The following is a 144179-nucleotide window of genomic DNA, read 5'->3' as shown; positions in this document are numbered from 1 at the left end:
ATGTTTGCTGTGAGCTTTAAATTCAGTCATTTATGCTTATTTCAATTGCTAGTGAACCTTCTTAAGTTTCCTACGACAGATCCTTGCGCACAAAAGTTTTCCTTAATCTGGATTTTTCAGTCCAGGTTTTTAGTAATATGTTTTAACATAACATCACCTTGTGTGATGTAAATATTGTTTCATTTTTGAGAAAATTTGTCTGTTGTTCCATTTGACCAGATTTTAATCGGTTGTTAAGTCCAAGATTGCCTATTGATGGCCTCGGGAACATGTTTTACGGAAATCTGTCATTTAAGTGACATTAAATCTTTCATTTAAGTGACATAAAATATTATCAGTGAGGTTACAGCCCCAAGCACTGTTATAGTTATATCTTTTTTAATTTATAAAAAAAATTAATTCTATTATGGTGACATCGGTTTTAATTGCTGGTTAATCGTAAGTGGTGAATTCCAGAGTATATTTGAACTGGCTCCTATTGCTCATGCACTTTGTTGAAGTATCAGGCCTATTAAAAATAAATGTGTATTAGTGAATGAAGAATAATTACAATTATGAGCCTGCCCTTCGACGTCTTGTTTTTTCGTCGTGTCCTGCGTCCAGGGATATCAAATATAATTCTTTCTATCTTAAAAAGACAGAATCTTGGTTTTTTGGTTCAAAAAATGGCTCTGAGCACTATGGGACTTAACTTCTGAGGTCATCAGTCCCCTAGAACTTAGAACTACTTAAACATAACTAACCTAAGGACATCACACACATCCATGCCCGAGGCAGGATTAAAACCTGCGACCGTAGCGGTCGGGCGGTTCCAGATTGTAGCGCCTAGAACCGCTGGGCCACACCGGCCGGCCTTGGTTTATTGGTCACAACTGCACCCACAGTAACTGTATCCAAGCGATACCTCATAAAAATAACAATAAACAATCTCCCCCCCCCCTCTCTCTCTCTCTCTCTCTCTCTCTCTCTCTCTCTCTCTCTCTCTCTTCCCCTCCCCTTTTCAGCTGAGTCATTGGCTTCCGCTACTTATCACTATCTGGAAGTTCTAACACAGATAACAATCTGTGTTAATGGGTTCTCCCACATAACGCCTCACGGAATGGAGAATCCCAGTATCGATGAATACCCTACCTGAATACTGAATGTCATTCAAAACTTTGACACGAGGTCGTTAGTTAAGTTCTCTTGCCCCTTTTAGAAGTTGACCATAGATTCTAAATATGTGTTCCTTATTAAAATGACCGGTACAAAAAAAGGGGAAAAAATAGAAAACAAGTCATTCGATGAAACTGAATTTGTGCAGCAAAAGCGTTCACATTTCTGGAATTACGGGGTGTTCAGAAAGTCTCTCCACAGTGCTGTATGATTGTTAGCCGCGCGTGCCGTATGCCGCAGTAAATAAACCGAAATGAAACTCAGAGAAATACAAGTTATTAATTTATTGAATATTCATTTTTACTTACAAATTGTCACATTAAACGTTGAAAGTGTCCTCACTTGAAGGGAAGTAACCCAGGCAGGCGAATAATCATACGGCACGCGCGGCTAACAATCGTACGGCACTATGGAGAGACTTTTTGAACACCCTGTATTATCAACAGGATACGTAAATCTAATTTGGAGTTCAGATCTCTGTCCAACAAAAGACGTTTAAAAGAAAGTGGGCAGTTCATTTTGCAGATTACGCACCTTCATCAAATTGTTTCCATTGATGGTCCACATTTTTGTAACAACTCTTACAGTCCAAGAGAATGTCGTTACACATTGTGATACAGAATTACTTAATTCAGTCTTTTTTCACACGAGAAACGTTTACTGTAGTTATGTATTCATCCAAAAAATTTGCATGGACTGTGTAAGTTCGTTAGCAAAAATTTTCTCCAGAGCTGCCGTGAAGCGTTTTCGTTCGTTAGGCAAAACTTTCCGCCATTTCAACTACATACATTCATCCTCTAGTTTTCATTTTAGGTATGAGCCTCATAACAGATCATGAGAGACTCGTTGAACTATTGCAGTTATATTCACGTAGCACTGATGATGTTCTCGTTTCCTATGTTCAGAGTTTATAATGTGGCCCAGGTTAACAGCGGTAACGGGAAGTGCCTGCGGTTCTTGCAGGCGTAAACTATTAAGCAATTGCAAATCAATTATATCATGTAATGTTTAGATGTTTTAATCTCGTGTATTGGACGTTCTTCAAGGAAGACACTGCAGCCGGCCGCGGTGGCCGTGCGGTTCTAGGCGCAGCTGTCCGGAGCCGCGCTGCTGATACGGCCGCAGGTTCGAATCCTGCCTCGGGCATGGATGTGTGTGACGTCCTTAGGTTACTTATGTTGAAGTAGTTCTAAGTTCTAGGGGACTGATGACCACAGCAGTTAAGTCCCATAGTGCTCAGAGCCATTTAGCCAAGACACTGCAGTCCTTACTCCAGAGAGGGTGATCTCCAGAGCAATGTACACACTTCAGAGGAGAGAGCAACCAACTCCATCGTGGGTGAGCTTGCCACACTTGCCACAAGTGGCTTCACCCTTACACGCTAACGCTCTGTGCCCACAGCGCTGACATTTCAGACAGCGCGGGGGGCTGCGGACATAGAGCCATACGTTTAGGCGAAGGAAACCTGCCTCGATATCCTTCGGGAGTTTCATGCTATTGAAGATAAGGATGAAGGAATCAGATTTCACTAGATTCCCATCCACGCTTTTCAATATATTTTGCATAGCGACGATCCCTTCCTGATCCCATTCATTTTCCAGTACCTCCTTGCGAATGTCTGCGATATCTGTACATGACACAAGACCTAGTTCCAGGTGTAGTGGATGTCCGTTTCTATGGTTTTTCCTCAAGGCATTTAGCTTTCCTGGCGTTAGTCGTGTGTAAGGAACTAGCAGTTTCAACCAACAGTTGTTTGCTTTCAGTGTACCAGAAATACCCTCTAAACCTTTTTCAACATAAAAAGATGAAATCTTCCCAAAGCTGCGCTCTTTGTGTTTCACATCTAAAAACACATTCTGGCCAGCAACATGCTTTTTGTTACTATGCAATGAAGAAATCTGTGTAATAGCTTAGTCTGGAGGACTGGCTACACGAGCACTCTTCTTACACTACTGGCCATTAATATTACTACACCAAGGAGAAATGCAGATGATAAACGGGTATTCATTAGACAAATATATTAAACTAGAACTGACATGTGATTACATTTTCACACAATTTGGGTGCATAGATCCTGAGAAATCACTACCCAGAACAACCACCTCTGGCCTTAATAACGGCCTTGATAAGCCTGGGCATTGAGTCAAACAGAGCTAGGATGGCGTGTACAGGTACAGGCCCATGCAGCTTCAACGCGATACCACAGTTCATCAAGAGTAGTGTCTGGCGCATTGTGACGAGCCAGTTGATCACCCGCCATCGACCAGACGTTTTCAATTGATGAGAGATCTGGAGAATGTGCTGGCCAGGGCATCACTCGAACATTTTCTGTATCCAGAAAGGCCCGTACAGGACCTGCAACAAGCGGTCTTGCATTATCCTGCTGAAATGTAGGGTTTCGCAGGGATCGAACGAAGGCCAGAGCAACGGGTGGCAACACATCTTAAATGTAACTGTTCAAACTGCCGTCAATGCGAACAAGAGGTGACCGAGACGTGTAACCAATGGCACCTCATATCATCACGTCGGGTGATACACCAGTATGGCGATGACGAATATACGCTTCTAATGTGCGTTCACCGCGATGTCGCCAAACACGGATGCAACGATCATCATGCTGTAAACAGAACCTGGATTCGTCCGAAAAAATGACGTTTTGTCAATTGTGCACCCAGGTTCGTCGTTGAGTACACCATCGCAGGCGCTCCTGTCTGTGATCCAGCGTCAAGGGTACCCAAGCCATGGTCTCCGACCTGATAGTCCATGCTGCTGCAAACGTCGCCGAACTGTTCGTGCAGATGGCTGTTGTCTTGCGAACGTCCCCATCTGCTGACTAACGGATCGAGATGTGGCAGCACGATCCGTTACAGCCACGCGGGTAAGATGCCTGTCATCTCGACTGCTAGTGATACGAGGCCGTTGGGATCCAGCACGGCGTTCCGTATTACCCTCCTGAACCCACCGATTCCATGTTCTGTTAACAGTCATTGGATCTCGACCAAAAATAACAGTCATTGGATCTCGACCAACGCGAGAAGCCTGATGGCATGCATTTCTCCTCCTTACACGAGGCATCACAACGTTTCACCAGGCAACGCCGGTCAACTGCTGTTTGTGTATGAGAAATCGTTTGGGGTATTTCCTCATGTCAGCACGTTGTAGGTGTCGCCCCCGACGCCAAACTTGTGTGAATGCTCTGAAAAGCTAATCATTTGCATATCACAGTGTCTTCTTCCTGTCGATTAAATTTCGCGTCTGTAGCACGTCATCTTCGTGGTGTAGTAATTTTAATGGCCAGTAGTGTAGATTGGATGTTCATACTTACCAGCGGCCCACCCATTCCGCTGGGAGAAAGAAGAGGAAATTTCTACGGTTCCGTCTCGCTCGCACGAGCAACTAGGGACTTAGAAGTCAACTCAGGCGGAGCCCAGAGTGCGTACTTAAGCTTTATACAATCGAGGTTTCGGCAAGTCCTCTAGACGTTGCAAGCTAACAGTTCTGCCTCAAGAGCCATGCATCACGTCAGGATTCAGACCGCCTTGAAACTCAGGAATTTTTTTATAGAGGTTTTTACCATACTCTCCCCAGCTGTCAAGCCAAGATCCCTGTTCCCTGTTCAAAGTACCTTCCATTACCGCACCGTACAGTGGTCGCTGAAGCATGCCAGAACTTATGGTGACAGAGGACTTGTGGCGGTTATCAGGCCTCAGCTTAGGAACCCTAGAGTTGCAAGCCCGTACCCAGCAAACGAATACTGATTCCATGAGGTCTACTGAGTAGAAATGAGGAGGCAAAAAATTGTGGCACAACTGGACCAAAAGAAGGGATCGGTTGTTAGGACACATCCTGAGACGTGAAGAGATCACTAAAACTATTCAAAAGCCAAGATCGCATAAATATTTCTTTATTCAAAACGACCGGTGTCGACAGAATTTCCTATCGTTTTCAGATCTTTAAATATCCTTTTTGTTACAGAAAAGTCTGCAGAAACCGGTTGTTTTAAATAAAGAAATATTTATGTGATCTTGTCTTTCGAATATACACTCCTGCAAATGGAAAAAAGAACACATTGACACCGGTGTGTCAGACCCACCATACTTGCTCCGGACAGTGCGAGAGGGCTGTACAAGCAATGATCACACGCACGGCACAGCGGACACAACAGGAACAGCGATGTTGGCCGTCGAATGGCGCTAGCTGCGCAGCATTTGTGCACCGCCGCCGTCAGTGTCAGCCAGTTTGCCATGGCATACGGAGCTCCATCGCAGTCTTTAACACTGGTAGCATGCCGCAACAGCGTGGACGTGAACCGTATGTGCAGTTGACGGACTTTGAGCGAGGGTGTATAGTGGGCATGCGGGAGGCCGGGTGGACGTACCGCCGAATTGCTCAACACGTGGGGCGTGAGGTCTCCACAGTACATCGATGTTGTCGCCAGTGGTCCGCGGAAGGTTCACGTGCCCGTCGACCTGGGACCGGACCGCAGCGACGCACGGATGCACGCCAAGACCGTGGGATCCTACGCAGTGCCGCAGGCGACCGCACCGCCACTTCCTAGCAAATTAGGGACACTGTTGCTCCTGGGGTATCGGCGAGGACCATTCGCAACCGTCTCCATGAAGCTGAGCTACGGTCCCGCACACCGTTAGACCGTCTTCCACTCACGCCCCAACATCGTGCAGCCCGCCTCCAGTGGTGTCGCGACAGGCGTGAATGGAGGGACGAATGGAGACGTGTCGTCTTCAGCGATGAGAGTCGCTTCTGGCTTGGTGCCAATGATGGTCGTATGGGTGTTTGGCGCCGTGCAGGTGTGCGCCACAATCAGGACTGCATACGACCGAGGCACACAGGGCCAACACCCGGCATCATGGTGTGGGGAGCGATCTCCTACACTGGCCGTACACCTCTGGTGATCGTCGAGGGGACGCTGAATAGTGCACGGTACATCCAAACCTTCATCGAACCCATCGTTCTACCATTCCTAGACCGGCAAAGGAACTTGCTGTTCCAACAGGACAATGCACGCCCGCATGTATTCAGTGCCACCCAACGTGCTCTAGAAGGTGTAAGTCAACTACCCTGGCCAGCATGATCTCCGGATCTGTCCCCCATTGAGCATGTTTGGGACTGGATGAAGCGTCATCTCATGCGGTCTGCACGTCCAGCACGAACGCTGGTCCAACTGAGGAGCCAGGTGGAAATGGCATGGCAAGCCGTTCCACAGGACTACATCCAGCATCTCTACGACCGTCTCCATGCGAGAATAGCAGCCTGCATTGCTGCGAAAGGAGGATATACACTGTATTAGTGCCGACATTGTGCATGCTCTGTTGCCTGTGTCTATGTGCCTGTGGTTCTGTCAGTGTGATCATGTGATGTATTTGACCCCAGGAATGTGTCAATAAAGTTTCCCCTTCCTGGGACAATGAATTCACGGTGTTCTTATTTCAATTTCCAGGAGTGTATTTGACAGATTGCTTCTTCTGTCTTCTCAAAACGAAACAATTGAATCATTAAGGGTTCACTAATAGAAGGAGTCGTCTTGCCGGAAGACATGTATTTGGACCGCGATCGCGTAAGCATTGTCTAGTTCTTTGGGCAGTGTTGGTGAAACTGTGTGCAGTTTGTGTGATTTTGATTCACTTGTTATTTTAAATGTTGTCGGCGTACTGGCTCTGAGGAGTCGGACGCGGTTGGCGTGGAGCAGTGAGACATTCTCGGCGAGGCGTAGTCTGGCCGGGGCCCGCTGGCGGTCTGTACGCGGTGGCGGAGAGTGTGGTGCTGTTCCTATTGCTATGAGGTCCGTGGCTCACCGACCCTGGGCACGAAGGTTGAGTTTTCATTTAACCTACCAGCAAGTCAAGGCTGTTCATATTGTGTCGTTTGGAGTTCGTTGTCGGCTGTTTGGATATTCCGGCGAGCAACAACGTGGTTTTCAATTCGGAAAATTCTAGCCACCTTCCGTTCGAGTTTCACTGTATTTGGTTATTTGAATTTAAGTGCACCAGCGAAATCTTCTGCCTTGTGACCGTTAACGTTCCGGTTACCTGCCCTGGTCGTTGACCTATATTTCAAGCAGTATAGTTTCCTCATCATGTTATTGCTGTCCAGCACTGTCTGTAGTTTGACAGCTCCCGTGTATGATTGGTTGTGGGCGCCAATATCTTCTACTTTGTTCCGTTGAACTCCCTGTTGTGCCCTGGTCGAGTGAAGTGGAAGTTATCTTGTCGGTGGGTCCGCTGACTGTCGGTCGGTTAGGTTGTCGTCGAATCGTGAATGTTTGGCCCGACTGGCTGTCCATCTAAGCGAGCGTCAGTGTTTAAACTACAGGCCGACCCTCAAACATCTGGGCGCCCTTGTGTGTACTGCCCTTTTTTTTATTTGTTCTTGTTGTTGGTACTTGTATCACTTCTAGTCAGTTTTGTTTTTTAAATTAGAGTTGTTTTACTCTTGAGGCATTCAGCCTAGTTTAAAGTACTGTTTCACGTAGGCCCTTTGGTATATTAAAATTTTTTCGATTTTTTTAAGTCTTCGGCCTTTAGCCAATTTGAAATTAGCTTGTTTACTTCAACCTACTTAATTTTAAAGTCTTCGGCCTTCAGCCAATTTGGGTTTCAGTTTTTTGTTCTTAAGGCCTTCAGCCTAAATTAAAGAACTGTTTCATGCAAGGACTTCCGTTTCTTTTAAAAGAAATAATGTTTTGGAGTTTAAAGTGTTCGGCCTTCAGCTAGTCTGAATTGAACTTGTTTACTTCAGCCTCACAAAAAAACTGTTTTGAGATACGGCTTGTCTTTTAAATTTCTGATTATGCTTGCGTTTTAAGTTATTGGCCTTCAGCCGGTTTTTAACTAAAATGGCTTTCAGTCCGCAATCAAGCCCCAAAGATTAAAGCTGTGTGTTTAAAAAAATTTTTAGGCTCTTGTAATGTTTTATCAAATAATAAAGTTGTTGGTTCAGGTGTAACTGATAGCCCTTTATTTTGGCCTCCTTCTGTCCCGTCCCGCGGGTTTAAGCAGGGCGACTCAGACATGAACGGGTGGGAATGATCAGAGCCATATCTAAACGTATCAGCGGTCCCATATCAGTCCAACTGCTCACGCTCCACACCATTACAGAGCCTCCACCAGGTTGAACGGTCCTCTGCTGGAATGCAGAGTCAACGGATTCATGAGGTTGTCGCCATACCCGTACACGTCCAGACGGTCGACACAATTTGAAACGAGACTCGCCCCACCAGGCAACATGTTTCCAGTCATCAACAGTCCAATGTAGGTGTTGTCGGACCCTGCGAGGTATAGAGCTTTGTGTCGTGCAGTCATCAAGGGTACGGTACACGAGTGGTACTTTATCTTCGAAAGCCCATATCGATGATGTTTCGTTGAATGGTTCGCACGCTGACACTTGTTGATGGCCCAGTATTGAAATATGCAGAAATTTGCGGAAGGATTGCCCTTATGTCACGTTGAACGATCCTCTTCAGTCGTTGTTGCTTCAATTCTTCCAGGATGTCGCAGAATTGATGATTTGCCGGATTCCAGATATTCACGGTACACACGTGGAATGGTCGTACGGGAAAATCCCCACTTCATCGCTACCTCGGAGATGCTGTGTCTCGTCGCTCGTGCGCTGACTATAGCACCATGTACAAACTCACTTAAATCTTGATACCCTGCCATTCTAGAAGAAGAAACCGATCTAACAACTGCATCAGACTCCTGTTGTCTTATACAGGTATTACCGAAGGAAGCGCCGTATTCTGTCTGTTTACATATCACTGTGCTTGAATACGCGTGCCTATACTAGTTTCTTTGGCGCTTCAGTGTATTTAAAATTTATTATTTTAATGAGCCATAGTTAATGGTAAAAATTAAATATTTCTCTTATATATTTAAAATGGAATTTAGATAAACATGTGACCGATAGCCAGTCTAGTTAGTTGTGTTGGGTGAAAATAGTACTCTTAGTAAGGAGGGGGTCCGAGGTTCAATGCCTACTTCTTCGTGGAATATAAAAAATTTACTAAATCACTATAAGTGGCAATATTTGATAAGTCCCTTTTCTGCCTCTTTTTATGTTCCTGAGACTGATGAACATCTCTGTGATAAGTTGTATTCGTGAGCAAGTAATAGGAAAGAAGCAAAATTTGTAGAAGGTAAAGTACCCACGTAAACATTTACTATCTTAGTGAAATGATTTCAGCAGTTGATGGATAATAGTTATTTCGCTAAAAATTATTTCCTTTTGAAACAAATAGCAAATTAGTTCATTTGTGTCGAATATTTACCAGACTACTAAATAGAAGTGCTATTATAGTTTTGCGTAAATGTCCACTGTGTGACTTTCATTATAAAATACATAATTTGAAATAGTTTTTCTGCATTTAAGCTAAGTTTCAGAATACGTTTGCCTAACTAACATATGTACTGTTCTTTCCGTAATCCAACGCTGGAACAGAAATAACTCCTAACACGGGCGTGGAAAGATTACGACGAATCGTCTCAGTTCTGTTTAGAGATAACATCGCCTCTTAGAAACTGTACTAATGTATTTGGTCCGTATATAAAATTCTGGCAAACGCTTCCATGATTACCGCAATTGTTTAAACAGACAGACACGTACAAACAAAAATTAATGATACGGTACATACGGAAAGAGCAAGCTAAATGTAAACTATGTACACCTGCAGTCATCCGAACAAACTTAAGACAGGTGCTGTAGATGTTTGAGAACAGTTTAACACAAGTCGAATTAATTCACATTTTACCTTTAGTCTTTATTTCCGCTTTTTTACAAGTCCTGTGAAACATATAAGTCTACTAAGAATTTCAGGGCCTTCTCTAACGAAATACTGTTATACATTGTATTTTGTATTTATGATAAATTAATTCTGTATAATCTCTGACTGATAACAATTAAAGAAAATTTTGGTGTGCATTGTTCATGTCATCATTTTTTTAGAACTTTTAAGTTCCCTTGCTGTTTATTTCCGAACCCAGATTTTGTTTTTATGTTTTAGTATGTTCTTGGTTTTCAATTTGTACAGATAAATGGAAAACGGTGTATTTCTATAGCCAAACCCATTTGCTGTACGGATACTTCTGATTGTAAAACAATTTAGTTCCATAGCGAACAAATAAGTTTGCATAGAAAATATTGCGACATATAATGTTTCAGCACAGGGAATTTCACCTTTTCGCGCTCCACTATTTATCTGTACACTGGTTTACTTTGGTTAATTTTGACACTGTTAAAGTTTACAATACACTGTTAGCTTTGACACTCAAAGTTTACCATATTAGCGTCCCGCGTCCGCCTGTGAAACGCAACGTAAAATCTGCTGCCTTGTGCTTCGATCTCGTATTGCTATAAGAAATAATTTTAAATTGACTTTTTATCTGATGGCTTATTGTGGTATGATTGCACTTATTATCAGATTTAAATCTGCCGCGGCGGTGGCTCGTTCCGCCATATCGCAGCTCTGCACTACGTACACTACTTAAAAAGCTGAAAATGTCTTAAATAAATGGGTAAAATACCAGGCAAGCTTTCTAACAATAACATACGAATTCTCATTAAATAACTATATTTAAAACACGAATAATAACAAGTTCACACACCTTCCTTTATAATCAGCGCCTAATGACAAAACAAAGCTACCTATACGTTAAACGTAGTGTCACAGGTTCCTCCTCTCTACGTGACTCCCAGGAGACGACAACAACATTACTATTCTTACACTACTATTTATACAATGGCTGATTGTTATGAAATCTTTGAGATTTTCCTTTATTAATTCTTTTCTGTGGTGGTTTCAGAACTCGCCGACACAGATATTATTTCACAAATCCTCTACTTTATAAATACAAAATATAACATGAAACTTCCTGGCAGATTAAAACTGTGTACCTTTCGCGGGCAAGTGCTCTACCAACTGAGCTACCGAAGCACGACTCACGCCCGCTACTCACAGCTTTACTTCTGCCAGTCTCTAGTTATTCCCCTAGATTACGGAAGTTGACGCACTGAATCTTTGTTATTTTTTGTTAACTGCAAATGTCACTCAAAATAACAATTATTTTTTAAGAATAAGTCTAAGTGTCATTAACTGTTTTACCAGTATGGAGCTGAATCGAACCATCACTACTAGCTTCGGTAGCTGACTGTGTGTCTAATAATTACAACTCAGCTTTAAGTTAACTAATGCGATAACTAGGCCTAATGTAAAAGAAAGATGTCCCATTTTACAGTCTGATGTGAATTTAAACACTTGGTGGCGTTTTTTACATTGATGCTCAACATCTCCCTTCGCCACGGAAACAGTACACTGCCATGGGACGTGCTACATTAGTTTGTTACTGGTGTAATTATAGGAGTCACAGCTACAAAATTTCTTTCTCCAGTCATACGTAAAAAGTGAAATCCTTGTGTTCTATGGTTTTCACGACTTCGAAATTACATTTATGTCCAGCAGTTTTATCTAAAATAGTACCAGTTGTGTCCACCCCATAAGCCTTCAAATATGTCAAGGGAATTTCTCTGATATTGCCAGGCGAAAACACACTGATTTGATCAGATACAAATAACGATTCACGTAAGCAACACAGCCATCAGCGTTTTCACGTGCTAGAAGCTGAGGTATTCAAGACCTTTTATATCTCTTGATTTCTTATACCGACCTTCGAAGAGGTGACTTACTATATACTCCACGTGCTATAAACGTTCTGTGACACGTAAATAAAGAGTGTGCTAGAATGAATATCACCACTTGCTACTGTCATTTCACGAGAGAAAAATTTGTGCCGAAACCTGGGAACTGATTCCACAGTTGTTGCTATGTGCCACGACGTTACAACGTATTTCACGCGGTAATATCATGGGTGGTTCACTGCAGCGGTTTTTCACACCCTGTAGCAAACCCTCCGACGACAACCGGCCGCATATACAGTGAAGTTCAACTGAATTATCACGCCACATATTTCGTAGTGCCATTTGTGAAGGCAGTGATTACATTATTGCCCCTCTATATTGCTACTGCTATTGTTCGACCGGTGCTTCAATGGATTACCGGGCCTTAAGCTCCCCCGTTAATTGCCTGTGAGACTGGTGCTGCCATCTATTACTTGTTTCCTGAACTACGTGATGCCTTGACCTGATAAGTCAGTTAAAATTACTTCACATGTCTGGCACAGTAAATATTGATAACAACAATCAACTGCAGCGCCTCTTCACTACGGACGAGAGCAAAAACTAATATTAAACGTATTTTGAGCGAAGTACCCACTGAAGTTTATGAATATTCTAAAGATCGAATACAGGAACCATTGTCTGCATCTGAATAACAAAATGCACATAATCTAATCGCTGACGGTAGTTATGTTGTAGACGCGTCCAAATTTGACGAATGATGTATAGACACAGTCAAGCGCGAGATTTTACACTCGTCACGGGCAATAGAAGGAGAAACGTACTTCTATGATTTACACTGTTATCTGTGATAAACAACTCGCTACGACCGTCAACCACCCAATATTTGACTGGCCACTATAAAACTTGAAACATTTTCAGGAGATGCTGAAGGATGGGCCAGTTTTTAGGAACAGTTCCTGCAATCGACTGAGCAAGACCCTACTATATCCATCACACACAAACACATGTTTCTGCGTGCTGCTTAGAAGGGGTGCCAAATCATTTAGTTGTTTGTATCGCTGTGGCTTCTTACACATGCGAAGATACTAAAGAATTCTCACAGCATGTTATGGCGATAAAAACCGAATTATACAAGCTCATCTGGACTATTTGGAAGCTAAAAAAACCCGTACGGTTTCCGAACACAAACTCCTTTAATTCTGCGTTTATGGATTGCAACCCCTGCGTCTAAGTTTTGGGCGCGCTCGGTGAAGACGGAAATGCTTACGGTCGCACTCTAGCACAAAAAGTTATCACAACTTTTTCTGACGATAGGTGCAGATGTTGGTTTATTTATACGAAACAAACCGTCCTTTCAGAAGGGGACGTAATTCAGTCAATGGAATTTAGAGGAACGGAAAAAGATGCAGCACTTTTTTCACAGAAGACCGGATGCGACAAAACGATGACTTACCTTCCACAACCGATGCCCTTCATACCCGCACTAATAAGAAACAAATATCACCAGAGGGTAATAAAATCAAGGGCCTGTTTAAACATTCTGTGAAAAACGAACCCATTGTGCCAAGAATGTATTAAGGTTACTGTCTTCACAGAACAAAAACAGAAATTAAAGGCCACTAACCAGTTTTTTCTAAGCCTAAACGTAGGCCATTAGGTGGCAAACTTCGGATAGAAGGGGCAAGTCATTCGTGCTAACTGTAAAAAACGGAAGCACAGTCTATATGCGTTGAAACTACGACGTGGAAGACAGCAGCACAGAGCACTGGCGGTTCTGTTAGTAAAATAGACGCACCTACACATACCATCACATCTCGGGCAGTGATGTGTATGATGTCCTTAGGTTAGTTAGGTTTAAGTAGTTCTAAGTTCTAGGGGACTAATGACCTCAGAAGTTTAAGTCCCATAGTGCTCAGAGCCATTTGAACCAATCAAGCTGAAGGGGTCCTGCACACATGTTACCATGCACGATCATTAAGAGTCCAAGAGGACAACAAACTAAAGCACCTCCACCTGTAGCTGAAATGAGACCATCGAAGCCTTTTACTGTCAGCGGTACAGATTTTACAGGCCCTCTCTATGGCAAGACAGGCATGACCGTGGCAAAGAACGGCATAACACTTTTCACCACCGTAACATACTCGCGCAGTACATTTAGAACTTCACTCCAATACGAGCACCGACACATTTTTGATGGCCTTACAGAGATTTTCTAGTAGACGTGGGCTGCCGCACACAATTTACACCCATAACATGAAGAACTTTCAAGATTCCAACAAAGACCTGTCACAACTATAGACATTACTGACCGCCTCAGAGACTCATTGCTTTTTCGTCAAGAATGGGATCACTTAGAAGTTCGTTGTGTGACGAGTGTCTTGGTGGGGAGGATGATGAGAGAGGATGGTGGGCATCGTCAAGCAATGCTGACTGAAAGTTTTGGTATGATCAAGATGAACTGCGAAACGATTCTTTACAACTCTGATCACCATAAAAAGTGTAGTAAACTTGAGGTAAATCTCTCTGGAAAATGATACAAAACCTGTGACGCTAGCACACTTTATCGTTGTTAAAGGACTGTTAAATGTGACCATTGGACCAGAACCTACTGTCACACACAATATGATCAAATAATTTAAACTACATCAAAAACTGGTAGACAGCGTTTTGAAAAGATGGACCAAAGAGTACCTCATGGAGCCTTGGAGCTTCCACAAAAATTAGAGGCACATCTGCTACATGTATTGACTTCGGACCGGGTGGTATGGCTTTGGCTCAAGAGGATGGACTCTTGTGGAGGAAAGGGAAAACAAAAAGCGTGTAAAAGGAAAAGAGAATAAAATAAGGACTGCTATAATGAACGCGTCAGAAGGACAGCAGACATACCCTCCGGTTCAGGTGACCATCCCCATTAACGTTGAACACAGTGGGAAGACGCTGGAAATTGAGGTATTCAAGACATTTGTATCTCTGGTTTGTAATACTCACTTTCGAATACATGACTTGTAAACTCCTCTTGTTATAGATGTTCTATGACTTGTAAATAAAGAGTATGTTATAATGAAAATCGCTGCTTACTGCTGTCATTTCACGACATCATTATGTTGGTGTACACACTCAATAACATATTACTTGAATACTAAAAAGATTTTTATTGTTATTAAATATGACTACGTTTCTCAAAACATACTGAATGTTGCCATTTTTAGATTACTACAAACACAACCACTTTATTGCAAAAATTACGTCTACCAAGATAGAATAGAATCATAAAAACAATGCCTTGCGCAAATACACATACTGTGTAGTTCTGAAACTTCACATACCGCCCAGTTACCTGAACAATATTAATCTACTGCTACTGCCAGTGGGAGAGTGGTGATATTTTTATTCTTCTTTCTTCAAGAGCCGGTTTGAGAACTTTTTCACACATATTTGTCGGTCAAACCCCTCCCACATCCCTGTTCTTCAGGGGATTCTCATTAGACTCTTAAAAACAATTCAAAATCTAGTGTGCTTGGAAGTGGGTCGTTCTTTTCTTTTAAATTAACTACTATATAGAGAAACTGCTGTACGGAATTAAATTTACTTAACTTTTTATAGGGCTAATAGTAGCAGATGAAACAATTTATAATTAAGGTAATTCTTAAAATTTTTAAAAGAGGAAGCACTAGACTTATTGCGTTGTTAAGAACAAGAACCAATAAAAATGAGCTGTCTGCAAAACTGAGTGGGATAACCGAAAACTTAAAACTTACGTTATTTTATTTTATTTGATAACAGAACCATTTAATTCCAAAATTTGTAAACAATTTCAATCGCAGAGTGTAAGACAAAATAAAAAATATATAATCCATATTTTATATCTGCCTGTTAAACGTAAGGCAGTTTTCAGCTTCGTTAGTTGTATTTTGCACGTGTAAAACACTAACAAGGAAGAAAAATTTCGGAAAATTAGCCACGAAAATTCTTGAAAATTGATGAACATGCTAAACATAATTTGTATGTAACTAAGAAGGGAAACTTTCTATGAGTATTAATAGTCATGTCAGAACGACACATGGAATACAAAGTAACATCTACGAGAAATTTATTTTCTTCTGCTCCGCACTCAAAAATCTGGAAACAAATTTTATGCTCGCTCGTCTCCATTACAAATTATCGGTTAAAATGCTTTGCACGGACCTGTACGAGATCTTAAGATACTCGATGAACTCTCGAACAATTATTCACTCGTATGAACAACAAAATGTTGCTACTATTTGTACACTTTCTTATATTTTTGATGTTAATGGACGTCCAGAACATTGCTCGTCTTGTACTGAGTCATTCCCGCTTTTAAATCGCTCATACCTTTTGTAAACAGTCTTCAGACCAATTTCAATATTTCATGATTTTCGTTTGCTCTTTTTTGCAACTTGAAGCAGGAATAAACGTTCTTTTGTTCCTCTAAACCCGCAACACGTGACAGATACACTAACTACAACCTTACTATAGCGTCTCTGGACGCTGAGTGACGAGTGAGAACTTTCTCAAACTTGACACTGCTTGGCTCAACGGATCTGACTATCGGACATATTACATCAGATGGCTGTAGAGTCATCAGTTGCTGCTAAAAAAATCATTCATAGTGTTTCTTGATCACACCTCGTAACGTGCTCAAGAAGAATTACTGTATCTCTTGTTAAGCTAGGCTTTGCGTGACATTTGAGTCCGATTCGATGGGTAGTTAATTGAAAATTTACATTCAAACGTATTTACACTAATCAGGACAGTATCTGACAGTGAAGTTAGTGGCCTCTCATAACAACACAACAATACCCTAGCAGTTATCCCGCAAACGGCTCTTTTGCAGTAGGTTATAATTTTATTTTTAAAAGATAACCTAACCAGGACATATTGGACTCTTGTAGGACAGGATGAAGAATCTTGAAATCCAGGTCAAGACTGAGATTAACAGTTATTTATTTGCTCTAACAATTTACATGAATCACAATAAGATTAACAGACAGCAAATTTCTGTATTGGGTGAGAATGGTGGTTAAATTTATAAACTGTCTTAGGAAACACACTTAAATTCCTGCTTTTGCATAGAAGGCGTACATTTTGTAGCACTCAGTTGGTACTCGGTCACAACAGTGCCTTCGTCATCGGTCAGCCTTCCGCACGTACAACTCTGTCCAGAGTCACACTATAATAATGGCTAAATTTATAATACTTACGTCGATATTGCCTATACCTAACTCAAGTAACTTCTTTGTCGGTTTATGCTTAATCTAACATCTGTGTCACCATCTTTTTTAGTGAAACTTACATGTAAACGTTTTATTCATACTTCTTGACAATTTATACCACTGTAGTTAATGTTGTACATAATTTCAAAACCATTGTAGTGCTAAAATATTTGACTATTGAAATATTATCTCTATTCTTGTACACGCAACGCAAATTTGTTTTACTGTAAAACCTGGAGGCAAGACCCTCCGCTACGAAAGCCGCTTGGCGATAACAGAAAAGGTGGATTTGGCAGCAGAACTGCGAGGAGTCTTAATTTGGCTCAGACAATCGCAAAGAATCGGTAACTAGTACAAACTGTTCCCTATGCGTGTGCTGAGTAAGGCAAGGAAATTAGCTAAACTGAACAATAATGCGTTGGATGTGGAACATTACAGGCTAATTGTTCATGGTATTTATTGATTGTCCGTGAATCACAAAAATCAAGCGCTAAGAAGGTAATTTTCAGAGCCTTTTGTACATCAAGATCCATGAGTACTTTTGCCGCTTTTATCTTATCTACAGAAGATCGCCACAGCCATCACCTTCAACTCATCAGTTGAGTACTGTAATCTGGGATTGACCAGCTAATTGTTTCATCTACTAATATTAACTTCTTTTAGTTCAACTTTATGTGGAGAACCCTAGTTAATCCGTAGTCATTGTACCTAGATGGAATCTTTTTCTAGTGATGCAATATATTCCTGTACCCTAATTTATTGAAGTGTAAAAATAAATTCATGCTCTAAGATCGTTCAGTAAATATTTTGGAGTAGTAGAATTTTTAAGTTTTCAGCTAGTCTTTTTTTCTGAGATATTGGGCATAATTTTCACAGGAGAATAAAGTTATAATAAAGCGTAGTTACAAATGAAAGAACTGTACAGTTTTCTTTGCTTAGAAATCTTTCTTGTCAAAATCTAAATTCATTATTAAAGCTGACTGCATAACACAGTGATAATTCGGAGTAGCTATTGGTCAGTCAATCTAAATGGTCAACATAATGAATGAATACTGTACAGGTTGATAGAGGTGTTTATATTTTCAAGTGTGTGCTTAAAAGTGTTTCCAACTCATAGAATACGTAATTTCCGGGGCCGAACTTCGATTGTTGAGCCAGGTTTTCATAATCTGTTACAGTAACAGTACTAGTGAAATTCAACTATCATTTAAGTAAAATTTGTGTGCTCTAAAATTTCGCTGGCTACAGCTATTCGGTCTGTAACAGAGTGTGGGACCACATGCTTCATTTGTGCTCTATTGGGTATAAAGAAGTGAATGTTTCCTAAGAAAATCAATAGTAATGAGATCAGCTAATGTAACAATCTGAAGATCTTTTCAGTTACCAGTATTTTACAATGATTAGAATGATAAAAGCTCCACATGTCCAAGTTCACAGTTCTCCCCCATCAGTAACGAATATCAGCTTTCTTACTCTATGTACAGATAGCAAGCGTTACTGAGAGGGAGTTTAGTACCAAAATTTTTTTCAGATACCTCCTGTGTTGCTCATGACAAACCACTATTTCTTTGCTTGCTAAAGTGCGCTACTGTTTCGTATCCAACTTGCAAGACTAAATTATGTACCAATTTAAGGTATTTATAGGAGTAAACCTTCTTAAACAAACATGGCTAAATAGGCTGGCGACCGTTTCTTCAATTACATTGTTGCAGTTTACAACTACCACAACCTTCTTTTGAATCCAGTTAATTCAGCTAATGCTCCATACTGAACATGCACCGAAGTGATAAAAGTCATGGGATAGCAATATGCACGTACATAGGTGGCGATAAAATCACCTACACAAGGTATAAAAGGACAGTATATTGACGGAGTTGTCCTTTGTACTCAGATGATTCATGTGAAAAGATTTCTGTCGTGATTAGGGCCCCCACATTGGCAATTAACAGACTCCGTACGCGTAATTGTAGTTGGAGCTAGACGCATGGGACATTCCATTTCAGATCTCGTTAGGGAATTCAATACTCCTAGATCCTCAGTGTCAAGGGTGAGCTGAGAATATCAAATTTTGGGCATAAACTATCACCACGGACAACGCAGTGACCGACGGTCTTCACTTAACGACCGAGAGCAGCGGCGTTTGCGTAGATTTATCAGTGCTTACAGACAAGCAACATTGCCTGGAATAACCACAGAAATCAATCTGCGGCGTACGACGAACATATCCGTGAGGACAGTGCGGCGAAATCTAGCGTTAATGGGCTGTGGCAGCGGCCGACCGACAGAAGTGGCTTTGCTGGCAGCATGACACGGTCTGCAACGCCTCTCCTAGGTTCGTAACGGTTCGAGTCTAGACGACTGTAAAACCGTGGCCTGGTTAGATGTGTCCTGATTTCACTTGTTAAGAGCTGAGGTTGCGGTTCTGGTGCGGTGCTGACCCTACAAAGCCATGGACTCAGTTTTTTCATGAGGCTCTGTGGAAGCTAGTGGTGGCTCCATAAGTGAATGAGCTGTGTTTGCATTGAATGGACAGGGACACTGACAGGAAATGATTATGTTTGGCTACTTCGACGCCATCTGCACCCATACATGCTCTTCCAGTTCCCAAAGGACAATGTAATTTTTATGGATGGCAATGTGCCATGTCATTGAGCCGTAATTGTTCACGACTGCTTTGAAGAACATTCTGGACAATTCCAGCGAATGATATGGCCATCCAGACAGCCCAACATGAATCCATACGAACATTTGTGGGACATAATCGAGAGATCAGTTTGTGCACAAAATGCTAAGGCAACACTTACGCAATTATGGGTATCTAACGAGGCAATATGGTTTAATACTTCAGCAGGGGACTTCCAACAACCTTTATGGTCTATGCCACAGAGGTGGTGTTCTGCGCCAGGTTGAAGATGGTCGAAATTTTATTATGAGGCATCCAACGAATTTTGTCTTCTCAGCGTAATTCTGTGGTTAATGAAACATAGTTAGAAGCATTTCCCACTACACAATCATGGTCACTTTAAATATTTTTTCCGTAGGAGTAATATCATCGGCGAATTGCTATAGTAGTAGTAGCTGATAATGTTATACTTTGCTACCGTGACAGGACGTTTTTCAAGTTTTTCATCAGTAAAATTCAGATCACAGTATAAATACTAAGTGTGAAAGAAACGTATTAGCAGCGTTGAATATCCAGTGGCACAAGCTTGAAGATAGTATAGATAGTATAGAAGTTTACTTTATAAACTGGAACTCATGTCCCGTATTATAATGAATACAGAACGTGGTAGACTGGAGAGTACAGTGCGTACACAGGAACAGAATGGAGCCTGGCAGTAGTCCTCGAAATGAATACAAAGATGATGCTATAATACAGCACGAGGCATACGTCGAAAACTAGGCGTATTTAAACGATCAGATTAAGATGACAAACATGTCATAAATAAAACAGGAGCCTGTGCATGGTACAAATGAGGAAGATTACATGGAAGGTAATGGTTACGCAAATGAATTAGTCCGCGTGTACAGGTCGCTGCAGTCAGGGAGAGGAACAATAGAAACACATGAAGTAGAATCGGACCATGAGGATTTAGTAAAACAGGACAGTGAAAAATCTCTGAACATGAACGACCTGTTAAAAATGAAATCAACACAAATCGAGGAACACGTATGTAGCAACAGTGCACAAATAGCAGGATTAATAATTAACTGAAATTACAAGCAAGTGGCATTAGTGACTTTAACAGTCAAATGAAAATACATGGTATTGTTATAAAGACGTAGGGCATTAACATCAGTCAAAAGACTGACAAAATATACAAAAAAGTAATGGCTTTGAGCAGCATAAATTACGACGTGGAAACCGAAATAGATAACATAAACCCTAATTTTTCCACTATGCAGTGGCAAATAAATGATGACAATGAGACATTCGATTCTGTAATCATAAAGACTCAAGAAAGTATGGAACCTGTAGTTATAAAGAAACTGGATGAGGATCTTTTAGATTTGAAAAGCAAAGCTATTGATAAATGTAGGAATGAAATCGCACATTTGAGAAAAACAGAGTAGATTTCTGGAAAAATTTGGTAAACAAGCATCATATTTCCAACAGAAGTATGATCAAAACACTTTGCAAATTCAATGCAAAATATGCTACTTGGAAAAGAAAGATACAACATACCCAAATATATTACTGATGGAGTAGCTAATAATAAACAAACTGATGGCGAAGAACGTACCATAAGACATGGTGGTTGGGATCCATTAGACTTCCTGAAAAACATGAAATGATTTTTCATGAAGACTTGCCAAGTCGAGTAAAGATATATACTATGTGATCAAAAGTATCCGTACACACCCAGAAACATACTTTTTTCATATTAGATGCATTGTGCTGCCACCTACTGCCAGGTACTCCGTATCAGCTACCTCAGTCGTCATTAGACATCGTGAGAGCGCAAAATGTGGTGATCCGAGCAGCTCACGGACTTAGAACATGGTCAAATGATTGGGTGTCTCTTGTGTCATAGGTCTGTACACGAAATTTCCACACTTCTAAACATCCCTGGGTCCACTGTTTCCGATTTGACAGTGAAGTAGAAACGTGAAAGGACATGCACAGCACAAAATCCTACAGACGGACGTCGCCCTGTTGACTGACAGCGACTGCCGACAGTTGAAGGGGGTCGTAATAGGCAGACAACATGACACAGGAATTCCAAACTGCATCAGTATTCATTGCAAGGTCTATGGCCGTTAGGCGGGAGGTAAGAAAACTTGGATTTCATGGTCGAGGGGCTGCTCATAAGCCACACATCACGCTGGCAAATGCCAAACGACGCCTCGCTTGGTGTAAGGAGCGTAAACATTGGACGATTGAACACTCGAAAAACGTTGTGTGGAGTGATACATCACGGTACCCAACGTGGCCATCCGATGGCAGGGTGTGGGTATGGCGAAAGCTCGGTGAACATTATCTGCCAAAGTGTGTAGTGCCAACAATAAAATTCGGAGGTGATGGTGTTATGGTGTGCTCATGGTTTTCGTGGAGGGAGGGATTGCACTGTTTGTTGTTTTGCAGGGCACTATTACAGCACAGGAACACAATGATGTTTTAAGCACTTTATTGCTTCCCACTATTAAAGAGCAATTCAGGGATGGCGATTGCACCTTTGAACATGATCGAGCACCTGCTCATAATGCACGGTCTGTGGTGGAGGGGTTACACGACAGCAACATCCCAGTAATAGACTGGTCTGCATAAAGTCCTGGCCTGAATCCTAGCAACGCTGATCTTATGCCAGGCCACACTAGCCAACATCGGTACCTCTCCTCAATGCAGCACTCCGTGAAGAATGGGCAGCCATTTCCCAGCAAACCTTCCATCACCTGACTGAACTGCGAGAGTGGAAGCTGTCGTCGTGGCTGAGGCTGGGCCAACACCATACTGAATTCCAGCAATAACTATGGAGTGTGCCACGAACATGTAACTCATTTTCAGCCAGGTGTCCGAATACTTGTGATCACTCAGTGTATGTCGTAATTAGTGCAATAGTAGGTGATGCTAAGAGATGGGTTGTAAATCTGAACACGGTCCACATTTAATTTAGTGATTTCAAACTAAAGATTACCCAAGAATATTCGTCAGATAACAAACAAGATCGCTTCTGGTATGAATTCATTACGGCCAGAATGTATGAATATATTGCCAGAAACTCCATGAAAGATTTCTGAGATTCTGGTACCGAAAACTGACCCTCTTATGAAGCAGACGATCCGAGTGCGAGGTTATTTGGGAGCTGTGGAAAAAGCTTGCCAGAGAATTTGGAGAGATACATGGAAGGCAATCATAAAAGCTTTCCAGCATTTCTGGAAAGAGTTGATGAAGACGATTAGCGAGTTAATGGTGATTATCACCAGAATAGTTACAACAGTCGTTGTAATCACAATGACAGTGAACAGAAAGGCACAGGTAAATATCGAATTAACACAGTTCGTCGAGGAAGGGGCAGAGGTCGAGTTACTTCTGTAGCTCCTGACAGATAATTTGTGTTGGGACCTTACAGTGAAGGCAACGACACGATGAACTAAAAGCTGCATATGTTGTGGGGCAAACTAAAGCGGTCAGATTTTCAATGCACAAACATAGGAAACAACATTGAAATAAACCTTATGTGAATTCAATACAGAAGAAAAGAGACTGTGAAATGCTGCAGACCACCAAAACTGCAGCGATAGATGTGATGAGGAGTGAGTCACGGCAGACGCACAATGAAACGAACCAGAGCTTGAGAACATAGCTCTCGTCAGCTAAAGTAAAATTCGATAGATCAGCTGTCCACAATGGAGCTTCAGTTACATCAACAGAACAGAGAGGTAAGATCACAATTGATATACTGATAGGTTAGAGGATGATGAAGGTAGAGGAGAGGGCATCGACAGTAGGATGTCATTGGATAGTAGGGAGAAGGTTGAAGTATTTAACACCACACAGAGTTGGCAAACCATATATGTAAAAGAGGTGGTAGGTAGTGAGTAAAGGGCGCTGCACAAAGTACGTGAGCTGCAAATAGCATCGAGGTTAAGAGCAGGGACATAAGCCCCTATGCAAAGAGGAGAAGTATGGAGGAAGTTGAAATCATCAGAGTCTCAGACGAAGGATACCTGACTAACATAATGCCTGTATGGCAGACTGTTCTCAATTGGCAGGAAGAGAGAGATTCTGACAATTGCCTACAAATTATCAAAGTTGATGACAAATACACAAAATATGAAGTGAAAGTTGACATCGTCAAAACACATAATCAAAAAAAATGGTTCAAATGGCTCTGAGCACTATGCGACTTAACTTCTGAGGTCATCAGTCGCCTAGAACTTAGAACTACTTAAACCTAACTAACCTAAGGACATCACACACATCCATGCCCGAGGCAGGATTCGAACCTGCGACCGTAGCAGTCCGGCGGTTCCGGACTGAGCGCCTGAACCGCTAGACCACCGCGGCCGGCAAAACACATAATCTGACAGCTTTGATGAAGAGTGGTAGTAGTATTAATGAGTGGCGCTCGTTGTATTGCAGTAGTTCGAGTATTGAAGATTTTTGTGAGGTAAGTGATTTGTGAATGGTCAAAACTGAATGTACTCAGACATTACTCTCTTTACTTATTCTGATCAACACTAAACAGACACACAATATTTTTAGTGCAACGCAATCTGACTTTTAATAATCCCTACAAAAGAATGGCTCTGACTAACAATAACCTAGATCTTTCATGAATCACTTACCTCACAAAAATCTTCGTTACTCAAACTACTGCAATACAGCGAGCGCCAATACTTCCAGCTAAATAAAAGATTCTAACTACTGAAGTCACTAACTACTGATAGGCATAATTAGCAAACGAAAGATTTTGATAAAGAGCAAACAATGTATTTACCTTAATAGTGTTCAAAAGTCATAATACGTATATCAGTTCATGACATCCAGTCTTACAAATTTACTGTCTCTGACGGACACACGTCGAGATCATCCCCACTCAAAACTCCGCCATCTCTCCCCACATCCACCACTGCTGGTGGCTCACCTCCAACTGCGCAACGATACGCGCTGTTAACAGCAAACTGCCCAACACTACAATAGTACATTCCAACAACGCAAACCAGCCACAGACTGCACACAGCACAGTCACTGATTTTCATATAGAGCGCTAAATGGCGTTAACAACATAAAACCTAAACAGCCTACTTACAGGATGAAACAGACATATTTAAGAACTGTTGTGCCAAAATCAGAGAATGAAATTACGCTAATAAGTACACTCCTGGAAATTGAAATAAGAACACCGTGAATTCATTGTCCCAGGAAGGGGAAACTTTATTGACACATTCCTGGGGTCAGATATATCACATGATCACAATGACAGAACCACAGGCACATAGACACAGGCAACAGAGCATGCACAATGTCGGCACTAGTACAGTGTATATTCACCTTTCGCAGCAATGCAGGCTGCTATTCTCCCATGGAGACGATCGTAGAGATGCTGGATGTAGTCCTGTGGAACGGCTTGCCATGCCATTTCCACCTGGCGCCTCAGTTGGACCAGCGTTCGTGCTGGACGTGCAGACCGCGTGAGACGACGTTTCATCCAGTCCCAATGATGCTCAATGGGGGACAGATCCGGAGATCTTGCTAGCCAGGGTAGTTGACTTACACCTTCTAGAGCACGTTGGGTGGCACGGGATACATGCGGACGTGCATTGTGCTGTTGGAACAGCAAGTTCCCTTGCCGGTCTAGGAATGGTAGAACGATGGGTTCGATGACGGTTTGGATGTACCGTGCACTATTCAGTGTCCCCTCGACGATCACCAGAGGTGTACGGCCAGTGTAGGAGATCGCTCCCCCCACCATGATGCCGGGTGTTGGCCCTGTGTGCCTCGGTCGTATGCAGTCCTGATTGTGGCGCTCATCTGCACGGCGCCAAACACGCATACGACCATCATTGGCACCAAGGCAGAAGCGACTCTTATCGCTGAAGACGACACGTCTCCATTCGTCCCTCCATTCACGCCTGTCGCGACATCACTGGAGGCGGGCTGCACGATGTTGTGGCGTGAGCGGAAGACGGCCTAACGGTGTGCGGGACCGTAGCCCAGCTTCATGGAGACGGTTGCGAATGGTCCTCGCCGATACCCCAGGAGCAACAGTGTCCCTAATTTGCTGGGAAGTGGCGGCGCGGTCCCCTACGGCAGTGCGTAGGATCCTACGGTCTTGGCGTGCATCCGTGCGTCGCTGCGGTCCGGTCCCAGGTCGACGGGCACGTGCACATTCCGCCGACCACTGGCGACAATATCGATATACTGTGGAAACCTCACGCCCCACGTGTTGAGCAATTCGGCGGTACGTCCACCCGGCCTCCCGCATGCCCACTATACGCCCTCGCTCAAAGTCCGTCAACTGCACATACCGTTCACGTCCACGCTGTCGCGGCATGGTACCAGTGTTAAGGACTGCGATGGAGCTCCGTATGCCACGGCAAACTGGCTGACACTGACGGCGGCGGTGCACAAATGCTGCGCAGCTAGCGCCATTCGACGGCCAACACCGCGGTTCCTGGTGTGTCCGCTGTGCCGTGCTTGTGATCATTGCTTGTACAGCCCTCTCGCAATGTCCGGAGCAAGTATGGTGGGTCTGACACACCGGTGTCAATGTGTTCTTTTTTCCATTTCCAGGAGTGTAGTAGCAGCTGTAACAACAAGATTTGCACAGTGCAGCATCTAGTTTTCTGTGAGAAGCAATAGATCAGTACGTGTTTAGAACCTGACGCAGACCTCGAATTTCTTGGCGGAAAAAGCAAAATGTGTGTCAGTGTACAAAGCGTGTCACAGCAGAAAAAAATAAGGTTTCAAACCACTGCACAGGGTGACAGGAGCGTCTTTAGCGACTTACAGTATAGTTTGTGGGATACGGTCATCCTCCTACAGTAGAGGCGATGCAACTTTATACTGTAGCCGTGTATTTAATAGCTGTAGCTGTATATTTAATAGGGTCGTCACATGTGCTTGATGCCGGTATGCAGATGATATTTGTTTTTGATATATAGGAGGAGAGAGATGCAGTAAAAATGTTATCGAGTTCTCTATCGGACGTAGTTAGTGGAGCTTTATAGTTCGAAATTTTTCTCTGTTGGATGGTACAGAATAATGATTATAGCATGTTGGGGTGATACACGTGAATGGGCCCTGAGGGATGCGGATCTGCTTCAGACAGCAGTACTTGTATGTAATTTGGGAATGCACCACAATGCTGTAGCAAAACCCTCATAATTCTCCTACTTAATGTACTGTCTTTTCTACTACATCTTGCAGGAGTGTGCTTTGTTTGGCGCTGACCTTACACATCATTCACTGTTGGCAGATCTACGACAACTTGTTCCCATTTCTACCAAATGGTCAAAATATGGTCTTATCACACTAACGCAGGTCACTGTTTCTGCATGGGTTGCAGAAGATGGTAGATACAGCTCCCTCTAACTTCTGCTCAGTTCTGACGTAAACTGCAATGATCACATGTGCAAAGCTGTAGAAAGGCAGCAGTTGCAAGAGACATAGGGACTATCTGAAATTTTACAGCAGCAGAGAGGTTCGAAAAAGGTGACTCGTTTGGAGATGTGAGAGTCCAGAAATATGATTCACTAGTGGCTGTAATCATTAAAGGGCTCCTCCATCTGATACAGTTCAGGTATGTGGTTGAATGGGAAGACATGATTCCAAATGATACACATCATTTCTACCGGAAAGCGTAGCACTAGTGATCTGAAAAGCTGGTGTACATTTCTTACGACCTCAATCAGCATACCATCTACTGTTTGTGATCCTTCTCAATCAACCATCACATATAGCTCAGTCGACATATCTCCGAACCTCTGCCATTGCATAGAGACAGAAGGCGTTACAAATACTGGAGAAATATCTAGCGACAGCGTGAGGGAGTTGCAAATACCAACTTCTATCACATTCCTTAGCTGAATCACTTTCCAAATTGAGTGACTTTATCACGAGATTGCACCATCAGCTACGTGTAACCGCACTGTTGGTCTGATAATATAAACTCCGGCGATCATTGTTTATGTTCAGTGACACAGTATTCATCTAGAAAAACCACTTCATTCAGAGGTAATGCCCTACCTCGATTTATAAAGCCGGCATAGCTTTTTAAGGTGGATACTTGCGTACACCTTTAGTAGCAAGGCCGATTGTGATAGTAATATGGTTGTTGCTATCGTGTTTTTCTTACATCTGGCGGTTTGTAAGACGATTATGCCTCTAAGAGAGAGTGGTATTACTCCCAAGAAAATCTTATGACATATGTCCACCCATCGCGGATTTTCTCTCAGTATTATTTTGTATAGCCAGCAATCAGTTACTGGCGAAGTGTTGTACTTAGTAGTAGGGGGTGTGTGAAAGGTTCTTCATGGGCATTAGTCTTATGAAGTATGTGCATGTGTTCCGACATGTGAAAAGGAAAGGACTATGTCCAGTCATAATGGAGATATGGATTTGGTGTCGAATAATTTGATAGCAAAGGGATAAGTATGTCAAGTCATAAGAATGGTATAGATATTTCTATTTCAAGGGCCACAGCCATCAGCAGAACGTATTGCCCATACTTCGCTCACTGTCAAATGTCATCCAATTGAGACCATGATCATAACATGTAGTTGTTAGTATAGCGATCAAATATGGATTCCTACGATAATTCTGTCTAGGGGTGTGTGGAGCGAAGGCGGTGGCCTGTTGTGGGAATAATTCACATTTCCGGCTGACCGTAGAAGCTGTCTGAATGGAGTGGCCAGTTGGGATGCTGGAATGTAGCTTTCCGGCTAACGGTAGGAGCTGCCTGAATGGAGTGGCCTGTTGGGATGCTGGAATGTAGCTGACTTAACTGTGTCGTCCTCTAGATGGTCGAATAGCGAACTAATACTTATGGTAGGCTGTGTTGGGCAGCTTTTGTGATCATGTGGAAATTCGAGAAGATTCAATATGGGCATGTGTTTGCGCTGGACCATTAGATACTCCAGTACAAATTGTCCAACTAATTGCGTCTTCACGTTTCCCGTCTTTCATAATTTGAGAGAACATTGATTGTGGCATGCACATCTAGCAGGTGAAAGGCAGGTAGAAGACATGTTTGCTGGTTCTCTACACATGAGAAACATCTTAGTTGACTTTGTAAATTATAGAGTGAATTTGGATTCTGTTACGTCATCGACATCGGTATTCGCTAGTGGAAATATCAGTTTCCTCTATTTTTTTCAAGTTTTCACATATAGGTCTTAACAGACGTGATAAGTTTCTAGTTACTCAGTGGTTTACGCCACGCACCGCCTCACTAAGGTTTCAGGTTTGTAGATACGTAATTTCCAATCTATATCTTTGGAATTATGTCGCACAAGTGATACTGCTATGCAAGCAATATTTCTATGTGCTTGCTATTGAGAAGTGCCGTGTAAATGGTATAATATTGCAGCAAACCATGTGAACATAGATGTGTTCTTGTAATTCCAGAATCTGGAGATTGGTGTAGAAAGTAAGCAAGCAAGCAGTTTGGGACCAGAAACTGTGACCCTTAGTGCCAAAGGGAGCCGATCCAGCCATTGTACAACAGTCTTCGTGGTATATGTACGAGTGTCTCACGAAAATGGCATGATATTCTGGCAAACCATGGGAAATAACATATGTTATTCTAATTCTGGAGCCGACTGCGGTGGCCACGCGGTTCTAGGCGCTGCATTCCGGAACCGCGCGACTCCTAAGGTCGCAGGTTTGAATCCTGCCTCGGGCATAGATGTGTGTAATGTCCTTAGGTTAGTTACGTTGAAATAGTTCTACGTTCTAGGGGACTGATGACCTCAGATGTTAAGTCCCATAGTGCTCAGAGCCATTTGAAGCATTTTTGAATCTAATTCTGGAGACTGGAGATGTGTGCAGAAAGCAAGCAAGCAAGCAGGTCGGGGACAGAAACAGTAATGCCTTTGTGATGAGGGGGAACAACCCAGACTTTGTACAACAGTTCTGGGAATTACTCCGGTCCACTGAGGGCGCTCTGGTCATGGAGCAGATGACTTGTGACTGTTGGCTGTGGTGGATGATCCCCAACCTCGTGGGAAATACCAAGTGCAGTGAGGAGTATGTGCTTATGCTATCTCTCTTCACGGTATATGTGCGACTGTCTGGCGGTCGATAGCTATATGCATGATGCAAAAATTCCTATTTTTATGGCATAGGATACGAATTGTATGTTTACTACATCGACATGGTGATATATTGCCAGGTTGGAAATCGGTTTCACGCTCTAATATTCAATATCAGTTCTCAGTGGCAGAGCGGCGTAATTGAGCAAGTATCTTTCCGTATTTGACGATCTGTAGGCCAATTTTGCAGAGTTTAACTGTCAGTGCAATATAGTGATCTGTACAAGATAGTTTTGCCACTGATAATCTCGCGTAGAGAAAGAAAGAAATAGCCAGAGAGTGCTTCCGCACTGGTACCATCAGTAATTTTGTGGGTAAAATGTCTGGCGATGGCTCGTGGTGGCAGTGGTTATTGCGTCCATTGGAGCCTCTGATATGCTGTGGTTGACAATAGTTCAAAAGTATTTTTTATTGGAATGAGTGTTTGTGTAGCGTATTATTTTTGGCTGTTTCAGTATTGTGAGCATTTTTGCAGAGCTTTTTATATGCATATTTTTTGACAATTTATGAGTAGTTTGCCTCTCTGTAATCAGTGTGCTACATTATTTTGGAGCTTTACGAGTAGTTTACACGTCTGTCGGCTTTGTACTGCATTATTTCGACAGTTTACAACTAGCAAGGGTGTCTGCAGAGAGTGTTACATGCATTATGTTCACCGTTTTCGAGTTGTTTTCGTGTCTGTAGACTGTGCAATGCATTATTTCGACAGTGGGCGTGTCTGCATAATGCTTTACATGCATGATTTCGGTGATCTACGAGTAGTTTGCAGCTCTGTAGGCTGTGCAATGCATTGTTTCGACAGTTTACAATTAGCAACTGTGTTTGCAGAGCATTATACATGCATTATTTTGACAAATTATGAGTTGTTTTCGTGTGTGCACATCAGCGTACTGCATTATTCCAGTTATTTAAGATTAGTTTTCTGGTCTGTAGGGTGTGTGTTGTGACCACAAGCAGGTCAGAGAGAGTGTTTTGTACCAGTGTAATAAATATACTGTTTCAAATACGTCGCTAAATAAATTGTTCCAAAACAAATAAAGTACATTCCTTCCTATATGGCGACTCAGAACAGGCTGAGTCCTTTTCCCCCCATTTTTCCCATACAGCGCCAACATGGATTACATCATGGAGGGGATGATAGTGCCCTCTGGTAGCAGTATTGTGTACTAGGTTAGTTGGACCTCAGACCTCATGGTGAACACACTGGATGGAGAAACTGCCTCATATTGTTTAAATAAAGACTGCCTGCAAAATAAAGTTTTACGTCCATCCTAATCTGCAGCCCAGCACAGGTTAAGTCCTTTTCCCACCAATCCGAAGGAAGAGATGTCGGCCGGACGACCTATGGTAGTGGAGGTAGACCAAGTGACCTATTTTCCTGGCAGTTTCTTAGGTTAGTGGAGGTAGCCCAAGTGACCTTTTTTCCACCAAAATTTGTACTTCTCAGCTTGCTGTCATTGCGATGTTGCCATATCTATCGACGCCATCTTGGATCCACCACCTTGAATGAATTTGGCAACAATGCAGAGTGGGGTGACACGAACTTTGTCTTATTACTGCCACTCTCCTGGCCTTTGTCAGTTCTCGCGACCAGAACCGATACTTCTCAGCCAAGTATCTCTTCAGTTGGCCTCACAACGACGGACACCTGACTAGAATATTGAGAAAAATATAATAAAATGTATTATTCTCACGAAATGTTGTTCTTGGAACTTCATGTTATACTGATTTGAAGACTTGTTATGATAACATGTATCAGCAAGTTTCATATATTTAGTGACCTAACTGTGTATCTAATGAAATGGATGTTCTGTAATATGGAATAGTACCTAAAGAACTGCATTGGAAAGTGAACTGCAGCCTAATAACGCGTAAACGTAAGTAGTGAAAGATAAATAACGGTCTACCAATATTAGATACTGGCAGTATATTCTTCTACTAAGTGAATATAGCAAAAATTATGTTTAAAAATGACTGCCAAGAATTTCGAAGGCAGCAAAATATATTCTGACTGCATAATAATTCACACAGCCACACACACCTATTGATGAAAGTAATACTTTTTCCTAATTGTTTGTCCTGCACACAAACTGAAAGTAAAATCATCAGGCGTACGACGAGTGTGGTGAAGAACTCAAGGAAAGAAGCTAAATTGAACAATAATGCTTGGGATGTGGAAGATTACTGGCTAATTGGTCACAGCATTTATTGGTTGTCTATGAATCATAAAAATTCGGCATCAAAAAGATAATTTTTAGAGCCTTCAGTACTTCATGAGCGATGAGTACGTTATGTAGAGAGAAACACTACAGTCACCAAATTCATCTCAAATCATTGGTTGAGTACTACAACCTTGTGCGGACTGTTAATTGCTTTACATTCAGATAATAATTGCTTGTAGATCAGTTTTGTGATGTGAACTTTTTAGTATTTCTTCGACATTTTACCTAAACAGATTCCTTTTTCTACTCATGCAATATTTCCTAGCTCCCTAATTTCATGAAATGCCAAAATAAATTATAGCTGTAACAATGGTTAGTAACTTACATGGTTCTAGTATATTTCTCAAGTCTTCGGTTAGTCTGGTTTCTCAGATACTACACATAATTTTCATAGGAGACTAGTTAATACTTTAACTAGGCGTAGCTAGAAAGAAAAGAACTGTTTCCTTTACTTATTAACCTTTCTCGTCAAAATCTCAATTCATTATCAGTAACTGGAAGAGATAGTGATCATTCAGAGTAGTTAGTGGTCAGAAAATCTTATGGGTCAACATAATGAATAACTGCTGTACAGGGTGGTTAAAGTTTTTATATTTTCATGTGTGAGCTTGACAGTTGTTGAGACAGATTTGCATTCTCTATTGCAGGAACAGTACTCATGAAGCTCCACTATCATTTTTATAACATCTGTGTGTTTTAAAAATTAATTGGCTACAGCTGTCCACAGTATAACCGATTCTGGAACTGCGTGCCTCATTTGTGCTGTACTTGGTATAAAGTAGTGAATGCTTCCTAAGAAAACCAATAATAATCAGTCCCTTTCATTCCTCTTCTGTATTATACAATAGATTTAGTGGACAAATAGCTATTACATCAGGAAAAAATTATCGCACGTCCTCCAACTTCCGTCTCCACAGGAACATAAAGATAAAAATTATCCCTGTTCATGTGTATTTCTACACTTTCCACACAGTTCCACATTCAAATGCACAAGGTAAATTTGATATTACATGGGCCTATGCAGCAGTGCAACATAATGAGGTACTAATTAATGGTGAACTCTTGTATCAAACATTTCCGAGACTGCATTGCAAATTATTTGTGGAATGTCAGTTTTGTTGTTTCCGTAATAATACAAATTGCATGGTGTCCATAAGATATTTTAGACTTTTAGTATTTTTAATCATTAATGTGTAACAGATATGGGTAATTATGTGAGTTACATCAAACTATCAAGTTATACTGATAAACCACATAATGAACATTCATTGATCATTAATCTACATTTATATTGTCTAGTATCATTACATAGGTTAGGTTTTGTGTAGGATTCAACAACTGATGTTACATTGCAGTTCTCAACGTTGGAAAAGATTCCCTGGATTGTAACTCGCCTCCTAACTCGAGCTTGGATGCACGGTAAAATCAGGAAAAATCGCATCGAGGCCTTCAGCAATGAGAATTGCAATCCGTCTCTATGTGTTTTAAGAATATGTGATTGACTTTTCATCAAGTTAAGCGCAAAAAACATTTGCAGAAATACAGATTTATGATGTCATTTGATTCAATCAAGTAATTTAGAATATGGCTGCAGTTCAAAAACAGTGCTTGGAAGAGGTTCAATGGATTGGTAATAACAGCCAATCGGTGGCAAAATACAGGTTTATTAAATCTTCACTATGGTTTCGACAGTTTTAAAACAGTCACCTTCACGATATATCCTACCTATTAATAAATATTACAACATTGTATGCAGAACAGATATGGTATTGTCACAATAAATAAAATTACGGGACATGTTTACAAAAAATTTTAGTGAATTACATTAACTGTATCCAATGTGGGAGTCGTTGACTATCTTGAGGTTCTCGGAGAAACACGAGAAGTGCTTAATTCCGAAAGTGTGCTGGTCAAACACTTTAGGAACGTACATCTAAGAAGCATCAGAACAGCAGATGTGAATTTTCGTAGTTGTGTTGGGAAAGTACGAGAGCTCCGAGCGCTAATAGAAAGCACTGATGCTGAAATCGTTGCAGCCATTGTTAGCTGGCTAAAGCCGAAATTTTTGCGAAGGAACTAATGTTATGCAGAACGAATAGGCTAAACGCAGTTGGCGGGGCGTGTTTGCTGCTCTTAGAAGCAGTTTGTCTTGTAGATAAATTGAAGTAGATAGTTCCTGTGATTAAATATGGGTAGAGGTCATTCATGACAACTGGAATGAAATAAAAATTTTATTCTTTTACCAACTGCCTACTCCGATGTTACAATTGATGAAAGACGAAAATATGAGTCTAATTTCAAAGTCGTACCCTACTCATACAATTGTAGTTGGTGTTGACTTCAATTTACTACCGATATGTTGGCGAAAATACATATTTAAGTATGGAGATACAGAAGGTATGCATAAAACATCTTCAATTGTAGTAAACGCACTGGATGAAAGTCATTCCGAGTAGTTAGTTGATGAGCTCACTCGAGTAGTAAACTATTGTGAAAACACAATTTACGTTCTTAGCAACAAACAATCCTGAGTTAATGTGTTGTTGTGGTCTGCAGTCCAGAGACTGGTTTGATGCAGCCCTCCATGCTATTCGATCCTGTGCAATCTTCTTCATTTCCAAGTAACTATTGCACCCTACATCCTTCTGAATCTGCTTAGTATATTCATCTCTTGATCTCAGTCTATGATTTTTACCTTCCACGCTGCCCTCCAGTACTAAACTGGTGATCCCTTGATGCCTCAGAACATGTCCTATTAACCGATCCCTTCTCCTAGAAAAGTTGTGCAACAGATTCCTATTCTCTCCAGTTATATTGAGTACCTCCTCATTAGTTACGTGATCCACCCATCTAATCTTTAGCATTCTTCTGTAGCACCAAATGTCAAAAGCTTCTATTATCTTCTCGTCTGAACTATTTATTGTCCAAGTTTCACGTCACTCATTACAAATACATTGAGAAAAGGCTACCTGACACTTAAATCTATACTCGATATTAACAAATTTCTCTGCTTCAGAAACGATTTCCTTGCCATTGCCAGTCTACATTTTATTTCCTCCGTACTTCGACCATTATCAGTTATTATGCTCCCTAACTAGCAAAACTCATTTACTACTTTAAGTGGCTCATTTCCTAATCCAATTCCCTCAGCATCGCCTGATTTAATTAGACTACGTTCCATTATCTTCGTTTTGCTTTTGTTGATGTTCATCTTATATTTTCCTTTCAAGACACTGTCCATTTCATTCAATTGCTCTACCAGGTCCTTTGACAGAATTACAACATCATCGGCGAACCTCAAAGTTTCTATTATTTCTCCATGTATTTTAATTCCTACTCTGAATTTTTCTGTTGTTTCCTTTACTGCTTGCTCAATGTACAAATTGAATATTATCGGCAGTAGGCTACAACCTCGTCTCACTCCCTCCCCAACAACTGCTTCCCTTTCATGCCCCTCGACTCTTGTAATCGCCCTCTGGTTTCTGTAGAAATTGGAAATAGCCTTTCACTCTCTATATTCAACCCCTACCACCTTCAGAATTAGAAAGAGATTATTCCAGTCAACACTGTGAAAAGCTTTCTCTATATCTACAATTGCTAGAAACGTAGGTTTGCCTTTTCTTAATCTATCTTCTAAGATAAATCGTAGAGCCATTATTGTCTCATGTGATCCAGCATTTCGAGCGAATTCAAACTGATCTTCTCGAAGGTCGACTTCTACCAGTTTTTCTATTCGTCAGTAAAGAATTCGTGTCAGCATTTTGCAGGCGTGACTTATTAAACTGATACTTCGGTAATTTTCACACCTGTTAACACCTGCTTTCTTTGGGATTGGAACTATTATATTCTTCTTAAGTCTGAGGGTATTTCGCCTGATCTCATACATCCTGCTCACCAGATGGTGAGTTTTGTCATTGCAGGCTCTACCAAGGCGATCAGTAGTTATAATGGAATGTTGTCTACTCCAGGGGCCTTGTTTCGACTGAGGTCTTCCAATGCACTGTCAAATTCTTCACGCAGTATTATACAGTATCTCCCATTTCATCTTCACCTTCCTCCCCTTCCATTTCCATAATACTGCCTTCAAGTACATCGCCCTTGTATAGACCCCCTATATACTCCTTCCAACTTCCCCTTCTTTGCTTAGGACAGGTTTTTCATCTGATATTTTGATATTCATACATGTGGTTCTCTTTTCTCCAAAGGTCTCTTTAATTGTCCTGTAAGCAGTATCTATCTTATCCCTAGTGATATGTGCCTTTACACCTTACATTTTTCCTATATCCATCCTTAATTAGACATTTTGAGACGTCTGTATTTCTTTACCCCTGCTTCATTTACTCCATTTTTATATTTTTTCTTTTGATTAATTAAATTCTGTTTCATTACCTAAGGAATCCTACTAGTGCTCGTCTTTTTACTTGCTTGATCATCACGTCCAACAAAACGGATATAGGGATTAGCGGGTACAGGGTTGTGGCAGTGAGACCACCAAAAATGAACGAAAAGTTTGTGTGTTCAAAAAAGCAGATAAAAATTCGTTTGATGCCTTCCTGAGAGACAATCTTCACTCCTTCAAAATTAACAACATAAGTGTACGCCAGATGAGGCTTGAATTAAAAGAAACAGTATGAACATCAACTGAGTGATTCATACCAAATAAAATGACAAAAGACGGAGCTGATCCCCCATGGTACACAAAATAGGTCAGAACACTGTTGCAGAAATGATGAAACAGACGCGACAAATCTAAACGAAGGAGAATCCCCAAGACTGGGGTCCCTTTACTGAAGCTCGAATTTTAGCACAGACTTCATCGTGAGAAGTTTATAACAGTTTCCACAAAGAAACTTTGCCTAGAAACCTGCACACAATTCGAGAGAATCTGGTGGTACGTGAAGTATGCTAGTGATGAGACAACCCATACCTTTTCTGCACGATAGAAATCTGAGAACTATTGATGACAATGTCGCTAAGGCAGAGTTACTAAACACAGCCATTCGAAATTTCTTCACCAGAATTTGAATCAGGAACAGCTGCCGACATGAGTAACTCAAAACTAGATATCCTCGCAATAGTGAGCTGACTTAAATCTCTCAACAGAAGCAAGTGTTCCGGTCCATGCTGTGTACTAATGAGGTTCCTTTGAGACCATGTTAATGCAAGCGCACCATACTTATATTCAAGGAAGGCCATAAGAGTAATCCACTAAATTACAGGCCACATCATTAACGTCGCTATGCAGCTGCGTTTTGGACCATATATTTTGGTAGAGCATTACGAACTACCGTGAAGAGAACTGTCTATTGACATATAGTCAACACCGATTTTGAAGACATTGTTCCTGCGATACATTACTAGCTATTGCCTCACAGGAATTGTTGAGTGTTATCGACATGCGATTTCAACTTGACTCCGTATTTCTAGATTCCTGGAAGGCCTTTGATACCGTACCTCACAAGCGACTTGTAATCGAATTGCGTGCTTATGAAAATAGTCTCAGTTATGCGACCGGATTAGTGATTTCCTGTCAGAGAGATTACTGTTCCTAGTAATTGATGGGAAGTCATCGAGTGAAAGCGAAATGATTTGTGACGTCGTGTTATAGGCTATCTACTGTTTGTTATCTGTATAAACGATTTACGAGAAAATCTGAGTAGCCGTCTTAGAGTGTTGGCACATGATGTTATCGTTTATCATCTAATAATGCCATCAGAAGATCAAAACCAATTGGAAAACGATTTAGATAAGATATCTGTATGGTGAGAACCTTGGTAACTGACCCTAAATAATGATAGGTGTGGGGTCATCCTCGTGAGAGCAGAAAGGAATCGGTTGCACGATAAATCAATCAAACCTAAAGGCCGTAAATTCAACTGAAAACCTACAAATACAGTCACGAATAACGTAAATTAGAAAGAACACATAGAAAATCTTATGGGGAAGGCGAACCAAAGACTGCGTTATATTGGCAGAACAGTTTTAAGCTGCAACAGATCTACTATCGACACTATCTACACTACGCTTGTCCGTCCTCTTTTGGAGTACTGCTGCGCGGTGTGGGATGCTTACTAGATAGGATTAATTGAGTACATCAGCAAGTTTCGAAGAAGGGCAGCATGTATTGTGTTATCGGGGAACAGGGGAGAGAGTGTAACGAACACGATAGAGGATTTGGGCTGGAAATAAATAAAACAAAGGCGTTTTTCGACGCGGCGGAATCTTCTGACGAATTTTCATTCCCATACTTATCCTCCGGATACTAAAATATTTTGTTAACGCCGAACTACAAAGGGAGTAAAGATCATTGCAGTAAAAAGGGGAAATTAGAACCCGCCCGGAAAGGCGTAGGTGTTCGTTTCGAGAATGCGATAATAGAGAATTAGTTCAAAGGTGATTCGATAAACCCTCTGCCTGACACTTAAGTGTGATTTGTCGAATAGCCACGTGCATTTAGATGTGTTTCATCTCTCAAAACCACCTATTCGTCATCCACCGTGTTCCTTACACCTGTCCCAGTCAATCGTTGGCTAATGCTCTCTTTGAAACGTTCAATAATCTCTAGTTATCTCATGTTATCCACGGCGCCTTTCCTCAGTTATCCACATTTCAGAAATTTGTTTCTTTTTATCTGCAGTTCATAAACAATAAATTATGGCCGGGTGTTTTGCAGTTTCAAATCAGGTTTAGGCGTCTCTGTTTTACTATTATATGACCTATTTGAAAGCTTCTTGTGTTTCCAGGTCTCTTCCACGTGTACAACCTTCTTTTATGAATTTTAAACAAAATTTCAGCCATGATTAAATTATGACATCTCCAGAATTTCCAACAATCGAGTTCCAGCCTTCCCCCCCCCCCCCCCCCCCCATCGGCCCCTATCCCGACCATCACAATTACATTTTCGTCTCCTTAACTTCATTTATTTTATCTCATCATACATTATTTCAATATCTTCATCATCTGCAGAGCTATCATGTGTATAAACTGATAGTGTCGTGGTTGGTCATGGCTTCGTGTTTATTGTAGAACGAAGAGGGTTTAGATGGAGCGGGTTCGAGGCTGGGGGCCTTACAGTTGTGGCCTTATAATACAATATCATCTATTTAACAGCATTTTACACACAAACGCAATGACATCAATACAAATGATGCGCAGGCAATAAGAGATCAATAGTATTTTGAGAGAAATTGTTACGCAAAAGTGGGGATAATACAACAATAAATTAACTAAATAAAATTACGTAAATAAAAGCTATATGTAGGCCTACAACTCTAAACTGACTCAGCCACTGTGACACACAAGTGGGTACCAAGCAAAAATAACGAGACAGAATATACAGTATCGAAAATCTCAATCCATAGCACATTACAAAAGACGATCGTAATAATAGACTATAACAGATGTAGGAAGTGACTCAGGAGCTACCACTACTATTAATAACAAACATCAGCTTCACACTATTGCTTTAAATAACATGACTAAACTAGGTTACCTAGTCGATGTAAAACCAACATCAATACATAATTCGGAAAACTGACAGCAATGCATAATAGTTCAACATGCCTTGAGAATGTAGATCTCTCTGTGATATGCTTTTGAACACAGCAAGAAAGTGAAACAAAATGGAGAATGCACACTGTGGACAATAGAGGGACCTGCTAGTGCTGTGTACGGTACAGCTCTAAAAAACTCCACTGTTCCCCATTTTTGGTTGTTCTTTCTATTTTCTCTGGTCAACACGAAAAGATACTGTCCAGATTCGAAGTGGGCACTACCCACGACAGTTTGGCCACACTCCATATTGACCATTATGACTCTACAGGCTGCACAGGGGCACAACACATCATGTTGTGGATCATTGTCCACCCTCCAGATAGATGACGCCCATGACAGCTTGGCCACACCCCATATTTACCATTATGACTGCACAGGCAGCCCAGTCCACAGTACGTCGCATTACATACAAGAACCAAATCGTTGGCCTGCTCCATTTGTGGCCCGCAACGACAATCTGGGCCCACCATACTACACACTAAACAATTCTGGACAGCGCCCTATAACTGGACCGGCGGCACCTCACGAGTTGTTTCCTGCTAGCCACTGTGCCTTATAGCAATGGCTGAAACATTAGTCTTCTTCTTCGCATACCACAGATAAGCATGTGCTGCTCCAAACTGTCAATGCTGAAAACTCCGCATCACCTGCAGATCTCTGGCTCAACGATGCACCACAAAGTTGTCCCTCACTTCAAAGGCGATTGCAGCGCTGGCCTGCTGATTTTGTGGTTACCACTCGGTGCAGCTAATTCTCCACTTCCGTGTTGCGCCACCCCAGCTAATCTCATAGCGGTGCTCTTGTGGCTCAGTCACCACCAATCTTAAGCACCCTCTGTAGAAATTGAACATATCAGAGTAGAGCTGCAACGGCCTGCCAGATGGGCATAAACTAAACCATGCTGTGAAATTAATTTTCACTGGACGCTATGTTGGTCATGATAGTACTCGTCTACAAAAAAAAAAAAAAAGAAAAAACGAAAAAAAATTGTCACGTAAACAAAACACACTATGGAGATCCAAATGTGTATCTCACGGAAGTTTTACTTAAGACAATGCCATCATCACTTAACCATACAGGAAAGCAGCATGTTCAAATGGCTCTGAGCACTATGGGACTTAACATCTATGGCCATCAGTCCCCTAGAACTTAGAACTACTTAAACCTAACTAATCTAAGGACATCACAGAACACCCAGCCATCACGAGGGCAGCATGTTCTGGAGATAAATACTTGCTATACTCTCACTGTGCTTCCAACAGTGAGAGCTCATTACACTAACGTTTAAGCTGTGTCTGAAGAGACAGACAAGTAACATGTATAACTTATGGCAAAAGAGGCCCTTCAAATCTTACCTCATTATCTGTTAATATACAGTGTTCTGGTACACGAATTTGCAACATGAGCTTCTATTTACGAACTATGACCCCTAAAAGCAATTATGACTGTAAGGCAGTGTATGTACAGTTCTTGAGAATTCTCTTATCTGGGATAATAGAGAAACCATGATATGAAAAGAAATATCACACAAAAATTGTCATTACTATTATCGTCGTATCATTTAAAAGTCATCATCAGACTCAAGAATAGCTTAAGCTATTTCTGTTTTGGCAAGCATATTAAACTGGCAACGGCTTATTCCATGGTACTTCGGTGTTAATTTATTAGTTGAACATAACTGAGCAGATTCATGTTTAATTAATTTTTGACTAGACTGAAGCAGTGTCTATCTCTACTTGGATATTACCCCAGAGACTGCAATCTAACAATGATATGTCGAAAGTTACGGCCAGGAACTATAACAAAACAAAGTAACAGGTCTTACAAGACGACAAAAAGTGTACTCACTCATCTATTTAAGTAATAAAAATTGCTGTATTGGATTACTGCCAAGATTTTTGAATTCTTGTGGTAGCTTATTGAAAACGGATGCAACAGCATACTGCACACCTTTCTGCACAAGAGTCAAGGAAGTGCGATCCAAATGAAGATTGGATTTCTTCCCAGTATTAACTGAGTGAAAATGGCTAATTCTTGCGAATAAGCTGATACTGTTTAAAAGAAACTACAGTAAATAATATATATATACTGAGAGGCAAACGTCAGAATAACCAGACTAGAGAACTGGGGTCGACAAGAGGATCGCCAACTTACATCACTTATTTCCCAAACTTTATGTTTCTGAGCCAAAACTATCCTTTGAGAGTAGGAAGAGTCACTCCAAAATATAATACCATATGACATAAGTGAATGAAAATAAGCAAAGAAGACAAATTTTTGTGTCGAACGATCACTTACTTCAGATACCGTTAGAATCGTAAATATGACAGCATTAAGTCTTGGAACAAGATCCTGAACATGAGCTTTCCACAACAGCTTAAAATCTATCTGAACACCTAGAAATTTGAACTGTTCAGTTTCACTAATCATATCCTCTTTCTGTGAAATAAAAACGTCAGGTTTTATCATATTTTGTGTTAGAAACAGTAAAAACTGACTCTTACCGTGATTTAGCGTTAGTTTATTTTATACAAGTCATAAACTTATGTCATGAACTGCATTATCTGAAACAATGCCAATGTTGCACACAGCATCCTTTACTACCAAGCTAGTGTCATCAGCAAACACAAATATTTTAATATTACCTGTAAAACTGGAGGGCATATCATTTACATAAATTAGGAACAGGAGTGGGTCCAACACTGACCCCTGGAGCAGCCCCCATTTGACTATGCCACACTGAGACCCCACATTACAGCCATTCTCACTGTGATTAATGACTTTTCACTGTGTGTTGTTAAAGTAAGATGTGACCCAATAGTGAGCTACTCCTCGTATTCCATAGTGGTCCAATTTAAGGAGCAATATTTTTTGGTCAATACAATCAAACTATCTACTTAAATAAAAAAAGGATGCCTAGCGTTCAAAACCTTTTGTTTGATCCATCCAGTACCTCACAGAGAAAAGAGAATATAACACCTTCAACGTTAAACCATTTCTAAACCCGAACTGTGTATTTGATAGCAAATCACCTGATATAAAATGATGAATAATCCTTACATACACAGCGTTTTCAATAACTTCAACAAACACTGATGGCATAGAAATAAGTCTAAATTTGTCTACATTATCCCATTCTCTCTTTTTATAACGGAGCATTTTAATCGTCCAGGAAGCGGACCATTCTTAAAGAAAAAAAAATTACAAATATGGCTAAGTACAGGTCTAACATGTGCACCACAGTATTTTAATATTGTGCTAGGCACTCTATCATATCCATGAGAGTCCCTAGTCTTCAATGATTTAATTAGTGACTCAATTTCGCCTTGGCAGTATCACGGAGGATTATATCAGAGAGAGAGAAAGGTATTTTCCAAGAGAGTTATAAGATTTCCTGCAGAAACTAAGTTTTAGTTTAATTCACCAGCAATGCACAGCAAATGATTATTAAATACTATATATACATCTGAGTGACTACAAACTGACTTAATAATTTTGATCTTATGCCGCTGACCAGACACTTCCTTCACAACTGACCATATGGTTTTAATTTTATCCTGTGAATTGGCTATTCTATTTGCATACTATATACTCTTTACCTTCCTAATAATATTTTTAAGCATCTTACAATGGTCTACTGTAGCTTGATTGCGACTATGTCTAACATTTTGATATAATTCGCACTTTGTTCTACATGAAATCTTTATCCCACTAGGCAGCCACTCAAACTGCCTTTTACTACTAGTACACTGTTTAGAACGTTCTAACAGAAATCAACTCTCAACGAGCATGAGAAATACGTTAAGGAAAGCATTATATTTGTCATCTATGTTGTCGGCACTATAAGCATCCTGCCACCCTTTTTCGTTAACAAAGATTTAAAAACTCACTATTACCATTGGATTACCTTTCCTTCATAGTTTGTAATTATATGTACCATTTGTTTGTGTACAAAAGCTTTTAAGTGTCAAAATTTATGCCTTATTGTCTGAATGACCATTCACCGTTTTACTAACAGAATGACCACAAGTAATGAAGAATGGACAAAAATATTTTATGACTGTTACTGTTCCTCTGCACCCTGGTGGGAAAAAAAAGCACAGTGTGCATAAGAACATATGAGTTTAGGAGATCTATTGACATCATTTTTTTGGCTCAATTATATACAAAATTAATATTCGAAGTCACCATATATGACTAATTTTTGAGACTTCCTATAAAGTGAACAAAGTACCCTCTCTAGCTTGGGCTGAAATGTTGTGAAGTCAATGTTAGAGGACCTACAGAAAGATCAGTTAGAAGTTTAGTTTTACTAAATTCAACTGCCCTGCAGATCATTCAAATATCTGTTGAGTGAAGTGCCACTATCCGTCTGTAGACTCCAATGGAATATAATACAAAATTTTGAAAAACACAGCCCTCAGTCGCGAACGCAAATAATTTGTGACCTAGGTTTCGATGTCACAAGGGAGACCTCCTTCGGACAAAATTATAACTAAATTTTACAGCATAACGTACCAAAAAATACGAAAGCTGCGGTCATATATGACAGCGTCAGATAGTCAAAATTAAAATAAAATGCAACAGAGGTTCAAGCCTCTAGGGGCTGCCGTGTGTCCTGTGCTACTGTCAACACAAAACTGAAACATCATGTGACTTGTGTGCCTCGGCAACTTCAAGACAATACCGCCATCTAGTGGTTAATTGGTAAAACAAGGCATTATGTAAAAAAAAGAAAAAATTGTTAATTACCAGCATGTCCATCTGTTTTAATAATCAATGTGAATGGAGAGAACTAGTCCCCACTTCTTTAAAGGCTGTATCTTGAAATTACAAAATTGTGCCATGATTTCTTTAATGTTAATATCGATGTTGTATGGTCACAAATTAATGAGTATTTAGAGAATTATAAACAAGGTTATATGTACAGGCATGAAAAGAAAATCACTAAGCTTTTCTGCCCTTTTCCACCTGAGAGATCATCAGAAAAATTTAAAAAAGTGACCATGTCTTTTATCACAGAGTTTTAAATAAGACTATTATTAATTTTACAGAAGCAGAAACTAGTCTGTTAGAAAAAGGGCATAAGTATAATGTTAAACCAGATTTGACTATCAATCTGGTCGTGGCGAATGTCTTTCTAGATCTGAAAACTGGTTTCGTTTGCATAAAAATGGATAGTTCTGTGTAAACTAGGATTGCTTATGATATAACAAATATTTTAGTAAATGTCAGGCTACTTCCCTTAATGCCTCAAGTAAAGACAAGGCCATGGTGAGAAATATTAATAAGAAACTTAAAGATAATGATGCACTTATAACGAAAGCTGATAAGTAATTGCATAAAATGAAGAATATGTTTCGAAAATCATTTCTTTTTAGGAAGAAAATGGTATTTCTGAACTGCAAGCCAATTCTACTCCCTCCCTCCTGAAAGAAATCAGATCAGCTGTTAACAACGCCAATTTCTTGCTTAAGCCATTTCACAAAAAGTCACTTATTAATATGATTTCACAACCTCCCAAATCAAGAGCGCAACTGAAGATACATAAGCTTGGCCATCCCATTTGTCCGAATTCGAACGGTCAGAACAGTGCATATCATGAATTTGCTAGATTATTACATGATCGGCTGAAACAGTCTTTTGTCTTCACTCATTGCTATTCTGTCTTAAATAGTGCTCCTGCATGTAGTTCGCAAAGTAGGGGATACAGACTGATCAGGCGACTGGTTTGTTTTCGTTAGACATAAAAAAACCATTACACCAATGTTCCCGTGCAAGAAACCCTTAAGATCTTGGAGGAAAATCTATGTAGACTTAAAAACGATATCTGTGATGAAGAAATTGCAGATTTCATGAATTTGACCACCGTTGTAGTTGAGTACAGTTACTTTCAGTTCAATGGGCAACTGTTCCAACAAAATGACGGCCTAGCCATGGGAAACCCGCTAGCCGGAATTCTTGCCGATATTTTATCAATTCGTTAGAGGTGAAATTCTTTACGCTGTTTTCAGTTACAGATCTGGGCGTTTTGTCCTACTGTAGATACGTTGACGAAATATTAGTAGTCTATAAAGGTCCTCGTGATGGGTTGAACCACATTTCCAACCTGTTTAATGATCTTCATGATAATATTAATTTCACTTGAGAACTCGAAAGTGAAAATCGTTGATTAAATTTCCCCGATCTTAAGTTGTCATTAATTGAAAACAGAATTTCCTTCAACATTTTCCGTAAAGAGACAAACTGATCAAATCGTTCCAGCTTCTTCTACGCATCCTGCTTCTCACAAAAATGATTTCTTTTTCCCGGCTATTCACAGAGCACTTTCCATTCCCCTCTCGAAAGAAGACCTTAATAATGAGATTAATCTTATTAAAACTATGTCGGTCAATAATGGTTACGAAGCTCGGTTGGTAGACGTTATCCTCAGAAAGAAGATTGGCAAGAAGGGTACCACACTTGGTTCTTTCATCAGCGTCCCAGAAGGATCGGAGAACAAATTATTCTCAATTGCATTTTTAGGTCCAGTGTCGGATGACATCCGAAGTTCACTGAGGCTTTTTGCAGATGATGCTGTGGTGTATGCAGAGGTTGCAACAATGGAAAATTGTACTGAAATGCACGAGGATCTGCAGCGAATTGACGCATGGTGCACGGAATGGCAATTGAATCTCAATGTAGACAAGTGTAATGTGATGCGAATACATAGAAAGATAGGTCCCTTATCATTTAGCTATAAAATAGCTGGTCAGCAACTGGAAGCAGTTAATTCCATAAATTATCTGGGAGTACGCATTAGGAGTGATTTAAAATGGAATGATCATATAAAGTTGATCGTCGGTAAAGCAGATGCCAGACTGAGATTCATTGGAAGAATCCTAAGGAAATGCAATCCGACAACAAAGGCAGTAGGTTATAGTACGCTTGTTCGCCCAATGCTTGAATACTGCTCAGCAGTGTGGGATCCGCACCAGGTAGGGTTGATAGAGGAGTTAGAGAAGATCCAACGGAGGGCAGCGCGCTTCGTTACAGGATCATTTAGTAATTGCGAAAGCGTTACGGAGATGATAGATGAACTCCAGTGGAAGACTCTGCAAGAGAGACGCTCAAGCTCGGTACGGGTTTTTGTTAAAGTTTCGAGAACATACCTTCACCGAAGAGTCAAGCAGTATATTGCTCCCTCCTCGCGAAGAGACCATGAGGATAAAATCAGAGAGATTAGAGCCCACACAGAAGCATACCGACAATCCTTTTCACGAACAGTACGAGACTGGAATAGAAGGGAGAACCGATAGAGGTACTCAGGGTACCCTCCGCCACACACCGTCAGGTGGCTTGCGGAGTATGGATGTAGATGTAGATACCAGATTCAAAGGTTGCTTCGGATTAAATAAAAATGTAATATTGCCTTTTCTACAAATAACAACTTGAGATATAATGTCATCCATAATTTAAAGTCAACTGCTAGCCCTCTGCAGTATTCTGGTGTCTACAAGATTCCATGTGACACTTGTGGTGCCTATTATGTTGGTCAAACAGGACGTGCCTTTTCAATTCGCTGGTAAGAACATTTTCTGGGGAGAAACAGTTCGTGTGCCCCTAATTCATCTTTTGCAGATCATCTGTTAATCACAGGGCACTCTCCTAAAGGGGTTGAGAAGTTGGAAATTTTGCATATTGAAAAAAGGGCGTAACTTGATATTTTGGAGGACATGGAAATTTTTAAGCATTTTCTTTCGAATCAAGGACTTTTTCTCAACGAGCAGGTGCAGTTGCGCGGAAGAAGTTATTTCAGTGGTATAAAGCCGCTGCTTGACGAGATCTAACACTTTTATGTGCCAACTACTTCTTGCAGATTCAGAGATATCTTTTCTTTCTACTTTTTACGGCTCATATATGTAAATTAAATTTTCTTTATTTAGTTTTTATAACGTATCTATTATAGCAAGCAGTAATGTCATTCAATGGATTCTTTCATGTATGTCTTCTTTATGCATTTATTCTGGAATTTTTGTACTACAGTCAGTCATTCATTAGTTGTATTTTATATCCCGCTACTCCAATTTCTTCATGTACACCGCTCAGGTGTTCGTTTATTTCCCTCTCTGCAGTTACGAGAGATGTTTACAAAATAGCTCGTTTTACCGATTAACCATTAGATGGCGGTGTTCTCTTGAAGTTGTCGTGGCGCACAAGTCACATGATGTTTCAGTTTTGTGTTGACTGTAGCAGAGGACACATGCCAGCCCCTAGTGGCTTGCAGCTCTGTTGCATTTTATTTTAATTCTGACTATCTGACGCTGCCAGGTATGACTGCAGCTTTCGTATTTTCTGGTACTTTATGCTGTAACATTTAGTTTTAATTTTGTCCGAAGAAGGTGTCCCTTGTGACATCGAAACCTAGGTCACAGATTATTTGCGTTCGCGACTGAGGGCTGTGTTTTTCAAAATTTTGTATTATACGACAGTCGCTGACTGTAGCCATGTTAAAAACCTTAAGATTTTTTCCAAAAGGAATATCCCTATTTCCATATATGACAAATCCCCCACCCCACAAAGAACTCCTTGAAAAACAGTCAGCTAATCTGCATCCTGGTAAAGGAAGCCTCTAATTGTCAAATAATTTAAGTGGTGCTTCGATATATCTGTAGTGTCAGAGTCAACTTTTATAAGCAGTTCACTAACTTTATCTCTAATACCACTTTTATTTTGATGAAATATGCTAATTTTTCTCGGCTTGGAAACCTGACGTCTTCTGAAGGTGATTCTTCAGTGATAGAGGCTTCCTTTAAGTAGTTATACCTGTCAGCTGACTTCAATCTGAAAAAGGTGCCACTCTAAAGGCAATTCTAGAGAAAAATTTTCGTGAGTGATTCCACCACCACCACCCACTGCACTGTCACCTATAAGCTTTGCCAGCCTCCCCTTCCCAAACCTACTGAGGTGCAGGCTACGTCTGGTGAAACCTAGTCCTCTGATAGAGTCAATTGGGGCCACTACAGTGTAACCCACGCCATATGCCATCAGTGCCTCCTCCAGCATCTCCTTCTTTAAAACGCCTAACAGCAGCATGAAGATGAGGCCAATCATGACGCTGAAAATCCTGCAGGAATCGCACATTAATGCCACCGGTTTGAGTAGCTATCTTTACCAGGTTACCACCTGTATCATAATCCCTGTCCCTATCAAGACTATACCCTGCTCCAACCACAATCGCTACCTGATACTCTTTCGTAAAATTCCCAAATAGCTCCACTACGCTATCAGTCACCTGAGCCAACCCAGCACTAGACTTCACAATACTGGTGACCTGGTACTGATTTGCCAACACTTCCTGCGACTGTGAGACACCTCTACCATGCGAACTAGCTAGCAGCGGAACCTTCTTCTTTCCATTAGAATTTGCAGCTGGCTTAGGCTTCGTAACTGCTGAGGACTGCTTCATGTTCCCTACACCTACAGCTACAAGAGGCTCCTCTCCACTCAACTCTGACAGTTGAGTCAGATTTATTGCATATACACAAAGCACAACTGTCTGAATTTCTCCTCCTCCTAGCTGCCCTCTTACCAATTGCCAGTTGCCATTCGCTAGAGTACATCCCCCTCCTCAACCTATCTATTTCCTCGTTTGCGTCTTTTAACTGCACCTGAAAGGCATTGATCATCTAGTAGATAATTGATTAAAGCATTAGGTATTTTAACTACAGCATAAAATTACATAATTTTTCTGCTGAACATTTCTTCTAAATAATTGTGACAATCATATTTACAAAATGAAAACGAACACTTCCTCTAATAGTCTTCATTAAAATTTCCTTTTTTCTTAAATAGGTGAAAACTGCTGCTATCTAAATATTTCATCGCTTATACAATGATACAAACACCAATTAAATGCCTGAAGATATAAATAACAAAAAATAATTTAACAGTAACCTGAAAAAATCGTTATGATCAACTATTTCTACACCATAGATACATTTATAGTTAGTAAATTATCGCTTCTTTAGTGCAGAAGTGTTACATTTACATTTGTATTAGTAGAAGAAATACTGCCTTTCGTTTGTAAACTTATCTGTACGCTGTCACCATTCAGCCATTTTTAAACACCAGTTACGTTAATATTCTGTTAACTGATTGATTCCAAGTCTTTACAGTATATCAAGCAAAGTAACTCATGGATCATACAATTAACATATTGCCTCATAGGCTAAAGTGGACAGATAAATTCCAACAAAGAACAACTAAAATTTCGTGGTTGATCACTTACCAAACTACACCAAATTCACCATATTTGTTAAAATAGTATCTGGAATAAAACTGCAAAGTGGAGATTAGGTTTCAAGCCAAGACCGACTAATGTTTGTTAAACATGAAGCAGAAACTCTTAACTCTGGAAGGATTGGGCGCAAATCATGTGTATCTTGTTAAATAAAGGATAAATTGATTGTATGATGTATATCAAATGTCCAGACGCTGTTAGAACCTAGCTGCTGCATAATGTGTGCCTACTATGTTAACCACTGTATCGTATTGTTCAGTATGTGTACATTTCAGTCACCTCTTTAGAGGCTCATATACCCTTGAAAGGAGGACATAAGATGAACATCAATAAAAGCAAAAAGAGGATGATGGAATGCAATCAAATTAAATCAGGTGATGTTGAGGGAATTAGATAAGGAAATGAGGCACTGGAAGTAGTAGATGAGTTTTGTTATTAGGGGAGCAAAATAACTGATGATGTTAGAACTAGCGAGGATGTAGAATGTAGACTGGCAATGGCAAGGAAAGCATTTCGGAAGAAGAGAAATTTGTTAACATCGATGTCAAGAAGACGTTTCTGAAAGTATTTGTATGGAATGTAACAATGTATGGAAGTGTAACATGGATGACAAATAGTTTAGAGAAGAAGAGAATAGAGACTTTCGAATTGTGGTGCAATAGAAAAATGCTGATGATTAGATGAGTGGATCACGTAACTAATGAGGAGGTACTGAACAGAATTGCCGAGAAGAAGAATTTGTGGCGCAACTTGACCATAGGAAGGAAGCGGTTGGTTGGACACGTTCTGAGGCATCAAGAGATCACCAATTTAGTATTGGAGGGAAGCGTGGAGGCAAAAAATCGTAGAGAAAGATGGTTCAAATGGCTATAAGCACTATGGGACTTAACATCTGAGGTCATCACGTCCCTAGACTTAGAACTGCTTAAACATAACTAACCTAAGGACATCACAAACATAAATGCCCGAGGCAGAATTCGAAACTGCAACCGTAGCAGCAGTGCTGTTCCGGACTGAAGCGCCTAGAACCGCTGGGCCCCAGGGGCCGGCTATAGAGAGAGACCAAGGGCTGAATACACTAAGTAGATTCAGAAGGATGTAGGCTGCATTAATTATTTGGAGATTAAGAAGCTTACTCAGGATAGAGTAGCATTGAGAGCTGCTTTAAACGAGTCCCTGGACTGAAGACTACAACAACAACAACAACAACAACAACAACAACATCCCCTTATACAAGTTATCCATCTCATAGTCCGATCAATTACTTACTGTAATACGTGTAGTGAAAATTTGGGCGAAAGGAGTATTATAGTACGAAATCACAGAACTAACACAGCTGCCACATTTAAATTTTTCTTAAGGTGAAACGTTTCAACAAATCTATTGTTGTAATTATAGCTCTTTATTTCGCTTGTAGAATGCCACCCTCTTTGGAGAAGATAACATACACATTTATATGAGTCGATTAGATAAAAATTTACTGTCAAATGTCGTATGAGAACGATTGTGTGATTCGATAATTTACGGCAATAGCTTATCTGGTGAGTGCCTGAAAATTATTAAAGATCAATTAGGAATGTGTAAAGACGTCAATTCTCCAAACATTATAGCAATTAAACGGTATGGCTAGTATTTCATCAGTCTGTAATCACAAATAAAACAAATTACTACCATTACGACTGGAGAAGTAGGTGGGCATTAAAATATTTTCTGCGACAAAAGAATATATTAGTGAAAGCCGAGTCTCATTTACCTACTTCTTTTAACAGCAGTTAATGTAGGAGGAGATCTGTTTGCGGTCAACATGGGCTTCATCATTGTACTTCACATGGCAATCGTGATACATCTCTCTTTGGTACCTGTAGTCATTCTCGTAAGTCCATTACTTCGCTTAACATCACACATATTTTGTTTCCTGTGACACAAGTCAACACAGTCTGTCCAGTGGAGTTACATTAGCCAGTGATAAAGAAGTGAGTGATAGCTTGGAGAAGGGTGAAACGAAAGGAGTCTTGTTTTAGGAATTCCATTTTATCCATTTGGAAAGTTGATTTCTGTCAGTAGTTGAGTACAGAGAATGATTGACAATAGTGACTACCAAGTACACATTACGATACTACGCAAAAATACGACTCTATTTAGATTCTGAAGTAGAGGTCTCACTTTGTTCCACATGAACACGGTGCAGATAAAAAAACTTTTGTTCACCGTTCTCATGGTCAAAGATCTAGAATGTTAAATGTGTATTTGAACGCATGCCATTAGTATAGCACAAAGTGCTGCTTACTTCATATAGATGCAGAACTCTGTGTTGATGAATGAAGATGAGAAAGTAACGACATCGATGCCGAGATCGTTAGAGGCTCGGAGCGAAGTTAGTTGGGTGACGGTAGGGACAGGAGTCGGGTTTGTGGGTCGCATAGTAATGGCAGTCGTCTTAAGCATTTCATAAAAAGTATCTGAGAAGATCAGAAATACTTGTTTCAGTTACAATATTTTGAATCAGCAGTTTATTAGTTACGTTCCACTGTATAAGTGTTTTCTAATTTATACGTGTCATTTATCATGTATGTTTTTGCTTGTTGATGCCGACGCATTGCTGTATGACCTAAGACCTTTTGAATTTGGTACACAGTTATTTAGGTAAACATTGAATTCTTTTGTTTATCTTCTAATTATTTCCAATACATTTCTTAAAGGCACAAGAGTATGTCACAGTCGACATACAAGAAGGCACCCTGAGAGGACAGATGTCACAAACGTACACGAACAGATCCATGTTCAAGTTTGAAGGTATTCCGTATGCGGAACCGCCAATTGACGATCTCCGTTTCCAGGTAAGTGATTTACGACTGATACTCAATATATTTTCTTGCTTAGTGTATGAGTATGAGATATGTTCGGACAACTGACACCGCGAATTTAAAATCCTGTCTTATTCAGAATTGAACTTCTGTGGGTAGTTTTGAGAATGCATTTGGTTATGATTACACCTCATTTAGCATTTTGTTGAGGGACTTTGCTGCTATCTCTGTATAGCAGCAGCATGACCGAGCTGTTGACCGAACTAGGCTAACATTACATTCCTTTAGATTACATTTAATAGAGGTGTGACTTGTAGGAATTAGTTCCTAAATTTCATCAAGTGATTCGACTACCACAAATTTTGGCCGTCTGCGCCCAGTCTAGTAATCTGACAATTTTCTTTTACTTCTTGTTCAATAGATACTGTAGGCGCTTCGGATTTAGTAGATACCACTACGTATGTAAATATCATATGATATCGGGTGAGAGAAGCTCAAATACAACAAGAAAGATGGTTACGCAACGTAATTATGTCAGCCGATACATGTTACTTAAAAAAATCTGTAGCTAAGCAGTATCTTATGATAAATGGTTATCGGCCCACAGTTAAAAGCGAGACATAGAATAAGGTGAATAGTAGCCGTGGCAAGTGCATGTATGTGTTTCCTTTAAAGCAACTTATGACTGTAATTGAATGTAAGGAAAATCTCATTCACATAATTAGATTGAACTGACGTTGTTATGGTCGTGAACAACAAAATTCTGTGCTGTTAGAAGAATGTTAGGTATCAGCAACAGCTAAGAGTAATAATCTTCGTAGATATAGTGTTCAAATCATGTTACCGAATTTCTTGCAGGTGTATGCCGATTGTGTAGAGGGTACCAGTGGTTATAACTGAACTGTCGGTGATCCGAATGCTGCAGTGCCTCTTGCAGACGTTGTACGACGCTGAAACATCGTGTGTTCATTAACAGGTAACCTCGCAAAAAATCTGAAAAAAAGATAGCTCTACTTTGTGCCACCCAGTCAAAATACGACGCGATAACAGTCATAATGTGAAATGTTTCCTGTCATGATGTCAGTTTGCTGTTTGTCGCTAGACGAGTCGTGTTGATTCCTGTTGTGAAGTCACTGTCTATGGAAAAGGTTAAGAAGGTTGATGTTTCCCATACGAAAGGTAAAATTAATTTACCAGAACGGCGACAGTAATATCACTGCCCTGAGGTAATATCTCTGGCAGAAACAGCTGCGAAGCGGTCCATTGCCAGTAAATCTGCTATCGAGTATGTTAAAGGAACCTGAAGAAACAGGTAACTTAGATGTTGCAGCATGGAGAGGGGAAGCGGCCAATGCCCATTGCGGCTATTGATGATGTTGCTGGAGCTATAGCCGACCGTGCAGTACATACCTCAGATTTTGCACTCAGCTCTTGAACTGTTCGTGGGAATTGTTTTTCCCATAGTAAACAGTTCAAAAGACTGTGCGGCGCATTTTACACTGGTATTCGTGCAAGATTCTTGAATGTGCAACAAATGCTGTCCCAAAATGGGCTACGACCCCATGACTTGGCCCTTGGTTTTTTGTGGCCGGTGAATATTCTTTGGGTTGACGAGACACATTTTACTACGTACGGTGTCGCGAATGCACAGGACTGTCGCATGTGGAGTTCTACTCAGCCACATGTTGTGCAGGAACGTCCACTGCATTCAGTTCCTGTGAGTGGGTGGTTTGGTTTCACAATCTCCTTCCAGCTCGGTCCGTTTTTCTTCGATGCCATCTCGCAGGGTGTTAGGTGTACAGTGACATTTATTCGTTATAAGGATCTCTCTGATCAACACGTGATTCCAGCTTTTCAACAACGCGTCTGTGTCCACACCACCCTTCCTGATCTGAAGAATAGCACAAGACGACATACTATCCTGATTACATCAGATATCTGTCGACCATCCTATGTTATGAATGCAGCATGTTGCTGAGTCGGGACGCCATATCGAACACATGATTTAACTTGTCACCATATTCTAACAAAACTATCTGAACCATCATTGATCATGTGTTTGATCGTTTCTTCTCTCTTCCTGCTCCCACACGATATCCTTACTGCTTACTGCCCATATTTTACCCGGTGGATATATAGCGCACTCCGCTTTCCAGTGTCCCGTGAAGTCTACATCCCACACTGCAACTCTCGGAACACCATCAGTTTAATTATAACAATCCAGTACTTCTTTTGCCTAGTGCTCCATTGCGGAACAAAATGTAAAGTCTACAGCAGCGTCTGTTCTACTGTTCTATCCATTTGTACCAATATTACTGCATCCATCAAAAATTGTCGAAGATACATGATAGTTCTGATGAAGTTAGTATGTTGCTTCTCACTATATTCTGAATGTATTACAGGCAGGGGATGTGTGTGAACAGTTGCTCGATATAGGTGTCATTTTAGGTCAAAAGAAAGTTTCCTGAACAACAGGTGCTCATGTTGTAGATGACGATGAGTTGTCGAAGCTGTATGGAAGGAACAGAAAAAGTAAAATTCTGTAATGAGCATAAGAATGTAATCAATCAAATTAAAGTTAAACCCGATGTCTTTCAGTGAATAACATCTACTTTCCGTGTATTTTTGAGTACAAAAAAAAAAAACTGGCGATCGCGAAATATTCCTGAAATTAATTTGGGTCGAAGTGGTCACAACAACCCATAATGTTGAATCTGTTTCCATATAATTTAGTTTTTATAATGTCATTTCTCACTTCTTTTCCACATTAGAAAACTGTCAAGGAAGTCTACAGTTCGTTGCCTCTCTCTGGTCTCATTCAGTGCGTCCTTAAGCGCTTTGTATCTCATGATACCAGCGTAACATTTATTTTCTATTTCTTATACTGGATTGCCATTTAATCTTCTTCTGCTTCTAACAACACAGCTTCTGTACAATTTCAGGTAACAATGCATGTCCGAAAACAACTGTACTGGAGCTTATCTAGTTTATCAAGATACTATACTCGTAAACCAGCACTGTATTACACCACTACATCACTATCATCTGAGGAAGTTCGTCATCTCTTTGACAGTCAGTTGCTTTTCTGTTGAAGATAACGGTTTAATTTTACGCATATTTAATGCAACACCTTCTCAGAGAACATTTCACGCGTTTCAATATATTTTTGCCCACAGCTTTACGTTGTTTACGTTATTTATAAGTTACGAGATCTCCAGAAGAAATTTCTATTTGTCCAGCCGCCAGTAAGAAAATCAGCGTGGTCCGGCGTAAGAGATGCCCTGCATATAGGAGGCAAATGCCCTCAGTATAGCAAGGGAAAAACATCCGGGGAAGAGGACTGCCTTTACCTCAACGTTTACGGACCAGGGGTATGTGTTCACTATGGCAGGTAGTAGAGACACCACTGATGTAATCAGATAATTACAATATTTTAGAATGAAAAAACGTGTTATAAAAAAGAAGTGTTCGTAACTATTTCTTACAAAAATTCGTATTACGTAGTGGTATTCCTTATGTTCGACAGAGGCCATCGCAGAATGGAACACAGAAAGCAGTTATTGTTTGGATCCACGGTGGATGTTTCACAGGAGGAGCTGGAACGTCCGGAAAACCGGAGTACTTCGTGGACAACGATGTCATACTCGTGACCATAAATTACCGCCTGGGAATTCTCGGTAAAAACTCTTAATATCAAATCTTCTTGGATAATATGCTGTACAAAGTAAAACGATTTTTTTCATTGCTTTAAACTGACATCATGAAAATGATTCGATATGGTTTCTTTTTCGTAAAAAGTTTTCTATTTTTTATTAGTGCTGTGAAGAAAATTTGAACCGAACATTTAAGTTGACTATTTGCTGACGTTGTTTAGTGTAATCACTTACTCATCTGTATCAAATCGGCAGTCATCCTTCTGTATTATTAGACCCTCTACTGGAATTAATGAAAGCAATTATCATCCGTCATCTGATGAATGAGTAATTTATTAGCTTAACAGTTATGGTCGTCGTCGTATTTTTATACATCCGTAACAGCCGATAAAGGGATTTCAAGAGTTAAAATGGCAGTTACGTAAGCACAAAAGAACCAAAATTTAGTTTTTGAAGTAGTAATGCTGTACAACACACACATAGTTTCAGGGAAGAATTTAAAAATATGTGAAACATTAAACAGAGTACTAAAAAGAGCGCTGGATCAATAAACACGAATATGAATACAAATTTTATTACACCTAACCGCTTGTTCTAGACAATTTATCAAAGCGATAAAGCAACCTATGTTTACATGACTGACTACCAAGAAATTCGTTTGAGGATTGGTGATCTCATGTGAAGTTACATACTCGTACGAGCAGATAGTGTATTTCTGAATACATAAATAAACTGAAGCATTGGCATATCAACTATAAATAACCAAATAGGAATTCCTATTTGTTGGAAGTGAGTCTTCTACAACATACACTATGAAACAGCCACTAAAAACGTACATAAATGCAAGTCCACTTTCACATCTCACTTGCTGCATTTACCAGCAGATGGGTGCACTGAAAAATCGATATTACTCTATGAACAATTAAAAACCAAATGCTTGAAATATGAAAATAAAATGTTAGGAATTCGTATTCATTGAACATGAGTTTTATTTTAAAAACCATCCCCCAACCCCAGGAAACGCGAAATCATAGAAAATCCCAGTTCTCCAGTGACCATCCGGTGTCTGCACTGAATACATCGATAACACGTCAAAATCTGTATCACAAAAATAGATGTCCCCAATAGCTATTAAATTAATTATTTTTCGCATCTAAGATTTTGCAACTTTTGGAAAATATCCCAAAAATACAGCAGCAGAGCAAAAAAATTGCTATGTTTACATTACTACTAGACGTTTATATACGGAAAACGATGTTCGATCCCACAATATTTTAAAAAAAGGTCTGTAAAGTAGCAGAAAGCGTGAGTTAACTCCCACATGTCCAAGTATTGTTCACATTTGTGCCGAAAATTCAGAAGTATTATTCAGTAATAGATTCCAGCAGTTGAATGTAGGCCTGAAAACTCGCTGCCGTAAGACTACACAGTCCAGTTATAGCAGAAGAAAGGAAAAAGTATTAGCTAAGTAGGCAAACACACAGACTAACTGCTGAGCCACACCCTCAAATAAAATATTTCCCAGACAGTGCTAAAAGTAAAATTTTGCATTGCTTGTTGTGTTAATGCACCTTCAAAGTATATATTCCAGCATTTAGAAGGGTTCTGAAGCACAAGGTTAATAACAGCAGGAAAATACGTATTAGCTTAGAAGGCAAATCGACAAACCGGCTGTAAATAATGAAGCACATGCTCATATAAAATATTTCCGAGACATTGGTAAAGCATGATGGTTACGAGGTTAATACACCTTAAAAGTGCATTCAAGCATTTAAAAGCTTCTCAAGCACTAGAACCGCTCGACCACTCCGGCTGGCTATATATATTCGGCTCGTAAATCCGTGACCAAAAGCTGTAACAGTGAGAGATGTGAAATTTCGAAAGACAATGTCATTGTCAGTATCTCAGAAAAAAACTAGTTACCATAATATCTTGCGTGACGTCTTACACCTATCAAGCACAAATTACAAATTACGTCATCTGAATTGTCTGTTTAATTCATTTAAATAGATGTTTATCATTATATAAACAAATTCGCAAAAAACTTCGGTTTTGTACCGCTTGCAGACGCAATGTAATACGCCTAACGCCTAAGTAATGACGTTGTCTGACTATAGTCAGTAGCTACATAGGCTAAACAGTGTCACAGCACGTGTAAAAACGATGCCTACAATGTGCGACTATATAGATGTAGATATGTAATTCATCGTGCTCCAAAACATTAGTGCATCACATCGAGACACAATGTTAGAGATTTTACCAGTCCATGAAGGTGCCTCAGTTACAACTTGCGGTTAATATCAAGCCATCAATCACATCGTCCTTGTTAGGACTCCCAATACGCAAAACTCAAACAAAATAACAGCGAATATTAGGAGGTGTGGTACCTCAACAATGTGGTACCTCAACAAAGTAGCGTAACACCATGTCAGTGCCGATTTTCAAAGAAGTAGATATCGAGGTCGTAATACACGGATAATAATGTGATTGCAGCGCCAATGGCGGTGCAGAATTACCAGAAATTGCGAAAGTGACGTAATAATATTCCACAACTGTGTAGCTGATAAGTCATAAATGACATATCCAAACTGTCTTCCATACGGAACCAAACACACCATCCATTCCTTAACGGTCTCCAGGCAGGTAATGCCGTACTCAGTTACGTGTCAGGCCACTTTATAGAACCTATCACATGCTTACCAATAACACTCCTGGCTTGTGATTTCAGATATTTAATATCTTATGTAACTGTTACCCTACCGCTGACAGTCACTCACGTCGAACAGTCAGTCCTAACTGTCTTATCGTATAGTATAATCCTAGTCGTCGGTATACAAGCGAGATTTCACCTCCAACCGAACATTACGCTGCACCTTTGAATACTTTTATGAAACTACCGAAACTGACTGATTCCGTTAATCTAGATTTATACTGTAGTTTTGTGAGGTGGAATATGCGTGTTGTGTATGAATTAGTATCGACATAGCACATTTACAAACAATGGTGGTGGACAATAGCACAAGGACGTGATTTCATGGCAACTTCCGCGACATGTGTGACAAGAGTACTAAATAACGACCGACGCACATACAATCGACTGTATTGTGGAGAACAACGCTTCTGCTGTATTCATACAGCACTACAGGTGGAGAAAGAGTAGCCTGTTATAGCCGTGTGCAGACATAATGTCGTCAGTGGTCTTAATAGATGCTAGTAGACCAAGAGTAGAGGGGGCATCCGACCCAGTGCTAGCATATCTGACGGAGTCACAGCATACGTGTGCAGGAGATATATTACCGGATTAGGTACTCAGTACAAGGAGTGGAAGCTGCTACAACCGAGTGATATCAAATTGTCGTTTGTCGTCCATTTCTCATGAGCTGTTAACAATCTGACGGTAGCAGGAAGGTGGAGCCTTGGCGGTGTTAGTGGTTTACTACAAGTCGATACTGTTGACACAGTGCCCTTAAAAATATCTTTTTACTAATAATATAACATCAAGTTGGCATATATAGCATTGCAGCAAACCTACCAAGTTACATCACAATACTAACATATACTGGTGGCGATAGAATGCTGTTTACTAATGCGTGTTTCCAAATGTCAAGGCCTCTTGTTGTGAACGTTTCTGAGTTTGATTCCGACACTCAGTAGAGAACTTTGTAGCAGATGGGGTGCAATGTCATAGTGATAAATGGGCTCATATTGCCAAGTTGTTCTTGAACCTGACTCCATATTATAGTCCCTAAAATATCATCATTCCTTGATGTTCCATTTCGTTGCTTGCTTCCCATCTGTATACTTCACATTTTTGTCAGGTACTGTATCTACAGCTCTATAAAGCTTGTTGCTATTACTAAAGTATGAAATAATTTCCCTTTGAAGTGTGAGAAATTTGCTGTGGTTTATATGCAAACGTAATACAGTAAATGGAACGGACATAGAGACGTCATATGCACAGATGCTCTCTCTCTCTCGCCCCCTATTTGTGTGTGTGTGTGTTTGATCTTATCTATACTGCTTTGTAATTTACTCTTTAAAGTGTCCCATGGTTGATCATACACAATGTAGCCGAAATGAAATGCATTCCAAGAAGGAGAAGCTCAGTTTTGATATTCATCTTTAAACAGGAAATTATATAAAATTCTCTGAAGTACTTAATGCCATAGTGAATAGTGTGAAATGTAATGCCCTGAAAGAAAATAGGAAAAACAACAACAAAATCTACAGACACATTTGGGAAGAAACAAACAAACTAATGCTAGAAACAGTGCAAAAATAGTCGCACATTCCATAACTGATTGGCCAGTCTCACTTCACATAATGAAGAGTAAATCGGTAAGAAAAAAGACCTAAAGGCAATTTGAATATGCATATTACATATAAGAAAATGTAGAGTCTAATAGAAGGAAGTCAGTAGATAACAAAACAACGATGCAATAAAATCTTGACCTGCACCGCGTAATGGCAGAGGAAATTAAATGGGTAATAAGGTAACAGGAAAATAGCATTAAGTCAGGAAACGAAGTGAAGAAGAAAAACACGCAGTGAAATACGGTATAAACTTAGAAACAATAGTGACTTCTTCACACAAGCTAACAAGGGGAACGATATGATCATAATGGAACAGAAAGAATACAGTAAACTATAAAACTCTAAAATATCTAGAGGACAACAGTACAGTAGAGTGTTGCAACACGAAGATGCCAGGAAAATTTTAAGAACCAATTTATATACATTAACTAAACGTAAAATGAAGTGGCGAAATGAGAAGAGCCCCAAGGGGCCAAATTTAAACAGCTTTCAAAAAATTCAGAAGCAGACAATTGCAATCAGGCCAATTGTAAAATGGACAAGTCTACTTCATATCATCTCGCTACAGACACACACACATATTAACAGAAATACTCTTATTCAAAGACAACAGAAACTTAGACAACATGGAGAAGCTGATACAATTAAACACATCAGCATACTCACAACAGCTAAACTCACGTCTTTAAATATTACATCCAGATACACCAACATCCGTTCTGCAGAAACCATCATCATCCTCAAACAAAATTTAGAGAAACAAATGTAACTTCCTAACCACTTATAGAAATGATAATAAATGTTCTGCATTTAATTGTGGAGGAAGACTACTTCTTATCTGACAACCAGTTCTACTCGCACAGGATGAGCTCCCAGCCAATATCTTCTTAAATCACATTGAGAAATAAGTATTTCAAATTATAGTAAAATCCAAACAATACAGATTAACATACTGACATCGTTATGTAGGCACCATGATAAATCTTCTACGTGAAACACCCGACCGTATATTTCACAATGATATATATACACAGTCCATCCACCATATAGTCATTAAAGGACAAAAAATCAAATACGTTAGACATTACAATACACAGACACAAGAAACGACACCAGTTTTCCAAAACAGGAAGCTAACCAACACCGGCAAAGTTATCACAACACAAACCACCCCATGACACAGGAACAAGCTGATTTCCAGTACATGTTGCATATACTGAATTAAACTCCAGTCACAGGGAACAACTGAAGAAATGAGCTGTAGATAGTCAACCCGCAAAAGGGATTGAAAGTCGACACAAAAGAGACATAACAGACCAAACCACGTAATTAGAACGAAAATGAAAAATGCACCTAACATACAGCAACAAACAGATGAATACTAAAGTATAAACACAAATAATATAAACACACAGAACACAAACATACTCAACACATCTGAACAAGAAACAGCGACAACAAATTACAAGAGGCGCACACTCACCTAAAAAGGCAAAGCACCCCATAGAATTGGCTACACGTTGAAAAAGCAAGGACTGAAAATAGTTTACAGAACAGACAACTGTATACAAAAGAGTCTGATGACGACCAGCACTAACAAAGACAAGCACAACGCGAGTATGTAAGCCTGCATGTCAACACAACAACTAAATTTTTATCGAATAGACAGGTAGAAATATCACCGTTAGGTATACCATACATAGAAGTATACTTGTCAATTGCTGATCATATTATGAACATGAATTGTAAGGCAACAGACAAAAATATGGACCTAAAAATTTTAAATACGCCAATAGACATCAACATAAACTTATAACAAAATAAAGTTTCCAAATAGAAAAATCCCTTGCAGAAAGAAAAAAAATGAAAGAATACACAGTGATCTGTAATGAAACCCCGTTTTCAGCTCTAAAAGAACTCTTAGAAGGTCGCAGCATATAAACAGGCACAGATGCACATACACACGCATAAACGCACACACAAAAGCACAGTGTGATTACATACTTCCGAAATTCGCAAGCAGGGCACGTAAAATGGGGCAACAAGTGAATAACTGATAAACAGTGACAGGACGCACTGGTTACACGTCATGTAGTGATATGAAACAGCGAAATAAAAAAAGGAAGTACCGGGTGATCAAAAAGTCAGTATAAATTTGAAAACTTAATAAACCAAGGAATAATGTAGATAGAGAGGTAGAAATTGACACACATGCTTGGAATGACATGGGGTTTTATTAGAACCAAAGAAAAAAACACCCCATATTGCCAGACGCGTGAAAGATCTCTTGCGAGCGTCGTTTGGTGATGATCGTGTCCTCAGCTGCCACTTTCGTCATGCTTGGCCTCCCAGGTCCCCAGACCTCAGTCCGGGCGATTATTGGCTTTGGGGTTACCTCAAGTCGCAACTGTATCGAGATCGACCTACATCTCTAGGTATGCTGAAAGACAACATCGTACGCCAATGCCTCACCGTAACTCCGGACATGCTTACGGTGCTGTTCAAAACATTATTCCTCGACTACAGCTATTGTTGAGGAATTATGGTGGATATAGTGAGCATTTCCTGTGAAGAACATCATCTTTGCTTTGTCTTACTATGTTATGCTGATTATTGCTATTCTGATCATATGAAGCGCCATCTGTCCGACATTTTTTGAACGTTTGTATTTTTCGGTTCTAATAAAACCTTATGTCATTCCAAGCATGTGTGTCAATTTGTACCTCTCTATCTACGTTATTCAGTGATTTATTTAGTTTTCAAATTTATTTTGACTTTTTGATCACCCTATATATTCAGTTTACATGCAAAGACCGCCTTCCCACTAACCAACTTCGGCCCCCTGCCCCCCAACATTTCGAAAACTAATACTTCAGCCTAATAAACGATAGATAAAGAATGAAATAGGGAACGTTCCTTGACGGCAGACAGTATTATAATCTAGCATCAGCAAAAAGAGGAAAGCACAATTGTTTCATTGTAGGCATAACGTTTTGGTAGATATTCGGAACATAAGGCTGAAAGATCGTGATGGCGAACTGGAGCGAAATTCGAAATTTCAGATGTATTCCAAATATCGGAGTGGTAATAATATTGTAAATGTAAATACCATAATGTCAAAACTGCATCGTAGTATCATGCAAAATTTCTTTATATGTGATTTAATAGAAAATAAATTAAGGTCAAACTCGTTTTAAACATGGAGAATGTGTGTATATTCAAGGCAGAACCATATTTCCATAATCAATATTTGAAAACAAACACGGATAAACAGAAAGTTACGACCTCCAAATGTACTTCTAGGGACGCCTTACGAAATTTGTTGCTAGCTATTGAGCTAGTTCCAAATTTCGTAAGGCATGTTTCTTACTTACGGATTACCATGAATGTAACCATTGGTTCTCTTCGTAGGATTTTTGAGCACCAGAGATGAAGTCGTTCCCGGAAATATGGGTCTGAAGGATCAAGTAGAGACCCTTCGCTGGGTGCAGAGGAACATAGCAGCGTTTGGTGGCGATCCAGAGAAAGTAACTATCCTGGGTCAAAGCGCTGGAGGGGCATCCATTCATTACCACCTCCTTTCTCCACTTAGCAAAGGTAGCTAGGCTATGTATTAATTACTATTTTAAGTTAATCGTTTAACCGGCTGTTAGTTTAACTGAGGTCTTAGCATCATATGAGCGTTGTAAATGTGTACCCAGAAAACAACGATTCCTTAGCCCATAACTATGTGTTCTCAATGTCAAAATTCCACATTGCGAAATCTATCACGCTAGGTAATGCATGTTATCAACACAAGGAAATGATTTCAGTTTAAGAAGCTCAAGTTAATGTTTCGTGACAAACGTTGTGTATTTAGTTGTGACTTTACAATTAGTGAGACTTCAGTAAACTGTTCGGAAAATTTTGTTACTCAGTAGCTAATGTCCCTTAGGGGGGTGGGTACTGACTGATATTTTATAAAAATATATGTTGTTAATTTTGAGATGGTGTCACTGACCTTATTAATTTATCGATTTTCCCACTTGAAATGGAGAAGAACTAATGTTCTATTGCAATCCGTATCAAAATTTGACGTGAGTAATTAAATCTCGTAAAGTATTCTGATTCAAATTGTTATTTCTAATTTTCCGTGACGGGTTATATAGTTTATATACTCTCGAAATTCTGTCTGCTATCTCTTAAAATGCAAATTTCTTGACATGCACATCTCTTAAAGCGAAAATTATTTCAGTTGCAGATATTATGCCACAAATTAATGTTAAAAACTGTTTCTCATAAAAAAAACAGATGACAAAGGGCAGAAGCTTCGCTGTCAAAACGCCAGTTCCCACAGATTTTCATAGCTGCCGTAGCAAATGCCTAACGGTGAGAAACACTCACGACCGCACGAAATTCTTGCCACATCTTAATACGGTCAATAAGCATGAACATAATTGTGAATGCATTAGAGTTGACGACACAGGGTCCTAAATTGACATTAGCAACATGAAAAACTACACGCAGGATCTTATTCTCAAATATTGCTTCTGAAATTTATATTAAGAAATAGTACTATCATTTAATTGACGCACCTTTGAACTGTTTAAAGATAATGTTGTCCTTGCTGGTGATGTCGAAAGTCAGCTAAGAGTGCTGAAACACAACGAGGCCTTCGGACGACATGCAGTCCATGCTAGTATCTATACGAAATTCCAGTGAGATAACTCCACTCATAAATATGATATACTCCCAAACTGTTGAAGAGAGAACAGTTCCCAGAGATTTCAGGAAAGAGCAGGCCATACTTATTTGCAAACGAGATTTCATAGGTGATTTACAGAATGGCTGTTGTATGGCGGTTTCACTCTGTAAATGATTCTATAATATACACTCCTGGAAATTGAAATAAGAACACCGTGAATTCATTGTCCCAGGAAGGGGAAACTTTATTGACACATTCCTGGGGTCAGATATATCACATGATCACACTGACAGAACCACAGGCACATAGACACAGGCAACAGAGCATGCACAATGTCGGCACTAGTACAGTGTATATCCACCTTTCGCAGCAATGCAGGCTGCTATTCTCCCATGGAGACGATCGTAGAGATGCTGGATGTAGTCCTGTGGAACGGCTTGCCATGCCATTTACACCTGGCGCCTCAGTTGGACCAGCGTTCGTGCTGGACGTGCAGACCGCGTGAGACGACGCTTCATCCAGTCCCAAACATGCTCAATGGGGGACAGATCCGGAGATCTTGCTAGCCAGGGTAGTTGACTTACACCTTCTAGAGCACGTTGGGTGGCACGGGATACATGTGGACGTGCATTGTCCTGTTGGAACAGCAAGTTCCCTTGCCGGTCTAGGAATGGTAGAACGATGGGTTCGATGACGGTTTGGATGTACCGTGCACTATTCAGTGTCCCCTCGACGATCACCAGAGGCGTACGGCCAGTGTAGGAGATCGCTCCCCACACCATGATGCCAGGTGTTGGCCCTGTGTGCCTCGGTCGTATGCAGACCTGATTGTGGCGCTCATCTGCACGGCGCCAAACACGCATACGACCATCATTGGCACCAAGGCAGAAGCGACTCTCATCGCTGAAGACGACACGTCTCCATTCGTCCCTCCATTCACGCCTGTCGCGACACCACTGGAGGCGGGATGCACGATGTTGGGGCGTGAGCGGAAGACGGCCTAACGGTGTGCGGGACCGTAGCCCAGCTTCATGGAGACGGTTGCGAATGGTCCTCGCCGATACCCCAGGAGCAACAGTGTCCCTAATTTGCTGGGAAGTGGCGGTGCGTAGGATCCTACGGTCTTGGCGTGCATCCGTGCGTCGCTGCGGCCCGGTCCCAGGTCGACGGGCACGTGCACCTTCCACCGACCACTGGCGGTTGCCCACTATACCCCCTCGCTCAAAGTCCGTCAACTGCACATATGGTTCACGTCCACGCTGTCGCGGCATGCTACCAGTGTGAAAGACTGCGATGGTGCTCCGTATGCCACGGCAAACTGGCTGACACTGACGGCGGCGGTGCACAAATGCTGCGCAGCTAGCGCCATTCGAAGGCCAACACCGCGGTTCCTGGTGTGTCCGCTGTGCCGTGCGTGTGATCATTGTTTGTACAGCCCTCTCGCAGTGTCCAGAGCAAGTATGGTGGGTCTGACACACCGGTGTCAATGTGTTCTTTTTGCCATTTCCAGGAGTGTATTTTGTATTGAATGTAGGTACGCATCAAGAACGAAACGTCCTCGATGGTAAGCAGCACGGGTGTCAGAAACACTCTCCCCCCTCCACCCTTCCCTCCCACCCCTCTCTCTCTCTCTCTCTCCATTTCTAGTCGTTTAGTCGACGGCGACTTTCCGTGAACCTGACCCACAGCACTCCAGTTTCTTCTGACCTGCACTGTCTACCGCTTTCCAGGATGGAGTCCATTACTTCTCTGCTGTCTTGTATCCATAAATAATGTCTTCTCGTGATGTGCCCAAGTTATAACACTGTTTCAGTATCGGACCTTCCGTGAAATAATCCGGTGCTACTTCGTGTAGTACTGCCCAATTCTTTCTCTTTGCATTCGAAGGAACTCTAAGGAGTTTCGTCGAACAGCACAATTCAAAAGAATATATTCGACGCCATTCAGCCTTTTTTTACTGTCCAGGTCTCACATGCGTAGATCATAACAGGAAGTATCATACTAATTACTAAACGGATCTTAGTTGTTAACTTTATATGTCTGCTCTAAAACGTTGTTATGGTTGGACATTGCTTTTCAACAAAGTAACAAGTGTCTCTTGATTTCGTGGCTGCAGTCACCATCAGCAGAAATATGGAAACAGTGATAACTGTAGTTGGCATGGTTTTCGTTTTCATGACATTCAGCTTTAGCCCCATTTTCACTTTCTTCTTTCACCTTCAGTAATAGAAGCTTCAACTCTTCGTCACTTTGTTTAATATCTAACATTGTGTTTATCCCACATGTTTCAATTTAGGTTGCTTCTTCATCGAGCCCGACATTCCTCCTAATATGCTCCGCATACAGATTGAATAAGTAAAGTGACCAAATGCAGTCTTGCCCTACTACTTTTTGGACCTTCACACATTTAGTTGCTCCACGTAGGGTTCTCACAGTGAGTCCGTGGTTGGAATGTACTTTCCGTAATAGGTAAATAACGTGATCTGCTACTCCCATGTGTTCGGGTACTTCCGATGATTTATTGTGTTCGAATCTGCCGTAGCCAAAATCCAGCTTGTTTCTCGGATAGCTCTCGGTATACATAGTGGCGAAAAATTTTACGCATTACTTTGGTAGAATGCCATATAAGATCAATCGTTCGGTAATTCGGGAGCTGTTCAGAAAGTTCCATATTTGGAATAGGAACGAATAGTGAGCTTTTCCTTTCTTTCCGCCCCTTTTGTGTTCTCTGTAATTTTTGACGTATTGAATGCATGGATTACACACAAAACCCAATTCTTGCTTTTCATATCCACTGGCGTAAAACGCGAGTCCCTGAGTAGGTAAGTAGTTACGTGACAGTAAAATACACTAAATTGTATTTTTGCAAACTTCAGAATTTAATTCCCAACATAAATGGATATACGAGTACAGGTTGCAGTTACTTAGTTGACGACATATGGATGTTCGAGTCTGGTAGTGAGTAGTGTCGGATAGCCAGCGTTCATCACGAAATCGGTTTTCGAATACCAGTCCAAATCAAATTTTCATTGTCGTCATTCCATTATACAGCTGATAGCTGTCCGTATTCGCAACTGCGAACTCACTTCCTGTATTGTCTACCGATCTCAATGTACTGGGTACATTCATTTTTCAGTTTCCTTATTTCTTCAGTGAATATGTTAGCCTCCGGACATGAGAGAACAACCTGCATGCCGGTAATGCGTGTCGCACTGTTTAGATTACATGTAGTTCCAGGTATTTTTCCTTGTTGGAAGGACTGAAACAGGTCGTATTCAACCTCGAGAAGCTACTCGCGATGCTACTGAAGAGGGAAGGAGCAGGTTAAGGTCGGAAAGCTGATAGCGGCTGAGAGAGCTGTGTGCTGTCAACATCTAGTGGCTCTCTCACACCGGAAATGACACATGCGCGTAGTCCTCAGACTGTGAGGACTGGGCTAAATTTTAGTTCATTATAATCAGTTATTTTTTATCTCAGCGTAGTTCTCGTTTTCCATGCAGACAGTCTCTTCATGTTATGAAAATTTTATTTAACAACATTATTATGGCTATCAAAACGGAAAACGTCATGTAGTACCATGTTTTAGGACTAGGATGGCAGGTGAATCTTGTAGAAGTCCACCTCAACCTTTTTTACCATTTGAGAGGCGGGTATGCCGATGATCATTGTCTTGGAAAAGGAACAGTTTTTGCTACCGCATCTTGGTCACTTAAGCTTCGATTCACTATGAAAACAGTCCAATGAAGTCGTGTAATTACAGCCAGTTATATAATTACAATTTCCTAAGTAGTGCTACATGCTGTCACGTGATAGGCCTTAGAAGCACCCCAAAAACCTCTTCCGACAATAAAACTGTTACTGAAATTATCTTTGCGCTTTTACCTTCGACAACTTTCTGTTTTGATTGCAGTTTGATATCCTTCATGTAGTACGGGTTAAAAATTTTCATGTATGGCTTCAAAATGTGTTTCTTCGAACGTTTGCTGTATGGAGACAACAACGGTAAGCCCATGATGCAGACAGTTTCACCACATGCAGAGTGTCAATCTGGATGTTATGTACTCTTTAATATAGATGCCATCACAACACGTTTACGAGCCGTCATGCGATAGTGGGCCATCACAAATTGTCGATAATGTTGTCGTACATAGGTAATTAGGTGGATTACATGTTTTTAGCCTTTGAATTTGTATCAGCATATTGTCTTGTTATCTATTAAAATACCATGCTAGTATTAGATGTCAGAGATTTCAGAGAAAACTGAGAAAATCTTAATGGCCAGAACGTTGTGCGACATGGCAGCATACATACAACTATTTTCATGCATCCATACCTATCATACCAAGGAGCAGTAGAAGTGGTGGATGGCTGGAAAGAGTCAGATGTTCCCTCGCCCTTCTGTTGCTTTCTCCAGTAATTATCTACAAAAATCTTCTTTCCCATTTGCTATATTCACAGTTTCAGTACAATAATAAACAAAAAACTTTTCAAAACGGAATTCTAACTGTGGAAATGCAGATACTTTGCTAAATTCAAGCAGTCTGCACCCTTATGACACACTCTTCAGTAAGGTTACATACAAAAGACGTGTGCTACATTCAATTTCTGGCGCCAAAAAGTTTCGAATGCATGTCACGTTAGACAAACGGAGAACATTTGCCATATAAAGCAGGTAGTAAAAAAAAGTTTCGAATGCATGTCACGTTAGACAAACGGAGAACATTTGCCATATAAAGCAGGTAGTAAAGAAAGTCACAAACCAATATGCTTCCTGGTAGACACTTTCATAAAATACCGTATTAAAATCTAACAGAAATTCACACTCGCAACAGATAGTGAACACCTGCTTCACAAATTACGAGCATTTGTTTTCAGCACAAACGCCATGAATACTCTTTAGTTCCCTCGGTATTGATATCATAATGGAACTATAAATGAAAAGTCATTGACTGAGTCTCAGCAGATGGTCTACCAACCAGAAAAAATCATTTATGTAGAGGAAATGGCATATAACTATCATTAACAGTATAACAGTAGAGTGCAGAGCAAAGAAACGATGTAAAACTGAAGGTTAAAAGTGTCGGAGTGAACATATTGATTAAGACTTATACTGGAAACGACATAGAATCTGCCTTGTAGCAAGATCAAATTGACCGGCATTTGTTGTGTCAGAAACGGCAAAATTCATGAAGAAAACATCCAAAAGTTGGCTGAAATTGTCTACTTTCATTCATTAATGCCACATGAAATAGTTTTTTGGGGGTGATTCCACAGCTAGACATAAAGTAAGTAACGCAGAGAAATATTCTGAATCGATATTTTAATAAATTTGGTGTGTAGAATCAGCCATAATTTACAAAAGTAGTAGCCTTCGTAAAACATAATAACAGGACCCGAAACGGTCTTCATTATCTATAACTTCACTTAAGACGAATTTATGAATAAACAGCATCTGTATATGGTCGAGTCACATATAATTAAGTTTTATTTTAAAATAAGTTTAAAGAAAATATCAAATTGTCTAAAAGACAGTATGTAGTCATGTTTTCACAGAGAATATGTATCTTATTTGTAAACCTAATGCTATGTTGTCATGAATATGATCAACAGACTGTGGAAATAACTAACTAACAACAGATATCGTGAACATTAACCAGAGTAATAACAGCTTAATCATCTGAACTGTCATTATTTCTGTATTACCTGAACTCAATTGCTAGAAATATCCTATCCACAACACTTTATAGCAATGTGGATAGCGTTAATTTGAGAAGAAAGACGAATGAAAATAGCGAATAGACTTAAACGACTTGGAAACGAAACTAAAATTTGATTCAAAATATTAGAAAAAACACCCTATTTTTAATTAAGAAATAGTATATAATTGAGAAAAAGTAGAATACTTGCAGAAAATAAAAACAAAATTAATGTGTAATGCGGTTTATAAATACCAGAGCAGAAAATGTGGCTCAATTTCTATCATAGAAGAACCTAAGACATTAACAACTGCTGTTACTGATAAATTCTGTTTAATCATCCATGCTGAACATTAGACATTAGCCAAAGACAGAGAGAAAATCTCTTGAAAATCAGCAATACACGTAACTTGATACATAGTAAAAAATAAAATATTTATGGATAATAAATTTAACAAAAGAATGGCTGTTGGAGTAATATAATAAGAAAGCTGTTAGAAGCTACACAGGTATGCAAAAAAGCTGTTAGATGCTACACAGGTATGCAAGGTAAATATCTTAGAACACTGAAGGAAGAAGGAATGAGGCATGCCATACATCTGAAGAAATAATATTCAGGATAACAGAAGAAATTACAGTGGACACAGTCCCCGAAATATCTCCGAATTAAAAACTACAATTTAAGATCGTGGAAAGATCTGGACAGACTAAGAAACAAATATAAAATATACCAAGGACATTAAGTACAGAAGAAAACAAACAAAATAAAGAATGTTGTTGTTGAAGTAGTGGTTAACTCATCATACGAATTAGTTATAACAGTTTAAGTATACCATAGCGATACAGGTCCAGCACTGTTCTAAAAATCATTCCTAACGTGTGTGCTGTTTTAATCTGAGACTTCAGCAACGTCTATTTCAATTTTGACATGGCTGTTGAAATATATGCAGAATTTTAAATGTTCTATGTTGATCTTTGTGCAACATTCTAACATTCTGTGTGGTGTCTGTTTGTTCTAAGTCGTGTCTCCCTACCACTTTCGTGCAACGACGCTCTGGGCGTGTTTTTTAGTGAATAGACTAGTTTGAACCTGGGACCTGTTGCTGGTAGGGAGACCCCAGACCACACACAACATGGAGAGTTCAGAAGAGTTCAGTGACACTGGCGATGATATAATCAAATACTTAATGATTTCAGCATCAGCTCCACTGCACTCCCTGTAAAAGAATCTTCATACTAACTAAATTTAGTGGAAGGGGTTCAAGGCTTTCCTATTTTTAGTTAGCTGGTAAAATAACGTCAAAAAAGCTGTCAAGTTTAGCATTGGAATTTTTATTCTACTCACAAAACATTGTTTATACATTGCACTATCGAAAAAAGGAAATATTTTAATACAGGATGATAAAGACCAACTGCATTCAATAAAAACCAATTGCATTCAACAAAAATGTGAACGAATATTCCCTGAATGGGTTTCCAAGATCTATAATGGATCGACGGATGACCTATGCCATATTACATCTATAATCTAGATTTAAAGTGAGTTTCATAAAAGAGAAAACTATCAAAAATGGTCTACAGTGACCCTCAATTATCTTTAATTACTTATTTAACTTGTGGTAAATTACAGACGGTCATGTGGCTTCTCAATAATTATATAACAGAAAAATCATCGCGTTTCAGATTTTAACTTCAAGTGGCAATTCTAAATACTACGAAGTTTAATTGACGATCGACATTAGTATTACGTACAGATGAGACTTCTGCAGTTCCGAGTGAAGCCTTATGAGCTCTTATGCGGCATTGCATGCATTCATTACCTTGTCGGTGGTTAGGCAGCGCCAGGGGCAGCGGACGGCGCATTTCCACACACCTTGCCGTCTCGGTAGCAAATTTCTCTAACTTCTCCTTACTACAATTTACCGAAGTTGGTTTAAGAAAAGTTATCTGGCTGTGTTTTCAACTGAGCAATCAGGGTCTCAATGTTAACCTTAAGCTCCGCCTACAAAAGTTCTGTCTATCCAATGAGAAACGCTATACTTTTCGTGGTGGGGCAATGTTTTTTAATGTTTGCTATGTAACAGAGACGCGAATAGTCTCACGCTAAAACTTGCAGCTGATGTGGCCCTTTTAGTGTTATCGTAAGATGCATACTGTTCTTTGTGTTATCGTAAGATCCATACTGTTCTTTTGGAGGGCTCTATCTTTAAAAATGGGCTGGGCGCTGCTTTTGGCGGTTGGCCAGCGATGTGGGTGTCATTTATCGTATGGCCTTCTAGCCTACACGGCTCTGCTCTTGGTTTCTGTTCTCCTTTCTCCCCTCTGAACTGCGTCTGTTTCACGGTAGGAAGGTATGACATGAATTTGGGCGTTCTTGTGTTAGTCTGTGGTATTCCATTTGCTCACTCGTTGATCGTATTACTTTGGTTAATTTAACGTCAGGATTTATTCGGAGCTCTGTGACATACTGCTGGATTTGCAATCATGTCAGGATTTTCATGGAAGGTGTTGGATTTGCCTGACACCTTACAACATACGTCACTGAAAACGCAACGACACTATTTCCTTGAATATTTTGTGAATTTACTAGTAAAATTAATTCCAAGCTTTCGTTCATGTTCAGGACTCTACAAGAACGCCATAGCAATGAGCGGATCAGCATTAAACCCTTGGGAATTCTCTAGAAATGCAACAGACAGAGCAATCCGGTTTGCCCAGCACTGGGGGTACACAGGAGGAAGTTCCACCGATCTTTCAAATTTTCTGAAAACTTTGAATGCAAGTAGGCTAGTGTTGGACAGGAATGTTGCACTATCGGAAGAGGTATGTATCCATCTGGAACCTTGTTCTTTAGTTAAATGAACTGTAGATGTAGAGCAGAAATAATTTGTTTATATGTCATGGCTTCCCACTTGTTTTCCATGAAACGTCACAGTCCATTTTCCAGACAGCAACCTGCATTTGCAGCCGAGACCACTAGCGAAGGTCTGGGGTGCAAAGTTCGTAATCACGATTCCTCATTCCAGTATACTTAGTCGCCACCGACGTTGAAACATTTGTCGTAGAGTACGGTAAGTCTGAGGAAACAAGTATGGTAAAAGTCGGTGCCTTGCGATGCAAGGAATTGTCGCACAGCTTTTTCCACCTCAGCACCGTCCCGAGGGCGTTGATTACAGTGCAGGGAACAGGCGAAAGTGAGATGGGACAAGATGAGGGCTTTAGGCCGAATGATTCACGATCCCTTCAATGCGAAGCGACGAATCTGACCGTATGTGAATCTTGCTGTTTGTGGTTTTGCGTTGTTGTCCAAGATCACAACGTCACTCATGGGCCTTTGTCTCTTTCGCCGAATGGCGGACCCGAATGTGGTGAAGGTGTCGCAGTAGCGTGCTGCAATGATGATTGTTTGGAGACAACCAAGATGAATCACAGCTTTCATGTCGAAAAACTCCAGGGTGCCCGTAACTTTTAATGAGGAAGGTGACACTTAATTTTTTTTCTCACTGGTGTACTGGGATGCTTCCGCGTCATTGAGGCGGCCTAGGATTCTGAGGCAAAGTGGTGCACCTATGTCTCATCAACTGACATGCTTCCAAGCAGGAACTCATATGACTCTCTCGTGTACTGAATCAACTGATCGCGGTTGATTCCAATTTCTTGCTCTCTTGTGATCCGGTACAAGGTTTCTGGGTAACATTCTTACGAGCACTTACCTGTACATCATGGATCATGTGATAGGCGTGAGTGCAGCTAATGCACAGTATGGACGTCATCTCTGACGCCATTGTGCACCTGTACGCTTACACTTTGTTCTGTATTCTGTCAATGTTATTTTTATTTGTGGGTTTAGTGGGATGTCCACTTCGACCTCCGTTCACTACTCATTGCTTTTCTTCTTTGAATATGCAACACCAGCGACCGATGTGTTAATGAGACATGACTTCCTCACCATATGTGATCCTTAGACGTTAATGGATGAACGACACACTAGTCCCATGTGCCCTTTCATACTGAATATATGCATGCACGTTCTTTGTTCACTACCTTGTCATTACACGTCCACTTGGCAACATGGCGTGTACTAGAATAACCTTGGGAGCGCCGGTCTACTGCTACACTCTCTCTTCTTCGGAGGCCTGTGCATGCATCATTCCTTCTCTGCTGTCGCCAGTTCCAACGTCGAACCAAAATCTGTGTATCCATTCATATGGCGTTTGTTCGTGTCACTTGGTTTATCGCCACCTCTTTCAAAACCAATGACGGAACTTGCTTTCTCGGAACTAGAAGCAAATCGACACTATCAGCGATAATTTTATTTAACTATTTTATTTAGGTGCCAGATGTGGTGCCTCATTGGCGCCATCTTCAGGCCCCTATGCACGAAACTACGTAAACTATCTAGCCATTTGTATTATTGGAAGGACCGGTATACCAACTGCTTCTGTAGACTTCCAAAACTTCTCTGTGGATGTGGACCCTTATTGTCAGAGGTGTGAAGGGTATAAGTTTACCGAGCAGTTTCAAAAGTCTTAAGGAAACCAGATGGATATAGTGGTCCCTATAGTAACACAAACGACTAGATGCTTACCTAGTTTCGTGCATATGGGCCTGAAGATAATGTCAATGGAACACCGAAACTGTCAGCTAAATAAGATCATTAAATAAAATTACCGCTGTTTATATCTGTTTTCTTCAAGTTTTATACCAGCCGCAGTCCCATTCCATCATACAAGATGGAATTACAGATAATTTAGGGACGTCCTTATAACAAGCTAAATTCAATACCTCTCCGCAAAGAAGACATGTGACAAACTACTATTCAACGTGGAATCAGAACCCCATGGCGTTACTGGTGACAATGCCGTTGAGAGTCTAAGGCTAAATTAAAGGCAGACAGGATATTTCCGTGGTACGACAGATTTCGATGCCACGAATCCTCTAATTCCAGGCATGGGCCTCACTCTTACACGACCAGGCCTGTCGACATTGTTGACAATGATCTGTACGCTGGATGAGAACATTCGGATAGGCGGCTTACTTGCTGCTATTCTTCTTCACATATTGAGCATTTGCAACAAGTTAAGCTAAACATTGTCAGAATCAGCTACAACAGCCACATCAACAACAAGTTCGAGAGGAGTACGCTACGTGTAGGCATGGTGTTTCACCTGCTCCCTTTTCTCACCATCATGCAACACAGACATAACACCATGCTGTACACACACCCATTACACACACTCAGCATACACACTCAGCATACACACTTAAAGCACATCTCACACACATCGCATGGAAAGTATCTACTCAGAGAAAACGCTTTTTGATTTGGCTGCTAAATCTACCCTCGAGCTCTCTCATCCAATAAAGCCTTGCAATCTTTCTATTTTAGATGATAGTGCCCAAGAGATGTGATTATAAAAGTTCTGAAACCAAGAAAGACGGCCGAAGATGGAAATAGAACCGATAATCTCTTTCATAAGAAACCGTGTAACATGGTATCTGGCTAGTGCAACGTGGTATCTGACTAGTGTAACATGGTATCTGGCTATCCCTGACTGCCCGACATGGTTGTCAACAAAGCGACTCCCTCCATTCAAGGTGAAACACGAGCTCTCCTGGCAACTGGTTCCATTCCTGAGGAAGATTTGTGAAGAGCACTGGAAGTATTCTCGATGGTGGATGTGGATGCAGCCACTCCTTGTTAATGCGGGATACGATAGGATAGTCTCTGGTCTGGCACGCACTGCTACCCACATTCTCTCTATGGGGTGAAGTAATTTAAAACATAGCCAAAAGAGATTGCATCCGTCACTATTCTGTTCATCTGTGTGCATGACTGCAAATATAAAATCTAGTTAGAGGAGGCAACGTAATATACTGAAAATATTGTTAAGGCATTACACTCTAAGGTTCATGACGTAATAAATAAGAGTATGTGTAGTTTATAATTTGCATAATATGTATTTGAATAATATATCATTCGTACGGAACCATTTCCAAGGGATAATCATGCTTTGTTTTCGGCTAGTCTATGTGTGAAAATTCTTTAAGCAAATACTACCTGTTTGCCCATTTCAGGATAGCGTGACTCTGTACAGCTGTGTCTGGGCGCCAAGTGCTGAACCAGAACATGAAGGAGCGTTTCTGTCTGAAGAGCCGTGGGTGGTTATGACGGAAGAGCGTTACAACCACGTCCCTTTTCTCTCTGGTGCCACAGACATGGAGCGTCTTAGACACACGCAGAGTATGTAGCTTGCTTGTGTTTTTGTGGAACTAGATTTTAAGTTACTCTGTTTTGTTCATAAATATCTTCCTCACAGTCGGAAAATATGAGGGCTATAAAACAGCATGTTCATACTAACCAAATAAGTCTGTCTTAGCACCATCGGATTTCAGTTTTGAGGTTGGTCAGCCTTTTCAATCATTTAACATTGTACTCTGTTTACTCCTATGTTTGTGCACCGAACTTCCTCCTTACAGATTTATCATTTCACACTTCGCTGTTGCTCGAGAATTTAGCTGATGTTTCAATATCTTCACTTAGTCTCCATTTTATGTGTGTTTAGGAACGAGAAACCCTTGATTTTCTTTTCTGAGCCAGTGTAGCTATGTGTAGCTTCAATGTGATATTGAGCCATTTCAGTGTGGCATATTTTAGGACTCATACTTAGTCTTTTTCTTGAAATATTAAAAGTCTACGCTTATATGAATAAAACTGATTTTGTCCATCTCATGAAACGGCTGTAGCTATCTATGTTCTGACCATTGTGGGTGGCTACCAGAAGTTCTACGTCCAAAAGAACGTTCCAAAACTAATACAATTTAATGCTGTAGGTAGGTAATTAGACTGAGAATGTGGTCATCAGCATAGAGGGTCCTCGAAGTATAGCACTAAATTAACGCTAGATATGTTTCCTAATATTACCTGTCACATTTTTAAATTTAAGTCCTCCACGTTACTTTCGTTTACAATTGCGACCCAAAATTTTGCAGTCGAAATTATACACACTGTAAAGGATCCTAAACTGATAGGGTTTTGGTAAGGAGGCAAGGATGAATAAATATTTAGTTTTTGTTCGTTACAACAAGTTACATCTCATGTAGCAACAACTTAAAGTGACCGCAACCTCAATAATACAGCAGCTAAGCGTGCCTGGCCATGGTAAACAAGGAGAGGCCATCCTGAGGACGAGTTCAGATTGAAGATTATGTTTTCGATGGACCATATCGACTTTTTACTGTGTACAGATTTCAAGTGGGCTCATGTAGAATGGTTATCTAGACCAGCAGCGAATCTTGGCCTTAGAAATGTACACTATTTGATCAAAACTATCCCAGTACCGTTATGTAATACGGAACTGAACACTGATGTCTCAATAGGTGGACCCGCCAGCACAAAAGAAGGCTGAGAGTATTACGTTGTCAGTAGAGAGGCAGTAACAGTAAAATCGGGTCAGCCGGGAGAGCTCACTCACTTGGAATATCGGACTAACTGTTGGCTGTCACTTGAATAACAAAACATTAAGGACATTTCAACCCTTCTAACGCGCAAGTCGACTGTAGGTTGCGTGATTGTGAAGATGAAGTTCGAAGGCACAACCGAAGCTAAATCAAGATCAGGCAGAAGACTGACGGACCGTGAACCTTGAGCATTGCGGATTCCGGACGGTAATCGTAAAAAAATTGCATAAAATCAGAGAAAGATATCACTCGTGAGTTCTGCTAGAACAATGGCCGTATTTCTGGAGTTAAAAAGAATGGAGCACAGTGATAGAGAAAGTTCCTCATTAGAAACACGTACCTGTAGTCGATACTAAGCGACGCCTGAGGTACTGTAAAGAGCAGCTCCACTGGACAGAGGATAAATGGAAACGAGTGATCTGGAGGGATGAATTACGTTATACGCCGTGGTAATCCGATGGAAATGTTTGGGTTTGGCGAAGGATGTGTGTTTGTATAGTCTAGATTAGAAGAGCTGTTCGTGGATGATTATATCAGCATGACAGTGCAGCCCGCTGTGAAGCAACGTGTCTGAAGCAATGGCCAGTGGAACGAGTCTGAAATTAGTTAGAACATGGACTTCACTCCAGACCCCAGCGTCCCATATCACTACCTCGACTGACTTCGGCTCTTGAAGACGAATGGGCTGCCATTCCCCCACAGACATTCACGAACCTCATTGAAACTGTCTCCATCAGAGATCAAATCGTCACAAATCGCAAGGGTGGGCGGACCTCAGCTAATGTCCTCTTGTAAGTTTCATGATAATTTTGACCAGACAGTGTCTGTTTGCCTATTCGACACCTCTGTCATTAAAGGAGTCAGGAAGGAAGCATGTCCCAGTTACCTGAATGCCGGTGCCAGAGTGAACTTGTCACGTTCTTCGCTTGCGGCCAGCGCGGTTCCTTCCCTTTGTTTCCTATTGGTTCATATAGCGGGGCCGTAGGAACAATTTCTTCCTCAGCTGGAGCGAAGATGTTACATAGCAAGTAAGCCACAACGAATTATGATTGAACAATATAAGATGATACATATATTAAAGAAAACTTATAGAGGTTCCCTATATTAGCTGGGCGACCTCTACTTACAACTCTTACAAGTGGCGACCGGCCATCTGTTCGTATTATTGGACGGCTATTGATGAATCTTATAGTCCAACGCCATCTCACCAAATTCTACTGTGAGACTAGTCTTTCGTCGAGAATTTTGGCCAGGGAGTGAGATGGCGCAGTGATTACCACGCTGGAGTCGCATTCAGGAAGACGACGGTTGAAATTCGCGTCCGGCCATCCAGATTTAATTTCTACGTGATTTTCCTTGATCGTTCAGCGTAAATGCTAGGATGGTTCCTTTGAAAACGGACGGATCATTTCTTTCCCAGTCCTTGAAACAATTCGATATTTTGTTCCGCCTCTTACGACATCAAAGTCGACGCGATGTTAACCATAATCTTCCTTCCTTCCTTCCTTCCTTCCTTCGAGATCCTTGGCTTTCTCAATGTGCCTTGAATATCCCTGTTTATCTTACGTTTCTATTGGCCACATTTCCTGGTACTACGCCTGGGTGCACCGCGCATTAAATGCATGTCTGTCAAATCACAGGACCACAGTAATGTCCAATACAACCACAATGTGTGGCAGTTTAACGTGTGACAGCTATAACATTTACACACCACAGCATGTTTACCACGCAGAGGTAAGACAAATAATGGACCCTACCGTGATGACATAGACATGTTTAAGAATAGATTTTGAATGTACATGATGTTCTGTGTTCTGTTCCTAAATCAACGTCAGTTTTAACGTCATAAAAGATTTATACTCGACACACACATGATGTCATAAAGGCGTACGTGATATGTAAGGAAGCTTATATTTCTATTATAATGTGTACAAAATGAAATCGATATGTCTACATTTATTTATTTGTCTTCTGTATGAGATGCCCGATTACCGGTCTGCCAATTGAATATTTTCACATGCAGTTCACGACGAACTGCTACATGTCTGTCAACAAGCACCTACGTGGGATGGAGCACTACGTATACAAGATTTCCTGCAGTAGGGTATTGCATAACAACAGAAAGTAATGAAAGGAAATGATGGAACTAGGACAAAATGCTTCATTCAGAGAAAACAACAAGTGGTTATATTACCAGTTAATAATCTGTGATAATTCTGCAATCGTTTGTAGTTAAATTACTTTTGATAATGAAGTTTTCTGTTTATTCTGACGTATTCTTCGATTTTTAACAACAGAAGGTGGCGCATTATCGACTGAAGAACAAATACAGAACTTTAATGACAACTTTGAAGAGATTGTGGGCTGCGATCTACGACTTCCGACAAGGGAAGAACAGCTGGAAGCCGCTCATTCCATCAAAGAATTTTACTACAATGGCAGTGACATCACTTTGAAGGACAACTATACGACTGTTTTGGTAAGTCCGAGGAATTAAACAAAAGGACGTAAGTCAAAAATTCACTTAGCAATAGAAGATAAGGCAGTAGCAAAAATATTCAAGAGAGGAAGATTTTCAAGGAATATCACTTTAAGCTACAACTTAATATTAGGTTTAAAAACGCATTAGTGCATCACTTGGCAAAGGTTGTAACACGGTGTTGATCCAGCTCATCTTACGGATCTATTTCTCAAGTAATCTATGCCATACTCTCAGTACAGAACATCGGTTGAGTGAAGGCAATAATAATGTCCAGCATCCAAAATACATACGTCCTGTCAGAATGATGAAAATCTATATAACAACCACCCAACATGCCTCACTTTTGTCCTCCTGTGGTCTGCACTTTGTGGTAAACCTTCTCTCTCTTGCAGAATAATTCGTGAAACTACTGTATAGTAAATACAGCTGTATAGTTAATGTAGCACAAGATTCCTAATCATAAATTACCCATCAATTTTCCAGTCATACGTTCTCCATGTTCCTCCACTTATCTATGAATAATTATAGCAGAGATAGCTTTTTTGTTGAAGAGAGGGAGTTCCTGTTGCTACAGTGATTGGGGTTATCGGAAAATGTAATTCGAGTATCGTCAGAACCTATACTGGCAGACAGTGTGTTATTATAGCAAAGGATACACGACACACGCTATAGATATTCCATCACAAACAGATAATGGTCGCCCCCCATGTGAGAGAATATCTATGGTGATGCTGGTTATGGACGTTCGACGTACAACTCTCTTACGGAAGTGCTGTTAGTAAATCGACTGGTAGAAAACCAAAGGATCATTGGCAGATGCCGTTGGTGACACTGTGTTGACGACAAGGGAACTTATCAACTGATCGTAGTTCACGTTACACTTCAAATAGCTGATGTTATTGGTGATAACGTGTTTATGACAGCTGAAAATGGTTCAAATGGCACTGAGCACTGTGGGCTTCCTGAGGTCATTAGTCCCCTAGAACTTAGAACCAGTTAAACCTAACTAACCTAAGGACATCACACACATCCATGCCCGAGGCAGGATTCGAGCCTGCGACCGTAGTGGTCTCGCGGTTCCAGACTGCAGCGCCTAGAACCGCACGGCCACTTCGGCCGGCTTTATGACAGCTGAATGTAACAAAGGTATTATGGAGCACAAAGTAGCTCTGTTGGCCGACGCCAGTGCTGACAGCTTGTTGATAACAGGTGGATGTAACAGCATATCGATGAGCCACAATGTAGCTCCTCTAGCAGATACCATTGATGACAACGTGTTGATGGAAGGTGAATGTGACAGTGGAATGATGGGTCAGAGTGTAGCTCCACTGAAGATGTCACCGGTGAAATGTTGACAACAGGTGAATATAACAGCAGATAGATGAGCTGCAATGTGGCACTATTTGCAGATGTCCATTACTGGCGAATGTAAAAGTAGTTAGACAGGGCACAGTCTAGCTCCAGTTGTAGATGAGGTTGATGACAACGTGTTGATGTTAGGTGAATGTAACAGCAGATAGATGGCATTATCAGGTATCACTGCTGACAAAGTGTCTATGGCTGGTGCATGTAACAGTCGATAGATGGTCACAACACAGCGTTTTTGGTGGATGTTGTAGGAGACATAGTTTTGATGGTCAGTGAATGAAGCAGCAGATAGGTGGTTTGCAATGTAGGTCCCTTGGCAAACTCCACTGGTGATAATGTGTTGATGACAGCTCAATGGCGGATACATGGCCCACAACGTAACATCATTGGCAGATGAAATTAATGTGAGTATATTGATGACAGGTGAATGTGACAGCGGATAGCTTGGCCAAAATGTAGCTTTTCCAGATGCCATTGGTGAAAGATGAACCACAATGTAGCTCTACTGCCCGAATCTCGTGGTCTTGCGGTAGCGTTCACGCTTCCCACACACGGTTTCCCGGGTTCGATTCCCGGCGGAGTCAGAGATTTTCTCTGCCTCGTGGTGGCTGGTTGTTGTGTGCTGTCCTTAGGTTAGTTAGGTTTAACTAGTTCTAAGTTCTAGGGGACTGATGACCATATATGTTAAGTCCCATAGTGCTCAGAGCCATTTGAACCAATTTTGTAGCTCGACTGCAGATACCACTGGTGATAATATTTTGATGACAGGTGAGTGCAACAGCAAACAGATGTGCTACAATATATTTAAATTAGTTGATTCCACTGGCTAAAAGATGTTTACGACAAGTCATAATGTGACAGATGGGTGACAATGTAGGTCCAGATGCCACTGGTGAAACATTTTGATGACAGGTGAATGTAACTGCAGACAGGGGGGGGGCAACAATTTAGCTCCAAAGTAAAATGCCATTGTCGACCATATATTAATAACAGGTGAATGTAACAGTAGACAGATGGGCCAAAGTATGGCTCCATTGGAGATACAATTAGTGCTACATTTCTATGATCTGTGAACGTTACAGGAAATAGATGGACCAAAGTGAAACTTGACTTACAGAAGCTACAGGTGATATGTCGATGATAGGAGAATCTAACAGTCGATGGTTGCACCACAATGTAGCTTATACAAATGTTACATAAAGTATGCGAATATTTTGCTTTATATACAACTTGAAATTCCATATCTATGTGCATCAGTTGCTTAGGGATATTTGATGAGACACAAATTCTGAAATGTGTCATATAATCAATAATATCATTCCTTGCCTAAAGATTAAATTTTACTATAGCAATCCAGTCAGCTTGAATGCAGGACTACCGATTATAATGTAGCTCTATTTACAGGTGCTATTGGTGGCAATGTTTTGATGGTAGGTGATTGCAACAGCAGATTGGTGGGCTACAATGTAAATCCACTGCCATGTGCTATACATGACAACATTTTTGATGACAGATAAATCTAACAGTGGATAGATGGGACACAGCAAAGTTTCACTGACAGATGAGAGTGGTGACAACGTCCGCCCCAATAGATGAGTGGTCAGTGTGACGGAATGCCGTCCTACGGCTCCAGGTTCGATTCCCAGCTGGGTCGGTGATTTTCTCCGCTCAAGGACTGGGTGTTGTGTTGTCTTCAACATCATTTCATCCTCATCCGGCCCGCAGGTCGTCCAATGTGGCGTCGAATGAAATAAGGGCAGCTGGACCTGCCCCGTAAGGGGCCTCCTGGTCAATGACGCCAAACGCTCATTTTCCAGTGGTGACAACGTTTTGATGACAAATGAATGTAGCAGCAGATAGGTGGGCCATAATGACACTTTGTTGGTAGCTGCCATTGTTGGCAACATGTTGATGAAAAGTGAGTTTAACAGTGGATACTTTGGCCACCATGTTAGTTTGTCAGCTGCCATTGTTAACAGATGGGCCGCTATGTACATCCATTCTAGATGGCATTTGTGACAATGTTTTGATAAAAGATGATGGGTAACAGCAGAGTGATGCATCACAACGTACCTCCAATGGCAAATTTATAAGATGAAGTTTACAGGCCATTGAAACAGTGTGATGTGCCTCCATTGACAGATTCCATTGACATGTGAATTTAACAGTGGCTACATGGACTGCAGTGTATCTTTATTGGTGACACTGTATTGACAGGTGAATGTAACAGCATGCAGATGAGCCACAAATACATGGTCACTGGTAATGGTCACAATCTTGTGTTGCCAGGTGAATCTTCCACAGACTGATGCGCTACATTGAAGCGCTACAGGTAGATGCCGTTTGTGGCAATGTGTTGTTGACTCGTGAATGTAACAGTCGGTAGATGGTCCAAAACATAGCTTCATTGCCTATACAAGTGATGTGGCAACAATTTGATGGCAGGTTAATGTAACAGCAGAAAGATGGGACACCATATTGCTCCACTACTGATGCCATAAGTGACAACAAATCGACGAAAGATGTGGATTGTTGTTGTTGTGGTCTTCAGTCCTGAGACTGTTTTGATGCAGCTCTCCATGCTACTCTATTCTGTGCAAGCTTCTTCATCTCCCAGGACCTACTGCAACCTACATCCTTCTGAATCTGCTTAGTGTAGCACCTCTTGGTCTCCCTCTACGATTTTTACCCTCCACGCTGTCCTCCAATACTAAATTGGTGATCCCTTGATGCCTCAGAACATGTCCTACCAACCGATCCCTTCTTCTGCCCAAGTTGTGCCACAAACTTCTCTTCTCCCCAATCCGATTCAATACTTCCTTATCAGTTATGTGATCTACCCATCTAATCTTCAGCATTCTTCTGTAGCACCACATTTCTAAAGCTTCTATTCTCTTCTTGTCCAAACTATTTATCGTCCATGATTCACTCCCATACATGGCTACACTCTATACAAATACTTTCAGAAATGACTTCCTGACACATAAATCTATACTCGATGTTAACAAATTTCTCTTCTTCAGAAACGCTTTCCTTGCCATTGCCAGTCTACATTTTATATCCTCTCCACATCATCAGTTATTTTGCTCCCCAAATAGCAAAAGTCCTTTACTACTTTTAGTCTCTCACTTCCTAATCTAATTCCCTCAGCATCACCCGACTTCATTCGACTACATTCCATTATCCTCGTTTTGGTTTTGTTGATGATCATCTTATATCCTCCTTTCAAGACACTATCCATTCCGTTCAACTGCTCTTCCAAGTCCTTTGCTGTCTCTGACAGAATGACAATGTCATCAGTGAACCTCAAAGTTTTTAATTCTTCTACATGGACTTTATACCTACTCCGAATTTTTCTTTTGTTTCCTTCACTGCTTGCTCAATATACAGATTGAATAACATCGGGGAGAGACTACAGCCCTGTCTCACTCCTTTCCCAACCACTGCTTCCCTTTCATGTCCCTCGACTCTTGTAACGGCCCTCTGGTTTCTGTACAAATTGTAAATCGCCTTTCGCTCCCTGTATTTTACCCCTGCCACCTTCAGAATTTGAAAGAGAGTATTCCAGTCAACATTGTCAAAAGCTTTCTCTAAGTCTACAAATGCTAGAAACATCTTATATGAGCCAAAATGTAGCTCCATATATAGACGCCATTGGTGACGATGTTTAGTTGGTAGGTGACTGTAACAGCGGATAGATAGGCCACACTGTACCTCCGTTGAGAGATGGCCCTGGTGGCAATGTGTTGATGGCAGGCGAATGCAACAACAATGCAGATCCACTGACATGTTAATGACAGGTGTATGTAGTATTAAGTAGATGGGTCACAATGTGGTTCAACTTACAGACGCCATTGATGGCAATGATTTGATAACAAGGAAATGTAAAAGTGTACAAACAAGCCACTATGTAGCTCTATTAGCCATTGGCACTGGTGACAGCATGTTGATAACGTGAACATAACTGCTCGTCGATCAGCCGCAATGTAACTCAATTACAGATGGCATTGTTGGCTACGTCGTGATGAGAGGTGAATGGTAACAGTGGATAGACAGCCCAAAACGTAGCTACGTTGGCAGATGCCACTGGTGACAACGTATTAATGACAAGTGAATATAACAGCGTACTGATGGTCCACAATGTAGCTTAACTGACAGATTCCATCTGTGAAAACATGGGAAGAGAACGTATTAGTGGACAGACATGCCACAATGTAGTTTCTTTGGCATGCTGTAGTGTAGTTTCATGGGCAGATACCACTGTTGACAAGGTGCTGATGATAGGTGATTGTAACAGTAGATGGATTAGCCGCCATGTAACTCCACTGAAAGATGCTGCTAGTGTCGACTTGTTGATGGAAAGTGAGCATAACAGCAGACAGATGGGCCACAATATAAGCTAACAGGCAGATGTCTCTGGTGCAAACCTGATGATGATGGGTATGTAACTGCAAAGAGAGATGGTTCTTAATGTAGAAACCGCTTGTCGTTTGCTATAGAACAACAACATTCTCGGAGAACCCTTAGTATTAAGACACAAGGAATTACAGAGCAAGTACTGATTAAAGTCAATGGGGAACGTTCAAAATTTGTGGCAGACCGGTATTCAAACCGAGGTCCCCTGCACGATGGGCTGGGCTGTGTCATCTGGAAACAGTGGTCATCGCAACTGCACGGACTATTCTAGCACAACTCCAGCTAGACTTAAATCCTCAAATTATCCACACATTAGAAATATAGTGGTACTTGCCCATTATCCTCATCATTCGCAGCATTTCACTGATACCCGCGTGAGTTCGAGCCTGGTGTACATCTGCACTGAAGTCCTTGTGGTGTGTATCAGTCGACTCATTAGTGATATGCTAAATCATCCGTGGTTGGCATTTCTCACTGTAGGATTGTCGCCAAATGACATAGCTACGAGCTGCGGCGACTTTTTCTGGTGCGAGTCTTGTATGCCCTGAAGCACCTACTCCTAATGGGATGTAGAAGCCACTACCCTGGAGAATCTACTGCTGGTCACCACGCATCATACGGCGCATAGGCCTAGGTAAACCGTCACTGGATACTATAACCTCGAAAAAATTCTCTTCGACAGATGACGCGTAGTGACACATAATTGTTATATGTCTAGCATAATGGTGAGAGTCTATTGTGCTTTTAGAACACTTCTTTTGCTTAGATGTAGATTTTCTCACGTAGCTAAGAAGATTCAGCCAGTTCGATGGCTATTTCAAACCTATAATCACCGAAGTAGCAAAGCATTAGATGCTGTATCAAGTGCTAAGCACTCTCACATAGTGCAAAAAAATAGCACTGAATCCATGTGTATGATGTCATTGCACTTTCTGAGACAATAACGATAAGCCATATAGAATTCCATCCTGCATGACTTGGGAACCAATTGACATTGTCACCCTGACGGAAACAGGGAAATTAGAGTTCCACTGTTTATGGTTATGATGATCTAACACTGTATGAAATAATAAACATGGAATATGGCTTCGGTGTTTTGCGCTATGTGAAAGTGCTCAGCACTCTGTATGTCTAATACGTAGCAAATTCTGTGATTATGGATCTGACGATGGGAATTGAACTGGCTGAAATTGGTTATCTATGTAGAAAAACTAGTGATTAGGCAGTAAAGTATTCTAAAAGGATACAGAATATCGTCTCCTGCTTTCAACGACGATGTCAGCAAATCAACTAGCATACGTGTTTACTTGGAGGTGAGCTGTGCGATATTGTAAAATAACGGTCACTCAATGGAAGAAACAGACTACTCGGCCACTGTTGCCTCCCATTCAGAGCATCGGTGGCAGTGAACCCGGTTCCGACCGTGGGTAGTGGATAGCGGGTGACGTATGCAGAGGCAGTGCAATGTTGTGACAGCATGGCACCAGCTAGCAGTGACGGCAACTTTGCTGGATCGGGAGTGTGTCAGGTCCATGGCAGGCAAAGGTAGCGACGGGTGTATGTTAGCTCTGAACCGTGGCTGCAGGAAGAAAGCGAGCACGACCCACATCGAACCCAGAACCCTCCGAGACACTCTGGAGTGTCAGGCAACGGCACCCACTGGGCAGACTGGCCTCGGCGCACCCAGTTCGAACTGTGGAATAATAAGGGCTAGCTGACAGATCGCAGATCAGCAACAACGCCCAATTGCTGCTGCTGCTCGATGAAGCTGGATTAGCTTAGCAATACGTTCTACCGGTGACTCGCGTGGACACTGTTCCAAAGCATGGCGCTGAAGGGATGTTGCTACTGGCTGAGCTGGAGGCATTTGAACTCTCTGCGGCTGCGTATTTTATGACACGAGCGAGACTCCCACTACGTAATCGGCTGTGGAAGCGCCACATTGTGCTACACCATGTAGTAACCTAGTCACCAACTGACGATAGAACACCACGTTGAAGGGTGCTGCGTAAACCCTGTGACAGGACTCCGTTGCAGAATTACATTGTCAGTTGGTCTGCATATTCCTTGGCTGCGTATAAAGACCTATCCGAAGCTCATGCCACTGCAGAACAATCAAGGATAATCATTATATTACAGTTAAGTCCACCAGCTGCCCATAAAGTACATTTTAGGGTATGCAAGCAATCTAAACTGAGCACTCTATCTTTAGCATTCTATTATTATACTTCGCGAACTCTTCCCTGTCCTTGTCAAGCAATTATATTCGAGTAATGTTATAGTATTAAGACACTTGCTATTTTATCACACACGACTGTGTCACCTTAGCCTTAAGTATACCAGAGTATTGTGTTTACATACTTCACTCTTACGTCTTCATAATGTTGATATATCTCCTTCAATTATATTTTACAGTTCGACACTCACGAATGCTTCGTGGAAGGCGTGGACGCAGTTGTCCAGAGGATGGCTCGTTATTCCTCTGAGCCAGTATTCTACTACCAGTTCACATTTGTCGGCCCTCTCAGCGTATTCCCTGAAGGACCAGGTGAGAGAAGCCTTACACTCAGGAAATTATCTTTAAATGTTAATCATTACATCGTATACTTCAATGGTACTTTTTCCTTGTATAAGGTGTCATAAGTAGATTTTTTTTACATTATATTGCTGATTAGGAACTGCTCGTTTGGTGGTAATGGCAAGGATAACAGCGTTTCATCCTAGGACAACTTTTGACACTCAATCAATAACAGCGACATTTGCTAGTTGCAAAAGAAGCAAAAATACAGAACATACACGGAGCTCGAGCACAATAATCTCTCTCAACTAACATCGTGTTCCTCGTATCAAGTGTCCCACATTCCAAACACATCAACAACACTGAATGTCGTCGAAAGATAATGTCATTTGACATTACTATTAGTGAATCGCAAATCATGTGGTTCATATCATATAAACGTTTCAAACTGAACAGATTTGGTTCTGTGTAGAGAAAGCGTACCAAAATAAGTGTTCCCAAAATTTTAAAACCATTGTTACTGATTTGTTAGACACCAGATCTGGGCGTTGTTTCACTCTGTCAGATTTTTTTTCTTGAGAGTTTTTACGCAAGTAACATTAGGTCACCTGTATCAGTAAAGTCTTTAAACTGGTCATATTTATCTAATGTAGCACAGTGGGTTTATTTATAAGGCACTCAAGACATAGACAGTTTGAGTAAAGGTACAATTTCAGACAGGAACTCATCCAGAAGCTTAAGATAGCAAAACAGACTGTAAACTATACAGAATTCTGAAGCATTTTGCCTTCCGATGTTGCTGGAATTGTTAATGTGCAGGTGCATCTCCGGAAGTGTTACTTTACAATGTACAACTCAGTACTATAAGTCACTGCAATCATAGTTCACCATCATAGAGTAGCTGCCTAATAAGAGATTACGTTGTAAACCAATACATGAAAGAGTACTCAGTTTCATCTTCGCCTTCTTTGTATGTTGGAAGATATTTGACATCATTTTTTGTAATGTAATGGGAACTAATTTATTCCTCTCTGTAAAAGTCAAGTTATAAAGGTAGGATGGACACATTGGCCAAACTGTGGACATATCATTTCTTTCCTTGGGTCCCTCTGCTCTCGACTTCAGGAGTGCCATATAAGAATTGGAGCAAATTTCTGACCAGTTTTGAGTAGCAAAAGATATAAAGATATATATGTTTCCGGCCAAACCCGATCTTAGGATGAACTAATTTCGCCTAGGTCAAACTCGTTCATCCTGTTACCGATAGGATAAAACAGTTTATCTAAGGTCGAATCGGTTTATCCTAGGTAGAATTTACATGCTTTAGGATAAACTGGTACGTCATAGTCTGAACTAAATTCACATAGTTTGAATCGTCTCTATGCTTTTCAAAGTAAACTGAATAAAAGAATAGAAATAAAATAGTGTATATGATTCATTAAAGTTATTTATGAACTAAAAAGTATTTTCACGTTTATCACTAGATCAACTTACATATATGCATCCATAGAAATCACCTTATCTGTAATTTGCTTATTTACTTATTTTTGCAAGGTTTACTTTGGTGGCACGTTGTGTTTCTTATAATTGCATATGTTTGTTGTACATTTTTTTCATTCAACTGCGTTTCACCAAGCCTTGCCCTGATCAAACAGAATGTTCTTTGGCTCCAGTCCTTAAAGATATTTCAATATCCTGGTTAATGTTTCCCACATCTAAAAACTTCTTAATAAGGACGTCGAAATCAGTTCTAAAAAAATAAAGTTAAAACAAATATCTTAATATTTGATTACAAAAAATTATTGAAAATTGTAATAAAATTATACCTGTAATAATGTTTCTGAAGTACGCCATGATTGGTGACAATTTTGTACAGGTCCTCATCAGTCTTTTAAAGTATAACTCCAATTATGTTTCAAAGGTCACTTCTGCCTTTACCTACATCTAGAATAGTTATGGTTACGTGGTTTCTAATGTCAGCTGGTGGATGAGATTTGTCAGAGAAAGCTTTCATTCTTTTAGCTTTTTTTTCTGTCGCAATTTTTGTAGCATTTTGAATGTCGTTTGTGACAATTTTCACAGTATTATCATCATCACTGTCTTCGTACCGTTCAGTATTGCTGTGATCTTCGATTACCTTCTTGAGAACATCTTCAGCCTGAATATCATTTATGACTTCTTGAGGCAACGAGGAAGTGAAAAGTCCTACTCTAGGTCCGATTCCGAATCATGCTTTGTAAGGCGATTGTTTTATGCCACATTTTTATGAATTAGACATACCTTAATCCTTCCGACCACTTCGTCCAATTGTTGTCCTTTAACCGAGAACTTATCAGTTTCTAGTGTCTTGGTTGACACGTTTAACAGATCCCTGACTGTGGTTGTGCCTGGGTTTTCCATGCACAGTTTTCAGTTCTGACCAAAGATTTTCGAGTTCATTCGTAACATTATTGATAAATTCTCTGCCATTATGAGACTGAAGAGTTCACGCCGTCCCTACAGACAGGAATATGTCATTCAAATGACATTCATTTCTTCAGCCCTCTTTGATGTTAACGCACGAAGGAGAACTAATTTTCTGAGATGGTCTGACTGTGTTTCGAAATCAGTCAAATTGATTTCGCATCAGCTATTCATTTCCGAATGGAGAACTGGCTTTTAAACTAGCCCTCTTTTCATTTTTGTCTTCTTTTGTTAACAAACATCACACATTGATAAATAGAGGCACATCATTTCCTTTGTGATATTGGCATATTTTTTTGATGTCTCGTCTAATATCCTATCACCACCACCATGACCCACAGCTACATAAGTTGCGTCATGAACTGGAACATAGTATTTTATATTCCCTTCACATCGTGCAATGAGTTTTTTCACATCACCAATTTTCAAAACAGCAAGTCGTTTCAGTCTTCTTCTTTGTAATGATGTTAGTTTTTCCATCTTTTCCGCGTCTTCTACTTGTTTAACCAAATCCGGATATTCGTCTACTGATAACACATTATAATGAGAAGACTATTTTCAGTCTGCAAAATCCCCTCCAGAAACTTTCCTCGCCACAGCTTTCTACTGGCTTGTCCACAACACGAAGGCTCATCCATGATGAAACACGTCACAATAATTATACTACGATTATAATATAATCTTTTAAACGCAACCATCAACTTAATAAGCGCACTCGTTGATGCAAAATACCGTTCAAAAGAAAGAACAGTGCGAGAAAGACCCGTTAAGAGGCCCGAGGGGCGAGCCGGAGATGATTCAGAGATTCCCCGTTCGTACAGGCAGTGACATGAGTTCCGACTAGGCAAAATTAGTTCTTACTATGACGTACCAATTAATCGTAAAGCATGTAAATTCCAACTCGGATAAACGGATTCCACCTAGGCTAATCGGCAACTGGACGAACGAGTCTGACCTAGGTGAAACTAGTTCATGCTAAAATCGGGTTTGGCCGCTGACATATATATATATATATATATATATATATATATATATATATATATATATATATATATATATATCAACTTTAGGTTACAATATCTCTGAATGTAATTAACATTTTACAATGCAACAATCGGAAATGATTACGTATTTGTCTATATGTTCGGATGTGCTGATAAAACTAACGGGATTCCATTTAAGAAAACGTAGGTTTGTGTTAAAAACATACTTCCGTGCATTTTTGTATGGTTTGTATTAAACAATTACACTAGCCCCTCTCCTCACGTTCGGTCTGTGGAATCGGTTCGTCAGTATTTGATGTGGTTTACGAAACATATCCAGCGGTAACGTTAGGTGACTCACCCTGTATATATATATATATGGCGTTCTCTTTATCTTGACCACCAAAAATAACTGTTTGTCGAGATGAATATTACGAAATGTTTCTAGCAAATATTCTTTAGAGGTCATGGGGAAATCAACCAGCATTTTTGCCTTCGTTGTAGCTTTGTTTTTTACAAAGATATGAACAGCGGTATGACTTTTTTAGATGGCACGCTATATTTTTTATTCGGTTATTCATTTCCTCTAATAAAGACCTATTCAAAATTGTATCACAGTGTACCATTCACTGAAACACAACGTTATTAATTACATAACAGATGCTTCTAGATTCCTTCTGCAGTTCCAAGAAAGTGAGACTCACCTGTCACGTTCATAACAAGTACCAACAGACTGCATGAATCATATCGCCGTTTGTCGACATTGAATATCAAAACTCGTACCGAGGCACCCAAAGGCACAGGAGGGCTTTTTTATCAGAATACCTTTTAATTTTCTTGGCCTGAATCTGAAGGTTGAATTTATATTGCATTTTACTTTGGACAGCTCTGTCAATATCGAAAAAAACGCTATACGAAATGTTAATGCCATAACGTTGTACATCATCGTCGTCATCATCTTTAGGAGATTGTCGACAAATGGCACGAGCGTTTCACCCACACTCTTGACGTGTACAAACGAGCACCACCGGTTTTCTTTAATCAGATGTAACAGATATCATAAACGGAAGGATTTTCGATACCCACACAATAGGAAGGCTCTTCGATAGCTATGGCTTCATCACTGTTTTGTTTTTCTCCATCACGGTTTGTACTCTCATCTATATTTTCTGCAGGGAGTTGTGCCTCTTGCATTGAGTCATCTCGTCTTTCTTTCTTCTATGTTTTTTGTACGCTGTGTCTTACTTTTTCCAGTTCTTCCTCAGTCTCTGTTTCTTGTAAAACAGTCTCACGCGGGAACGTTCAGAAACCTCATTGAAGTCTCTCGAGCAGAGTTCAAACCGCCATAAATTTCAAGGGTGGATGCACGTCAATTAATATCCTTCTGTAGGTTCCTGATAATTTTGACCAGATAGTGAACGTTTGCCTATGCAGGACCTAGGTCATTAAAGAAGTCAGGAAGGAAGCATGTACCCGTTAGCTGAATGCCGGCGCCAGAGAGGACCTGTCACGCTCTTCGGATGCGGCCAGCGCGGTTCGTTCCCTTTGTTTCCTATTGGTTGAAACAGCGGGGCCGTAGGGACAGTTTCTTCCTCAGCTGTAGCAAAGATGTTACATAGCGCGTAAGCCACAACGACTTACGACTGAACCATGTAAGATAAAATATTAACGAAAATTTCCAGCGGTTCCCTATATTAGCTGGGCGACCTCTACTTACAACTCTTCCAAGTGGCAACCGGCAGTCTGTTCGTGTTAATGGACGGCTATTGATGAACCTTATCCCGCACAGTCCCACTCCATCAGATAAAATTCTACCGTGAGACCATTTTTTCGTCGAGAATTTTGGCCACAAACTGAGATGGCGCAGTGATCATCACACTGGCGTCGCATTTAGGAAGACGACGGTTCAAATTCGCGTCCGGCCACCCAGATCGTCTGGAGGTCTACGCTAGCTTTCCAGCCGAACTGAGCTTTGTATGGTGACCTGTTAATCCCAGAACGAGAGGCTCTGTTTTTCATAAGTTGAACGAACCGCAGCCCGTCATTCCAGCAGCTAGTTTTCCCATCTTGCTTCCAAGCACACAGCATATATTCAATGTCCCGATTTGCTCTTTCGACGCTCTCCTCACTTTGTGAGTGGCGCGGCTTACCATGGGCGATTTCCAAGGTGGGCCAACACTCCTTTAGGCTGCCTACCACATCGTTTGCATATTACATGCCGTTATTGGGCTGTAAAAGCTTTGGAACACCAAGCGATGGAAAATGTCGGTCATGTGATAGGCTACTTCTTGCGTTCTCTGTGGTCTCAGAGCCGTGAGAACAAGAAATGTAGTGAAACGATCTTGTTAGACCATTATAAACTTGTACTCTCCATCAGAACGGGGTTGAAAATTTCCTAGTTCGACCAAACAACGGGAACCGAATTGCGAAAAAACATAAACATTGTCTTGACCGCAAATTTTTTTATACTATTTTGCTTCTCTTGCAAGGTTTACAAAGGCGAGTGTACAGCTCGGACGGGTTATGTTCTTATATTTGGGTGAAATTTTTTCAGCATCTTGATCTGGTCTCCCGTGACCATTAGCCAAATGAGAATTAAGAAATATATCAAATAACTCGGAGTCCACGATGTAAAATTAAATATCACTCATATCTTCTTTAACAGAATAGACCGACTTAATCTTACTGTCGACCATCATTATGTCATCGTGTTTTAGCAGCCAACAGTGCCATAGTTCCTTATTCTCGGCCGTTTTTGCCTTTTGACTTTGCTGACTAACTTTCGGTAACTGATTTTGGTTAGGAAAACACAATTATTAGCAGCACTGGCCCTTAATTGAAAAAAATTCACCGCAGAACCATCGTATCATGTAAACGTGGCGTGGTTCCTGCCTTGACACTAGACTTCCTTCCGACATGGCGATACAAGACCAGCGGCAAAGGACGACGGAGAGCATCCATGGAACTTCAGCCGGATTCTATACAGTTGAGAACCAACTATCATAGCGACATCCGTGGCGGGATAGTTGAACTCCGTACAACAATACGCTGCCTAAGCAACTATTAAAGTCCCGGGCGCCACTTGATACCCTAGTGGCGGAAAACAATGCCACGATTAGGCATATTCTATATTTTGCTAGCAGACAGTCCGGCAAAATATACAACGTCCAGCAATTTATGAAGTATCAATCTTTTCATACTTTGACGTTCCATTTTTGGCATTCTTTATGTTAACTACACATTCTATAGAATCCCAGATTTCACAAAACAATTGGCAACCGGGACTACCGATATGGCAGTTCTAATTTGACGACAATTGGACTAATCTTTTTCGCCTGGCATTGGCGCGAAGCACAATTGTACGTTCAAACGACTCATTTTCGGGTAATACATGGAATGGATTTAGGTCTTTTATTCTTGCTGGAGCTTATGAAGAGAAAATAATCTTATTTAACGTCAGTCAGTGCTACGCCAGGACAACAAAACGGTTCAAATGGTTCTAAGCTCTGGGGGACTTAATTTATGAGGTGATCAGTCCCCTAGAACTTACAATTACTTAAACCTAACTAACCTAAGGACAAAACACACATCCATGCCCGAGGCAGGATTCGAACCTGCGACCGTAGCGGTCGCACGGTTCCACACGGAAGCGCCTAGAACCGCTCGACCACTGCGGCCGGCCAGGACAAAAGTGCCTCATGTTAGCTCATAACTTTGTACGTAACCATGTGCAGAATTTTCTCGCAATCGAAGTAATATAATTTAAGTAATCGAAGATTAAACTAAATCCATAGATTAAAAACGAAATTAAATAATACATTAATTCTTTAGAAAGAATTTTTGGCGTAGGCAACAGAAATAGAAGTTAGCATATCACTGAACATTAAATGTTAATGTTATATCAGGAATGACAAACCTGTTATTTATTTTCAGGCGCAACTCACGGGGATGACGTACACTATTTGTTTCCGTCATCGACACTTGACCCTAATTCTCCTGAAGGAATCGTCAGAGCTCAAATGACAGCTATGTGGGCCAATTTCGCCAAATATGAGTAAGTAATACGTTTATTAAAATAGTATTTTTAATGATTACAGTGATTATGATGTAGTAGCGTCGAATTACTGTATGAAGCAATGCAACAGAACATTCAGAAATACTCCAGGCATCAGTGTACTGACAACAAGTTTCAATTACTACACACAATATACTACAAGTTCAGAACTGATACAGAGCACACCTGACACTGTATGAGTACTGGGCTCGCATTTAGGAGGACAGTGATTCACATCAGCCTTGGCCATCCTAATTTAAAGTTTTTCGTGATTCCCCTGATGAAGCCATTGAAGCAAATGCCGGGGTGGCTCATTTGAAAGGGTACGGCAGATTTCCTCCCCGTTTTGGAAACGCTCCTAGTTTGTGTTCCATTTCAAATGACCTCAGTGTCCACGGGACGTTAGATCCTAAGCTTTCTTCCTTTGTTTACAACTTCCAACATTGATGTTCAAGGTGACAATATTTCAATGCAGTCCAAGTGTCTGACAGTATAATCATTGAGATGACGACTGCGATTCATATTAAATGCAGAACAAATGAAGTATTGTGCATTTAGTGTGTAATAACTTGATTAAAGACGTGAATCTAAACGTTCAATGTATATTGAGTTGATAGATTTGGCCGAAGACTCACTGACGATGTTGATGGAGTTTGCTGTTTGCTCAGTGTGACACATGCTCTGTAAAGCATATCGCTACACATAGCTGCTGCATTTAGTCCACGTTGATGTGTGTCAGTAGATTTTCTGAGGAGATTTTTAGACGTCACGGCCGACAGGTAGCTACACTACTGGCCATTAAAATTGCTACACCAAGAAGAAATGCAGATAATAAACGGGTATTCAATGGACAAATATATTATACTAGAGCTGACATGTGATTACATTTTCACGCAATTTGGGTGCATAGATTCTGAGAGATCAGTACCCAGAACAACCACCTCTGGCCGTAATAACGGCCTTGATACGCCCGGGCATTGAGTCAAACAGAGCTTGGATGGCATGTAGAGGTACAGCTGCCCATGCAGCTTCAACACGATACCACAGTTCATCAAGAGTAGTGACTGCTGTATTGTGACGAGCCAGTTGCTAGGTCACCATTGATCAGACGTTTTTAATAGGTGAGAGTTATGGATAACGTGCTGGCAAGGGCAGCAGTCGAACATTTTCTGTATCCAGAAAGGCCCGTACAGGACCTGCAACGTATGGTCGTGCATTATCCTGCTCAACTGTAGGGTTTCGCAGGGATCGAATGAAGGGTAGAGCCAGGGTTCGTAACACATTTGAAATGTAACGTCCATTGTTCAAAGTGCCGTCAATGTGAACAAGAGGTGACCGAGACGTGAAACCAATGGAACCCCATACCATCACGCCGTGTGATACGCCGGTATGGCAATGACGAATACACACTTCCTATGTGCGTTCATCGCGATGTCGCCAAACAAGGATGCTACCATCATAATGCTGTAAACAGAACCTGTATTTATCTGAAAAAATGACGTTTTGCCGTTCTTGCACCCAGGTTCGTCGTTGAGTACACCATCGCAGGCGCTCCTGTCTGTGATGCAGCGTCAAGGGTAACCGCAGCCCATGGTCTCCGAGCTGATAGTCCATGCCGCTGCCAACGTCGTCGAACTGTTATTGCAGATGGTTGTGGTCTTACAAACGTCCCCATCTGTTTACTCAGGGATCTAGACGTGGATGCACGATCCGTTACAACCACGTGGATAAGATGCCTGCCATCTCGACTGCTAGTGATACGAGACCGTTGGGATCCAGCATGGCGTTCCGCATTACACTCTGAACCCACCTATTCCATATTCTGCAAACAGTCATTGGATCTCGAGCAACGTGACCAGCACAGTCGCGATACGATAAACCGCAATCGCGATAGGCTGCAATCCGACCTTTATCAAAGTCGGAAACGTGATGGTGCGCATTTCTCCTCCTTACACGAGACATCACAACACCGTTTCACCAGGCGGCGCCGGTCAATTGCTGTTAGTGTATGAGAAATCGGTTGGAAACTTTCCTCATGTCAGCACGTTGTATATGTCGCCACCGGCAGCAACCTTGTGTGAATGCTCTGAAAAGCTAATCATCTGCATATCACAGCATCCTCTTCCTGTCGGTTAAATTTCGCGTCTGTAGCACATCATCTTCGTGGTGTGACAATTTTAATGGCCAGAGTGTAGTTAGAAATTCCAGTATTCTGGTGAAAGAGGTAGACTCCCACCAATTAGGCAAGAGTTATTTTCCGCTAGTGTTGGATACAGGATACATTGCGGATATCTGGATGGAGAAACTAAGAATGCATTGGTCATCCCTCATACTGCAGCTTCCCATGAACAAACTTCGAGGGTTGGAACTTAAATAGTGGCAACTATTTATTCACAACCGATACAAGAGAGTTACATATATGCTCGTGTTACTGTACTTTATAGTAATCTAAGTACATAAGTCCTTCTGACTTTGATTTGATTCCGAAAATGAAGGAACCAGTTCGTGGCATTCCGCTTCATAACTGTTCAACAGATTCGACAGGCAGTAGACCGCTCCATTTCCACCATCAACAGAACAGACTCTGCTAACGTTATACTACGCCTTCCACATCTCTGGTAACAGGTTCTACACATGACTGGTGACTAGTTTGAGTGACAGTAAAAGGCGCAAATATCTAACTCTCTTGTATCGGTTGTGAATAAATAGTTGCCACTATTTCAGTTCCAACCCTCGTAGAAAAATTTTCCGTGCCCTTAATATTGACAAAAACAGAATTACTCAGGCGCATCCTGATCACCTGGAAGACATCATACCCATAACATCTAATGCCACACAATCTCTAACGCCTATGTTTATTAAAAGTCTTAGGATAGGCCCTGCACTAACAAGAAATCCTCAGCCCAACTGTGGCCAGTAGAGAGGGTATATTAAATTGGAAGCCGATAACAGAAGGGGAAGATGAGCCTTTATTATTTTCGCTAGCGAATTTCCTTGCAGTTGCGTAGCCGACGTCGTGGCTGTCAAACTCGGCTCTATCAATTGTGAGACTTTTTCCAAAATACTTTGACGACATTAGAAAGCGAATAAAGTCAACTATAGCAGTTAACAGAAGATACCTGATTCCTGTTTGAAATTCCTATATAGTTGAAAACCAAAACTTGTTGTCGTAGACACCGACTGGGTGATACCATCCTTTTGCATGAGGATGTTTGTCTACGTTACTTGTTTAGCCGGCGTGGGTAGAAATGCTTAGTGAGGAAAAAACTACTTCAGTGGAATCCATTACTTTTGACCATTTGAACTGTACGTTTGTTTTAATACTGAACACCGTGGGCAGAATGTAGAGGATTTATATCTTTTCCTGAAGACTGTAGAATGACTTTGATAATATATTCTCTTTGCTCATTGCATTTTATGCAGTACTTTCTGTTGCAAATAAGAATTCTATCCTAATTTAAGTCAACAATATGGTGAATTTTTTCTTGAAACCAAATAAATACAAGACACTTACTACACGAGTGAAAGTCAGACCCTGTACAGCACATCAAGGTTAATGTGAGTGCGCCGGATTTGTAGAAACAGGAGAACTTTCATAGCTGGCAAATGGTGGAGGCTTCGGACACACCGTGAGATCTTACTGACCACCAGAATAGAACATTACTACGAATGATTTTGGAGGAACTGATGCAAATAGAGCTTTCACACGGTCCGTCAAACGCGATAAGAGCAGGAAGGTTAGTCTAGTCTCAGTGGAACTTAACTGAGCAAACAAAGGAGCTGGTGGAGGATAGTCGTCTTCTGTAATTCGTAATTAGCTTCCTGCGAAGCATTAACATCCACTGTCGTCTTGCCTCTCCTCCGAAAGGCCGCGTGTATTCATGAACTGCTTTGAGTCCAGATGTCCACTGACTTCCTTTTACAAGTAATTCGCTTCAGAGACTGCTTAAGTGAGGATAGTGTCCCCTCTGCAGAGGGTATGATGTAATGCTTAGTCAGTGACTGGCCACAAATTTAATCAGCCTCTGTTCAATAAAAAAATCATTCGTAATCGCTAGCGTCCTTAGTAGAGCGCATACGTCAGATGTTGTGGCCTTTAGGGCGCGAGAAGCGCCGTATGGCACTGTACACAACACTTCAGATGAACAGAAGCCTGTTATGAAGGTACAGACGTGTATGCTTCGCCACCGACGTGGCTGCTCCTTGGGGAACTGAGTACAGGAAGTGGTATACGCTGTATAGTGTTGATTCCGTTGATGAGACCCTGCAATGGACACAGCGCGACCGACAGTGATGATCGGTTAGGGTTTTTTTAATACTACTGATATCCATAAGCCTCGCTCCTTTTGTTCCTCTATCTTTCGTATCGATATCAAGTATTCGATAATTTCATAAGACAATACACTGATTAGCCAAAACATTATTACCATCATCTTAATAGCTTTTTATCCGCTTTGGAACGAAATACATCACTGACTGGGTATTAGGGATCCGGCACATTTCTAGTAAGTTTGTGGAAGTATGTGGCATTAGATGTCTACGCACGGGTCATGCAATTCGTGTAAATAACGGGTAAAAATGGAAATGCCGTGTGGCTAGGGCCTCCCGTCGAGCAGACCGTTCGCCTGGTGCAAGTATTTCGAGTTGACTCCACTTCGGCGACTTGCTTGTAGATAGGGATGAAATAATGACAAGGATTACACAGCACCCAGTCCCTGAGCGGAGAAAATCTCCGACCCATACGGGAATCGAACCCGGAGCGTTAGGCATGATATTCCATCGCGCTGACCACTCAGCTACCAGGGGCGGACTGTGTACGCGGTGATGACGCCCGATAGCGACCAACACAGTTTCCACAGGAGTTACATCAGACGAATTTACACGTCGAGACGTCAACGTGAGTTCACTATAATCCTCCTCAAACCACAATAACAAGGTTCTGGCTCAGACACACGGACAACTGAGCTGCTGAAAGATGGCATTGCCGACGGGGAAGACATTAAGCATGAATGGATGTAGGTGGATAGCAGCTGTCAGTGCGTCTTCGATTACTACCGCAGATGCCATGCAAGCCTAGGAGAATGTCTCCCATAGCCTACCAGCCTGCGACCGTGTCGCGGTGCACGTTTGGAGCCGCCGTTCACCTCTATGACGGAGTTTATGTAGACTATCATCGACCTAGTGTAACAAAAATGTAATTCAGCCGAAGATGCGACACGTTTCCGTTCATCGACGGTCGAATCCCGATGGCCCTGCGCCCACTGACGATGTCGTTGTGTCAACATGCCAATACGTATGGGTAGTCTTCTGCGGAGCTCCATGTTTATTAAAGTCCGATGAATGGTGTGCTCCGGAACACTTATGCGTGCACCAGCATTTTGTCTCGTTCGCCAAGATGCCACAGATCACCATCTGTCCTACTTCACTGAGTAGACAAGCATCCGAACCACATGTTCTTTGAAGAATCGTAGACAACCATCCATTTAGCGCCTGGTGGTATTTTCACTATCCATCTGTCTCTTTCCGTAGATGCTCACTTCCATAATACGTGAACATTCGACCACCTTCACCGTTTTCGAGATATTAGTTCACAGGCTCTGCGTAATAATAATCTGCCCTTTGTCAGAGTCACTTATCTCTATAGATATCACCAACTGCAACCCATATCTTTGTTAGAATGATCTCCCATCCTTATCTGTCGGCTTACATATGTTTGTTACCGCGTCACGGGCCCTAAACGCTACAAGGCGACATCCAACGTCGTAATGGACAGTGGTCATAATGTTTTGACTCGTCAGTGTGAATACCAGAGAATTTTAGTAGAGAACGCAATATGACCTGGGAAACAATTATATCTCACTACTACTTCGATAACAATTAAAGTGAAATTTATGCACTGTACGAGAAAGGCAAACACTTTAGTAAAATTGACATACTTTGAAGAGTCTATGATGATTGCTTCAGTAACATGCTCTACCATTTATGAACAGTAACCGTTTTTCTACTTGGGTTACTAACTGCGAATCCAGGTGCCTCCTTTCTATTTGAAGCAGGTGTAGGGAAATTCCTCCTTCACAAGTGCTGCCTCGGGAGCCACAGAATACAGCAAAGTGAACGGTATTTCGTCTGAAGATAGTTCTTATGACGAACCGAAGGAAGAACCTTTTGTGATGATTTAAAATATCTCTAGCGTCCCGGAAGACGACTGTGAGGAAACTACGTGACACACGGGAAAATGACATATATCAGTGGACAGAGCATCTCTTTCAGTTTCGATTAGTAATATGTGGTGTATGATATTTGCAAAGTGCGAGGCAGGCAAATCAGAGTATACAGACAAATAATCCGCTCCGTATCTGTGTATCGAATTAGTTTATATTATCAGGTAAGCAGCCCCATGAACAAATTTCGATTCAGGCTCTATCCACTTCCTGGTTTAACCAACTGCTCCTTAAGGTTAACCCCTCCAAAACCCAGGTAATTATTATATCACCCACACCTTCCGTCTCCATGACTTCTGCCTCACCATTTCTGACCGTCCTTTCCGGGTAATTAACACTCACAGATGCCTTGGACTTATCTTCCAGCGGCAAATAACATGGAAATATCACCTACTAACCATGTAGCGGAAAGCCCAAAATGGACTAAAATTACTGACTCGTCGAACATGGGGCTACAGCCCACCATTGTCCTTCACATGTACAAAAGTACCAATCCCTGATGCATTCCATTCTTTGCTATGCAAATTTTGCATGAATATCTGCATCTTTCAAGTTCTAATACTCCCTCCAGAACCTCTAACTTCATGCTTTCAACCTCATTTTCCTTATCCGCTTACCATCTTCCATACGGATCCAACTCGTAAAATTCGCGCCTCATCTCACTCGCACTCGGAAACTCCAAATAACCAACACCATCCGCAAACCCGACCTCAGTAATTCTATCTTTCCAATCCTAGTGTGCTGCTGCACCTCTAACAACATATCCTCCCAACCCTCCACCAAAACACTGTCTACATCGTCTCCAGGACCACTACATCTGCCCCAAAATATACCCATCCCACCAACTTTGAATCTATCACACACTTTTAACTACTACCCCACCCGAAGGGCCTCCGCATCATCCCCATGTCCGCCCCTGGTAGCTGAGCGGTCAGTGGGTTGGAATGTCATATCTAATGGCCTGGGTTCGATTCCCGGCTGAGTCGGAGATTTTCTTCGCGCAGGGACTGGGTACTGTATTGTCCTTATCGTCATTTCATCCCCATCGACACGCAAGTCACCGAAGTGGCGTCAACTCCAAGGAATTGCACCAGGCGTACAGTCTACCTCACGGGAGGCCCTAGCCACACGGCATTTCCATCATCATTCATCATCACCATCAAAATCATCTCCTAATATCAGTCTGGAAACGCGCGACGGCTACGGTCGCAGGTTCGAATCCTGCCTCGGGCATGGATGTGTCTGACGTCCTTAGGTTAGTTAGGTTTAAATAATTCTATGTTCTAGGGAACTGATTACCTGAGATGTTAAGTCCCATAGTGCTCAGAGCCATTTGAACCATTTCCTAATATCGCATTGCGTCGTTTCCCCTTCCCTGCCACCCCCCCCCCCCCCCCCCCCATGTTTCCACTAAAATCCATTGATCCGTGTATCAGCTACCCTTTTTCCTTGTCACCCACAGCCACCTCTGTCTCATCACTACCTCTTACCAGTCCTCAGTCCTCATCACCACCTCTCACGTCTGTCCCCTTCCAAGTAATCAACAATTTACTATCCCAGGGCAACTACTTTTGCATTTACAGTGAAAGGGTACACTGCTCTGTTTATAATGATCAGTCTTGTTCAGGTTTTAAAAGTGTTATTCAAGGTTTCAGTGTTTTTCAATTATTTTTAACCAAGCTGTCTGTCTACATTTTTATAACTGCTTCTAAACAGTTTATGAAAACAGCGTTATATTACTTATGTTGTCCCATTAACATCAAGTCTTAAAATAATTTAAAATTCACGGTACACACATCCAGATCGTCCGCTCTCAAAATTCTGCCATCTCTCACCCCACATCCACCACTGCTGGCAGCTCACCTTTAACTGCGCAACGCTGCGCGCTGTTCACATCCAACAGCCCAACACTACAATAGCGAATATGTCAACAATGCCAACCAGCCACAGACTTCACACAACACAGTCGGTGATTTTCATATAGAGCGCTACGTGTCGTTACCAACATAGAAACCTAAACAGCCTACTTACAACTCTCCATATTCTGTCATAACGAAACTTCAACCAACTCCCTCTCCCATACTATAAAATTCGCTCCTATATTTATCCATACTACTGACTTTAATCTTGCCCACGTAACCCACACCATATCACGCCGCCTCTCTTCATTTCCCTCTGTGTCCGTCCGCAACCCATTTATCTCGCTACAACTACTCTTCAACATGCTAAACTCCTCCTCACCCTCTGTCTTTCCAGCCTCTGTCTTCCCACTATTCCCCCTGCCCAACACCTACCTTCATCTCCATTGTTTTCCTACATAACAGGACCGTACCTATTCTACAAACGTCCCTCAACCCTATACATCATATTATCCCCTCCTGAAGTACATCTCTCCCCCTGAAGGTTCTTCAGATTTTGAATGAAAGTGCAATGCCTCAATGCTTGTTCTTAGTAGAATTTCGCCTTACAGTTATGTATGTATTTTCGACTTTTAGTTGTCCATCATTACGAATGTTTTTTTTTATTTTTCACATCATCGTTAGATTTTAAAAATGCTTTTGAGTGAGGAGCAGAGCCTACCACCGCACACATCCCCCTCCCTCTCCACCATGTGGGGCGATGGGGATAAAATAAGATTTAAAAAACGAAAAATGGAACCCACTGACAGTTGTCCATTTCCAGTATGGCTTGTAATTTTTGTGCCTCATCGTCAGAGTTCCTGCACGTACTTATCAATAACCCTGTATTTTTGGCAGACATGTGAAGACTTTGTACATTGTTGCAAAAAGACGAAACACGATTTTTTTATCAATGGCATCCACATAGTACGTAGTGGTAATTGTAGGAATTAGAGGTTCATCACTGGGTGAACTGGAAAAAGATCTCTGTAACACAGTGTTGATAACAGTTGAGCTTCATACTGCGACTCTAACAATTGTAGGACGTGGAGACATGTACTATCTCGCATCGAAACAGAACTTTCTTCCTTGGGCCAGCCGGAATGTTCGAAAATAGTCTGAATGTGATATATCATTGCTGCTGTGTTATACTAAGGGGCCGGTCGAAGTGGTCTCGCGGTTCTAGGCACGCAGTCCGGAACCGTAAGACTGCTACGGTCGCAGGTTCGAATCCTGCCTCGGGCATGGATGTGTGTGATGTCCTTAGGTTATTAGGTTTAAGTAGTTCTAAGTTCTAGGGGACTGATGACCACAGCAGTTGAGTCCCATAGTGCTCAGAGCCATTTGAACCATATACTAAGGGTGGTGCCACAAGCCCAGTCTTGGAAGGCAGCAAATATGATGGGCGGTGCTTGCGTCGTCTATAGTACGCAGCCCTATACAGAACGACGATCTGCAGCGTTGATATCCCCAGACACAGACTAAAATTAAGGGACGAACCATCAGTACCTTCCACTTCCATGACTTGTGCCATACTATTTACAACCGTCCCATCCAGTTAACTAACACACTAAAATATCTTGCACTAACACTCGACCGCCAACTAACGTGGAAATCTCACCTACTAACCACCCCATAGAAAGCCCATACTACACTAAAACTTCTAAAAGTATTAAGAGGACGAACTTGGGGATTACACCCCTCCACTATTCTCCACACCATCCTGTGACATGTTTTTAAAACGTATATATTTTCGTTTTTTTAAACTTTCCATCCATCCATTTAAAATAGAAAAGCACCCCAAAAATAGTTTAATTTTCGTCATACTCTTTTTTTTTAAAATTCGCTTGGCTGAAGGGCGCCCACACGGGGTGAGGGGGATGAAATATGCTACGAGAGAAGCTTGTCATCAGTTTTCCGCGGAACTCAGCAGCAGCTGCGTTCTCCTGAAGATTCCGGACAGTTGTATCGCCGAAATACTGTATCATGTTGATTTTAGGATCCGGCAGCAAATCTGAGCACTTTTTCAAGACCTATTATGCCGGCAGAGTTTACGAAGTCTGAACCTCAGTTACTACTTAAAAATACAGTTGGATTCACTGAACAACAGCATGTGACCAGCAGTAAAACGTTTCAGGGACACACCTTAATGCATATTATGACCTCCTTTCTTCCCCTGTTTTTCTCAGTCATCGGGCTGTTGTCATCAGTCCCCTAGAACTACTTAAACCTAACTAGCCTAAGGACATCACACACATCCATGCCCAGGGCAGGATTCGAACCTGCGACCGTAGCGGTAGCGCGGTTCCAGACTGAAGCGCCTAGAACCCCTCGACCACAACGGCCAGCACAATAAATGGAGATAAACCTTGATCAGTAACTACATAAAAGTGTCACAGAGTATGATCAGCACCGCAATCGAATGCGGAATGCCTCCCCTTGCTTTAAGAAATAAAATAGCATAAATACGAAACCAAGTTTGCTGATTCAGTGTAAGAAAATGGTTTCCGTCATCTATAGCCAACATGTCGAACGCTAATATTCAAAAGTAAATTCAGTCCCCATACAAGATTATGTCTTCTTCAACAAAAGAAACGTCCGCCACCGGTAGCTGAGTAGTCAGCTGCACAGAATGTCAATCCTAAGGGATCGACTTAGTTCCCCGGCTGGGTCCGAGATTTTCTGCTCTCAAGGACTGGGTGTCATGTTGTCCTAATTATCGTCATTTCATTCCAGCAAGTCACCGAAGTGGCGTAAGATAGAGTTGCACCCAGCCAAAGGTCTACCCGACGGGAGGCCCTAGTCATAAGACATTTCTAACAAAGAAAATTCAGATTTGGCTGCAGCCTTTGTGTGACCCATCCTTGGAAGTTTTGCAAATTAATAAATACTTTGCATACTGATATAATTATTATTGTTTCAGCAATCCAACTCTAGAACTGGACTCCCTTCTGACGGAGAAGTGGAAAGAGTATGACGAATCGTCCAAAAACCATCTGGTGATAGCAGCTCCTCTCAGTAGCGGAACTAACGTGTGTGGTCCGTATATGGACTTTTGGCATAAGCTACTTCCGTCATAAATACAACAGCCTTTCTGTATTTCATTTTAATGGTGGTTTATCATTCATATGGCTATAATTTCTGAGAGTTAGTACAAATAAATTGATTACTGAATGTGTGTCTGATAAATTGATTATTGATTGTCAGTAGTTTACTAAATATTTCATTAATCCCCCCCTTTCCGACATGAACCACGGACCTCGGCGTCGGTGGGGTGGCTTTCTTCTTGAGGGCATGCAGCCCTGCTATTTTGTTAAATGCTGGCGGCTTCCTCTTGAGTGAAATGTTCCGGAGATCAAATAGCCTCCCACTCCGATCTCCGGGCGGAGACTGCTCAGGATGATGTCGCCATCAGGAGAAACAAAAAGGGAAATGGTTACATTGAAGTTAGATACTGTGGGAATTAGTGAAGTTCGGTGCAGGAGGTACAGGTGGATATAGGATTATAAATACAAAGTCAAATAGGGCTAATGCAATAGTAGGTTTCATAATGAGTAATGAAACAGACATGTAGGTAAGGTACAATGAAAAGCACAGCGAGCGCATTATCGTAGCCAAGACAGACATGAAGCCCACACGTACCACAGTACTACAAGCTTATATGCCAACTTCGCAGATGATGACGAGATTGAAATAATGTATGATGAGATTGAAGTAATGTACGATGAGATAAAACAAATTATTCAGATAGTTAAAGGAGACGGCAATTTAATTGTGATCAAGGACTTCAATTGGACAGTAGGAGAAGGAAGAGTATGAAAAATAGTAGGGGGTTATTGTGGGAACGGAATGAAAGAGGAAGTCGCCTGTAACAATTTTGCACAGAGCATAACTTCGTCATGGCTAGCATTTGGTAAGAATCATAAAATAAGTTGTATACGTGAAAGAGACCTGGGAACACTGGAAGGTTATATAATGGTGAGACAGAGATTTAGAGACCAGATTTTAAATAAGACATTTCCAGTGGCAGATGTTGATTCTGACCACAATTAATTGATTATGAGCTGTACATTAAAACTGAAGAAATTGGAAAAGGTAGAAAGTTAAGGAAGTGGGACACAGATGAGCTGAAAGAACCAGAGGTTATTGGGAATTTCGGAAGGAACATTAGGAAACAACTGACTAGAACAGGGAAAAAGAATACAGTAGAAGACGAATAGGTAGCTTCACGAGATGAAATAGTGAAGGCAGCAGAGGATCAAATAGAATCCCAAGGAACTGGACAGCAATATTGGACTAACATACCAAACAAACACTAATTCGATTAAACTGTATGAAGAAAAAGTTAAACTTGTTCAAACGAACAGAACAGACCCACGACGTAAACAGGTAATCAAAGTTGGAAAATCATAAAAGAGATACTATCCGCCAACAAAACGAAACGTTTTACTGTGGGTGATGGAAAACTTCGTCCATAACATTGTAAGTAAAACAACAAAGAATTGGACCATTTTTTAATTTTCTGAAATAGGGAGGTAGAGAATTCGTCGTTTCGAAAGGTACCGACCTCTCGGGAAGGTACCGACCTCTCAAAAAGTATCGATGTCATAAATATCTCAAATTGTTTGCCTTCCTCTTGGGAAAGTTTACATTTATTGGCTGGAAATTTATGTAACATACTGAGGTTTTCAGTTTCTTCATTCTGGAGAAAATGCAATCGACAAGTAATCCTTATAACAGGTCATGTTTTAGTTACAGAAACTTCCATTACTGACTGCTTAAAGTGCCTTGTAGTTGACCTAGGACTCTAATATTTTCCATGAGACTATGTGTAGCAACCACATTACACGAGCAAACGCGAGAACTAATAATTTGTATTAGAAACGTAATAAACCCTCCCGTGTTTGTCATTTGTTTTCATACTTAAGTAATGCCAGAAAATCACATTGCTAGCTTTTCTCTCGAGTAAATTAACATTTATCTGCTGGAACTAATGTGAACTGCACGAAAAATACCAACCTCTCCAAAAACATCTACCCCTTGTAATGTAAGTGCCAGTCGAAAAATACTGTACTACTGAGAACCGCCAAACGCGGCAAAACCGCCATACCTGACAAAACCGCCATTCAACTAATTTTTGCCATATATTACTATTAGAAATATAAATAACTTTAACTACCTGACATACAGTTTCAACTTAGTGACCCATATTATTTGTATATTTCGATGTATACTCTTTTGATTGTTCTCTTTGTTACACTTAGGAAAACAAATTCTTATGACAGCATATGTATGTGCTTTGTTGACTGAAATATATCATTAACTCACTTATTACTACACATATTTCTGTAATCAAATTTTCTCCTTAAATCAAGTCCAAATGACTCAACAACAATGGAAAAATTTAAGGAAACACAATGTGTGGTTATGTAAGACTTGTATATTTCTATTGTGTATTGTCAAACCACAATTTACGAAAGATGTTTATATGTTATTAATACTATTAAGTAGGAATAATTAATATTTGTCGAATAACTAGCGGTCTGCCCGGCAAACTAGCGGTCTGCCCGGCAAACTAACGGTTTCCCGAAATGTATTGGTATCTCTAACAACATCGAGAGCTCATAGAGTTTCCACCTCTTTCGAAAACATCGATTTATCGAAGCATATCCTACTCCCGAAGAAATTGGATATATCGAAAAAATCCATGTGTCGAGAATAACGGGCTCCCGAAAAATACTGATAACCCTAAAAAACAGATACCTCAACAAATATAGCCATCTAGTAGAATACCATAGTCTCTGCAAATACCACCATATCGAAAAATATATTTTACAGAAAGAACCCTCTCCAAAAAATTGGTCTCCCGAAAACGTAGTTCACCCAGAAGGAAGCATCGGCAGGCCGGAAAGCATCGGCGGGTCGGAAAGCATCGATGTATTGATAATATCGTTTTCCCGAATGTATCTATTTCTCGCAAAATAACGATTTGGCAGAAGATATGCATCTCTCGAGGAAATTCGATCTCTAAAAACACATCTACAACGACATACAAACGATCTCCCGAAAATAATACGTTACCTCGAAATATCCGATACCTATAAGAAATCGGAATCTCGTAATGAATTTGTATACAGAAAAAAATTGATCTCTCGAACATAATCGAAGTCTCCGAAAAGTTGGTATCTCTAAGAAAACCGGTATCAAGAATAAAATCGGTATGTCAAAGAAGATTTTTATTAAGGAAAAGACCAATCTCTTCAAAGGTATAGGAATATCGCAGTATATCACTATCTTCAAAATGGCGGTATCGCTAAAAAGTCGATACATGGAAAAAAGTAGATTACTCAGAGAATATAGCTATCTAAAAATATAGCTATATCTCTCCAGATACCGATGTCGCGATAAGCAGAAACATCAAGAAGTAAAGCCAGATTTTGGAAAATAACATCTCGAAAACTTTCGAAATTACTAAAAATAACTATTTCGCAAAAATTACGAATTCTTGATCTTTATGAATATCTCGAAGAAATGTAGACAGCTCTAAAGAACAATTACCCAAAAAAATTGATTTTTCATAAGTATAGAACACACAAAGAACATTGATATTGAAACATCTCCTTAGAAAAATTTATGAGTTACAGTACTGATAAACCCCTTACATTATTTGATTTTCAACCAGCAGAGCAGAACTGAACGTATTCAAACATTTCCCTCCTTACTTATTCTGATCAACATTAAACTGACACACAATATTTATAGCGCAACACAATCTGACTTTCAATAATCCCTACAAAAGAATGGCTCTGACTAACAATAACCTATACCTTTCATTAATCACTTACCTCACAAAAATCTTCGTTACTCAAACTACTGCAATACTTCGAGCGCCAATACTGCCAGCTAAATAAAAGATTCAAACTACTGAAGGCACTAACTACTGATAGGCATAGTTAGCAAATGAATGATTTTGATAGAGAACAAATGATGTATTTACCTTAATAATGTTCAAAAATCATATATATTAAAGTTCATGATATCCAGTATTACAAAATTTACTCTTTCTGTTGGATACACATCATGATTGTCTGCTCTTAAAATTCTACCACTCTCTCCCCACATCCACCACTGCTGGTGGCTCACCTCTAACTGCGCAAGCAATGCGCTGTTCAATCCAACTGCCAAACACGGCAATAGCGAATATTCCCACAATGTCAACCAGGAACAGACTGCACACAGAACCGTCAGTGATTTTCATATAGATGTAATGGGTAGGCACCTTGCGTATGTTATTTCTAAAATAATGGTACCCGCAAAGTAATCGATATTTCTTCAAACGGTCTGTAGAATTCATTCCTATTGTTACGATTCCTCTCCCCCCCTCCCCACCCAACTTCAGTAATTCTCTCCTATAATCTACAAAATCATCGACATCTAGAAAAATAACGATATCTCCCGAAATATATTGGCGACTCGAAAAATATAGGTACATCGCAGTATACTGACATCTAGAAAAGACGATTTCCCGGAAAATATCGGGTACTTCGAATATGTCGATTACTCGAAAAGTATCGACATCTCATATATGTCGGTTTCTTAATTAAAGACACAATGCTTTATATCGATATCTCGAAAACATGTGATGCCTCAAAAAAGACATAGATCTCGATAAACTAGGTACCCCGTAATATATTAATATGTAGTAACATATCGATGTCTCGACACGCATCGATACCTCAAGAACCAGCAAATCGGATATAGTCGACAACTCGAAAAGTATCTATTTCCTTACATATACCGAAGTTTCGAAGAAAACCGATCACTCGGAAGAATAGATCTCTTGTAAATAAATCAGTCCCATAAAGAATTGATTCAACACAAAGTATCGATATCTGGGAAATATCGGTATTTCTCATAAATAGGCATTACGAATACAATCGGAGTCTATGATGAATCGATGTCTCGAATAAGATAGGTCTTTTGCAAAGGACGGATGTATAGGGAAAGATCGATAGCTAAACATGTCGATATCTAAATGCGGATCGATGTCTCTGAAAGCATCTATAACAAAAAATATATCGATATCTCCAAAAATATCTATATTTTGAAAGTATCTAACCAAAATTGTATCCTTTTATTATGTGAAAGTATCAGTGATAAAAGTGTTCTAAATTAATTATTCAGCAAACCTGCATTGGACTGTGTGTGTGAACTTGTTTCTTGCATTCCTCCATTTTGCCAGAAATGCAACTTGTATTTGACTCAGTAATTAAGTCCAAGAGAATAATGCCGTTTGCGCACTGCCACTACGATGGTACTGGAAAATTTACTTTTGGTTCTGATGTTTACTTGGTTCTTTCATTGGTGAATAACTTCAGTTTACTACACATTTTCAGATTCAATACAAAGGACATGGATTATGATTCAGGCTGTTAGATTTAAACACAATGTTTATCTAAATATATACATATTGTTAAAATTTTAAGTCATACACAAAACCTACTAGTTCTAACATTTTTGTAGCATTAATCACTCTTATCAAAAATTTTACAAAACGCTTACTGCATCAAACCTAGAACAGACATATCCTAACTCTGAACAAAAACTAATTTGATATGTTATATATCTTCTCTCATTTACCTCTTAAAGTTAGGTCAGGGGCAGCGACCTACCTTAATGCTGTAACCACACGTCTCCTTCGTCAACACACACCTAGCTGCTACTCCACCCTAAACCTGTCTGCATATATGTGTTTCCTCCAGGCACCTACCTGCGACAACCTGGTTACTTAATGAACGCACCCGGCTCTCTTAACCACCGAAAATCCTCCTACTCAGAGATATTATACTCGTTCCACCTTGCGGGTGGCAACTACCAACTATTTTCTGGAGTTACCCTCATCAGACCTTAGTACATACCTTTCATAACCCCCTGGTCCATTGGACCAAAATTTTGTGGGGGGATGTGTGCAGTTAGCGTAGATTTCTCCCCGAAATTCGTAAAAAAATACAATGTAAGATACAATACAACACATACACAGTATTCCAATTAATAGAGTATTACACAGCAATAAAATTCACCAATAGAAACATAGAATGTGAAGTAAAATGCATAATATCATTAGATTGTCAAACTGCAATGAATCAAAGAACATCAAAATGTACAAAACAAACACATAAGTTTAGGGCAAAGACATCAGACATTACGTTATTAAGAGAAATGTATCAAATACCATCAAAACTGATTAAAACAATGTGAGGTAAAATCGATAAGGTATTTAGATTTTGAATTGTCTCAACAAACATCAAAAGGTAGAATACAAAAATGTAGAATGTGGGGTAAAATGCAGAATATGCTTAAATTTCGAAAGTGAAGGGTATCGAATAGTATTAAAAGTTACAAAATAGTATAAAAACATAAAGACTCTACATGGAAGCATACTAATGTGGGGTAAAATACCTCAAATAATATAAACTTTATCAAACAGAAATGTAGATCTTGACGTAAAATAAATAAAATAGTTCAATATCCACTAGACGTTAACTGCAAATGTGCATCAATGTCTCAAAGAACTCTTAATGCCAGTGAAATAATGTAATAAGATAATTTAAGTAATAGCTACATTAAATAATACATGAGTCACGTCAGGTGACAGCAGATATTGACTTTCACTTACAATCATCATTTTGTATTAGACCTAGAGTACATGGCAAGTTTCATTGACAATAGTAAATGAAGAAGACATGTCACGTTAGGTGACAGTTTACATTGAGTCTAATTGTAAACCGCAGTAAAATGTGGGTTCTCAGGTGGTGAAACACACTGAGCTTCAAATAATGTCGATTGTACAATAGATGTGTTATCAGGTGATAGGACACACAGTTTTTTTTAGTGATCAGTAGTACAATAAGACTGAAGAAGAATGGGCTTCAGGTGATGGGACACACTGAGCCATTGTGGTATCGATTGTAAAGTATATGTCAAGTCAGGTGACAGCACACACTGACATTCAGTTACAATTATGATATTCTGTTAGTCATAGAACACGTTATGTCAGGTGGTAGCTCACATTGACGTACACTTAAAGTCATGATATCCAATTCATTATAGGACACATTTTACGTGAGAAGGTAGCTCACACTGACTTTCTTTATTTTCTCATAGACTCAGACCAGTTATTATGTCAGATGACAGCTCAGTCTTGAGTTTCACTTATATTTATGTAGACTCAGGCTACTCGTTATGTTACGTAGTAGTCCACTCTGACTCAAACACAATCATGAGATTCTCACAGTTGGAGAATGTATGTTCTTTCAGGCAACAGCTTAGTCTGATGCTAGGTTAAAAACATTTACAAAATCGTTTGTGATAGTGACAGAAATATAATCTTTGTTACATTGATATTATTACTATGCAATTAATTAATATGAAAAGTTATAGACAATAACTGTGTGCAGTGGATATTTGTTGCAAAATTTTTATATATCTTGACAGTAACAATAACATCACATACTCTTTAGTAATAACAGTAATTAATTTTATAGAATCTATGCCCAAAAAATTCCTACTAGTATACCATAATAATAACACTATTCAGTGGACAGTTGTTACAAAACCTATGTTTGTATGTATTTAAGGTGGATAGAACCTCATATGGTCAGTGACAATGCTGTATTGAATTGTCATAAAGATTCTATTTATGAATGATTCATAGTCATATATATGATTAATGATTACAATAACCTGCATGATCGCAGTAGTCATTTTAGTGTTAACTTTTCATTAAGTATTGACAGGTAATGCTGTAACATATTTTATACAACCCTCTTAAATAAGAATTTTGATGAAGTCTGAATAAGTATTTTAACTTCACAGTTTAAATCTTATTTCTTTTCAGTACAGTTATTAAAAAAGTTGTTTACCTATCAGAGGACAGTTGCACAGATTTCTTAGAAAAATAAGAAAAATATTTAGAATAGAAAGAAGAGTAGACTGAGAAGTCAGAAAGGAAGAATGAGTTCTACAGAGCTCGAGGATATGGGGAACCAACGCCACATGGTATGTCAGTTAAAGAATAACCAACCCTCTACCCTATTACTTTTTTGTGTAGACCACAGGCATAATATGTTGTCAAGTACTGAAATAATGTCAATAACGGAAATTATTTGTGAGAAAAAGAGTAAACAAATTACTTAATTAAATGATAGGCAGCGACATAAAAGAGAATTATAATTGCTGTAGCAGAAAATGATGGTAGTTATGCTACACCAAAAACTTAATTATCATAGAAACAAACACCATAATGTTATTTTTATGTAAAATGAAAATACTATCACAGTTGAGGAACAGACATTAGGAATGGATAAAACGCTGAGCTCAGCCAAGGGCAGGTACTGTCATGTCCTTGAAAATAATAGAGTGACAAATCAAAAGTGTGCATAAATGGAGCGATATGTGTATAGTAAGTGGCAACATAATTAGTGTCACAAAGTACAAATGCAAAAACATTGCTTAAAAGATCCATAATCAGTCTAGCAAAACAAAAAATAATAAGCATCCAGAGAAAGTCTGGAAGTAACTGTAACAAAAAATAATATGTCAGCTTCAGATAATAAGGCAAAAATAGCATGCCAACAAAACAAAAATTTTAACTGAAAGCATAGACCATAACATTATGTAAATCCTGAAATAGGTAACACTACCAGAAAATAAAAGTGTATAGACACATAAAGCAAAGCATAGCACAAGTGATAAACAATGAAGTACTAACAGATGTTTATATCTTTTACTTGAAAAAAAAACATGAAAAGAGAAAAAAGGCAACATAGAAGTTTGCAAAGATACATAATAGGTGAGAAGTATGATACTTGTGGTGATGTAGGTATAAGAGAAAAATGATTAAAGAATGCTTGTAGTATGTCATGAAGTAAGTCCTGAGTGGATTCTCATTAATGAGTCCGAAAAAATCCCTATTGGACTCTAGTGATCCCAAGTCATCATCTTATTTCATTAATGGCATCTGAAAAATAGTCGACAATTAATAAACAATATATAATCGGAGACAAAATGTTAAGTTTTCTGAGAACATATTTGCTTATTATATAAATGTAAGGGTCAGAAACCAAAGTTACTTGGTACATTGTTAAATAATTTTGTATTTCTTCTTAAACGCTGCAGAGAAAATTGGTAAATATTATTAATGTTAATTATGAAATTCGTCAGAAAATCACCATAAACCTTGTGGCGATACCTGTAAGACACCGCTAGCCCACGCCTCTCGCGGTGTGCGTTTAACCCCATTTAAATGAGGCGCCAAGCGCGCGCCCAGCGGCTGTACGATTAATTAAATAATCGGCGTGCTAATCACAGTTGAAATCTCAGGTCCAGAGGGACGTGAAGAGGCTGTCGTCCAGAGAGAGAGTAGAGTCAGTCGAGTCTTGTTCAGTCTTAAGAGTCAGTCAAGCTAGAAAGTGTCTTGTGAAACGATCATTCTGTGGATAATATTAGTGTGATGATTTCTTTTATATGTGTTGTGTTGTCTTCTTCGATGAGTAAAAAAAATATAGGTAAAATAAATTTTTGTGATGTCCATCAATAAGTTCATTCCAGTAAAAATAGAACCACTTCCCTTCACCTTTTTTTTTTTTTAATTCCGGACATCACAACCTTTCTGGAAAATGTGTAACAACATCACTCATACTTCATTTTGCTATGGTCGTAGCTTCAGCACACAGTATTTGCTAATCATCACTTGTAGTGTCAAGATTCCCATGTCTCAAAAAAGGAAATAAAATCCAACAATATCTCATTCTGCTCATAAGTTTCAAATATCATCTTAAAAACTCGTATGAACACACCCTTTCTCCAAATATCAGAAAAGCATCAAAATCATTATTCTCATCTTCTTATACACATTGTCAATACTCATATTACATCCTTTATCACGAACACCCTAAGTAAACTTCGAAAAAATTGGTACCACTAGCTTAACATCAACATACAAAGTGGCCATCGTTACTACAAAATCTTTCTACAGTTAGTATCATTATATCATGTAAACATAGTTCAATGTAGTCATCGCAAAGTAACAGAGGTGATCATCCAACAAAAAATAGAAGCAACGACATCATGTAGAAAGTATCAACATCAATTTGATGACCGAATTTTTCAACTGTAATGTCAACTTCAAATGCCAGTATGAAAAGCGTTTCACAGAAAACAATTATGTAGTTCATCAACAATGTACTGAAATAATACCAGGCTATTACAATAAGTAAGAAACACATAACGCTTTGGAAACAAAGCAGGTCACACTACTAAGCTGTCTCCAGAAATCTAATGCCAGAACAGAACACAGGTGGCATTATTCGTAGCTTTTACACGGGAAAATATTCTGAATGTTTGCACGCTGGAAAAGAAGTGCGCGCGACCCAGGCCTAACGACGTGGAAAGGGTCTGTCCCGCCAGCGGTGCGTCTTGTTTCCATTGTGGCGTACTGCCAGCTGTGACAGGAATTTGTACCACCCCGGCCTTTAGGAGGGTTCCAGGCTACCGCCACAGAGGCGCTACTCGTCCGCAAATCATGCCCGACAAAGGAAGAAATTATATAAATAAAGTAGCTGGACATATGTAGCTGTGATTTACTGTAATAAACCGAAGTACTGAACCCTAAATGTTACCAACGAAACCGGTACTGTCTATTCTATGAAATGTTTGCAGTTTGTGATATGATGTACACCACATGATTTTTTTGTACGTAATGTTTGAATTTCAAGAGCATTAGGATGTGCTATACGGACTACTCGATATGGACCATTATATAACAGAAAGAATTTTTGACACAGATTGTGGGCTTTATGGAAAAGCCTTGGGGAGCGGACCAGAATTTGTCTCCTCCTTGAAAGGAAATATTCCTCTTTGGTGACTTCATTTGGCACAGCCGTTGGTCAGCAGGTCGCTTAATATTTTGTAATGCAATTTGAATAATCTTGTGATGCCGTAGGCAGTGACACATCGGGAAACATATGATTTCTTTAAACTTGTCAGGCGTGTGTGGATTCTTTAACACAAGATGTGGTGCCAACTGTGTGGATGTATTTGGTAATGAATTTATTACATCCTGAAACATTTGAAGGTATTTGTCCCATTAATTGTGTTTTGCATGACAAAAGATCTTAAATAATTTCGGCAATTCCTTCATTAACCTTGCTGAGGGTTTCGATGAACCATGGTACCTGGAGGTATAAATGGAAGAAATTTTGTGAGTCAACAGTATGTCGCCAAGTGCGCGAACGGAACTGCGGCCCATTGTCGGAGATTACTGATGCTACATAACCCACTTCTTTCAGAAAATAGTTAGTGGACCCACGTGAAACAGCGCACGACGTAGCTCGACATAATGGAGTGAAAGTGACGAATTTTGAAGCGAATTCCACGCAGACAAAAAAAAAACAGGTGTAACCTCTCTTTGTAGTGGGAATTGGGCCAAATAAATCAACGGCCGGTAGCTGACGAAGACGTAATGGGATGATTGGGAATGTTTGAGCAGCAAAGGATACAATGGGTGGTTTTGCCTTTGGACAAAATCTGCATCTTGAGGACTTGGCGAATACGTTTCTCCATGTTGAAAAACTAAGATTTTTGTTTGAGCAACTGAAAACATTTGCACGGTCCATAATGCACATAGCTAAGGTGAATATACCAAATGAGTTTGTTAATTAGGTCTTCTGGGATACAAACCAGCCAAATTGTCGTATCAGGCTTGATACGGAGGAAAATAATATTATGTATTCAGTAATGCTGTCACAGAGGGGCGTTATTAACATCGCGCCATTGTTGTTTCGCATCTTTCCGGATGGAATCCTTATCCTGTTCTGAAGCAATGTTGTGCAGAGCATCGGAAACAAAGTTTTCAAATGTGACATGGTGCATATACAGCAAAGTAAAGTTATGGCAAAAGGTGTTGGCTGGATCAGTATTGTCGGTGTCTAAAGTGCGTGACAAAGCATTAGCAACGACATTTTGAGGTCCTGGTACATACACAATGGAAAAAGAGAATTCTTGTAACAAGAGAGCCCATCTCGCTAAACGACCATGAGGTAGTTTAGCTGACATCAAAAATTCTAGTGCTCTATGATCTGTGTATACTGTGGTGTGACTACCAAAAAGAAAAGGTCTAAATTTGGAAAACGCCCATACAAAAGCCAGCGCTTCTAATTCAGAGTTGGAATAGTTTCTTTCTGAAGAAGATAATATTCGACTAGCAAATGCGATGTTTTTTTGTACCTTAGTTTGACCTTCAATGAACTCTTGAAAGAGATGAACTCCAAGGGCTGTGTTTGAGAAGTCTGTTGAAATGCAAAAAATCAGTACTAAGATTGGGGGGAGATAACAGGGGTGCATCTATAAGAGACCGTTTAAGTGTCTCAAATTCATTCTGAGCTGTATTATCCCAAATCCAGGGAGAATTTTTGCTCTTAATTTACATAATGTTGGCATATCTAAAGCTTTTCTGGGAATAGGCCTGCGAAAAAAGTTTGTCATTTGAAGAAAACTGCGAAATTGCTTTTTAGTGCGAGGAACTTAGATGTCATGGACTGCTTTTAGCTTATCAGGGTCTGGTTGAATTCCGGATGATGTAATAAGATGGCCTAAAAATTTGATTTGAGCTTGTCCAAAATAAGACTTTTCTAAATTTACTGTAACACCTAAGCTAGAGATCGAGTGAAGAAGTTGAGAAATACTTCATTATGTTGTTGCCAGGAAGAAACGGCAATGAGAGTATCGTCCACGTAAGCGGTAAGCCTGTCTTTCAAATGAGGTGGCAACACAGTATTTAAGTCACGGATACAGGCGGCAGATGAGATTGTTAACCCAAAGGGGAGTCTACAAAATTGGTAGCACCGACAAAAACAGAGAAAAGCTGTGTATTTCCGGCAGTTGGGGTGTAATTCTATTTGGTAAAAACTGGGCCGAAGGTCTAAGGAGGAAAAAAATAAATACGCCGTGAAACTGTTGTACAATTTCATCCAACGTTAGTGGCCTATCCGTCTCTAGTATGATGATCGTATTGATCTGTCTTGAATCCAAAACAAGACGAATTGAACCATCCCGTTTAGGCACAACATGTATTGGGGAATTGTATGGACTAGTAACAGTTTCAATAATACTGTGAGCTATCATAGATTGGATTTCCTGTTTGACTGTCACGGTGAACTAGCGGTATTGGATAACGTGTAACAGCGAAAGGGGTATGGGGTTTTACTTGAAATTCATATAAAAATGTTTGTGTCTGGAGCCGTGTCAAAAACATGGGAAAACTCAGTTAAAATATCATGTACATCTTCCTTTTTTGGAACTGAAGCTGAATCAACTACTTTGATTTTATCCTGAATAATGTTACCAACGTCTGCTGTCGTATCGTGATTGTTAATGATTGGGGCAGGAACAAAAAATGACGTCAGTGTTACATCCGACAGGAGCTGAGACTGAATGAAATTAATTTTGTTAAGATCTTGTTCTGCTTGCGACAAATGTTCGTGAAAGTCCAAAAAGAAGCAAACTCTATCATCACAGAGACGAATCCAATGATCTTCACATCTAAAATTACTTCATATTTGTTAAAAAAATCGACACCCAAAATGACGTCCGCAGTGAGAAGCGGAACTATTAAGTATGTAGCATATAAAAAATGTGTATCGACTTGGAACTGCAAATAACATTGCTGTTTAATATCTATACTTCTTCCTGGAACAGCACCACTGACCTTAGTATGAGAAAGCGGAAGTGTTGGAATGGTAGAAACAGTGGCGCATTTTTGGAAAGCGGCTTCACTAATAACAGAAATGGGAGAACCCGAATCAAGAACTGCAGAGAATTTGTGTGTGCCTATCGACATATTAACGAGGAGATGGTGAACAGTGTGTTGTAGTTCGATTTTTCCAGCAGAAGGTCCTATCGTATATCGTCACAACGGATAACGTGTGATGTAAAATTTTCAGAAGAATCATGGCACGCGGTAGGCGGAGTAGTTAGTTGCTATTGTTGGTGTTCTGTTTCACGCTGATGATCTCCATTGTTTCGTGGACTTGGTGGACGAACTTCTACTAACTGTACTGTTCTATCTGATGAATTATTGAAATCATGTATGGGGTGGAACCGGGAATCGGGTTGATGAAATGGTACTCGCCTGTCGTTGCCGTAATTCTGTTGGCTGTCATTGTTTTGTCTCTGGTTATGAGTTGGATAATTATCATTACGATTTGAAAAATTCTGTTGACTGTACTGATGAGTAGGTTGGCGATCAAAGGTTTGTCGTCGTTGGTAGTAATCATTGGTTCCGTATGGTTGAAGGCGATTATGGTGCCACATTTGGTTTCTTTGTGCAAAAGAAGTGTTGGAATTATTCCGCTGATTCTCCCACTTTCTCTGCTTGTTAATGTACCACCGATTATTTTGTGGGGTATTGCCATATTAACCATTTCGGAACGGCATTGATGGAAGGGGATGATAATTTTGATTCCTAAATGGGTAGGCATTCACAACATTCTGCTGATACTGGGGTTGTGGAAGAAAGCGTCCTGCATTTCCATATTGAGGTCTATTATTCGGGAACTGCCTGCCGTTAGTACGGAAACGGTTGTCTCTATTCTTTTGTTATTCCGGGAAAGAGTGTTGACTATATCGTGGATTTTGTGTTTCACACAATTCAAGAAGCTGTAAAACATCACGAAAGTGTTCAAGTTTTCTGTGCGATTTCCTACCAGCAATGGAACTCTCAATGATCTAGGTAATTTTGAAATACAAAGCTGAATGAGACCGGAAGGGCTGTAAGGTTCACTTAAATGTTGATTGTCTTGAATCATGTGGTCAAAATATTGTGTCAAATTGCCAAATTGTGAGTTATAAAATTATATTTACCAACTGATCTTTCACAGCATGCTGTGATGTGGGATTCCAGTAAGCAAGAAGAAATTGATGTTGGAATGACTGAAAAAAAAAAAAACATTGCCGTGCAATGTATGTCACTCGCATTGCAGGTTCTCCCTGATGTGCCACTGGACAATTTGGAGGAAAAGCGAATGTAAATTGCTGAATCCAATCAAGAGGATGCAAATCATTTGGGTTATTCCGGAAAGTCTTAAATTTCTTGATTGACAGGAAGTGTTTGTTAACTACATTGTCTTGGCGTGGAAAAGAAGGGGCATCATGGGGCAAAGGAAAATAGTCTGGGAAGGACTACTTTATACAGGGTAATCTCGTGCAAATGGAGCCTGCGAAGATAAGAATGGCGGCCTTTGTTGCTGGTAGGAAAACGGATTTTCCTGCTGTTCTGGGACAAAATTTCGAAGCTCACTGTCGTCCTGTAATTGAGTTGAGGCTCAAAGTGGCTCTGAGAAGAATGTGACTTAACAGTTGAGTTGAGTTCTCGTTTTTATTGTTCATTAATAGTAATTTGTTTACTCTTAAATTTAGCCAGAGCTTGGTATTCGGTTGCTTCTGAAAAGGGAACTAGGGTTGTCTGATTTAATTCATTTTCTGCATTAGTTTCCAAAGCGGCTATTCTTACCGTTCTGTTTTCTAATTGTGAGTGGAATTGCTCACCCTGTTCACTGATCTTTAAGTTGAGTGACGTCAGATGTCAGGGATTCGGTACATGATTCTAAGGCCTGTATGTGCTCAGTATGAGCAGCGGAAGTTTGTTGCAACTTTTTAATAGATTCTGGTGGAAGTACTGCATTGATTCTGTCCCTAAGGTTAGTAACGTCGCGCTTATACGTTTCAATGATATCCTGTAATTTACTGTCATTTATTTCTTTAAATGCGTCGATGGTTTGTGTTAATTTCTGAATGCAACCGGTGAGGTATTCGCTACGTTTTACGTTCTGTTCATCACGTTTACCGAATTGTTCATCACCCTTTGCTCCACGTTCGCTCAGTAGTCGAAGAAAACAATCTAATTTATCTTCAGCTAGAGTAGCGGATGTCACCTCGGGATTTGATTTTTGCAACTCATATTACTGGGGTGGGCTGCTAACAACTGTTTCAGATTTCTCACATGAAACAAATTCTCCGTCTCTGGAAGAAATTGCAAGAGAAATTGGCTGTCGGAATCAACCACATGGCTTTCTGAAGGTTGAATTAACATGAACGAGTCATGGGAAACTGTTTGTATTTGTCTTCCTGCATTCTAAGAATCCGAAGGCAAAAGAGGAACCGATGCGGAATTATGTGTCTCAGTGGCGTCATTACTTGTTGCAGCATTGTTGTAAAATTTCTGATCACTTTGTGAAGTAGGAGGGTTATCTGACAAAACTAGGTCATTGTCTGGTTGTTGTTGCTTACGCGATTTTGAGGAACTGCGTAATTGTACTTTATCACTCTGCCGATTTGTTTTGGATACCTCGAGGTAGACAATATGGCGGACAAAATCTCAAAATGGCCGTAACTCAGAAGACGATATTTTGTACACAAAACGTAAAATATTTGTAATAGACACACAAAATCAGTATAAGCAGAAGCAGAGCAATAAATAAATAAATAAATAAATAAATATTCAGAATCGTAGCGGCAAACTCAATATTACGCAAATAGCGATGCAGCGCACAGCTAAAACAGTGGTGTCAAAAAGAATGCTCCAAAACAAAGTCCACAGTTAAGAAAATATATCCAAGAACGTCACCATAGAGGATGTCGCCAAGTTGCATCATTTTATTCTGTAAAAGTATCAGTGATAAGATTATTCTAAATTAATTATTCAGCAAAATTGCATCTGACTCCATCTGTGAACTTGATTCTTGCACTCCTCCATTTTGCCAGAAATTAAACATGTATTCGACTCAGCAATCAATGTCATTTGCGCACTGGAAAATTAACTTTTGGCCCTGATTTTTTCTTGGATCTTTCACTGGTTGGTAACTTTAGGTTACTACTCATTTTCATATTCAATACAAACAAAGGATGTGGATTATGATTCAGGGTGTTAGATTTAAACACACGCTTGATCTCAATATATATATTGTTAAAATTTTAAGTCATACACAAAACCTACTGTTCCAAACATTTTTGTAACACGAACCAATCTTACAAAAAATTTTACAAAATGCTTACTGCATCACACCTTGGACATACTAATCCTAACTCTGAACATTATGTAACAAAAATCAATTTGAAATAATTATGTATCTTCCCTCATTTACATGATAAAGTTTGGTCAGGGGCAGCGACCTACCTTAACAATGTCACCACACATCTCCCTCCATGAACCATACTGCTACTCCTCCCTTAAAACAGTCTGCACACGTCTGCTTCCTCCAGGCACCTACCTGCGACTCCCTGGTTTTATATTGCACGTGCCAGGCTCCCTTAACCATCAAAGATCCTACTACTCAAAGATATTATACTCATTCCACCTTGCGGTTGGCAACAACCGACTATTTTCTGGAGTTACCCTGGCCAGACCTTAGCAAATACCTTTCAATTACACATAATACAGATATATCTGAAACAGACGATGCCTAGAAAAAGTCGGCATCTCAAAAAAGTCGATATCTAAGAAAAATGGATTCCACGGAGAGTGTCGGCTATTAAAAAAATATCTGTATCTCCAAAAGAGTCGACTTCTCGGGAAATTGGTGCCTACAGAAAACCGGTGGCAGCTCGAAACATATCAATATCTCGAAAATAGACATTTTTCTCAAAAAATTGGTTACCACGGAAAGCGCCGACAGCACGATAAATCCCACAAACCGAAAATCCCACAAACCGAAAATCCCACAAACCGAAAATCCCACAAACCGAAAATCCCACAAACCGAAAATCCCACAAACCGAAAATCCCACAAACCGAAAATCCCACAAACCGAAAATCCCACAAACCGAAAATCCCACAAACCGAAAATCCCACAAACCGAAAATCCCACAAACCGAAAATGTGGTAACCGCACGGAAAATACCACGGACCCCGGCGCGAAAAATTTCCACGGACCCCGGCGCGAAAAATTTCCACGGACCCCCGCGCGAAAAATTTCCACGGACACCCGCGCGAAAAATTTCCACGGACGCCCGCGCGGAAAATTTCCACGGACCCCCGCGCGAAAATCTCGGACCCCCGCGTGAAAATCTCGGACCCCCGCGTGAAAATCTCGGACCCCCGCGTAAATCACGGACCTTAAATTGGTTAGTTGCTTAAATCACGAAGTACAGGTTTGCTAAGCTTGTGCTTTATAAAGTTGTCTCATTTCCCAACTGGTCTTTTCTCCGCTCCACATAAGCATAGGATCGACTGTGAATTATGGGATGTGGAGTTGGAAATTTACAGAACTTTAATGAAAGTCTCGAAATAATGGGATTCTGCCTTGCTTTCTTAATAGAAAGAATCAGAAAGGCAGTACTTAAAGGCGGTGTAACTAGTAGAAAGTCTTATGAAATTTAATTATAGTTCCAGGTAGAAAATTCGCAAATTTTTTCCCATGTACGTGTTTCCCGAGGCATTTTTAACCCACTAGGCCACGTCTACGTGAAAATATACTCAGTTCGCGATAAATACAGGGTGGCTCTCCACAAATTTCTATGTGTTTTGGTAGTGAGCTAACATCGGTGTTTCACGCCTACCTCCACAGGTCCGGATTTTGATTCGTCGGTTTAATTGTCGAGTGAATGACAACCTTAAATTTGTAATTAAAAGGTGTCTTTACTTTGGAACTACTGAAATCAGGTTTAAAATTCTGTCATACTTGATAATGTCGAGAGGGGAGCTTGGGTATAAAACCAATAAAACAGTTAATATCAATGAACAATGTTATCCCTTCGCTGTCAAGCCTCGCAGTGTGAATTACCGTGTTCTCTGCATGCTCCAGTACGATATGGCTATGCTCGCATCTCTGTTATCAAGTTCTGCAGTAACCTATCGTTTTATAGTATGTAGACGGCCACTGATCCTTCCTGCTTACAGGCGTATAGTAGGGTAAAGTTTTATTCAATGTGTGATGAAATATAAAGAAACTATGGGTCGATATGGGGCTTAAATCGAGGGGGAGGAGATTAGTGTTTAACAAGGTCATTAGAGACTGGTCACAAGTCGGATTAGGGAAGGACGGGGATTCAGGAATATCACGGAAAACCTGGTCAGACGCGGATTTGAATCGTTTTTCTCCCTAATTCGGGCTCAGGGTGCTAAACACAGCGCTACCTACCTCAGTGGGCATAAATATGTACCAGGGAAAATTTGTCACTGTGAATGTTTGAGAAACACACACTAGACTAGTAAGCCCCTGTATCGTGGCACATCTGGCAGGCTCTGCCAACTACAATTTTAACAGCCAGACAACCCGTTGCCACAGGTGAAATGATAATGCAAACGAATCCCACAAGATAACTTACACTAACTGTCTAAATTTATAACTAGACTGAGTACCTGGGATATATATTTATTCCCATCTTTTATTAATTCACGTTCTTCCTCCTCTCTCTGTTGTTTCCTAGCTCTTCTATCTGACAATATTTTCCTCCCCTGTGTCAGTCCATCTCCTCCTCCTATCCTATCTTGGTCCATCTGCTCCTTCGCCCTCCCCTCCACCTCCGGTGTAACATATGTGAAAAAAAACCTTTATCTGTGTTATATTTCATTTCTGTATGAATAGTTATTGATTATGTGGCTTCTGTAAAAAAGGACATAATTATTTTTCTCTTTTATGTTTGTGTAATATCATGTACGCCCATTTTGCAAATAACGTTTGTTGTCGGCGAATGTGGAAACTTACGCAGACAATGGTAATTAAAAATATAACAAAGATATACATTAGCATATTAAATTGTTTGTAACTAGTTGAGGTTTAGACATTACTGTCTCTGTTTTCTTGTATCCGTGAATGTTGTAAGAGCTTGTGACGCTCTCTCTAACACTTAGTCAGCTTTCTTTTATTATTTGATCGAGAAAGACGCCATTGGATACTGATGTATAAAAAAGAGTGTGTACTTTAAATTTTATGTTGATTTTGGATACAGAAACTGTTAAAAATGCTTGTAATAATTTGTAGCTACCTTGCCCAGTATTTCATTCTACATTGTTAGCCGTTTTCAGCGAAATCAGGATTTACCGTGACGCAGTGCTGCGCCATGATCGCGGGAGCCGCTGACGCGGCAAATTCAAACTATAATTGAATGAAAACAGTTTTCCCGCAACTAATCGGGCAGGTAATAACGCATTAAAATTATTTCTTTCAGCTTCCCAGAGGAGAATTTTATTATATTTTATTATATCTTTTTTATTATATTTTATTACGTTATTTTCAGATGGAAATGGGTACCTTTTCCACATTACTCTACTAAAACTAATCCGGTCATAGAAAACCATCATAACGACCGGGAGAGCGGTGTGCTGACCACAACTGAGGATGAAACGGCGGTCGGATGGTCCCAATGGGCCACTTGTGGCCTGAAGACGGAGAGCTACTTAAACTAAACTGGTGTCCAAAATTAAAGTAACAAATCACTATTTCCTCATCCTTTATCAGAATCACGATAGAACTGTACAAACTGTCAAACAGAAGTCCGTACGATCGTGTCCTGATCAGAAGATGGCGTTCTCGTTAACGAAAAACCACGCCAAAGATGATATCAGGGCAGCTATGGAACGGCATAGAGCTTGCCGCATAGTACCACACCCACAATCGCTGTGTACACTTCCACAGACTGTGCAGTAAGACCCAGAGAAGACTCCTACCAGACTCTGTGGTGAAGGGCTATGGGAAGAATGGAAATAGGACAGTCGCAAACTGGTGTGGCCAGAGAGATTCATGTGAGTTGTTCTGTTGAATTTCGGTTGTGGAGGCAGTTTATAAAGACCGAAACTGTATCCGAAGGCAGAGAGAGGCTGACCACATACAGCATCAGCAAGAGAGAACTGTTATTTAGCTGTAAGGTCACGATGGTAATACCTTAGTACTGCACTACAACTGGCTTATGACCTTGCAGCATCCATTGGACGTGTGGTATCGAGGCAAACGGTGTGCAGGAAACTTCGGCAGAGTAGTCTTTATTGTCAAAGATCTGCTGTCTGTGTATCTCTGATGTGTATTCAGAGAAGGGAATATCTAGAGTGGAGCCATCAACATGCTACCTGGATGGTCGAAAAGTGGGCCAATTTTCTTACCAAACATGAGTCCCGATATGATCTGGACAATGATTCTCGACTGATTCGCATATGGAAGGAACATGGAACACCATTTCGGGACCCAAACTTTGTGGAAAGAGACTGACGTCTAGGATGATCCCTAGTGGTGTTGACAGGGATTATGTTGACCACTGAACACCTATTCACAAAATGATACGCTGCTTTAAGTACTGCCAGGTATCGTAACGAGATCTTGGGACTCCATGTGAGGCTCTTGTGAGGTACTGTGGGCCCAGACTTCGTATTGCTGGAAGATAAGGCTCGACCTCATAGAGCACATGTGGTTGATTTCTTGGGAAGGTACTGCACGCTTGGCGTGGCCTGCTCACTCTCCTGATTACAATCCCATAGAGCACGTCTGGGATGAACAAGGCACACGTGTTGCATCACGTCAGCATCCACCAACCACTCTCGAAGACTTGCGAGCAGCGCTGCAGGAAGAATGGGCGTTATTGCCTCAATATGAGATAGATGGCATCGTTCATACCATCCCCGTCGTTTGTCAGACCTGTATAGCTGCCAGAGGTGGTCACACCCCATACTGAGCGCATTAAGCACTTTTCGGAATGAGTGTGTAAATCTGTTAAGTTGGGAAAAACAAAGAACATTTTTGTATGCTGTTATTTATATTGCAGTTGTTTACGTTCTGTATTCTTTATATTGTTTCTACTTTATTAACACCTGATACTATTTTGTGTCAAAATGAACTTAACCTTCGAAAATTTCGGTTTGTTGCTTTAATTTTGAACACCAGTGTAGATAGCGACACAACATCTGCATTGTCAGTCAACAATCCGCTGTCGTGTCATGAACTACGATACTTTAATTCTTGTTCACAGGACACTCGAATCCAGAGTATGTAGAGAGCCAGTCCCTACCTCTCAGGAAACAGCTACTTTTCTCAACATGTCAATGACTGCTAAAAGCAACATAATCCATTCATTGGGCTAACCTTAGCATCGCCCATCATCTGACAGTTGGACATTTTCTAACATGTCTAACAATTATTAATGTCCTCTACTTGATCAATTCTCCCTTTTCTTACTCAATGAAGAGCGTGTTGCGACAGTATGAACAGTAAACTGATCTTTCTAAATAACTTAGCGTAAACAACTCATCTTATTAGCAACAGTCAGTGGTCTGTGGCCCGCTCACCGCCACACTCTTAGTGCCACTGCACAAGAATAATAATGGAAACGTCACAGCAGCATCAAGTTCTCACTTGTTCAGTCCTCATACGCCGTTCGCTGCCTGTTGTCGCACTGACCACAGCCACTGACAATGATGAGGTATGCGCAGTCGTACTGGCAAGCAGCAGATTTAGCGTTACTATTTAAATTTCTTATTTCTATGCACGAGGTGCTAATGACGTGCATCAGTAACCAAGAGCTCTACTCATTCTCAACATTTACGAGTACATGTAAACCAAGAGATAAGCAGTACTAAAGATCAAGATTGAAGTCTCAAAATACAAAGGCAGAACCATAACTTCACACGTAATTATGCAACCAGAAAAGAAAATTCGGAAATGTGAATGTCAGGGCGCATCTATACGACACTTCGAACAAACCTCGCTACTCCACTACTAAGAAATATCCCTTGAGACTATTATAGTCTCAGAACCAACAGAAAAACTCCTCATCTTGTATCAGCTCACTGCATCATACAACATCCAGAACCAGTGAACCCAAATATTCATCCCAAGCATGCGAGGAAGCAGTTGTGGTGACTCATCACTACACACGAAGATAGACAATACACCTGAAGAAGAAATGTGCATAGAGCATGTAGACAAAATATTTGACTCTTTCACAGAGATGTTACTGTTCACTCCACAGTCAATATTCGTCTTCAAAAGTCCGAACTCCATTATTACATTCTGCCGCACATATGGTAAATTATATAAATACTCGTTTTCTGAATCATTAGTATGCAGGGAATCTTTTTCACGGAATATACAATGAATCTCTTATTAAAAACTTATTCACACGTATGGGGAGATGTCCAGCCACTTCACAGCTGCGTCATTAATAAACATGAAATCTTAACAAATGCAAAATCGATTCAAACATTACGCATGGAAATCTTAACACGTGAACGATCTATCAAACAGAGGATGAATCAAAAATCATATCACATGGCAAAGTTGACCATGCAGGTTAATATCTGTATCGAAAATCTGCTCAAACCGGAACACCTCGTCGACACACTATCCACAGAAACAAACACATTCTTAAAACATGGAGCCACAGCAGTCGCGCGGCGACCTCTCTCTGAAACTTTATACACTGGCTCATCTATTAGTACCTCATTCTGACTAATGTACCCGCAAGTATCACATCTGGTTCACTCTATTAGTCGTCAATTGCGTTACCTTACAAATCATTTCTATTTACCGCAGGTATTTCTAACTCACATTCCTCTTTCAGCTTTGGTTTAACGTTCACTGTGTTGGCAGCAGGTACACAATAGCCTACTCCTGAACAGCTGTTTCCTCAAGTAAATCACAAACAGGGTTGACAATGTAGCATATGAGCTGTGTTCAGCATTAACCGTCTCCTGATTATAGAATGAAATTTCTACTTTCCTCCCGTCTTCACCCTTTTGTTTATTCGCTTCTTATTCTGTGCAAACCTATCCATTTCTTTGCTGATTTTCTTCAGTTTCTGCATCAATTTCCGTCTTTTGTGATTGAATCTTCACTCTTAACTTAGCGTCTATCGTCTGAAATTGCTGTAGCGTAAGATCATGGAAGGCCACAACATGAAATACAGACAAAGACTGTGTGACTACTTTTGGAATTGTTTTCGTGCTTACATGCTCAGCGGCCATTACAAACTCTATTTAGCCAGTGGAGGGAGCCCCTGGCCCACATTAATGCTACCATCTGCTTTCGTGGAGTCGGGCCCTGCCCTTGAAGCCTGTGCATCTGGTAAGTTCGGAGATAGTGCTTGTGTTTTCCTATCGCTTGAGTGCCCACCGTTCACTAGCAGGAAATCCCCATTTTTGAAACCTCCTTTGCTTTGCTTTCATGGTCATTACTCGGTGCTCTAAAATTCTCTTCGCACTGATTTCAAAAAACATCTAGGACGTCTTACGTCTACGCGTATTGCGCAACCTAGAGTACTAACCGAAAATACCTCAGACGAATTTGAAGAACAGAGTAACCGTTTACGCAAGGGTAACTGATCGAGAACACTCACTATTTCAGATACACATACAAACGTACACTGAGATCACATTAGTTATGGGATAGCAGTATGCACATGTACAGGTGACTGTAGTATTGCATACACATGGTACAAAAGGGCAGTGTATTGGCGCATGTGTCATTTGTACTAAGGTAATTCATGTTACGCACGACAGGAATTAGCAGACTTTCAATGCGGAATGGTAGTTGAAGCTAGACACACTGGGCTTTCCATTTCCGAAAAAGTTAGGGAAATCATTATTCAGAGATCCGAATTGTCAAAAGTGTGACGAGGATACCACATTTCAGGCATTACCTCACAACAGATAATGCAGTGGCCGATGGACTTCATTTTACAAGAGAGAGCAGTGGTGTTTGCGAGTGTCTTTGGTAACAGCACGAAGGGCGCTTTTGACTTTGCTCTTTGGGGCCCTCAGCCATTAGGCATCGTCATCATCAGCTAACAGTACGACTTTGTCCGCAGCGCCTCTCCTGGGTTCGTAACCATATCGGCTGGTCCCTAAACACCTGGAAACCATGGCCCGGTCAGATGAGTCCCTATTTCAGTTGGAAAGAGTCCGTAGTAGGGTTCGTGCTCCATAATGGTGTGGGCTGTGTTACATGGAATGGACTAGGTCCACTGGCCCCACTTAACCGATCATTGACTGGGAATGGCTATATTCGGCTACTTGGAGACCAATTGTAGTTATCCATGGACTTCGTATACCCAAACAACGGAATTCTTATGGACGACAACGTGTCCTGTCACCGAGCCGCATTTAGTCGTGAGTGGTTCAAAGAACATTTTGGGCAATTGGAGCGAATGATTGGCCGTCCATATCACACATTATGAGTCACTCTGAACATTATGGGATATAGAGGAGAGAAGTTCCTGCACATAATCCTGCACTGGCAACACTGTTGCAATTTCAGACGGCTTCAAAGGCAATATGGCTCAATATTTCTGCAGAGGACTTCCAACGACCTATTGAGTCCATGCCACGTCGACTTGCTCCAGTACGCCGGGCAAAAGGAGGTCCGACATGATGTTAGGACGTACCCTATGACATATCATCTAAGGTATTAAGAGCTGTTAAAATTAAGACCTCTTTTGTAGACACTAAAAATTAGAGAAATACGTTAATCTTATGACACTGGGACTCCACCGCTATAATCATTGTAACACAGAAGTTACATTAATTTTCTAAGACAAAATTATACATTTTATAGCACGTAACGCCTCTCTGGAGATCTGTGGTGTTTGAAAGATTCTTCTCGGCATCACCAGACAATAGTCTTGTCTATCTAAAAAAATATGTAACAGCAGTTCTTTGGTGGGTCCAAATTTCAACCTGTAATATGGACTTTTCGTTGTCACGTTGTGGTGAACAAATACAGTACCTAACATTATCTGACTACGCCTTGGTATTAACTCGTCAAAACTCCGTGAAACATTAAGCGAAATTTATCCCTGGTTTTTACGACAAAGAGAAACGAGCGACATTTATCAGATCGACTGATCAAGTATTGAACTTTATTAATTCTCTACTAGTAACTTTAACTTGCTGAGTGCGCGAGATTACCGACTACAGGACACAAGACTACGTGCTGATTTGCACATTGGGTATAAGTTTAACTACTTCAATCGGTGAACATCACGTATTTACTCACAAAACGGAGCACACTCGTGAGTGAACTTAAACATAGAACACGTACGAAAAATCCAGCACTGTGGTTCTGTGAAGGACAAACTGTATTCCTTGTAGTTATTCAACAGGGTGTACGATGGCTCAGGAGCACAACATAAGCACGCACACGCTCACACGTAATGTCTCAGACATTCACAAAATTACCGTAATTAACATTCACAGTTTTCGATCCAGAGTTGAGTTATCAAAAGAGTCTCCTGCACCCCAGCAAACGAAGCATGAACATTATCAGGAACTAAATGAGTTAAGTAAATCAAATAAGGTGAAGAACAAGTTGCGCCCCATTTCATTTTAGTGAGACGTTAGCAAAATTAACACCCACGAGAAAGCCATCGCGCTCCTCACAAATTACTTTATAAGTTACAGAAGTTTCTTAACTGAAAAGCGTGAGCAGCGACATGCCTAAAATCACGCTTTAAGCGTGAAGAGAAACGGAATGGCATACTACTGATAGCACAGCGATTCTACCGCGACTCTACGCCTCAGCGACCCGTCATTTCTGTCGGAAATACAATGTGACTTACCTCCAAGCAACGAGAGCGAGAAACATGAAGTGGGAACTGACCACTCCACAACAAGAATCCTTAAGTGGTGCCCAGAACCATCTTCAATACGGAGCCAGGTGAGACGAAATTTTACACCAATGAAATGCCCCAGGATTTACGCACATGCATGCGTTTGTAATTTAACCCGCTTTCACTCAGTCCAGCGATCATCCTTGTCGAGGACATGTGGATACAGGTAGTGTGCTGGATATCAAATTTAGTAAAAATGAGGAAAGCTCACTCAATGTTTGTTCCCAGTGAGATCTTCCTCACTGGATTGGAAAATTGTGGCAAGACGCAAGCAGAGAGGTCACTTTATGGCAGATTAAAACTGTGTGTCGAACCCAGACTCGAACCTGGGACCTTTGCCTTTTGCGGGCAAGGGATTTATGCTGACTGAGCTACCCAACCACGACTCATTACCTGTCCTCACAGCTTCTATCCTGCCAACTCCTCGTCTCCTAACTTCCAAACTTCTCAGAGGCTCCTCTGCGAAACTTGCAGAACTTTGGAAGGTAGGAGACGAGGTACTGGCAGCATTGAACCTGTGGGGAGGCGTCGTGAGTCATGCTTGGGAAGCTCAGTTGGTAGAGCACTTGCCTGCAAAAGGCAAAAGTCCGGAGTTCGAGTCACTGTCTGGCTCACAAATTTAATCTGACAGGAAGTTTCATATCAGTGCACACTCCGCTGCGGACTGAAAATATTCTAGAGAGGAGATACTCTACCTACCTGATCAAACAACTGAATTACAAAACCACATAATTTTACCCGGGGCATTTTAGCTCCGTTCTGCCGTCCTTTAACACATTTTGATACACCCATCTCGTACAGAGCCATATTTCAATGGAATAACTGACAATCTCTGTAATGTGTCTAAAAAGGTCGGAAAGGATGAGTAAGACACTTTTATTATTGTTAGATCGGTATATTTGTTTTCGGGACTGTCGTCACTGTTTTTATTAGGCTAAAAGCACGCAGTTTATATCAGTTAGAATGAATGTCCCGTACGTTATTTATTGCAGAGGTAGTAACCATTTTTACCTACCGCTCACTATTGTATCCCTGTTAGCAGTAAAATTTTCTCAACGCCCACCGGTTCCACATCAATGGTAATACACGATGTAGAGAACCAATTTTACATTATAAAATTAAATTTATAAAGCAGAGATATAGCAACTTAAATCATACAATAATAATTATTATAGTTACTGCTGTTATCGGTTTCTTTCGTGTTCCTCTCGCAGAAAGAGCTGGGGAATAATGACTATGTTCGTCTGTATGAGTCGTAATCTCTCTTATCTACGCGAGATGTATGTTACCGGCAGTAGGACCGTTCTGTAGTCGGCTTCAGATCTCGATGCCCTAAATTTTCTCATTAGCGTTCATCGAAAGGAACTTCGCTTTCCCTCTAGGGATCCCCATTTGAATTTGCGAAGCATCCCCGCTAGACTTTCTGTTGTTCGAATCTACCGGTACCAATTCCAGCAGTCCGCCTCTTACTTTAATCCGACCTGGTATGGACCTCAAACGCACTAGCAGCACTCTAGAGCATTGCCATCCTATATGCGGTCTGATTTACAGATGAACCACACTTTCCTAAACTTCTTCCAATAACCAAAAGTCGTCCATTCGCCTTCTCTACCACAAATCGTCACATGCTCGTTCCATTTCACATCGCTTTGAAACATTACGTCCAGATATTTACATTTCTGCATTTAGAAACAACTGCCACAATTACACCAACAATAAATTTTTTATAAGCCGTCTTTTACCATCCTACAGTGAGTCATCTACATCTTCCGGTATATCCCAGCACCACCAGGAAACAACCGCAGATTGCTGCCCACCCTGTTCGTCAGATCGTTTAATGCATATAGAAAATAATAGCAGTCCTATCAAACTCCCCTGACCGAGCAAGGTGATGCAGTGGTTAGCACAAGTGACTCGCATTTGGTGGACGACTGTTCAAACCCGCGTCCGGCTATCCTGATTCAGGGTTTCGTGTGTCAGGCAAATCTCAGGATGATTCCTTTGAAAGGGCACGGCCAACTTCCTTCCCCATTCTTCCCTAATCCGACGGCACCTATGACCTCGCTATTAGGTTTATTCCTCTTCAACCAACCAACCAACACTTTTCTGAGGACCTGATTCACTACAGCCTGTCTATGGTATCCTGAATAACATCCTGATACACTGAAACTGCCAACTTATTAGAATAAAGAACTAAAACGTTTAATCTGTGTTAATCTCCAGAGAATTTTCTATTGAGTCTCACTTTATCGCCTCACCACAGCTGCTAACCTGTTATTAGATATACACAGCTGATTGCAGGGTAGTTTTCCAAGGAATATCAATGATACGATAATATAAAGCGATAATTTATCAGCTGTGTTCATTGGCCGCTTACACAATTCCCTGTACTGTGGGAAAGAGCAGCCTGGTGCTTATATTTCTCTCAGTGTCCTCCAGTTTTGGTAGACAGAGAGGTAGGATACTCTTGATCACTATGAGGCTCAACGCAGTTGTTCGCCTCCTCACAGTACTCCATCTCTCTTTGGCGCCCGTCTGCATATTAGAAAGTCCTATAACATGCTTAACGTCTGTTTTTATGTTTTACAATTTCATGTGCTGCACTGGGAGCGTCGTCAAACGCAATAACATTTCGTAATCGAACAGGTTAATTTTTTTAGAGCATCTATGATGAAATGAGCTGAAGCAACAATAAAAATGAGGGCACTGTTACATAAGTATAGTACCAATTTCCCCGATTATTTCCCTCCAAGAGCCAGAAATACTCTCCTGCGTTTGCTGCCAGACAAACACCTCAAACACAATGGATGCAAGCGAGAGTATTGTCTTATGTCAGGCATCAGTCTTACAACAAAGAAAATTATGAAGTCAATTTGGAATTTAGGATAAGCCTTGATGCAAAACACACTTTGATATTATTATTATTATTTCTTTCTTATCTCAGACGTTATGTCTGGTCAAAAGTAGAAAGTGAGGCGGACCTTGATCAAGAGTGACTTCCTTTTAACTGTACGCTATATGTTGTATTGCATTTAGGAACTTTCGGGTAACTGAACATGTATCAATAATTACGGATTTCTGTAGTTGTATATATAGGTTTGGATGTATCTGTATTGCATTGATATACTGGTGGGTATTGTGTGGTGTGACTCCTGTAGTTGATAGTATAATTGGTATAATGTCAACTTTATCCTTGTGCCACATATCCTTGACTTCCTCAGCCAGTTGGATGTATTTTTAAATTTTTTCTCCTGTTTTCTTTTGTATATTTGTTATATTGGGTATGGATATTTCGATTAGTTGTGTTAATTTCTTCTTTTTATTGGTGAGTATGATGTCAGGTTTGTTATGTGGTGTTGTTTTATCTGTTATAATGGTTCTGTTGCAGTATAATTTGTATTCCTCATTCTCCAGTACATTTTGTGGTGCATACTTGTATGTGGGAACGTGTTGTTTTATAATTTTATGTTGTAAGGCAAGCTGTTGATGTATTATTTTTGCTACATTGTCATGTCTTCTGGGGTATTCTGTATTTTCTAGTATTGTACATCCGCTTGTGATATGATCTACTGCTTCTATTTGTTGTTTGCAAAGTCTGCATTTAACTGTTGTGGTATTGGGATCTTTAATAATATGCTTGCTGTAATATCTGGTGTTTATTGTTTGATCCTGTATTGCAATCATGAATCCTTCCGTCTCACTGTATATATTGCCTTTTCTTAGCCATGTGTTGGATGCGTCTTGATCGATGTGTGGCTGTGTTAGGTGATACGGGTGCTTGCCATGTAGTGTTTTCTTTTACCAATTTACTTTCTTTGCATCAGTTGATGTTATGTGATCTAAAGGGTTGTAGAAGTGGTTATGAAATTGCAGTGGTGTAGCCGATGTATTTATATGAGTGATTGCTTTGTGTATTTTGCTAGTTTCTGCTCGTTCCAGAAAGAATTTTCTTAAATTGTCTACCTGTCCATAATGTAGATTTTTTATGTCGATAAATCCCCTTCCGCCTACCATTCTGCTTAATGTGAATCTTTCTGTTGCTGAATGCATGTGATGTATTCTATATTTGTGGCATTGTGATCGTGGAAGTGTATTGAGTGCTTCTAGGTCTGTGTTACTCCATTTCACTACTCTAAATGAGTAGTTTAATATTAGTATACCATAAGTATTTATAGCTTTTGTTTTGTTTCTCGCTGTCAATTCTGTTTTCAGTGTTTTTGTTAGTTTTGGTCTATATTTTTCTTTTAGTTCTTTAATATTTGTATTATCTATTCCTATTTTTTTCTGTATCCTAGATATTTATATGCATCTGTTTTTTCCATCGCTTCTATGCAGTCGCTGTGGTTATCCAATATGTAATAATCTTGTTTAGTGTGTTTTCCCTTGACTATGCTATTTTTCTTACATTTGTCTGTTCCAAAAGCCATATTTATTTCATTGCTGAATACTTCTGTTATCTTTAGTAATTGGTTGAGTTGTTGATTTGTTGCTGCCAGTAGTTTTAGATCTTCCATGTATAGCAAATGTGTGATTTTGTGTGGGTATGTTCCAGTAATATTGTATCCATAACTTGTATTATTTAGCATGTTGGATAGTGGGTTCAGAGCAAGGCAGAACCAGAAAGGACTTAATGAGTCTCCTTGGTGTATTCCACACTTAATCTGTATTGGCTGTGATCTGATATTATTTGAATTTGTTTGGATATTAAGTGTGGTTTCCCTATTTTTCATTACTATGTTTAGAACTGTATAAATTTAGGATCTACTTTGTATATTTCCAATATTTGTAGTAACCATGAGTGGGGTACATATCAAAAGCTTTTCAGTAATCAATGTATGCGTAGTGTAGCGAGCTTTGTTTAGTTTTAGCTTGATATGTTACCTCTGAATCTATTATCAGTTGCTCTTTACATCCTTGTGCTCCTTTGCAACAGCCTTTTTGTTCCTCATTTATAATTTTGTTCGCTGCTGTATGTGTCATTAATTTCTGTGAAATGACTGAAGTTAATATTTTGTATATTGTTATGGGGCGGTATTTAGCTGGGTTTGCTGTGTCTCCTTGATCTTTAGGTTTCATATAAGTTATTCTATGTGTAAGTGTATCAGGGAATGTGTTTGGGTCTGCAATGTAACTGTTAAATAATTTAGTTGGACGTGAATGTGTTGAGGTGAACTTCTTTAGCCAGAAATTTGCTATTTTATCTTTTCCAGGGGCTTTCCAATTGTGAGTAGAATTAATTGCTTTGGTGACTTCATGTTGCAAAATTATCACTTCAGGCCATGGTGGTATCATCTTGTATGTGCCTGTTTCTGCTTCTATCCACCGTGCATGCCTGTTATTTGTTGTACCGGGTTTGACCATATGTTGCTCCAGAAGTGTTCCATGTCTGTTATGTTTGGTGGATTGTCTATTTTAATGTGTGTGTTATCTATTGTCTGATAAAATTTCTTTTGGTTTGTGTTGAATGTTTGGTTTTGTTTCCTTCTATTTTCACTTTTTTTTGTATCTTCTAAGTCGTTTGGCCAATGCTTGTACTTTATGCTTCTTTTCATCTAATTGCTCTATCACTTCTTGTTGTGAGATTTTACCTAACCATTTTCGTTTTTTTTCTGACATTTGAAGTCTTATAAATTGTGTTAGCTGTCCAATGTCTTTTCTCAGTTTTTCTATTCTGATCTGTAGCCTGTGTTGCCATGCTGGTTTTGTGGGTTTCTTCTGTGTGTTGGTTGGTTCTAATCTCTGCCTAGTGTGTATACTTAGTGTAGTGAGTGCACCTATATAAACCAGTAGTTGTAACTCTTCCATAGTTGTGTTTTCATTTATTTTGTTGTGTATGATTGTGTTGATAGTTTTTATTGTTGTTTCGACTTATGGGTTATTTGGCGGTCTATGAAAGAATGGTCTAATGTCTGTATTTGTATTCTATATATGTCAGCTGAAATTTTTCTTCTGTATCTAACATGTGTCACGTCGTGTTCTATTTGTACTTGTTCTGGTGGCAGTCTTTAGATTTCGTTTTCCTCTGACTGTTTAATTGATGCGTGTTGTTCTTTGTTTGTTTGCTCTGGGATGTGTGAGTGCATTACTGTATTTTCTTCTTCTTCTGATTGCACATTATTTTGTTCCAGGATTTGTTGTACTTGTTGTTAGATGCTTTCTAATTCTGACTGGGGTATCCTGTTATTTTTGATTATTAAACGGATCTGATCAGCTAGTCGGTGTTCTGTTAAAAATTTTAATTCTGGGTATCTGGTAATAAATGTTGTGTATACGTGTGACCTGTTTCCAGTTGTGTTGGTTCCTAGATTTGTTGCTTGGTAATAACAGGACATGAGGTGTCGATTAACTTCATCTGACCATCTCATCCTCTGCCTTTGTTTTCCTTCTAGGGTGGTTGCAGGAAGCATATCCTGCAAAACACCTCTATCAGGATTTAAATCGTTTTCCAGTTGGCTAGCACTGTCGTTACCATTGTGGGCGGGCATAGGGTCCAAGCGTCGTCCCCAACCATAACGACGCTTGTCCGAGGCTTCTTTAGTTGTGTCCTGAACCAACTAATCACACTAAAAGGGGGGTTAGCCCTATTAGTGGTTTGTTCTTTTCGTCACCTTTTACGACTGGCAGAACATACCGGAGGCCTATTCCTTTCCCAGGCCTCCACAGGGATTATTATTATTATTATTATTATTATTATTATTAACGTTTGTTCCCCTTTAGTAGAGCGATTGAACTGGAATTCATAATTTCATCTTCGGATGTTTTTCTTCTTTGCTTCCCAAAACCACCTCATACTCTCAGAATGCTCCTTCTTCCGTTCCTCTGTCCATTTTGTACCAGGCTGACGCGATGTTCTTTCCCCAAACTTCACACTTGTGATTTTATGCCGGCACTCGGTGCAATCTTCGAGAATTTTTATGTTGATCTGCTGTAAATCCCTCTGGACTTCTTTCAGCCATTCTGTGCCACATTTACTCCTTGTTATAATATTGAATAATTTCTTTGCTGTTCTCTAGTCTTCCATCCTATAGATGTGTGTATAAAATTTGGCTCGGCGCTTTCTGATTTCATCTGTTACTATGTTGATCTTTCTATAGAGTTCGTTTTGTGGTTTCTTCATCCAAATGCCATTTCTGTTGATTCGACCGTAAATATTCCTGAGAATTTTTCTTTCTTGCTTTTCTGTTTCCTTAATTTTTGAATGACCATCAATCACCATTGATTCAGCTGCATACATTGCTTCTGGAAGAATCACTGTTGTATAGTGCCTTAATTTTGCGTCTGTCGAAATGCACTTCTTGTTGTAATGCGTCCATGTTAGCTTGTAGGCCTTCTGGAGCTTGGTGATTCTTTGTTCATTGGCAATTCGGTTTAATCCTGAGGACTGTATAGTTTCACCGAGGTATTTAAAATGCCAGACTTGTGCAATTTTACCATATTTTGTTATTAAAGGGGATTTATTTTCTAGCTGCCTTTCCATATATTGGGTTTTTTCATAAGATATCTGCAGTCCGGTTTTTTGGGAAATTGCATGTAGTTTTTCCACTGCGTGAATCTCTTCTGTTCTGTTATTGGTGATAATTGCAATATCGTCAGCGAAAGCTAGGCACTTGACTTTAATTCGGTTCTCTTACTTTATACCAGTTTGGATACCCTTTACGTGAGGTTCCCATTCCCTGATTATCTTTTCTAGAACAATATTGAAAAGGATTGGGAATAGTCCGTCCCCCCTGTCGGACTCCAGATTTGATTTCGAAGGGTTCTGATACTTCGACCATGAATTTCACTTTGGCCGTTGTTCCTGTAAGTGTCTGTTCTGTGATTTTTCGTGTCTTTCGGTCGATCCCAAATTCTTCCATGATTTTAAACAGGGCTCCAAGGTCCACTGAATCATATGCTTTCCTAAGGTCGATGAATGTAACTACTGTGTTTCTGCATTTCCTCATTTGCAATATTGTCTTTAAGCACCAGATCTGTTCCACACATGAGCGTCCTTTTCTGAATCCGGCCTGGTATTCACCAATTAGTGTATCTGCTTGGGATTCTATCCTGTTTAAAAGCGCTTTGGAAAGGATTTTGTAAGTGACTGGGAGCAGGGAAATTCCTCTGTAATTGTTCGTGTCTGTCTTGTCGCCCTTTTTGTGTAGCGGGTGAATTAGAGCGCATTTCCAGTCCTCTGGTATCTGCTCTGTTATCCATATGTCTGACATTATATGCTGTAATTTCTGCATAAGTATAGGATCGTTTAGTTTGCAGAACTCAGCAATGATCCCATATTCCCCTGATGCTTTGATTTTTCAGCTGCTTGACTATCTCCATAATTTCTTCAAGATCCGGGGCATGTAAGTCTGGGAGTGTGAATACTGGAGAAGAGAAGACAAGTTTTTCTTGGAGTGGTTCGCAGCTGAGGAGGGAACTGAAATATTGGGCTAAGATTTTGCAGTTATTTTTCGTATTGGTTTCCAAAGAGCCATCGGGTTTCTTGAAGCACAAGCTAGGCGCTTGGTATCCCTGTAAGTTTTCTCTGATAGTCTTATAAAAATTTCTTGTATTATATTTGATGAAATCCTGCCGGATTTCAGAGAGTCTGTTGTTGTCATATCCCCGTTTTCCTTTTCTAATTATTTTTGAGGTCTGTTTTTGGGTTTTAAGAAAGTTCTCCCAGTTTCCTTCAGTTTTGTGACTGCTAAATTTTTTCCATGCAGTTATTCGGTTGTCGACTGCCTCATCATAGGTTGCATTCGATCAGCGATGTTTCCTGTTGCGAGGGGGTTGTCCAAATTTGAGGGCTTCCTGAACTTTCTCTGTTAGTTTCTTCCAGTCTGTTGATTTTTCCTGATTAATTTGCATGATGATTCTTTCCTTGTTGAGTTGCAGATATTCCGGATCTGGTTTGGTACTTTTGGGTGGCCTTTTTAGCATTCTGTTAGGTTGGAATTTTTGTTTTTATTTGAAGAAGATGGTGATCCGATTCAAAGACACCTTTGCGGGTTCTGATGTTTTGAATTTCTTTTATGTTTTCTTTGGAAATTGCGATATGGTCTATTTGGTATTCACCCTGTCTAAGACTGGGTGATCTCCATGTGGTTAATTTATGTGCAGGTTTTTGAAACTGGGTACTCATTATTTTAAGTTCAAAGTTTCTGCAGAAGTCGATTAGTTTTTCACCATTCTTGTTGGTACGTTTGTGTTTGGTGTGGGGTCCAGTGGTATCAGAATTTTTTTTTACCTTCCCTAATTGTGCGTTAAAATCGCCTACTAAGATTTTCACATGGTCCCTAGGTACTTTATTTGTTGTTTCTTCTAGTGTTTCCCAGAAATTGTCCACTGTTTCCGGGTAGATTTTGTTGTGGTGATTTGTGGGGGCGTGCACATTGATCAGAGTGTATGCTTTATTAGCTGATTTTACTGATAACAGGGAGACTAATTGGGAGACGTGAAGTCAATAACTGAGTCGAGTACGGAGGTTTGTACGGCGAACCCTGTACCGAAAAGTGGTAGTTTGTCTCTTACTTTTATGGCAGGGTTGCCCTTGTAGATCCTGTAATTGTCTGTGTTAAAGTGTCCTTCATCTGTGAATCTCTTGCAGTGCAGTGATTTTCAGGTTAAATTTTCCCATTGCGTTGGGAAGTTGCTTTAATTTGCCTGTTTTAGTGAGGGTGTTCACAT

At 40.4% G+C, this 144179-nt stretch overlaps 1 protein-coding gene across 1 annotated transcript; it reads left to right on the top strand.

The window, feature by feature from the left end:
• Window positions 1-51657: 51657 nt before the first annotated feature.
• On the top strand, window positions 51658-123236 carry LOC126335789 (esterase FE4-like). The gene is made up of 8 exons (XM_049999252.1): window positions 51658-51726; window positions 56184-56334; window positions 64036-64221; window positions 73628-73827; window positions 77083-77248; window positions 80763-80944; window positions 89147-89279; window positions 123154-123236. The coding sequence occupies exons 1-8, from the start codon at window positions 51658-51660 to the stop codon at window positions 123234-123236; spliced, it is 1170 nt and encodes a 389-aa protein (XP_049855209.1).
• Window positions 123237-144179: the final 20943 nt, after the last annotated feature.

The sequence above is a fragment of the Schistocerca gregaria genome, chromosome 2 (genome assembly GCF_023897955.1).
Source record: "Schistocerca gregaria isolate iqSchGreg1 chromosome 2, iqSchGreg1.2, whole genome shotgun sequence".
Classification (NCBI taxonomy): domain Eukaryota; kingdom Metazoa; phylum Arthropoda; class Insecta; order Orthoptera; family Acrididae; genus Schistocerca; species Schistocerca gregaria.
This window is presented reverse-complemented; position numbering and strand designations above follow the sequence as displayed.

Coding starts and splice junctions, on each gene's coding strand:
- LOC126335789 (XM_049999252.1), top strand. CDS start 51,658: ATGGGCTTCATCATTGTACTTCACATGGCAATCGTGATACATCTCTCT. Junction 77,249..80,762: donor GCGTCTTAGACACACGCAGA/GTATGTAGCTTG, acceptor TTTTAACAACAG/AAGGTGGCGCATTATCGACT. Junction 89,280..123,153: donor CGTATTCCCTGAAGGACCAG/GTGAGAGAAGCC, acceptor TGCGAAGATAAG/AATGGCGGCCTTTGTTGCTG.